This window comes from Euprymna scolopes, chromosome 21 (genome assembly GCF_053919585.1).
Source record: "Euprymna scolopes isolate OS-2025 chromosome 21, ASM5391958v1, whole genome shotgun sequence".
In the NCBI taxonomy this organism is placed as follows: Eukaryota; Metazoa; Mollusca; class Cephalopoda; order Sepiida; family Sepiolidae; genus Euprymna; species Euprymna scolopes.
In genome coordinates this window covers 57,092,432-57,208,769 of record NC_136502.1, presented here as the reverse complement: position 1 = coordinate 57,208,769, position 116,338 = coordinate 57,092,432, and the positions used below count along the sequence as shown (strand labels likewise).

Below are 116,338 nucleotides of genomic sequence, written 5' to 3'. Positions count from 1 at the left end.
AGTATGGCATCGAGAGGCCCCACCAGAGACTACTACATGGTCCAGAATCCATTCACCAAATGGCAATATAATAGTCCCAGTACTTTGCACCTGCTGATAGGACAGCCTCCTTAGTGGTTAATCCAAGGTTCGGGTCCCTGACTATCAGGCGGATAACGTCAGCCCAGACAAAACGTTTACCTCCAGCACCCTTACTAGTGACATGGCCACAAGGATAGACATAGAGACAGAAAAATTTCTGACATCTCAGACTACTGTTCACCAAATACTACCGACCTTTAAAGCGGCTTTTTCTTCACCCTTTGTCAGAAAAATCACTCATTTGCATGAGAACTAAGGGACAAAAAAAGATATAAGTCTTATATACACATTTTTGTATTTTACTCGTCCAAATCCGTAGGAGATTTTTGTATACAAAATTGATTTATTTTTTGTATTGAATGTTGAACTTTTAAAAAACTTAGAAAAATTACTTTATTGATAGTTTGGAGAACCCTTTTTAGTGGTGCCTGTTTGGGGGGTGATTTTTGGGGAGAGTTAGTTTTAGAAAAATATTTTTATGAAAAATATGTTCATGTAATACTTAAATGTGAGAAAGTGAGAGAAATATTATATAATAAATACAAACAAAAAATAATCAAATTAAAAGCATAAATTCATAAAAGAGATATTATATGTATATTTAAAATTGGGAGTTAGCATATATATGTAAACATATAATGTTTGTTTTTAAGAGTCCTTGCAGAGTAAAAAGGGTTCATATGCTAAAATATCAAGGAAATCTGAGTCGATTATTTAAGAGTCATGAATTATCCACAGGTCTGAAAAATCATAATCAAAACGTCCTTACAAAATATTATATTTGATTAAAAGTTATAAATAAAAGTAATGTTCATTTGATGCATATGATTTTCAGTGAGAAAAGTTATGAGTGCTAAAGTGATTATGTATTTGTTTATAATCAGCAGAAATCAGCAGATGACAGAGAAACAATTCAAGCATGATGTGTGTGTGTGTGTGTGTGTGTATGTTGCATTTTGTAAGAGTATGTGCTCGAATGAGTTGAGAAATGTAGTAATGGGTGATGGAAATGAAGTATAATATGAATGTTAGCATTACCTTTGATTTTTTTTGTCTCATCTGTTTACTGAAGGAAAAATTTGGCCTTATATGGGGTTTCGGTGAATCCAAAAGGGCAACTGTGATCAATTCAGAAAATTCGCTGAATTGTTTAAACTATTGTTAATTGTTTTCATTAATTCAGGTGAATACGTGTGTGAAGCTCGTTGTGCAGAAATAATTTCTGGGAACACTTGTAATGCAATATGCCTGCCTCAACTCTTGACATGAACAATACCCATCCTAGAAAGCTGGAAGATGCTATGCTGAAATTCCTATAAGTCTACTGCTCTATCACATTCACACACGCATACTCACAGCGGAACTTTGAAACAAACCTTCTGATGCTTTTGTTTACTTCTTATTCAGGAACTTTAAAACTTCAACAAATTTTGGTCTTTCAAAGAATATTTTACACCTCTATAAAATTGTTAATATATAAATATATTTTGTTCATTAATTCATGTTTTCTCGCTTTCATTCACAAAATTCGGTTTTTAAATTAACACTTGCTAACTAGTGACCCACTCATAACATTCATGTTTTTATTCATTTTCGTTTGTCAATTTAATTACATATATATTAATTGTTAGCACTGTTCTTGACACTTTCTAGAGCCATACCATCATCAAAATACACTACCTGTAGCCAGAAGCGGCACTACACTTCTACATATATATGATAACGTGAGACTGTTAATTCTTAGCTATGAAATAATAAGAATGTTTAAATATTTTTTTTATTATTTATAAATTTATAATGAAAGGATACAATAATTAATACTAATAGATAGTTAAAAAAATATATTAAATATAATTATATGCGGTCTAAGGTTCAAAGTAGTAGTTTCTAGGGTTCTTTAATTTTTCCGGGCAAGACAAGGATACGGGTTCTACTAGTAAAATATATAATTGCTTAACTTAGTTGATAAAGCAATAGTGACAGTGACTGTTGCTGTTTTCAAGCAAACATTCACAGGTTCTGGTAACTATGACGTCACGGTGGATTTCACAGACCCCCGATCCTGTGTCTAATTGTATGTATGTACAATAAATATAAGATTAGATTTTGCCAAAATAGATCTCAGAGAGAATGGGCTACTTCAGTAGTTTAAAGCCCGTTTTTCCGTGAGTCAGACAACTCGCGGAAACCGCCGGATTATACCAAGTGAATGGAAGTCAATACAAAAATGAACAAAAACGAAAGAAAATAAAATAAACAACCTATAATAATGATTTCATAAATTTTACTGTTTTATTCATTTTTTATGGCAACTGGGTTTTTTTTTTTTTTTTTTTTTTTTTTTGAGGGTGTGTGTGTCGGGTAATAAAAGTTGTGTTTCTTTGAATTAATGAACAAATATTTTTTTTGTTTTGTTTGTGTATGGAAAGTTATTTTGGTATTATTTTACGATTTGCCCCAGCGTAGTATAAACACCCTCAACCTTCCCATGTTAAGAACAGTTTTTGGAATAAACACCCCCTAACTTCCCCATGTTGGAGGTGTTTATTCTGAAAGCCGGTCTTACCATGGAGAGGTTGGGGAGGGGGGTTATACTATGCTGGCACAATGATATTCTAGGTGTGTCAGAAACTTCGTGAAAAATATTGAATAATTCGACCCCCTGTCTTTCCAAGCTTATAACTACTCGAAAAATGTAATTCAAACCCAAATTTTTTTTTCAATTTAAGGAGCAAGGAGCAAGGTTTCATTAAAAAAAACAAAAACAAAACAACGTGTTTTTTTTTTAAAAAAAGGTTTTAAACTTCGGACTTTGCAAGTAAACTCCAAAAAAATCTCTTCTTTTTTTTTTGTTTTAAATTTGAATATTTATTTATTGATCATTTTTCTTCAATTTGTGACATATAAAACTTTGGTACATAAATTATTTACTTTTTAATAGACATTTCAAAATAGGGGGTGGGGGTGTGAATTATAAAAAAAAAAAAAACATTTGCCTAAATATTATATTCGGCTTATTGGAAAGAGCATAAAATTTCACATTGACCCTGAAAATATCGTAAAAATAGAATCAATAGAAAAATTTTGATAGATTTTTAAAGTTTAAAAATTGAAAAATACTGAACTCGTAAAATTCAATTAATTTCATTACTGTTTTTTTAAAAAATAAAAAATAAATACTATTTCTATTACTTTTTATACAACTTTAATAGTTTATTTTGGAAGTATAATCCATAAAGAAAATAAACAACCCACTTTAAAAAAGAGAAATTATGATTTTTTTAAATATTTTATTCGCAGTTTTGTGTTAGGGGTGTCAAAATTCCTACAAAAATTTCTGCCCTTTTCCTTTCCTTTTAAACTATTTCCTTTCGTTCTCTTTTTTTTCTTCTTCCAATTTTTACCGTCTGCTCGATCGCGTCTCTTCGGTATAATCCGGCGGTTTCCATCGTTCGCCGGGTGTTGCCGAGCGAAATTCACGGAAAAACGGATTCTAAACTGCAAAAGTACTGAGATTGGAATAAATCAGGGTTTTCTCTTTCAAATTGTTAAAAACGTAATAACAGAAAAATATGAGATTGTTGGTGTTTTGTACATTTTGTCTAGAGAAATGAGATTTTTAAAAGTACTCTAAGTATTTAAAATTCGCGCTATTGACCAATCAAAACATTTGTCTCGTTGCCACTTTATGACGCTACCGCTGATTAGTTGTTGAATCACGTCAAGGAAAGATAACTCCAAGTGTCTTGAGCTGCTTAATAAATAAATAAATAAATAAAACACAATAAAAAAACGGAGAGTTAAAAATTACTATATTGTAAACAGAGACCCAATAGTCTAACTACCAGAAAGATTTGATGTCGTGAGGATAATTAACAGTGCAAGCTATTTATTCTTGAGGATAAAATTATAAAGAAAAGCACGATGCTTGCAATTAGAACGGAAAACCTAAATAAAGGAGCAATTTTGAAGGCCCTCTTGTAAAAGAAAAAACATCACGTTGTTATTTTTGCTTTTGTGTTTTTACTATTCGGATTTTTTTAAAACAACACATCTTGTAAAAAGAAAAAAAAACAAAAACGTTTTGGAAAATAGAAAAGAAAACTGCTGGAAATTTAAGAATTTATTTTGTATATTTATTAGGCGACTTTGATTTAAAATCGATCGAAAAGGTGGGCCCTTGCACCTTATATATATATATATATATATATATATTAAAAAAAAAAATTGAAAGCGACCTTAATTTTTTGTTCGTTTCTTAAATTATTACGGAAACAGTATATATATATAAAAATGTCTGGGCCTTTATATGATAATCTGAATAAGATAAAAATCCCCCTTGGAGGCGATAAAGTCTTTAAAGATGAATGTGCCTATTCGTTTGATACGCCGGTAAGTAAGAAAAAAAAATCTCCATATTTCTCTTTATTCCTGTAATCCCCCTCTCTCTCTCTCTCTCTCTCTCTCTCTCTCTCTCTCTCTCTCTCTATATATATATATATATATATATATATATATATATATATATATATATATATACAGTTCCACTTTATAATCCCTCGCTCACTCTGTAATCGAGGTTTCGAATCTCACTCAAGTTCCAAAAAGGAAATAAAATTAAGGGAGCAACGTTACTAAGGCTCTCTTCAAAGTTTTTGCTGTGTGGGTTTGTCTAGTTGTTTAAAAGCAGCAACGGCAGCCGTAACTGCTGTATTCCTGGTGGTTTTCTTGTAGTAAAGCTAAGTTATTTATCAATTGCTTTCTAATCATGCACTATAGTTTGGTTTCAATTTAATTCAACTGAAATCAATTTTGATTTGTTTTCAAACTAAATAAAAAAGAAGCCAACTTAGGCTTTTCTTTTTCGATAAAACAAAAACAAAGAAAACCTGTTCTAATCAAACAAGATCTCGTGTGTGTAAGTTTTCTTTCCACTTGTATGTAACTAATAAATCCACACATATATTGTAAAATCCTGTTTTAAAAAATAATTTGTTAAAAACACGACCTAGGGGGGGGGGGAAGTGTAACAGCTAGTTCCTGGGTACTTCTACAGAATTTGAATGGAACTTTTTTTCTTACCCGTAAGCCTATTTTTTTTTTTTTTTATATAGTTTGTCAGTAGTTCTAGACTGCGGCAATAAATTTGTTCCAATCCAGAGTCTCTTTTTGTGGAGCTGGATTTTCCTGACATCAAAATCGTGGCGGGGAGACTAGTAAATAGGGATTTTCGGGCAACGCCGAATATTTCTGCAGTATTATGGATAGGTATTTTTAAATAGGATTTTCAAGTTAGATTCAGTTGGTTGGGTATCTTTAGTTTATTAAATTCTTAGGTGAAAAATACAGAATGCTTAAAGCCTCCCATCCCATCTTAAGAATGGGTTTCTAAATTTAAGTAGACCCATAAACTGTAGAAGTGCCGAACAATTAACAAAACGAAGAACAAAGAAATTTAAAGTGTTGTAAATCGGTCTGTCATCATACTCCCTCTTTTGTTCGTTTTAATTCATTATAGAACTCGAAAAGGCGATAACCACAACAGCACAACACACAGATATAGACACACGAGAAGTCGTCACAATCTAGAAATTTCGACATTTTTTTTTCAACACTGGAACCTGTGAACAAAATAAGAAGGCAATCAACCAATTATTCTCAGACAGAAAAAAATACCTAAAAATGATACGAATTTGAATATTTAAAAAAAACCCAGCTCTTTTTACGTGTTAACACCCGAAAAAAAAAAAAAAAACCCGGTATTTTTTTTTTTTTTTTTTACGACCTGCATCAGCGTAGTATAAACACCGTTACTCTCCATGTTAAGAACGGCTTTCGAGGTTGGGGTATTTATTCTGAAAGCTGTTAACATGTGTAGGTTGGGGGTGTTTATATTACACACTTGGGCAGGTCGTAAAAAAATACCCCCCCCCCAAAAAAAAAACAGTGGAAAGAAAAGAAATTTTAAGTCTGCGATCAGTTTAGAATATAAACTTAACGTAAAAGGGGCCCCCATTTCCGATCCATTCTAGCATTTTAGGGTAATTAATCTTTTTTTTTTTTTTTTTTTTTTTTTAAATCGTGGGAATGCCTTGGTAGCAAGTAGGAGGGGATTGTGCAGTTAATATAACAAAGTTCATGGGCCAAATCAAATATAAAATAAATAAATGTTATATTTTTCTACCTGCCTGGCGCATGTTTTTATTTTTAAGTAGTTTTTAATGCTTTTTATTTCATCTAAAATATTCCCTTTTTGGTGCTAATTTTTTTTTGCGCTATTTTTAAATCGTATTTCCAAGTTTAATTAAAGTTTTTTTTTTTTGTTCAGTTGTAAGGTTAAAGAACAGAATAGATACAAAACACCCTCTCCATGTTAAGAATGGCATTTTAAATGTTATTTCAGCACGGATCAATAAATGTATGAGTACCTCTCTTTTTATTACGAATCAGGAAAATAACCGCCGACATTCATCATTGTTTTCCATGAAGAATGCCATCTTGTTGGCTAACAACTCGTAAAAAGTGAATATTTGAGATGAAATAAATGAATTTAGGTAAAAATGGCAGGGTTTGTATTACTATACACATAGATTCGAAAAAATTGTCACAAAACAAATATATAACAAATAAATGTTATCAAAGACAAGATAAGTTACTTTTCTACCTAACTGAATATTTTTTTAGTTTTTATTTAACGCAACACGTTTATTCAGCTTGAAAAACCGATGTATTGGAAAATTTAAAATGGCAGCCGACTCTCTCTTTGAGGCGGTAAGTTTGGGAAAATGAGTTATAAATAAAAAACCAGACAAAATATTGTTAGAAACTCGCTCAATATATGTTACCGTGACATAGGCTGACATATATTCGGCGGGTTTTTAACAGTATTTTGACTGCTTTTTATTTATAACTCCTTTTAGTAAGAACGAATTACTATTTCGTTATCTTTCTTACTAAAATGAAATAAAATTCTTATTTTTTCCATGCGTACCTATTTTACCCTGTTATTAGTGTTCTTTTTTATTTCGTTATTTCATTTAATTTTCAATTAATTTTATTCAAGTACGCATGGAAAAAAAGAATTAACAATTCATTTTATTAAGAAAGATAACGAAATCAGAGGGGAAATTCATCTTTTCTGGTAAATGCTTACCTGAACCATAATGAATAAAAAATAATTGCAGCAAAATAAATAATTAAAATAAACTTCTTTTCATTTCGATTTCGAGTTCCGGTTCGGTGTTTAAGTTTGATGGACGCGGACAATTTTTTTAGCGGTGATAGCGAGGGTTAATCCGATAGTCATATTTACCGTGAAATGTTTTTAACTTAATTCCGTAACGGGTATGTACTATATAATTTTTTTTTTTCAATATTTTCAATTGTTTAATATCTTGGTTAAACTAAACAAATACCTTTTATTTTTGTATGCGCAATCCGTTAAGTCCAAAGTAGCTGAGCAGCGGCTTGGTTCCCACCAGTTTTGGCAAATAGCAAACAGAATCCTGAACAGAAGCGTGTGCTCCATCCCAACTATTATCAATGGACCTGAGGTAATCTCGTCAGCATCAGACAAAGCCAAACTCTTTGTCAAGAACTTTGCAGCTAATTCTACCCTTTGCGACCAAGACCGCCAACCCCCAATATTTCCTCCTGTATCAGAAAACACACTATGTGATATACGTATATCTGTACGTGATGTTGCCAAGCTAATCAAAAACCTTGATTCCAGTAAAGCAACTGGCCCTGATGGTATTCCAATTATAGTACTCAAAAAACTTCAACCTGAACTAGCGCCCATACTTACAAAACTGTTTAAACGTTGTCTTAAGGAGAATAGTTTCCTATCTCCCTGGAAAATCTCATCAGTATGCCCTGTATTTAAGAATTCAGGTGATCGCTCATCCCCCTCTCAGTACAGGCCAATAAGTCTCCTGTGCGTCATGAGTAAGTTGTTAGAATCTGTGTTAAATACAGAAGTAATCAACCATCTCAACAAAAATAACCTTCTTAGTGACACTCAATATGGTTTCCGTTCTGCTAGATCTACAGCAGATGTGCTTACAGTTATATCGCATAGGATTAGCAAATCTCTCGACAGAGGCAACCTTTCTAGGGCAATTGCTTTTGACATATCTAAGGGTATGGCATAAAGGTTTACTTCACACGATCTCTAGCTATGATATAGCTGGAAATGTCTTCTCAATTATTAAATCATTTCTTTCTGATAGGTTCATAAGAGTAGTAGTTGAGGGGCAAAAATCAGAAGCTCACAGTATTAATGCTGGTGTCCCTCAGGGATCCATCCTGGGCCCAACTCTTTTCCTGATATATATTAATGATCTTCCAAATCACATCCTTACATCATTTGTAGACATTTATGCTGACGACACTACCATTTATGGTAGCACATCTAAGACAGTAAATGACCAAGTTCTCTCCGATTCTCTCTCCTCTGATCTTGAGCACGTAGTACAATGGGGAATGGAGTGGCTGGTTACTTTTAATGCATCTAAAACCAAGCTTCTCTCTTTACATCATCAACATTCTGATCCACATCTGGCATCAATTGAAATGAATGGCTCCCGTCTTCAGGAGGCCTCAAGTTTTGACAAGCTTCTGAGCTTGACCATTACTCCTGATCTGAAATGGAACAAGTACATCAAATCTGTTGCCAAGGCCGCTGGAAAAATGGTGGGATCTTTCTATCGATCCGGTAGATATCTCACTGCTGATGCAATTCTCTATCTATATAAGAGCCAGGTACGTCCAAGAAGAACTGTTTAATTTTTCACAAAAATTCTGTTTACATTGGGGGGTAGGGCGATGGAGTTCTTCTGCTCGATGTATGTCAGCGCGTTACTTACGGAAAAACGGTAAATTAAACTGCAGAAGCACCTGTTAAATATTGTACGAGTTTTATAATTGAACCCCCACCTTCCCAAAAAAATAAAAAAATTAAAAATCGAAAAATAAAAATGCTTTTGTAGACAGACCGCTCGTGAAAACTTAATTTTTTAGATCAATTAAAAAAGCATAAAAAACTACGTAACACAAAAATGAACCACATTTCGTTTTTGAAAACTTTCCTGTTATTTTTAATGTCTGCTAAAAAAATTCTTACAAGTCACTTTACTATGCGCGTCCATGCGCGAACGCATCATGTAAGAATAGCATAAACGATGGCGATGAGTTGGCACAAAATAGATAGTGCGAACGGTAAATTTGCGACGGGTTTGAATATCAGATTTGTTGTCAGCGCTCAGCGACCCCGAAAACCTTTACGGTGTTCTGTTGTAGTTAAAGTAAACAGTTACTCATTAAATTCTTTTGCTGGTCGCCATGGAACTCAACGCCCAAGGAGTACCCACGGGAGTGATTCTATAAAAAATAAGAGATAATGCTTGGGAAGAAAACCTCTTGAGAGAGACACAGCAGAACAGATACTAAAATTTGATAATGCTAAATGTTTAAAAATAAATAAGAATTTTATTTAAGGACGAGAAATACAATTTAAGCCCAATCAATCTTATCCAACATTTGAAAGATATTTTCAACGATCCTATTTTTACAAACAATTGAACTCTGTCTAGTATCACGGTTCGATTGTGCTCTTAAATTAAGGAAAAAGAGGACATATTTATCTACATTGACGACGTAACTAAGAAATCCTAACGTTTGATTTTATTTTTTTTATTTTTTTTGGTGAAATTTCAAAACAAATGATTGCATACTTGGTTCTCGGTATATTCGACAACCACGTGCCAATGAACAAACAGCCCACGTGATCGCGATGCTTTATTTCTTGCTCGACCGCATTTGAGTTACACAGTTCTCAACCCAGCAAACGTCTAAATTTACTGATTTCTTTATTTTCGTTTTTCGAAATACGGAACTCCTTGGGTTTTGAGTTCCATGGCGACCAGCAGAAAAAAACAAGCGTCGCTCCCTTCCTGACGCATGCGCACGTAACGATTATTTGTCACATTATTTATTTATTTTGAAAAAAAAAAAAAAAGCTTTACTCTTTATGAATATTAAAAGAAAAAAGTTACTAAACATTTATTGATTAATGTCTCACTTTTACAGACATTTGTTTTTAAATTTCTTTTTAAATGACGACTTTTTATCGTTTTTTTTTTTTTAATAGCATTTGCGGATAGGTAAAAAAAATGAAAAAAATAACTAAACCATTTACTGATAATTTTTCACTTTTACAAATATTTTTAACAAATGTTATCAAAGTCAAGAGAAGTTACTTTTCTACCTAATAGGATAAGTTTTTGTGTTTTTCTTGCATGTAAAATGTAATTTTGAAGGCTGCCGATAAGTCATTTAAAAAGAAATTTAAAAACAAATGTCTGTAAACGTGAGGTAATAATCGTCTAGTTACTACGGCAACGTCAGTAAATAAAGAAAATGTTGCGTGCGTCAGGAAGGGAGCGTCGCTTGTTTTTTTTTTCTGGTCGCCATGGAACCCAATGCCGAAGGAGTACCCGAGATACTATCGATTACTCGCCAAATGTTCGCGTTATAAAAAAACAAAACAAAAACGCGCTTGCACGTATAAAATGGCTACCAATGATAACATAAGGAATTACATTGCTTAATATACGGAAAACTACATGTTTGTGCTAAATGTAAATGCGATATTCATTTTCAGCATAGCTGAAAGTCATGGTGATTAAGGTGCAAAGAAAGTAAAAATTTACCGCTAATTTTTTTTTTTTTTTCAGAAAGGCGATATGCAATAGCTCAAAAGCTTGGGTTTGTGTTACTATACGCATAGATAGGTGTATCTATTTACTATGCCTCCCCACAGGACAGAGTTAGACACCAGGGTCGTTTTTTTAACGTGGAGAAAAGGTACAAAAATAAAAAATTGTCTCGGTCGTGAAGGACTAATCCTCCACCGCAAGAGAACAAAAAATGGAAGGGCAGCATCTGAAGAACAGATACTACACTTTGATCTTGTTTATATATTTTATTGCTTTTAAAAATTTTGAAAATACAATTCAGTAAAAAAGAAAAGATTTTTAAAACAACAAAATCAGGCACAAGGCCCTACAAGAAATTGGGGAGGGGAAGGGTTCAGGGTCTTTGTGACTAAAGTGATTAAAAGTAATAAATGTAAACTTTGGAGTCTTACTCTTGACTGGCAACATTTACCAAAATACCTCATTCACTCTATGGATCTTAAACTAACTAATAAATCCCCAGCGTTTAAGAGTCAAAAATATATTTACAATTTATAGACAGTTGTCTGTGTGTTTGTGTATGCATTTTTTTTTTATATATATTAATTTTGTGTGTGTGTGTGCATGTGTGAAAAAATAAAGTTTTGATCTTGACCAAAAGGCCAAGTAGTTGTAGATTATACACATAGGTGTATCAAAAATTTGGAGGAATTTTTGACACCCCTAACAGAAAACTGCGAATAAAATATAAAAAACTCGTAATTTCTCTTTTTAAAGTGAGTTGTTTATTTTCTGTATGGAATATACTTTCAAAATAAACTATTAAAGGTGTTTAAAAAAAATAGAAATATTATTTTTTAAAAAACAGTGTTTACAAAATGCCGGCGCGCCTTCATGCAGCCATTTTTTTTTTTTTTTTACGTAATGAAATCAATTGAATTTTAAGTTAAATATTTTTCAATTTTTAAACTTTAAAAATCTATCAATTTTTCTATTGGTTCAATTTTTACGATATTTTCAGGGTCGATGGGAAATTTTATGCTCTTTCCAATAAACCAAATATAATATTTTAGACAAACGTTTTTTTTTTTTTTAAAAGTCCCCCCCCCCCATTTTGAAATGTCTGTTAAAATTTTAATAATTAAAGTTTGGTACTTGTACAGTTTAGTCAAGACATCAAAAAATGAAAATATCGAAAACAGTTTAAAGTGTATGTATTCGTTATGGAACAAAGTTCTCCGAAAAAAAAAAAATTCACTTGATTTCATCAAGTAGTTTTTTTTTTTTTTTTTTTTTTTTTTTTTTTTTACAGCGAAAAAGCAATTTGTTATGATACCGAGCAAAATGTTCGATTTTTTAGGAAGAAAAGCTAGTATTAAAGTATTAACTGGAGTTTGGCATTTCTAAAATTCAAACAATTTTTGTTTTAATCCAACGCGCTCTCATAAAAACGTGTTTTTCAGCTGTAAAAAAAAACAAAAAACTACTTGATGAACTTAAGTGAAATTTTTTTTTCGGAGAACTTCGTTCCATAACGAATACATACAATTTAAACTTTTTTCGATATTTTCATTTTTGATGTCTTGACTAAACTGTACAAGTACCTAAAGTTTTATAGATCACAAATTGAAAATAAAAGATCAATAAAGCAAATATTCTAATTTAAAACACAAAAAAAAAAATTTGGAAATTTACCTGTAAAGTCCAAAGTGTAAAACCTTTTTTTTTTTTTAAAAACCACTTTGATTTTTTTTTATTTTTTTTTTATGAAAGCTCATGTTATGCTTATATCGTCAAGTAAATACCGGACGCTAAAACGGCAATTTTTTTCTATTTCATTCAATTTTTTTATTTTTTTATTTATTTTTTTTTTTTTAGATATTTAAAAAAAAAAAAAAATTCAGTCGATAAAGAAGTATTAAAATATATCAATCAAAAACTTGTCTATTTCATTAAGAGAATAATAAAAAAAAAATCGGTGAACTGGATTTTTTGTTTATGGGGAAAAGCTTATAAGTGTATGTATGTGTGTGTTTTTTTTTTAACTGCAGAGGACCAAAAATACTAATTTTGGTTAACACATGCAATAAAAAAGAGACATTAATTATGTCCCTTTGATGGATCCATAGTTGATAAATTTCATAGTAGCAGGAGCAGCCTTTAAGCTTGTTGCGCAAATCACGTTATGAAAATGCGATTGTCTACGACCTTCGCTTTAAAAAAACCTTTTATTTGAAAAATACATGGAATTTAAAAATATAAATATGGATAAATTCTTAACAATGGAGAATGGAACTACTCATTTAATAGTATTTTTTTTATAGGTCAGCGATTTTTTGGCATGTATATATATATATCGAAGCAAGTCAAAATATGTTGATTTTCTTTATATCTTTTTTAAAGAAAACCTCTTTAAAAAACATATTGCATAATTTACTATTAAACCTGTTATTTTTTAAAACTTTGGTCTTTGCTCCTTTAATTGAAAAAAAAAAAAGTAAGGGTTGAATTACATTTTTCAAGTAGTTATACGCTTCAAAAAATAGTAAGTTGAATTATTAAAATTCTTATTTTTAATGGCCGTTTTCTGATACACCTAACACATAGATTTGAAAAAATGGTAAAAAATCAAATATATAACAAATAAATGTTATCAAAGGCAAAATAAGTTACTCCTCTCCTCTACCTATTTGCAAAATTTTTAGTTGTTTTAGTCACTTGTGGAATCTTTCGAAAATCATAGTTTTTATCGATATATTTGAAAAAGAAAAATGGCGGCGTGCTCGCTGTTAAATACGGTAAGTTTGTGAAAATGCGTTCAAACAAACAAATTATACAAAGTACTGTTAAAAATCCACCGAATATATGTCCGTCCATGTCACAGTAACATATATTGAGGGAGTTTTTTGTATAATTATTTAGTTTGAACTCATTTTCCCAAACCTACCGTATTCAACAGCGAGCACGCCGCCATTTTTCTTTTTAAAATATATCGATAAACACTATGATTTTCGAAAGATTCCACATTTTAAAGTGAGTAAAACCATTAAAAACTGTTTCAGATAGGTAGAAGAGTAACTTATCTTGTCTTTGATAACATTTATTTGTTATATATTTGAATTTTTTTTTAACCATTTTTCTTTTTTAATCTATGTTTATAGTAACACAAACCCGAAATTTTTAGTGCTTGTCCAGAATTCTCCTGGTATTAAAAAAATAAAAATAAAGAAAAAATCTGTTTGATGTAGGTACCCGTGTGAAAATATTGTATTGCAAAAATCACATATATTGATCAATAGGGACTGCCAAAAGTCACCACAGAATCACCCCACCCTATATGTAACACGATGTAACTTTATTATAAATTAATATTATCAATATAACTTTTGTACCATTTAAAAGAAGGGCAAGCTAAACTAGTAATAATTAAAAAAAAATTTTTTTCATCGTACGAAAATAATGAAATTACGAGACAAAAATCTTGTTTACATAATTGGCGCTTTAAAATAACGTTCCCATGTAGTAGACATTCCGAACGTGAAAACATACCCGTGTTTAATAAATCTAGCAAAAATCAACTAATGATCAGATTTTCGTGAAATTTTCGATACTTATCCATTTTAGGATGAAATTACATATAAATGCAGTTTCCGTAAAATATATGAGGGGAAATATTTTTTTAGTACGTGTTCCCCCTCACTCCCTATTTATTTTTTTCAAAATTCGAACAAAATATTTTTAAATCTATCGAAATTTCTATTTATTATGAAACATAAGAGTTCAAATAAGTAAAAAAATATTGATTTTTTTTTTTTTTTTTTTTTTTTTTTTTTAAAGTTTAAATACACGTATTGAACAAAAACTTATAGTTGCAATTAATTAAAAAATTGATATGAATTTAATATTTTCTTTTTTTTTTTTTTAATAACGTTCTTTTCTAATTAGTATATACTATAATCAGTTGAATTGCCAAGAAAAAGTAACTTCTTAAGAATTAACTGATTTTTAAGATTAAAACGATTAAAATTCCATAATTTCCAAATGTCCGCTACAACATAGATTTTTTAATCATGGGAAATTTTTTTTAAAATATAAAGTTATAATATGAACATGATTCTTGCCACCTATTTTATGGCCGGATTAAAACCGATTCAAAATTAATATTGCGTAAAATCCAGTTTTTGTACATACACTGTGATATTCTTGTATGTCTTGTTTTATGAAATAAAATACGGAAGCCGGGACTGAACAAAAATGAACTGGTTGATTGAAAACATTCACTCCCGGAGTTGCGTTCGCCATTCTAAAACTTCACAGCTTAACTCTATTATTCTGTTAGTGTTTACTAAAAAGTAACCAAATTATCTAAGTTGGTAAATTATTTTTATAATTTTTTTCTTGTGTTTTACATTTAATTTTAAAGTTTATTAAATATTTTTTTCCAATTTTAGATACTCAACTTCTTTCATTAACGTTTATTTTTAATTTTAGTAATAATGAAGTGGTCGGAGGCACCAAACTGGTAAAAGGGGAAATTATTCCCAAGTAGTATTTGGTATAAATAATTTAAATCGTTGCAAAGTATCGAAAACTTAAATAAATAAATAAATAACATGTGTAGCGAACTAACAAACTATTTTATTGTCACTTCTGCTCTTCCGTAGATGTCAAAAAAGTCATGTAACATTTTATTTTTGTTATGTTTTCATCCCCACTGAAAACCCCCAGATTTTCTAACGATAATAGTGAATCTTTTTTTACATTTCGATAATTTAATCTTTAAGTAAACTATTTGAATGTAAAATAAATTCCTATTAAATTACAGTAGTAAATAATAGTTTAAAAAAAAAAAAAAAAATTGTTCGCCGTGGCTTGCATCAAGCATGTCAATTGATGACGTCACCAGATCATGTGTACATTTTGGAAAAATTCACATAAAAATGGTAGTGCCTATTGATCAAGTAAATTTATTTTTAAAAAATAAAAAAAAATCATTTTTAAATGAATTTTACTTTTTCAATTCTCCCTCCTCTCTCCATATTAAGAATAGCTTTCTAAAATCTCGATTTGGATGATTTCACGATGATGTGATATCGTCGCTGTTCATTTAGCCATCAAATTTGATTTTTTAAATAAAAATGAAACTACTTGATCAATTGACATGATTTTAGAATATGATATATTTTTTTCCACATACAGATTTTTCTGCACAGGTACATAAATCGCAGTTTTTAATATAGGGTGAGTTCTGGAAAACACTTTTTTTTTTTTTTTTTTTTTTTTAAGAGTAAATAAATTCCCAACAAATAAAGAAAATCCTCTGAAATGAAAACGTTGATCTCTCCAATTTGAGGTTCTACCAAGTAGCCTATTTGAAACATTACCACAGCAAAATACTTATAACTTTGGTGTGATGCCCTATTTAATTTTCTAGAATGAATTCTAGTTATGTTATATAAAAATAATTTAAGACACAATATTCATAAAAATAGAATTGTTTTGAAAAAAATATTTTATATTAAAGAAATTGTTTTTATATGACTTCAATGTTCATTTTTTTGGATCTAGTTTCCATTCCCATTTTTATTGAACATTTTACCATATTGGAAATAAGCTGGTATTCTAGAATATGTACTAATTTAAAAAGTGGACATTTCGGAAGCTTAATTCATTGTTTTAAGGGAGGTAACTTTGTTTTACTAAGAACTGCAAGAAAAATGATTTTTTTTTCAACTACTTTATTTAATGTAACAGTTTTACAACATTAATATAAAAATATATAAAATGCAACGATATTGTCATTTTTCTTAAAACATTTGAGTAATTGTAAAAAAAAAAATTTTTTTCAATTACTTTAGTAAAATAGTTACCTCCCTTGAGTTGAACTTCCAAATTTCCAGTGTTAACACACGTTTTTTTTAATTTTATACGTAACACTGAATTGATTTTAATGCCAATATGTTCAGCATGTCATAACCCTAAAAAATACAATTTCTGAGCTATTGTATATCATCTTTACAACAAAATTATCTGGCTTAGAAACTTTGTTTACTTTTAATTAAAGTTTATCTGAAACAAAAATTATTACGTATGTAAATAATTAAATCTTAGGCAAATTTTGAGTCTTTTAATCCAGGTTATTTCATTGAAAGAAAATTAAAAATGTGATACTACTTTATTAAAAGCATATGGTAGCAAGACAAACAAGAATTTTGATTTTAAATAAATCGTACTGATTATTCTGATCTGCAAAGTTTTCAAAGTCTAACATGTATGGCATGATTTTTAAACCATTTTTTTTTTTTTTTGCAATAAATGCATAAAGTCGTTCATTTTACCCAATCAGGTCAATAAAAAAATTAAAAATTCTAAATTCTGATGTATTGATAAGGTGAAGAAAATGCAATATTGAAAATATGACTGATTTATTCACAAAATATTTTGAATAGATAGCAAGAGAGTATAGTGAACAAAGTTACTTGTTGATGAATGGCATATTCTGTTTGTGCTTAGCAAATTGCACATTCCTCTAGGCACCAGCAAGTTGAAGTTGATATCCCATTCATTTTGATAGTGTTCCTTCATAACAGAAAGCACTCTTCCTGTTCTTCACTGAAGTCTCCACAATTCTATGGAAAATAGTCTGAATGAGACCAGTGGAAGAGCATTTTCACTGTGTGCACAACATTGACAGAAATTATCCATTACTCATCAACCACTTTTTGATACTGGGAACTTCTGTGATTGCCAAGTAAATTTGCAATGACCTGTTTGTTGAATTTGTAGCTCGAAAGTTGGCCAAGATGCAATCTTTTTCTTTTAAATTTGTGATTTCCAGTGTCTGGAATTTGTTTAGAACTCAATTCCTTAAAAGTTCTGTGTTATAAATTCCAAACGGCTGCTGATGAGCTTGTTAGTTTCATTAAGGAACTCAGTTTTATGTAAGACTAGCGAGAGGAGGGGTGAGGTTAAAAAAAAAAAGTAAGTATGAGGATCGAACCCGAACCCTTGAGGCAAAGTTGTAAATTAAAGTGTGGAAAAAAAACATGCGACGTTAACCATTGCCCCACCGCAAGATGCTGATAGAAACATGTTTGAATTATTTAATTACTTGGATTTAGCAGGTGCCCGTTTTAATGAGTTAATGAGGTCAAGTTTGACTGCAGGATAGTATTTACTGCTGAACGCTTTTTTTTTTTTTCCCCCCCAAGATGTTATAGGAAAAAGACTAACTCACATGCGGCGAGTAACAAATGTTGAATATTTATCTTCCCGAAATCGAGCAAATTAAATAGACAGGCGAGCTTTGTTGTTAACTGTGAGATATTACGATTTATATGTGATATAAAAAGTTTTAAAAAGTTGTGAACCGACCGACCGCTTCTCTGAAAGAAGCCTTTTGTAGACACACAGAAAAAGCGAACACACATACATACATACATACATACATTTTCGCTTTTATATTTATAGAAGATGCAGCTCGCCATGTTTACAATGGGCAGACTCGCATAAAGTAAATGAAGATTTATATCATGTTTCTCATAATGAGGAAAAACTAGTTACATGCCATCTGCTTAGTGTCCAAGCAAAGAGACAGAGCGTTCTTTTTAAATAAGAACTGATATACAATTTGATGCATTTTTACAAAATTAAATTATTTTTTATGTATTTTTTTATTTTTATAGAATTTAAACAAAAATCTTGATTTATGCTATTGAATTAAAAAAATAACCTTTCCATAACAATTAAAAAAACAAAATGTAAAGTGTATTTGTGATGAAAAATGCTTACAATTACTCAGTTCAATTTATGGTGTGTGGCGGCCATTTGTAAGAGATGTAAGGTGCATGAAGATTGGAGTTATGTTTGTTCATAATTTGCATGCAAGTAGATCTGCTTAAAACTTAAGTATAACAGCAGTGGTGGAAGGAAGACGATTGCAGAAAGAAGCAAGTGTACATGCTGAGAGACAATGAGAGTGAAAGCACTGTCGTTAGTCAACAGTTAAAAGTGGAATTCTTAGGCAAAAGGGAGAAGTCTAGAAAGGAAAACTTAGCTGATAAACCAAAGTTATATTTATGTGAGAAATAAAAACATATGCATCCGTGAAGTTATAATTTTATTACTATATATTTGTATAATTAAAATAATGTGTATATTTGTATAATCTGAATAATATATTGTATTTGTATAATCTGAATAATGTATTGCTATTTGTATAATTTTCCATAATTTTTCTAAATTTAATTCTAGGAAAGTCCCACTGGTCTTTACATTTGTATGAACACGTTTTTAGGTCTTGGTAAACAGCATGTTGAACACCATTGCAAGAAAACGCACAATACCGTCTTTTTGCACATCAAAAGACGAAGGAAAGCAGTAAGTATGAGATTTGAGTTGGTTATTTTATAGTCATCCTCTGATTTTGCTGTTTAAGGTACTGCGAGTGTCCCTGACTCTGGAGTGTGCAACACTGGAGGCAACGTCTTACTTCGCTCTCTATGCAATCTGATCCAAAAGGTTTTTAGCCATCATACTGCATGAAGTGAAATCATTTTATATTCACTCAAGCCAGGTCTTCCTTGGTCTACTCCCTTATACTATCAGCATCAAGCATGTTATGGATGCTACAAAAAATGGCACCCTATACATGGCCGAAACCTTTGAGTTGCCAAGTGCATAAAGCATCCAAAATCTCACCAATACCAAGCTTTCGATGAAGTATGGCGAAAGAATTCTTTCCTCAAATTGGTTGCTGCCTATCCACCTGATCGTTGTGCTACAGTTGTTGCCAATTAGAAACATTTGGGGACCACGTCTCATTGCCAGGTAAGATGGCAGAGCAAACACAAGCTGAAAAGACTTATCGAAGGAAATATGTAGCAGCATGTGACAAACAGCAACATGGTGAAATTACAATTTCTAAACTTAGCGCTGATTAGCACAAGCATTTAACTTTTTCGGATTGTTCAATCAGAGGTTATCTCTCAGGTGAGATGAGTACACAACCGAAGTTGATAAAAAGGAGTGCCAGATAGACTCTTTCTCTTTTCTTGGCCAGGACACGGCACTATCAACAACATATGACTTAAATGTTGCGCAGATCAACACCCACAAACTTTTCTCTTGGGACACAATAGACCCCCCCCCCACACACACACACACAGTCATCTGGCTCTGGAGTTCGATGAGATCCAACATGGCTACCACTGCACACAAGTGAACTTAGTACAAGGATAACACACATCTATCTACATAAAGTCTGACTTCAACACTTGTGTATATAAGAATATTCTCATATATGGACTCTTTGTCTTTCCTTGCAGAAAGGACATTCATGCTGTGCTTCATGTATGACCTCTTCTCGTTTTCCTTATTAATGGGACAACCATGTAAACTTTCTAACCAGTTTTTTTTCTCTTCATTCATATGTATGGACATATTCATTTAGTAACACCCTTTCATTTTATACACATGCTAACAACCTGCTGCTACCAAATCAGACTGCTTGAAGATACTGGCTTCCTAATCTAAAATGGATTTTTTTCCCTTTCCCTTTGTAAAACTCAATCCTGTTCTGTAAAGCCAAAAACAGGAACGTCAATTTTCTTTTACAAAACAACCAAATGAAACAGCATGAATAAATTTGAAGATATAAATAATTTGAAGCATAAAATCTTTTTTCCAAAATTACTAGATTCTGCATTATTTTCCTTAAACCCCAAATGATTTTATGCTTGTAATCAGCATGAATGAAAACAAGAAAAAAGAATGAACTACTGCTATATGTCATCTATGGAGCAGGATTCTGACCAAAGATCTTTTGTTATGGTGTGAAATCATGGAATTGTTCCATGGTAGTGCTATTATGCTTGCAGCATCAAAGGTGTTGGAAGGATTTGTAGTCTGACTTGTAAGAATGTTGGAAAGAATTTGGAGTAAAAATGTTTTCTGAATCTTAAAAGAATAAACAGGCAATTTGAATATTGGGAGATTTTAAAATAAAGTTTGATCTTTTGAAATCATCACACCTTATGTTTTGACTTCACAACCCTGAGTGCTACATGACTTGTTCAATAATTTTAGCGATGATGTTTATTTGCTACTTAATGCAACTTAAAATGTCATCGGATAGTGACCAAATTTTATGCTGGGATTCACATACACCTTCACCCCAAACAAAGCACATTGCCAGTGAGACAAAAGGGTGACTGTGAATTGAGAGACCATACCTATCTACAGGAGCATCCGAAGTAAGGAGTTGAACAGTGAGATGTCTTTTCACATTACATTTAAATTTCTGCATGTTAGTACAGTCAGGGTAACAGGGAATGAGAAGGGAATTTCAAAGGCTAGTAGTTCAAAGAAATAAACTATTAGAGTATAATGCTTTCCATCATCTGATGACTTCTTCAGTGAAGAGGTGGAATTTTGTTGCTTGTGAGGTTGATCGGGAATAGTTATGTTAAGGTTAAGGTCAGGTTAATTGGAGCACATTCCATTAAAGTGCTTGTAAAACAATCCTAGAATCCTGTAAAGAAAGAGCTTAGGCTCTGTCTCTGACCTAAATCAATATGGCTTATAAAATGAAAAAAATTAAAACTCTCAGATGTATCATGAGAGAATTCAACACATTTTTGGTTAAAATGAACTTCCTGGGAATAATGAATAATCCCCAGCAGAATGCCGCCTTCTGGGTGTATTAAATAAAGATGATCTCTTTTTGTTTTGTGCTGTTTTTGTAGATACGCAAGACTTCAGAAGACCCTCCCCCACAAAAGAAACCCACCCGCTTAGCCATAGGTAAGTAAAACCTGCTTTGTCACCACTATAGACTTGTAGTTATGAAACATTTCAATGTGACACTAGCAATATTATCAATTGTCCAGAATACAATATTACAACATACAAACAAAAAAAAAATGGCAGGAGTGTTTACTAATAAATTGTCTACCCTAGATGCGGCACTTCCATTTCTCATTGTCTTTCAGTGGAGGAGAAATCCTTCACGACTGAGACAATTTTTACTTTTGTACCTTTTCTCCACGTTAAAAAACGACCCTGGTGTCTAACTCTATCCCGTGGGGAGGCATTGTAAATAGGTACAACTAGATTGTAATATATCGAACAGTGATTATACAATGTTGTATGCTATTGTTTTTGATTTTTAGTTCTGAAGGGCTTTAATATATATATATATATATATATATTAATAGTGGGAAAATATCACGAATTAACCAGGATTTGTCTTTATATTTTGTTCTTTGATTATTATTTTCCCTATATACCATTACATATCTACCATTTAACCCCTAGTGTAGGGAAAATAATAATCAAAGAACAAAATATAAAGACAAATCCTGGTTAATTCGTACTATTATCCCAAACCGTTTTTCCTTAAATAATTTAAACAAAATGAATAAGATTAGAGAGAAAAAAAAAGAAAAGTGTACATAGGTATTTAAATAACGTATTTTTAAAAGTGTATACATATATATATATATATATATGTGTGTGTGTGTGGCATCCGTCAGTCGAAACGACTATGGATCAGCGCCGTATTAAGATGTTGCCTGTATGCATCCTTTTGTGTGACTGTAGAGACCAATTCTTGATTTGCATAGTCTGCCACAGCCTTGACATACGAAGGTTGTTATGCAATTTGCTGCTTCGTCCGGCTGTTCCGCCTGTACACTCGCTCTTCTCCTAGCTCTCCTTGCAGCGTTTTCAACATGGAGGGTCCTCTCGCTGATGATAATCCCCTGGCGTATCATTTTCCTCCAGGCAGTTCTGTCAGCTGCAGAGGCTTCCCATGTATTCCTGTCCACCGAGAAAGCCTTCATGTCACGCTTGCAGACATCCCTGTAGCGAAGATGGGGTCGCCCCCTCTTTCTTGAGCCTTTATATATATATATATATATATATATATATATATGACATTGAACAACCCAACCTTCCCATACACACACATTTATAGTTTCCTTCCCGATATGGGTATGGATTCTGACACTGTTTCCTTTTCACTTACGTATGGTCTATGATCGTTTTCTTCTTCTGCATTTTTCCTTTTAATATCCTGAAGATGTCCACTGCAATAGGGACGAAACGTTTATCACCATTTTATAAATTCATTCGGTTTTTCTTTTTTCAAAACAACATAACGTCAACCATCGCTGGTATTTTTATTTATTTTTATTCATTAAATTTATATGCAAGACTGATCTCCCACTCTAAATTCTAAATTTTTTTTTTCTTTTTTTAGTTATTATTCTTTCTGTCAAGTTTTTCAAGGTATTCACATGCAATTGTCTAAAAAAGATAGAATCTCATATTTTGAAATAGAAATCTTTGAACTACAATAATACCAAATAAATTTTACAATCTATTAATTTTTAGGACAAACCTAGTATTAGATTTCAGCTTCTTGTACATAAGTTCTTAAAACTTTGAGTTCTATTCTTTTCTTTTAATGGATACATGGAATTTTTATGGTATTGCAACATTTATGTGCATTTATTGCAGATTACTTGGAAATCATTAATTTCTGGAGATTTTCAGTGCCATATTCAGATTCCTTGCACAAAAGTATACTTATCTGGCAAATTTCAAACAATTACTGAAAAAGTAGTGCAAAAAATAACATGAGCATATAACTACTTTTATATGCATTTCGTCACATTTTTTTCCACTACTTTTGATCAACTTTAAAAAGATTTTCTTAGATTAAGCTCTTTTTTTTTGTCTGTCATTGTTGAGATATTTAAAGCAATTTCAATTTTTTCTTGTGTATTGTTAGATGAAATCAGAGCATGTTACCTCCGTGGTGTAATTAAAGGATTCTATTCGACAGAAAGATTCCAGAGTGTGATGAGATACACTTGGAAAAGGTTGGAGGTTACATAGGCCGACATGTGAATCACATTCAAACTGAAAACAGTAGTCTGAATAATTCAAATAATTAATCCGCATTTAAAATAATTTAGATATAACTTTATTTTTGCTCAAAATGTATTTGTGCTCTTGTCTTATTCACGTAAGGTTAATATTAACATGATCTGGAGAAAAATCTGCTACGGCACAGCCATAGCAGATTTTGAACATTTTTCATCAACTTGATTTTGCTAAATAAAAAAATAAAAATTGACAAAGTTTAACTTAAATAATTTTCTTTTTTTTACCCCTCTCATTTGTTCTATCTCTCTTTTTGTCTCTATCACTCTCTTTCTCTTCACTCTTTTCCTTGAATAAATATTAACAATATTCTGAAAACAAATCTTTTCTCTGGTTTAGAGCATTCAAGTGATGTAATCGTTTGAAACAGTAAATGTTTATATTTTTTATTAAATTAGTAAATTAAAAGAAAAATGTTTATTCTCTTCAAAAAAATTTATTTGAAATTTTTTTTCTTTAAATGCAGTTCCTAATCATCCCTGTAGTGTTGGCATTTTTCCAATGACTTCTTTACTGCACCTTAAATTAAAAAAAAAAAAAAATGGGGGCGGGGATTAAATCAATTGAAATCCAAATTTGTGGATTATATAAAAAATTTTTTAACAATTACTGTTCAATTTTTAGAGAGTTTCAGTTTATGTAATTTTAGCATAAAATTACACTCCCTTCCTCTTTAGACCTGAAATTGTGAAAGAACGTTTATAAACACATATTTAGTATTGTATGTCAAATCTAAAAACTGGACTGTGATGCTGCTAAAAATTAACTTTTAAATAATTAAAAAAACAATTTTATTTTTTTAATTTGAACATTTGGTGTCTAATTGTTAGTATTTGAAAGAAAAAATATTAAATTTTAATTTTGTTTATTTTTCAGGAGTTGAAGGTGGCTTTGATGCACATCAGAAAACTTTTGAATTTGTTGAAGAGACTTCGATTGTTGTCTTACCAGATTGGATTGTGTATCCGTTTCCAAACCCAGAATTACCAGAAATGGTCAGCATACTCTTTTAATATTTTTAAATGATAAGTTTTTCACTGTCTTAAGATGATGGAAGTTTGATTTTAAAACTATTTAATTTTATATTATCTATTTAAAGTTATGACAATTATTAAAAAACAAATTTTTGTTACATAGGTGAGAATGTCAGCCAGTTCTATTTTGGAAGCTGAGGATGCTCTCAAGATGGAAGAGGCAGCTATGATGGCTGCTGGTACGTGGGAAGGTGATAAGAAAATTATCAGCAAGTAAGTTTTTTTTTTTTTTCTCTAATTCTCACCTGTCGGTTGGTTGTGTTAAATTCAATTTGTCCAATATTCCTATTGATGGATACAAGCTTTCACTTGGTTGAACTTTTAACACTTTTAACATTAATAATATGCAGAATAAGGACCATGTTATCGGCAGTATATTCAGGGCAATCTACATAAACCACTAGAAGGTTCCGAACAAAAACTTTTCTTTTTCGTGAAAACGTGGACTAATTTTTAAGAAGATACTGAATAAAAACTTCATGCTTTTTTTAAAATTTTTATTTTACTGAAAATGATAGTCAATGTTTAAAACTTAAAGAATTTAACAAGATATTTTTTACACACTCAGACAGTATTAACATTAAAATGAGTTGATAAACAAAAAAAGGATAAATTACAAAAAAACTTGCAATCCATATAATTATAAAACTCAAATGACCTTGTAACGGGTGTTGTAACCAACATCCGGTTTACGACTTCCGGTTGCGCACGCATACATAAACATAAACCCATAACAGCGTAAACAAATGAACACAAATCGCTGGACCGGTTTCGTTCGAACAAATGGATGTCCTTAGAAAAGCGAACATCTTAAATTTATTGAATAAAAAACTTCAAGATATGGAAAGCAAACTCAAAACGTGATTACAAATAATACGTATAATCATCGACCTGTTTCATATATACGATATATATTATACTAAATAATCAACGCGACAATAAAACATTGTTTTACTGTGTACGTTTTCAGCGTCCCAATTGTTTTTTTTTTTTTTTTTTTTTTTTTTTGCGTTTAAATTAAGATATATCAAAATTTGAATTTAACTGTAAGTATCATGGTGTCTGTTCAGTGCACATTTCCCTATAAGTATGGCAAATCACATAATTCAATGGCTGTAAGTTTTTTTTTTTCAAAAATAAACAATTATAAACAGAACGACTCAGAAATCTATATTCTTTTTTCATTTTAATATGCTTTCATAGAAATGTTTCTGTTATGTCACAAAAAACTATTTTCTTTATGTCACAAGTGTCACGCTCATACATTAATTCCATAGCTAATATAACATACTGACCCATCAGGTCACAGGTAGTCTAGTATTTGATTAATTTTCAAGGGAAGCAATTAAATTAACTTTCTTTGTATTTCTTTATAGTCATATTTAAGCAATAAAGTAGCAAACTTCGAAGCGATAGCAAGCGGGCAACACCTGGTAGTATAGTGAATATGTATGAGATGCCTTCAGTGTTTCCAGACTTTTTGTATGGACACTTTTATTGATAACACATATATGAAACTTTAGTCCCCTTCGAAGTAATCTCCACCGGCTTCAATGCACTTGCACCGTTCCAACAACTACTGGAAAGCACCATGGAAATCTTCTTGTGTGATCATGTCAATGACCCTCGTCACAGCCTCTTTCATCTCCTCAATTGTCTCATAACTAGAGCCTCTATGGTTTTCCTTGAGCTGAGAGAATAAGCAAAAGTTAAGGGAGCAAGGTCTGGACTATATGGAGAGTGAGGAACTGTCTTGATGCCCATCAAGCTCAAACAGTTTGTGACAAGGATGGAGTTGTGAACTGCACCCTTTGGACAAACTTTGTGCAAATCTTCATTTTCAGTTCCTCATGAATAATTGTGTGTACAGTTCCCACACTGACATCAAACTGTGCACTTATTGTCTCTATAGACACACGGCGATCCTTATCTATGAAATTCTGGTGTTCTGACTTCCTTACTCCTCCCACACCTCATCGTCCCTCACAGATTCTCTGCCTTTCTTGAATCTCTTATGGCACTCAAAAATTGATGCTCAATTCATGCAAGATGGCTAAAAGCAGTCTGAAGCATTCCATGTTTCTGTGGCATTTTTCCAAGTTTAAACCAAAGTTTTTGAAATTCACCAGCTGTGACAATCAGGCTTTAGTAGGGTGTATTCCAATTCTTGCTGTAGCTGTTCATTTGAATCTGAAATCATAAAAATTGATCAGTCATTTCATAGTATGTATAGCAATAACATACTGAATTTTCAAGTTTATGACAATTTTCAATGCCTGTACAAAGTAAAACTTATTGAAGGCATCTCGTATTTAAAAAAAAATGTTTGTAAACACTAAGATTGACGATATAAACAGTTTCTCTAAAAATTTGAATAAAATTAATGCAAAGATTATGACATTAACAATGTTTAGTATTATGTAATATGAAAATACGGTTTCATATTTTTTCATCTTGAAAGATAAAAATATATGATGTCAGTTCCTTTTTGTTAAAAACTAGATTATTCTTGCATATTTACATATTTCGACTGCATACATATATCCTAAATTAATTTTAACTCAAAATGGTTCTGCATTTAATATTTAAAAACCAACATAAAACCATTTTTATCATCTGTACAAAATTTTTTTTAACACATCCTGTTATCAATCTTAATGCTTACCAAAATCTCTTTATTTTCAGACATGCTGAAAGTCTGCTGCAGTTGGATAATGGTAAGAAAATTCCACCAACTGGCTGGAAATGCGAACAGTGTGATCTGACCACTAATCTCTGGTTAAATCTTACGGATGGTTCTATTTTGTGTGGGCGTCGTTTCTTTGATGGCACTGGTGGTAATAATCATGCAGTTGAATATTATCAGAGAGTCAAGTATCCTCTGGCAGTGAAATTGGGTACCATCACAGCTGATGGAGCTGGTAAGTGTAGCATTATATTTTAAAGCTTTTTTTTCTTTTTAACACGCATCAGAATGAACATCTTTATTATTCTTTAAATTGTTACAGTTTTAATTTCAGTCAGTTTATGTTTTGCTACTGTAAACTCCCTTTTTTTCTTTTCTTACACCTTGCTATTTTGTTATCTTCTTCCTCTCAGCTTTGTTTAACCTGGCATCAGTGGAGACACTAACTCCTAAGGTTGCTTCTTTCCCCTTGTCCTATATCACAGTGTCACGTTTAATAACTCTGTTTTCTAGGTATAGTAGCTGTTGGAATTGCATAGTTAAAGTGTATGTGTATATGACAATGATGATTTATGGAAGTGAAATCTGGACAATACAGGGAAATGCATGCAAAAGAGTCGACTTTGATGGATGAGATTTTTTGGGTTAATAGATATAGAACAGTTGAGGTAGAAGGTTCAGTTGACAGACCCCCCCCCCCAAAAAAAAAAGGAGCTGAAGTAATAAAAAAAATTAACCTTGGGAAAAATGGCTAAATAAATACTAATCTAGTTTTGGAAGTAAATTTCTAAAAGTCATCCCTAAATGATGTACAAATATTTTTGGAAAACACTTTATAGATTTGTTCATGGTTTAAATTCATTCAAGAATTATCAATCGTCTCGGCCATGTTCACAGCATTGAGAAGAGATAACAATTTTTCTTTAAAAACTCATGAGTAAAAACGAAGTAAATATGGAACTTATTTTACTAAAACAAGTTCAAATAATTTTATGAAACTCTTTACTTCATGAACTTTACAAAGCCAATATGGATGTTAATCAAGCTAGATTTTCAGAAATAATAATACAATATGACCAAAAGAATAAAGTATTCAGGATAGCTAAACCGATTTCAAAGACGGATATGGATATTATTGGAGAGAAGTGCATTTGAAATGTCAATGAAGTGCTAGCAACAAATAAAAAAGAACAAGCGCAACGCTTGGAAATGCTATTATCAGAAATTGTTGACTACTGACTTTGCATAGGACTGAGAAGATTTCAAATTTGCAGAAGCAGTTCCTGATTCAGAATGCTTATGCATTGAGAAAGAAATGGTATGGAAGGCTGTAAGATGAAGGGTAAAGCTGTAGGACTGTCAGGTGTTGCTGCAGAGATATTTTGGTTATTTAAAGAAACATTTTTTACGGTTTCAGCTGATTTCCGATAGACTTTATGTAAATTAAGGGTAAATAAGTGAAGGGTGTTCAATTAATCTACAGAAATTCTCAATCGGGTTAGAATTAACAGCATATTTAGTGCCAGCTTTAATGTTAAAGTAGATATACATCAGGGTTTTTGTACCGAGTCTATTGCTTTTCACTTGTGTCTTAGAAGATTTATCCAGGGAGTTCCATAATGGTTATTGGAAAGAGATGCTGTATGCTGCTGATTTAATATTTGCCTGTGAAACAATGGATGACATACTTGTTAAGTTATATATAGCAACACTATTACAAACTCCAATTACACCAGTGGTTGCAATAAGCCATATTAACAATATTTATTATTTATGCTGGACTTGTAATCTTTGCTCTGATTGGTGCAAATATTTAATTTTGTTTCTGGTTTATCCAATCAGAAATAATCTGCCATGTGAGCTGAGTACCTAACCATTAGTTTATGAAATAAAGTTCCCAGTACTATTTTTCCTTTTTTAGCCACAAGATAGCACAAAACTCCATCATCAGAGTTTTATACTGAGTTCATTGCTTTTCATTTGTATGTAAGAAACATTATCCAGAGAATTTTGTATGTGTTCTTCGAAAGAGATACTATGATTTAGTGCTTGCCTGTGAAACAATGGAAAGTCTACTTGTTAAGTTGGAGTTTTGGAGGAATGCTATTGAAAAGTCTGAGAGTAAACACCATGCTCTCTAACAGACATGAGGGAAAAACAAATGAACATCCATTTATGGGAACATAGATGGTAACATTCAGTACTCTTGGAATTTATTTATGTCTCCTATTCCTCTCGCTGATTAGTTGTTGCCTTGTCCCTTTAAGGCCTGTGAATTAGCTAGCAGGAATTCCAATCCTTACTCCCTTAGGGGTCACATGAGCCAGCCTATAAACTCTTGCACATTGTTCTGGCCTCTTTTTCAACTCCAGCAGGACAGCAGCTGAACTTTAGTAACACCGCCCTCAACGGCAGTCACAGAAATCCATCCCACTTCTTCGCCGTTACCACATTGGACGGTGACTACTTCTCAGCACAACCCCTGATGATAGCAAGACGATAGCTAGTAGTCATCCTCAAATTCCCACTTACATTGCGACTAAGGCCAAGAAACAGAATATATTTATGTCCACACGAAAAGAGCCAGAATTGTGGGATGCACATGTGCAACCTGTTACTCAAACTCTTCACCGAGATAAGTTCCTGTGAAGCCAGTTCTGGCAAACCTAACAATCTTCCTTGTTTCTGAACAGTCCTCTTTTTCTTGTATTATATGCCATTTTTGCTCACCCAATAAAATTGCTATTATATATTATACACATTTGTCATGTTCCTTCTCACAAAAACTGTCACCATATTTCTGTTTCAGGACTTATCCACAGAATTATTGCTGCATTCTCACGTTTGAGAATTGAACTTTTTTCAGAGAAAATTAATCCCAACAATACTGCCAAGACTAAGCTTTTTTTTCTTTTGATAATTACAAGAACCTTTTTCAACCACTGATAGCCATGGTTAATGATAAACTACCTGAAAGCTCTTTGATTTAACATTCACAGGGAACATGAATTGGAACAAATACATTGAAGGCATTGCTAAGAAGGTGGGCTCTCTCTACTGAGCTGGAAAGTTACTTATGCTTGAGAGTATCCTGTATCTCTACAAAGCCACCATTCGCCCATGTATGGAGTATTTTGCCACCTTTGGGTTGGTACATTTCCTAAGTCTTTCCTAGACATGGTTCAAAAAAGAATCGCCAACCTAATAGCTCCTGCTCTGTCGGCTACACTCCAACACCTGTCCCATCGCCAAAATGTTGCATCCCTGTGCTTGTTTTACGAGTATTTTAATCGAAGGTGCTCCCACAAACTCCTTGACTTAAATACCCCCGACAAACACAAGTAGCAAGGTCTCACCTGCACACAGTAGAGATCCTTAGATGCCAGAAGGTCTTTTTCTCATAGCTTCTTCCCCAGAACTGCTAGACTTTGGAATTCTCTCCTGTCCATGCTTCCCTAACTGCACTGACATGCAGAAGTTCAAGTGTAATGAAAACAGACATCTTGCTGCTCAACTTCCTACATATTATCTCTGCAAATTATGTCCCAAATAGTAACCCCTCTACATCCAAGTGGCACTGTACCTTGTTTGAAGTGAAAAGGCAAAAAAAAAAAATTTTTTTGTTTATTGTAATTATGTTAAGTTCAATTTTAATTTACGCAAACATGAAATGCAGAAAAATGCAATAAATGGTGATGCAAAAGGTGCACCAACTAACCAGTGCCGTGTGTAACTGATGTAGCAAATTTTGTTTGCAGCATTTGTCACAATCTAACTCCTGTGAAAATAGAAACTGTTGCTGTCATTCACCTGAGCAACACAACAGATTCCACTGAGCAAACTGACAAAAACTACAAGATGATCTACATCTGCCACATAGCTGTTGATATTACAAAACATTCATGCCTGCTGTACGCTTGTATGACAGCAAGATGTGGTCAATGGCAAAACGATCTTGACTATCGATGAAGAAAATTGCTCGTCTTACTCTACAGGTTTCAATGAGAAAGTATGTTATATAATGACGTTTCAACTAGTACGATTGCATCACCCACCATCAGTCATCTGAAACACTCCAACATGTCTCACATTAATACAGGTGGCCCAAAGTCACATGGGAGGTTGTTTAAGATATGGATTAAATCAGTTAATCATAACCTGATCCTGGCAGGCAGCACAAGTGAAATGGAAACAGGAAAATTTGGAAGCTATTCATGGAGCATCTAACCTCAGCATGAAACAATATTATTATAATAAATCCTGTTCATTTACATACATCATATATGATGTCATAGCAGATGATGCATTTGTTTTATGTGCAGTATACATATCGAACCCGAAGCCCTGAGGCGAAGTTTGAAAATAAAATCGGCCAGCCAGAATGAGTTAGTGAAAGATGTTTGAATTTATTTAAGTAAGAACCAAATTGACAGGTGTGCACCCGGAAGTCGTTGAGCATTACGACGACGTAGGTTTGTTTGTTATAAGCGAAGTAAAAAAAGAAAACGTTTTAATTAAGCAGGGAAAAAAACACAAAAAACTAACGTAAGGCAAACGAATGATGAAAACAGAAAAACGAACACGTGAAAAATGGCTTAAATAAGCCTGCTTCGATATTAAAATTAAAAAAATAGGTGGGTACCTGGGTGTTTTTGGGTGTGTGGTCGGGGTGGATAAGCGAAGTAAAAAAAACAAAAAAAAACAGAAAAATGAACGTTACGTGAAAAAGGGCTTCAATAACACTGGTTCAATATTTAAATTTAAAAAATCGAAAAAAAAAGATATCTCCCACCACGATTCGAACCCAAAACGTTTAGATAATGAGCCAACGCGCTAATCAACTGAGCTAACGCGACGTACATTAAATTTGTTCAGTTTTTCAACTATTTAAAGTAAATCAGGTCATGACGTCATCTGACGCATGCGTAGAACGTCACGAGAAGACCGTTTTTGTTGACCCCCCCCCCCCCTGTCGAAAATTGTCGATTTCGGGGTGAAAAAGTTAACCTTTTTGGCCAATTTTTCAATATTTTTTGAGTGAAGGATGGGGCTTCAATATGATACCGAGTTTGTGAATTTTTGTTGTCTGTCGAAAGTTTTTAGCAGACACACAAACATACATACATTTTCGCTTTTATATATATAGATTTTGAAGAGTTATCTAAAAATAGGGGAGATAATTCAGTCTGTCATTTCGGCAAATGTTAACATTTCTCTTAAAATGGACGGCATCTGAAAAATATAAAACTGATTTTTTCGTTTAATTAAACTTCCCAATTTTTTGGTGAGGATATTTATTTTTGCCATTTATGTAATTATATGAAAAGTTTTTCTTTTGGAATGCGATTTTCACCTTGTCTTTATCTGTATAAGCACCAATATTATTTTTATTTTGTTTTGCAGATGTTTATTCTTATGATGAAGATGAAATGGTCGAAGACCCTCATCTTGCCAAGCATCTTGCTCATTTTGGCATCAACATTTCTTCACTTCAAAAGGTAGAAAAAAAAACTATTGCAATTAGCCTCACATTCCCAGGAATATGAGTTCTCCGTTTTTTTTTTTTTTTTTTTTTAATTTATTTATTTTTATAGCAGAACTTTTTTTCTTTTATAAATCTAGAAAAATTGGATTTCCACTTAATCATTAGTGCATCTCACATTCACAAGTTTTTGATCAATCAATCTGCTTTTAAGAAAATGAGAACAAGCTGATGTTCACCATAATAATGGTAATGATATTCCATAATTAATTTGAATTTATTTTATAAAAACAAAATTACTGGATGAATTTCTATAATTTTTATTAAATGGCATTTACTTTCCTTTACAAAATATAATCATCATAAAGGTTTCTTGCTGTTTGTTTTAATGACCTCCATATTCAATCTAGTTAGCATAACATTCAAGGGAGATAATTTCTTTTTCACGTTTACACAAATCTATACCACTATAATTGGTTGATTTCCTGTTTTAAACGTGTTGGTAAATAAAAACTCAAAATAGAACATGTAAAAATATATTTTGAAGCAATCCAATGCAAAGAATAAACAATTTAAAATGTTTATCGATATATTTCGACATGTAAAAATATATTTTGAAGCAATCCAATGCAAAGAATAAACAATTTAAAATGTTTATCGATATATTTCGACATGTAAAAATATATTTTGAAGCAATCCAATGCAAAGAATAGACAATTTAAAATGTTTATCGATATATTTCGACATGTAAAAATATATTTTGGAAGCAATCCAATGCAAAGAATAAACAATTTAAAATGTTTATCGATATATTTCGACATGTAAAAATATATTTTGAAGCAATGCAAAGAATAAACAATTTAAAATGTTTATCGATATATTTCGACATGTAAAAATATATTTTGGAAGCAATCCAATGCAAAGAATAAACAATTTAAAATGTTTATCGATATATTTCGACATGTAAAAATATATTTTGAAGCAATCCAATGCAAAGAATAAACAATTTAAAATGTTTATCGATATATTTCGACATGTAAAAATATATTTTGAAGCAATCCAATGCAAAGAATAAACAATTTAAAATGTTTATCAATATATTTCAACATGTAAAAATATATTTTGGAAGCAATCCAATGCAAAGAATAAACAATTTAAAATGTTTATCAATATATTTCGACATGTAAAAATATATTTTGAAGCAATCCAATGCAAAGAATAAACAATTTAAAATGTTTATCGATATATTTCGACATGTAAAAATATATTTTGAAGCAATCCAATGCAAAGAATAAACAATTTAAAATGTTTATCAATATATTTCGACATGTAAAAATATATTTTGGAAGCAATCCAATGCAAAGAATAAACAATTTAAAATGTTTATCGATATATTTCGACATGTAAAAATATATTTTGGAAGCAATCCAATGCAAAGAATAAACAATTTAAAATGTTTATCGATATATTTCGACATGTAAAAATATATTTTGAAGCAATCCAATGCAAAGAATAAACAATTTAAAATGTTTATCGATATATTTCGACATGTAAAAATATATTTTGAAGCAATCCAATGCAAAGAATAAACAATTTAAAATGTTTATCAATATATTTCGACATGTAAAAATATATTTTGAAGCAATCCAATGCAAAGAATAAACAATTTAAAATGTTTATCGATATATTTCGACATGTAAAAATATATTTTGAAGCAATCCAATGCAAAGAATAAACAATTTAAAATGTTTATCGATATATTTCGACATGTAAAAATATATTTTGAAGCAATCCAATGCAAAGAATAAACAATTTAAAATGTTTATCGATATATCGACATGTAAAAATATATTTTGGAAGCAATCCAATGCAAAGAATAAACAATTTAAAATGTTTATCGATATATTTCGACATGTAAAAATATATTTTGAAGCAATCCAATGCAAAGAATAAACAATTTAAAATGTTTATCGATATATTTCGACATGTAAAAATATATTTTGAAGCAATCCAATGCAAAGAATAAACAATTTAAAATGTTTATCGATATATTTCGACATGTAAAAATATATTTTGGAAGCAATCCAATGCAAAGAATAAACACTTTAAAATATTTATCAATATATCGACATGTAAAAATATATTTTGACAAAGAAACTCTTATTCCTATCCTTAAACCCTTACCAAATATTACAAAATATTTTGATAAACATTATTTTAAATTGTTTATTTGTGTTGAATGGTTTCAAAACGTATTTTTACATGTTCTATTTTGATTTCCTATATTACTATATATTACTCATCCATTATTATAGTTACAATAAAAAATGAAAATTGCCCTTTGTTCGATCATTGTTTCTTATTTTTTTAACAATATCATTCACTAATATCAGTCATTGAATAAGTAAACCACTTTCTGAAAAGGTCATAATAATCAATTGTTCTTTGATAAAGGCTGGCCTTTAGATCATTTTCATAAAATTCATTATTGAATTTTATTTTCATTTTTAAATTTATCAAACTAACTGTTTTTGCCAACTCAACATCGCTTTACAAAAGTTGCTACTTGGAATACTTCAAACCAAATTATAAACATTTCATAAATTTCTTTTAAACAAAAAACCAAAAAAACTTTCAGACATTGTCTAAGGGAGATAACAATTTATCACTTTCTCTGTTTTTTCATGAAATGAAAACAATAAATGAATTTAAAAAGCAATAAAAAAAAAATATTGCGTCACTAATGGGAGGAAGAGAACCACCCTTTCCCCTGTCTCTATGAACTCTTCTTGCTTATGCCTTGTTGGTATTTTTCTTTCAAGCTAATTTTAGTCATTTATTATTGAACCATGTTAAATGTTTTCAATGTAAAAAAAGTTCTAATTAGAAAAATTTATTTAAATGAATTTTTAAAAATTTTTATTCAATAAAAAAATTTTGTGCAACTAAATTATAATAGCAAAATTCGGAAAATGAATAAAAAACAACGGTCTCTACTGACTTTGTGTCACTCAACAATTCTACTTAATTGGGATGTAAAAAGTACTTAAATATTGCATTATTTAAAAAAACCACAAGTTGTCGATCCTTATTGTAAAAATGTCACCATATTTGTTTGGGAAGATGTGACCTAATAAAAAGGAAAGCAACTCGGTTATACTAAAACAAACCAAAAAGCACAATTTACCTCCCTTTGAAACTCTTCACTTTTTTTTAACCAAAAATTTTATTTTTGCTAATTTTCATTAAAATGTTTTCTTTAATAATTTTTTTTTTCTATCTTATCATTTTTGTAATTTTTAGATATATTCATTACTATAACATAAAAAAGTAGAGACTGTTGGTTTGCTTTGAAATTCAGTGTTAAAAATTTCTCCGTTATACAAAGTTGTACAAAAATTAAAATTTTTTAAAATTGAAATAATTTGGAAATTATCTTTTTATATTTTTTATTTTTGACTTTACATTAGAGAAATTCAATAAAAGTTCTGAATATTATATTGAAACAGATTTAATTACTTTGTGCAAAAAAAATACAAACTATTAATGACAAAAACGCAATAGACTAGCTGTACATAATGCATTTTCAAGTTGCATCCATCTATCTTTGTATGAGTGAGACAGCTTATTCCAAAGCCTATCAATGGTTAATTGCACCTAAGTAAGCTAATGCATTTGACAAATCATTCATCTACACTGAACTTTAGAAACACAATAACATTTATTTTTGTTTTCCAGACGGAGAAGACAATGATGGAGCTAGAAATTGATTTGAATCAGAAAATCGGTGAATGGGATGTTATTCAGGAATCTGGTAGCCAATTGAAACCACTGTATGGAAAGGGTTACACTGGCATGCGTAACCTTGGCAACAGCTGCTATATGAACTCTGTTATGCAAGTCATATTTACCATTCCAGATTTTCAAAAACAGTGAGTAAATTATCTCATCTTATTCTATAAGAAAACACCTTTTATTTAAACAAAAATTTCAATCAAACTCCTTAATATTTTCTAAGGAAATACAGAATAAGTTTATGCATACAACACACATAACAGTAAAATACTTTCAAAAATATATTATTTTATTCAAGCATGAATGATTTATTTAATTGAATATTTTTATCGGCTAGTATTTATTTTATGAATGTAAGTTTTTTGTTTTATCAATATCTAAATTTTATTTATGATTTAAATTCATGAACAATCCATTAAAAAAACTGCAAAAACCAGTTTTCAATTTTTAAGAAAATTTACTGAATTTTACTCTTTTGTTTAAAATCAGTATTTTACTTTAAGCAAATTTATTTCCAGTCTATTTAAAAATATAGTTCTAAAGCGTACATTAAATAATCATAATCCAATAAAAACAATGAAATTGACAGAATACATCACTATTTACAAAGTTTGTCACAGTGGTGATATGTTGACATTTTTCAAACAAAATGCAGCTAAGGGAAATATCTCTAACAAATTAAGAATTATTTCTCTTAATATGTCTGTTTTACAATTTGACTTTTTACTTGCTTGTAAAATCTCAGAAATCAAGGATCCCTTTCCTGGGGCTAACACTCGACTTCTATGAGACAAATATTCAATTAAAGTTCTTCTATATTTCTCAAACATTAAGTTTAAGAAGTAAAGAACATTAATTTCCCTCTCCCCAATTTACCAGTTAACTATATTATAGCATACCTTTTGGTTTCTTGGTCTTACTGGATGCCAGGATAAGAATTCATCTAGTCTGGTAGAATGCCCTTCTAATTGTACTTGAGGTGACATCATTCACGTTCTTCATGTGTATAGCCGTGTTAAGAGGATGTTATTTGTGCTTTGAATACTATGTCTTTTTGAATATTTGGTCAGGGTTTACTTATAGGATGGAGCGAGAGAGACTGAAGATGCTTGAGGATGGTGTCTAGTAAATCAAGTGATTTATCAAATGAAAAAATAATTGTCCAATCTTTTTTATAATTGTCTAAAGATAGATAACTAAAGATTTATCCATTCACTATCTTTATCAATGTCAGCTGCCTGAAGAAACGCTACATAGACTGTGTCAAGCTCACCCTCAAGCACTGCAATTGAAACCACTCTTCAATCTTTTGGAGATTTTAGCAGCGGACAGAGACACACTTGGCGCTCTACATATAACAGGATGACGTTCAAGAGCGAGCAGCTATGGAGCATCGCAAACTGAGACACCAACAAGCGGCGGTCACTCACCATCCAAACCCAAATCCTGTCTTCTTGTGCTCTGTCTGTGCAAAGCAGTGTAGATCACGCATCGGGCTTCAGTCATCAATGGAGTCACAACATCAATTAAAAAAAAAAATGAAGACGTCGTCATTCACATGGATGGACTACCACACCTAACTAATCTTTATTAATAAAATTATGAATCCGTATTGTCAACCTGACATTTTGATAATTACACATCAAATTACCTTTTTATTCATTGAGCAAGGCCACCCGGCATTGCTCGGGATCGTATAAAATGATGAGAACGTTTTTGAACATGCCTGTTGTTCCTAGGATAGAGGAATTTTTGACGTCTATGTATCATTTGCCATCTTGAGCAAAAGAATATTTTACCTACTCTAGGACGGGTATTACACAACATATGTATGAAATAATTCTACCTTCCCTAGGACAGGAAATTTAGAGCACGTCTATGGAAAAAATTTCCTTACTTAGGGCGGGTAATGTATAAAGTATATTTAAAATAATTTACATAATTTTCTGTATGTCACAGGTAAGAGTTTGTTTTTACATCAGAGTGCTATAGTGAAGAAGAACCTTATTTCTCATTTAAAAGTCATACTACTCGAATGTAATTTTCGGTTTTGATAAATTATGTATGCCACAGAAAAATTTTCTTATGGATACTATACTGTACAAGTACCTTATTTCCTAGGTAGGATACTGTACAAACACCTTTTTTCTAATTAAAAAATGAAAGAACTCGATACTTTAAGTAATTTTCTGTCGTGCTAAATTTTTTGTGCATCTAAAGTAAGAATTTTTTTTTTTCATGTGGGTTCAAGAAGCACCTTATTTCTCATTTAAAAATCATACTCGAATATGTAATGTGGTTTTCAGTTTTAATAACTTAAACGCACGTCTCGGGTAGGATTTTATTTGTTTTTCCATATGAGTACTATACTGCACAAGTACCTTATTTCTTGGGTAGGATAATGTAAAAGTACCTTATTTCTAGTATATAGATGAAACTACTCAATGATTTTACATGATATTCTGTTGTGCTAACTTTTCCGTATGTCATAGGTGAGAGTTTGTTTTTACATTAGAGTGCTATAGTGAAGAAGCACCTTGTTTCTAATATAAATGTCATACTACCTGAATATATTACATGATTTCCAGTTTTGATTACTTTTATGTACGTCACAAGTAGGATTTCCTTTGTTTTTTGTATGGGTACTATACTGTATCTTTTTTCTAATTTAAAAATGAAAGAATTTGATACTTTTATGTAATTTTCTGTTGTGCTAAATATTCTGTACGACAGGGATAAGAATTTGTTTATTTTTTCATCTGGGTGCTATAGTGAAGAAGCACCTTATTTCTCATGTAAGTCATAATACTCAAATATTTAACGTGATTTTCGGTTTTAATAACTTATGTACGTCACAGAAAATATTTTCTTTGTTTTTTCATATGAGTACTATACTGCACTTTTTACTTGGATAGGATTTCTTGTGCACATACGTACATAAAAAAGTGATCATTGTGTGTGATTTTTGGAATATGAGATCTATACAAACATACAATACATAAAATTCATAATGATCAGTTAATTAGTTTATATGTATTGGATTCACTCCTAAATATATAATCATATACACATTCATAATGATCGGTTAATTAGTTTGAGTGAATCCAATACATAGAAATAATCATATACACAATTAAAATTCATAATGATTGATTAATTATTTTAGGACTGAATCCAAGACATAAAAATATATAAACATATACACATAATTAAAATTCATAATGATCGGTTAATTAGTCTAGGAGTGAATCCAATACAAAATGCCATTACTTGATCTATTTACATGATTTTTGGAATATAACAAATAAGCGATATACAATATATCAGATATATTTGGAATATGACATTTTTGTTACGTACATCAGAAACCTATATTTTTTTTAAATAAGTGTTCTTGTGTATTTATTACATAACATTTAAAAATCAAGAATATTGGAATGTAAAAAAAAAAAAAAAAAAAAGAAAAAAAGAAATGGTGGAGGTCGAAACTGATACACTGGTGTTAGTAATCAGTCATGCTATACACTGCAACAAAAGGACAACTATTTTAAGAACGTTATGAAATATCGACATAAGTAGACGTCTTTTACACAATGTATGCATGCGCACAACGACACCATTGTGCTAGGCTCGTCAAGTTTTAATTTCTTTCAAGTTTGAACCCCTTTTTTGAATCCCTTAGCAATTGTTTTAACTGATTAAATACCTCTAATAAAATTCTGCACCAAAAATGCGATCTTTTGAGCTATTGTACGCCGTCCAAAGACCATCCGTCTAGGAGATACAATTTGAAAAACGGAGACACACACATAGACATAGTGAGATTTATATATTAGATTAATGAAATGAGTGTACACCCTGTGTTAAAAAATGACATACTCATGCTGGTCAAAAAAATAGAACATGTGTATAAAACTGTAAAATCATTCCGTTTGGGATAATTTTTGACTTGTACTGGTGAGATATCTTATATGTAAATAACAATTGCAACTATTTTTAATAATTTGAGGAGGTACATATGGCAGACAATGAGTACTTTGTCACATTAGAAAAGTCAACGTTTCAATTTAATAGAGCATTTTGTCGGTGAGTAATCTTAAACTAAAAAAAAAATGCAAATATTGTTTTGTAGAGGCCGAACCAGTTACCCCCCTTAAACATCATGATAGTAGCATGGACTCCTCTTGGAAAGATACCAATGAGGGTGACTTCCCCTGAGTCTGGTTACAAGTTGAAACATTGGAGGCCGCCATTTGCTTTTTGCCAAGTCAGAAAAAAAGAAGCTCTCGCTCTACGCGAGCTTTACATGTTTAAAAAGATTTTGAAAGCGATTTAATAATACTTATGGGTCGCTTTAAAGACATATCGTTGCTTGAGAAGCAGCGTATCTTTGATTTGCGGGCAGAAGGAAAGACGCACATCGAAATCGCAATCAAGGTAGGATGTTCAAGATCGGTGGTGACCAAAGTGCTCTGGAAAGGTGCTGAGGGTGTTTCCAACAGCAATCACAAGAAATGTGGACGAAAGAAAGGCACCACCGAAAGACAAGAGCGGGCACTGGACAAGGTGGCAAAGAAAAGTCGATTCCAATCAACAAGTCACATCACTGAAGCGTGGAAACAGGCTTCTGGTGCTGACGTTTCGAGAAGCACTACCTACTGAAGGCTCCAGCAACTGGGATACCGAAATCGTATAGCTACCACTAAACCGCTCCTTAACAAGAAGCAGATGTTGAAAAGGCTGCAATGGGCAACTGCTCACCAAACCTGGACTGCAGACAAATGGCGGCGTGTGATCTTTTCAGATGAGTCTCGATTTTGTATCTCCTTCGGCGACCAAGGGCCACGTGTTTGGCGACGAACCACGGAACGGTATAACCAAGAATGCGTTAAGAAGTCTGTGAAGTTCCTGCAGTCTTGCATGGTTTGGGGCTGTATGAGTGCTAAAGGTGTTGGTAATTTATGCTTCATCAAAGGAACTGTAAACGCAAAAGTGTACCAATATATACTGGAAGCTAATTTACTGCCAGTGTTGGATAACCAGTTTGACAGCGAGGCTACAGACATCATTTTTCAACATGACTTGGCACCGGCACACTCTGCCAAGACCACGTCTTCCTGACTGCGAGAACGATCAATCCCTGTTCTTGAATGGCCGGCAAACTCGCCAAATTTGAACATTATTGAAGCCTTGTGGGACCAGATGAAGAGGAAGCTCCGAAAAGAAAACCTACTACCCTTGCAGCCATGAAGATTGCAATCCAGAACACATGGAATTCAGTGTCTACACAGGATTGCGAGAATCTTGTTGATTCCATGCCCTGGTGACTTGATCCTGTTATCAAGGCAAAAGGTGTTGCTACTAAATATTGATTAATTTTATTTGTGTTAATAAAAAAACTATTTTGTTTACTTACCTGCATTGTTCTATTATTTTGAAACGCGAAATATTCAAAAACTGACATTGCAATTGATATAAAAAAAAAAATTGTCATAAAACAACTATTTCAGTTAGTTTAGCATGATAGGATGTTTTAGCACCAATTACATCTCACAGATCGTCATCAATAAGAATTTAGCGCCAAAAAACATGATGTTCTATTTTTTTGACCAGCATGAGTATATATCCTTTGCCAGTGTTAGTAATAGTTGGTAAAGTTATATAAAAAAAAAAAGGGGGGGGGAATGTATAAATTGGATATCAAACAGTTGAAGTAACAAGTTCAGTTCACATGGGAAAGCCTAGCATAGGGATAAAGTAGATAAAATTAGTTTGAAAAGCAATTTCTAAAAGCATGTAAAACGGACATTAAACTGAATATGATGATGATGATAATGATGATGCATATATTTTTATTCCAGATACTTCGATAATATTGAGAATCTGTTTGCAGCAGCCCCTAATGATCCTACATCGGATTTTAATGCTCAAATGTAAGTTCTGTGAGCGTTTTTCTTTGAATCGTAACCCAGTCACTAAAATGGCAATCTTTTATTTATTTTTTTATTTATTCTACAGTCTGAGAAGAATTGTTGGAACTTTATTTAAGCATCATAATTATATTTTTTAATTACCCAAGGCGCTTTGTCAAATTTTGTACTATATTATCTAATTATGATATTATTATGTCCAATATTGGAGTTCATAAGTGTTTATAATTATTATAAGGAGTATGTTTTGGAGTTACTAGACTGTCACAAAAAATTTCACCAATGCTTTTAAAATTCATAACATTGATAATCAGAAATTTAGAATTTTGAGCAATCATTTCTGTTGCAATATTGGTGGGCAAGTGACGAGACAAGTAGAGTAGAAATAAATTGGATCAAAATGATTCTTAGGAAATAACATTAAAATGATGTATTGAACCTATTAGCTCGCATGAATACTTTTGCTATAACCAATTGAATGATGCACAAAACAATGGTGGATAGCCTACACTCGGTGCACATCATGAAGGACCAAATTTATTTAAAATGTGATCTTTGGGTATGTTTTCAGTAAAGACCGTTGCATACACTTCCCACATTGGCCTTCAGGCCTTGATAAGTGGTGATTCCCTTGTGAAAAAATATCTAAAAAGGACTCTGACTCGATTCAAATCAAATTTGAAATATTGTGCTACTGCTCATTGTTGTTAAGCACTGGGTGGAAAGAGTGTCTACAAGAAAGTCACGTGACAAACTCAGATGTGGCTGTCTTATGTCCAAACTTCACAAGTTTCAATATCTGACCCTCCAACTTGCCAGATTGCAACTCCATCGACTATTATATATGGAGTGTAGTTGAGAAAGACACTAACCATTCTACCTGTAAAACCAAGGATTAATTCATTGCCAGGATCAAACTAGTGTTTGATTTTAAATGACATTTTGCCTTTTAAATGACACCATGCAAGCTGCATGCTCTTGGTTCCGTTTGCAGCTATAGGTTGTAGTGGAGCCTCAGGATGGTTTCTTTGGGTGAACTCTATTTGGTAAAAGATCCTCCAAGATATCCACTTTGGATTTTGAGAATACATCAGTTATCGATCAAAGTACAACATTTTTCTTTTTTCAAAAGTTTAAATCTGTCTCAAAAACTGTATGATGCCATAATGAAGACAAACTATCTTCACTCATTTGAACATGTTGAAAGAAGCAATGATTGCACAGCAAAAAGAAAGCTGGGCACCTTAAGAAGACCTGAAAAGAAATCATCAGCCAAGATTGTAAACGGTGGCATTTACAATTTCCACAATTGTATAAGGACGGATGGACGGACGGACGGACGGACAGACAGACAGACAGACAGACAGCATCAAACATATTGTTGAAAGAAACCTGGGTGATAAACTTGGATATTGAGTTAATTTAATTTATATACTATACATTGTTTGGGATATCCAGATTTCAGCAATCTGATTAACATATCATAGACTAGGATAAAATCTGCAAACAGATCTGTTAGCTTCATGAGCTGTATTTTGGGGAAAACATTCTCTAAGAGGTACCTTTTTAATTTCTATAAGAATACATTAATTACTGTCCAGGATCTGTTTTTTTAACTTTTCAACACTTATTCATTAGTGAACAATAATTAAAAAAAAAAAATTTACAATCACATAATTATTGACATGCATTAGTACCAATGTTATTTATTTATTCTTTATTGCATGCTATTTCCATTTTTGATCGCTTATTATTCTTAGAGACATTATGGAAAAAATATCTTGCCAAATTGTATCTGTTATAAAACTAGCTTAACTTTTACTTTTTAGGGCAAAATTATCATATGGTCTTCTTTCTGGAGATTATTCAAAGGAACCATCTGGAGATGAAGCAGATGAAGGAGAATATATTGCAGTAAGTTTTTTATTTTTATTTTTCTTGACTCCCCACCCAGATGAGAGAAGGCAGTTTAAGTAAGAAAAAGAAACAACTAAAGACAAATTACTGACTCTCAAGTGCATTTTTTTTTTTTTTTTTTTTTTTTTTTGTGAAAGATAACTTAAAATTTATACTAAGCCCACTATATTAATTTGTGACTTTTTTTTTTTAAGATGAAACTATTTTTTATGTGCATAAATCATCGACCTATCGACCACACCAAAATTGAAAATTACTAACATATTTTGCCATTGTTGAAATTTATAATCTAGCTTGTAACCTGAAACAAAAAAAAACTACTAATGATACAAGATAATGAATAGTGCAATTAGTGTAATTTTGTTTATATTAGGTGGAAGCAAATGTCTACCTAAGAATAATGATTAAATGTTTTATATTTAAAAGGGAAGTAACTGCTGACATATTGTTGTCTTATGTGCATTTTGAAAAGCAGTTATATCCCTTTGTATTCAGCTTAACAACATTCGTATAACCTTTAATAGACATTCTTCCTTGGCCTTGGTGTAATATCTGTTCTGATGTTAAACTTCGCCTTTTCTGTTTTTGGTCAGTGGAGAAATCCTTCGTGACTGAGAAAATTTTAATTTTTGTTCCTATCCAGAGTGCCCCGTTTTGGGAGCTGGATTTTCCCCATATTAAAAGCCTTGTGTCTAACTCTGCCCTCGTAGGGAGGCAAGTAAATAGGAACATTTAATGGACATGTCATTCAGTGACTACAATTACTTACATCCTCAGTACAAAGTAATTCTCTTTCGGTTGTAATAAATATATATATATATATATATATATATATTAGTGATGGGACGATGCCAAAATTTTTCCCGATTCCGATTCCGTTCAAAATTTCCGATTCCGATCCGATTCCCGATTCCGATTCTTGTAAAATTTATACATATTTAATTAGAGATTTTTTTTGTTTGTTTTTTCGTAAATTTTCAAATTATTACATAAACCCCTGGTTAATGTCCGCGTATATTTTATCTCAAATGTTTGCCTTGTAATTGATTAAAAATTGTAACACAACAAAACATTTATTTTGATTTTAAAACAAAGCTATATTGTACCAGTTCGTATTTACTGTATAACATGCTACTTACATGAATAGTGGAAAATATTCGAAGATTGGTAGGCAAAATAAGAAAACGATGTAAGAACAATATATTTAACAACGCCACTTAGCAAAGCCACATCTCATTGTTACGAACGAATTTCTAAATAATAATATTACTATTATGAAAACCATTTTTAACGTGAGATTGCGTGAGCTGTCTGTGCTTTCTCTCGCAGCTAAATCCCTATTCCAAAATGAAATATTACTTTTATAGATTACGTGTTAGAACATTTTTTTTAATTGGCGGAAAGAAAAGCGATCATTTAGAATTTAGAGTGTAAGATCAGTTTCGAATATAAATTTAACGTAAAATGATCATCATTTCTGGCCATCCTAATTCTTTATGGATATTAACTAAAGTGTTTCCCACTAAATTAAGTTCGGTTTGCAACGTTGTAAAACCATGTGTAATCGCTTAAAAAGTAGACACCCTATCCCCAATAAGCGCACATAATTTAAAATTGGTAACACACTACAGCTCATGTTACGTTATATTTATTTGTGAAACTGACCGTCTATTTTAAATTCCTAATCGTTTTATATATATATATATATATATATATATTATAATCATGAGTGTTTATAGGCAATCTTTTTATTTCATTTTTAAATAGTTACGTGTAAAACGGTACGTAGATGTAAATAATGTATTCTCGTGAAATTATCGGTGTTTTTATTCCGTTTTCATTTTTCGCCCATCGCAATTATAACTTTTTGTTGCGAAAAGAAAAGTTCGATTCTCCATTTTATAAAAGACACGGACCCTTCCTACTACTAACCTTCAGTCCGTGATAATACAAAAAAAAAGCGATTATTTGTGCTTTTATGATTTTGCCGATTGGGTTGTGAGTCAATGGTAAAAAAAATTAGTTAACTGCTTTAAAACGATTCGAATGGCTGGGAAACGGGGGATCATTTTATATTAAATTTAGAAATTTAGGAAGGTCGTTTTTTTTTAATCTGGAGAATATCCAGCTCCCCCAAAAGGGGCACTTTTGATAAGAACAAAAAATTACAATTGCCTGAGTTTAGTAGGATTTCTCCTTCATTGAACAGGGAGAAAATAGATGAAATGTAGCATCAGCACAGATACTACACTTTCTTCCTAAGTGATAGTACGTAATACGACTTCCCTCGTGTACTCCGACTCCTATAAGTTTTTTTTATTGCACATCAAAGAAAACTGTTTTTTTTTAAGTTGAATGATAAATCTGTGGTGAAAGATGGAGATCCCTAATGAAATTTCGAGAATATTCTAGAAGTAAATTTGCAGTTTATTTTCAAAGTATCGAAAAAATTGTTTTAAATTAAAGAAATATTTTATCAAGAAAAATAATATCAAGCATTATTACTAATTAAATACAAAGTAGAATATAACGTGGTATTTGTTTATCTTTCATTTATTTTAGTGTTGTGTCGATTAATCGGAATCGGGAATCGGATAAATCGGTAATTTTGGGGGAATCGGTATTGGAATCGGAAAAATTTGTGCCTAATTTCCGATTCCCAAATCGATTCTTTTAATATTTTTAAAAAGTTCATTTTCAATTGTTTGTACCGATTATAAATATTTCTTTCTTTTAAACTATTAGTAAAACTAAAGAAGATCTAAACTTATTTTATATGCGTAAAATAAACAAAACAAAAATTGAAACTTTGCGAAAATTCGCTAGGTAACCTTTAGAAGAATGCAGTTTATTTTCAAAGTAGCGAAAGAATTGTCTAAAATTAAAGAAATATTTTGCCCAGAAAATTAATATCAAACATTATTGCTAATTAAATGAAAAGTAGAATATAAAAGTGTTGGGTTTTGTCGGTATGTTTGCTGCTCCCTCACTCGGCAATCGGTATTGACAAATATAACAAGCCGTGCATGCATGGTCCCCCTCTATGTGAGGAGGGGGGATCGAATAAAGTGATAAAAAAAGTGATACATAACTGATAAAAAAACAATTTTGAGTGAAGAAAAAATTTTCAAAAGTTTTCAGAAAAATGACTAAGTTCAACTTTTGCTCCACACCCAATATTAGCCCTAAAACCACCAGGGCTTGTGACTCTGCTTTTTCCCAGGGTCAGTGATACTTCCATCAGGTGTATATCAGGTATGCCCATGGTTTTGCCAAGTTTCAGAAAAATCTAATGAATGGATGAAAAGTTATTCTGAAAAATATGTCAATTTTGTCTATTTAGAGTCATTTTGAGGTATTTTTTTACCTCTTTTGCCCCCATGGGGGAGCTGATTACTTGTAAAAATGGACAAACGGTTATGTTTCAGGCCTTAAGACATGTAAATTTGAGTTCAGCACCATAAAAAAACATTAAATAGAGATACATAATCACATTTTAGACAAATATGAAAAAAAGAGCCTAAAAAAGGGGTGGTTTTTAGTCCTAAAAGTTCCCGGGGGGCGCAAACCAGAGTTTTGCCAGGGTCAGCGATACTGAATTTACATTTGCAACAATTGCCTTCACATTTTGGACAAGTTTCAGTAAAATCTAATGGACGGGAAAAAAGTTATGGGGCCAAAAGTGTCATTTTTGCCATTTTGGGCATTTTTGACCCCTTTTAAGCCCCTGGGGGAGCAGCGAGAGTTTTCTTTAAAAAAAACTCGATGTTGTGCACATCTACGTATTGGAGTACAACTTGTGGCAAAATTTCAGAAAAAAGTAATGGACGGTTATCCGGGAATCATCCGGAGACGAACGAATGGACGAACGGACGAACGCCACTGAAAACTATAGTCCCTCTCCGATAAATCGGGGGGACCAACAAGGAATGGGCAAAATTGTGAAAAGGCTTGGCCTTTGATTTAATTTGAAATATGCTTCCAGTGTGATTTTCTTTGATTCTGCCGGTATTGTTTATGTTTATACTTAAGGATTGCTACGACGGCGCCAATGCCGTCTGAAGCCGAGGCCTCCGTGAGATATATATATCACGGAGGCCTCGCTGAAGCCCGCCAATCCCACTCAAAAGTTGAGTTGAAAGTATTATGGGGTAATTAACACCTTCGATGCCGTTGGTTTCGACAACAATACTTTTTCACACCCACTTGCCAAATTTCTCAAGGAGTTTAATATGAAAAGATTTCAAACGAATAGAGTTTTATTTTATTTTCCTGGAGCCACATTGTCTGACACCGTCGCATTTTTCTCGGGTTTCGGAAAAGTTAAAAATATACATGAATATCTCACAATGAATTTATCAAAGTCTGGATAAAATAGATAAAGAGAAAACATTTAGAAATTTTTCAGATTGAAAAAGAAATTATATTTACATTTAAAAGTCCCCCCTCATTGAAATTCTACTTTTGGATGATATTTGTAAACCCACTAAAAACCAAATTATTTTTAGATCTAGGATGAAGCTCTAAACTGTCTTCACGTATTAAAAAAGGGTGCTTGTGCAGTTTACACTATGTTAAAAAACGAAAAATAAAAAAATATATATATTCTACGTACTCGTTATGGAATGAAGTTCTCATAAAAAAATCACGTAATTTCATCAAATAGTTTTTATTTTATGCCGTAAAAACGATTTGGGAAATTCGGAATCTTCCTAAAAAAACTGCGATAATTAGTCAAGGGAGCGTAAAACAAAAACTATTTAATGAAATTACGTGATTTTGTTATGAGAACTTCATTCTATAACGAGTACGTAGATCTATAGAGTTTAGTTTTACTAATAGTTTAAAAGAAATAAATATTTATAATCGGTACAAGCAATTGAAAATTAACTTTTGAAAAATATTCAAAGAATCGATTTTGGAATCGGAAATTATACACAAATTTTTCCGATGCCGATTCCGATTCCCCGAAAATTACCGATTTAACCGATTCCCGATTCCGATTCCGATTCATCGGCACAACACTAATATATATATATATATATATAATCTCATAATAAGATTTCTTGTTCCTTAGAAGCGTCGGTTGAGTTTGAATAAAATAAATATGTATTATATACGTTTGAAGCCAAAAACAACGTATTATTACAAAATAAACAAACATTTATTTTGTTTGAAAAATTATGTTGAAATTCGTAAATATATAATACGTATTTATTTTATTCAAACTCAACCGGCGCTTCTAAGGAACAAGAAATCTTAACGTGAATCCCGCGTGACCTAACGCACCATTCCGAGATTTTAAAAAATTACAGTAAAAACAACAAACGGACTTCTACTTTCTGATTATCTGCCCCAGCAACAACATGGCAAAAAGAAAGACATACTGATGATGAGGCTTTGCTTCGAAATATATTCATGAATTTCAACATAATTTTCAAACAAAATAAATGTCTGTTTATTTTGTAATAATGCGTTGTTTTTGGTTTTAAACGTATATAATACGTATTTATTTTTTATCATAATAATAATGTTAATCTATACAGAAGCGTTTTCATTCAAATTTATTCATATTCCTACAAAGATCACATTTCTATCAGAATAACCTAAAAACAAAAACTAGATATCACAAGTTGAAATTGATGGGAATTTCACCATCTTTACCCATTTTTGCATGAGACTAGGCTGGTTTGTGATATCTATTCAAATCAAGTATGATTCTTTGAACATGATCATTGAGCATCATTTAAAAATTTACAAGTAAAGTTACTGATATCAAGGGTAGATAGCTTTCAAAGAGGGCAAGTAATGAGGGGTTGATTTGATCAGTGCAGATCTCTGCTTTTTGGTAGAATTCCGTTTTATTTTTTATTTTTAAAAACTAGAAAAAGGATTTCCACTTGAAGCCGCTCTCTCTTTCTCTTTCTGATTCTTGAGAAAAATGCTTTCTCTTTTTAATAAGATAAAGCTGATTTTTTCCTTATGAGAATTTTATCTGAAAACTAACTTCCTATGAAGAGGAATGTCTTCAAGCAATTTATGAAGAGGATAAGGGAGTTAGATGACTTTTAATTTAATCAAATAATGACTTCCTCCACATGCCCACTCAGTGTCTTTCTCTTAATTTTGAATTTTTTAGTTGAAATTGATCGGAATTGTTGAGGAAAAAAAATCTTTTTATGAAGTTTGTGCCGCCCAGGTTGAGAAAGATTCAATGTCTCTATCCATTGCGCAGTGGATAGACGTTGAATCTTTACGGTTCCAGGTGAGCATTGTCTGAAGATAATGGTTTCAATCCTACCTAAAGCCAGTCAGAGGATTAGTTGGCCAAAATCTGGTGAGACAACAACTATGGAAGGCAGTAATTATTGAGGATACAGTTAAGACTCAACATTCCTATCCCGTCGTGGTTAACCACCTGACGAAGGCCAGAGGAATAGTTGGCCGAAACGTTGTGAAACGATGAGGATACCAGTCTGCAAATAAGTAAATATAGAAAATGACTCCTCTCAAACGAATTCCAATAATTAAATGACTAAAACGGAAATACAGAAAGTAGGCTAAATGAAATTACAATTGTGTGGATTGCAAAATGAAAAAAATTGAATTGCTAACACTGTTCTAGTACAGTTTTGATCTACAGACTTCAAGCTTATAGACTGCCCAGTATGCTTACATAATATTTATCAAATAACTATTTTTAATAGTATCTTGTCTTTTCTTTTTTAGCCTCCGAAAGGAATTCGACCTCAGATGTTTAAGAACCTTATTGGAAGAGGACATGCAGAGTTTTCATCGAAACGACAGCAAGATGCTCAGGATTTTTTCCTTCACTTAATTCATTTTATTGATGTAAGTTTACATTTTGTAACTAGGATTGTAAATTCTCTGTTTTTAATGAAATATCCACTTTTAATGAACTCTGTTTTTAATGAAATATCCACTTTTAATGAACTCTGTTTTTAATGAAATATCCACTTTTAATGAACTCTGTTTTAAATGAAATGTCCACTTTTAATGAACTCTGTTTTAAATGAAATGTCCACTTTTAATGGACTCTGTTTTTAATGAAATGTCCACTTTTAATGAACTGTTTTTAATGAAATGTCCACTTTTAATGAACTGTTTTTAATGAAATGTCCACTTTTAATGAACTCTGTTTTAAATGAAATATCCACTTTTATACAAAACAAATCACTAGAGTTTTACGTCCTTATTTTTGTCCATGTGGCTCAATTTTCTTTTGCATTTTTTCTGTCGCTTTATCTTCATATTTATCAGGTTGACAAGAAAGTTCTTGCAGTTTTTAATTTTTAATTTCAGATGAACATATCTCTGCTCAAACAAAAATTTATTGATAAAAATAAGCACCATCAAAAGCAACATGCTTTTTGCCAACGCAAAATAAGTGTATTTATGCCAGTCATGTAAAAATCTTGCATTCTGGTAGTGATGAAGTTGCTGAAGGTATTTTTGATATCATTTAGGTTTTTGAGGCATTTCTCGTACAGAAAGTTGTCGAGATGCTTAAAAATGTGGTAGTCAGTGGGTGAGAGGTCTGGAGAGTATGGTGGATGATGCAGAATTTCATAACCCAATTTGTTCAACTTCTGCAGAGTCAGTTTAGCAGCGGGCAGTCGGGCATTATTGTGGAGGAGAATTGGGGATTTTCTGTTGACTAATGTTGGGTGTTGTCAAAGTTTCTGATGCATTTCATCTATTTGTTGACTGTACTTCACTGCCGTAATGGTTTCACCGGCATTAAAAAACTAACGGAGGGGACTTGTTGCAGATCACCAAACAGCATGATCTTTTTTTGGTGCAACTCTGGCTTCGGGAAGTGTTGTGGAGCTTTGTTGGCGTCTAACCACTGAGCTGAGTGTCTGTCGCTGGTTGTTGTAAAGAACCAACTTTTTATCGCATGTCACAACCCGATCAAGAAACTGGTATTCTTGTTGCGTAAAAGGGAAAATGATACTCATAAAAGAATTCTCCCCTCCTCTTTTTTCATCCCCACTTTCTTACTGGCTTCATAACTTAAAATATTCCAACCAATAATACTACAACCCTTTTCCTTTGCAAAATTCAATTATGTTCTTACGTGGTATTGTAAAAAGAATATTTGTGCCACTAATAACCTGAAAAGATTTAATTTGAATCCTTTTTCAAATAATTTAACTTGATTGAAATTTGAAAGTCGTTGTAGTAAACAAATCTCATTAAATTTTATCTGCATGGATTGATTTCAACCAATATTTACTTTATTACTATTGTAAAAAGAATGTTAGAGAATTCAAGCACCTTCTTGTTTTTGTTTGTATATTCTTAAACTGAATTAGATTTAGTTATAAACAATAATTATAGATATGTTTACCAACGTACAATTAAAAATTTATTTTGCAACAACACTGCCATACTGTTAAAATCGTTCTTATCTCAACAATAATCTATTTCGAATATCATATAATAGCAAAAATATTTGTCTGCCTCTTGTGAGCACATCCATACTTTTTGAATTAAAAGGAACCCTTCCCCTCCATTTTTTTTCTTTTTTAACTAACATGTTTCTTTAAACGATGCTGGGGCTCTGTCAGTGGGGCTTTAGAATACGCCCTCCCCACCTGTGGAGAGTAAAAGTCCCTCAATGGGGCCACCTGTTGGCCGTAAATGGCATCCTGTAATGTCTACAAAAAGGATCCTGGTGGCTGAGCAACTGATACCTAGGGAAATAAAGGTATCAGTTGCAACACTCCACTTTGGCCTCGTACTGGACCAGACAGGCGGTCGGAGAGGCCCGATCCGATCAATCGGCTGGTCACGTCTAACTCACCACTTATACACACCAAATCTAAATACTACACGACACTCCCCCCTCAATACTGATGCCCAAATAAGTTGTGAAAGCGGTGGCTGAGGGTCAATTATATATAGTGAACAAGGACTAGACATGGATGTTTTTCTCTGATCTTTCCCATATTTTACTTGGATGGGAGAAATTAAGATACACAAGTGCTCGAAGCCTACATTATGTACAAGTATATCATACCTGTAATCCTGTCGTAGCCAGGGCGAATGGGCTTCCCCCTGTGCGCATCCCAAGTAGGGCTCCAAGATGGGTTGGGAGCAGTGGTGATGAATTAAAAAAAAAACAAAAAAAAAACGAACATAATACGAGTTATAAAAATCCAAGTAAAAAAAGATTTTTAGACATTTCGGACAGTGACATGAACAAGAAACTGGATAACTATCCAAACTTTATCGTAATGGAGTCAACTGGAGAAGTGCCTTTAACCAAACTCTCTCCCTTCAAGATAGTATTTTTTCTATCAGAAAGGGTCAAACCTAAACTAGTCAAAAAATTAAGAAATGGTACTCTTTTAATAGAAATTTATACTAAAACACAGGCAGATGAACTTTTAAAATGGAAACATTTTGACAATATAAAAATAAAAACATACCCCACAAAACACTAAACATATGCAAAGGAGTTGTGAAAAGCCCTGAACTTTCACTTTGCTCCATCGATGAAATCCGTTCAAATCTAAAAGAACAAAATGTAACGGATGTCAGAAGAATTCAAATAAAAAAAAAAAATGGAGAAATAAGTGCACACACGTATATACTAACCTTTAACCAACAAAACATTCCACAAGAAATAAAAATATCCTACGAGAAACTAAGAGTTGAAACATACATCCCTAACCCACTGCGTTGCTTTAACTGCCAAGAATTTGGTCACTATCAGGACCGATGCACACGTCAGTGCGTGGAAGGTGTGGAGAAAATGACAATCATATCAACTGTCAAAAAACTCATAAATGTGCTAACTGTAAAGAAAATCAGTGTCTACTCCAAAGACTGTGAAATCTGGAAAAAAGAAAAGGAAATTGTTAAAATTAAACACTCATTAAACATCACCTACCCAAAAGCAAGGAAAAGGGCAGTAACAGCTAAATATTCAGAAAATACAAAAAAGAATACTCCCATTACCAATAAACACAACATCAATTATTGCACAATAAACCTTAATATCCAAGCCCTCACCAACCAAATCAAAATATTGATAAATACAATTGAAGAAATGAAAAAAAAACAAATATGAATAAAACCTCACTAGAACCAAAAATTCAAACACCACACCCAATAGACTAGAAACAAATCAAAAAACAAACAAACCAGGACCAGACTTAACTAAACGAAAACTACAAATAAATCCACAAATTCCCGTCTCCAGTAGCTTTAAGACATTAGAGATTGAGAACTCTGAGTGGGATGCCAACAATGAATCCTTCAATCTCCCACAAGAGTTCAAATATAAAAACAGATAACAACAAGCAAAAAAACAAAGACTACAAAAACATCCTATCAGACAAGAACAATAAATGGGAAAAATTCTTTGAAGAAAACCAGCCTCACAAAAACCAAACCACGATTTCGCTCAACCTCTAAAACCAGAGATAAATCAAGCATAAAAACTAACAAACCAATTGAATGCAAAGAACCAGAAGCCATGGAAACAGAAACCGAATTTACCAACGATAAAAAGCTCATAAATACACAAACACATATGAAATGGTCCAATGACTCAAATACAAGAACTACATACCAAAATAAATTTAAAACCTCCTTGGAAACAATGGAAATAGAAGACAAAACTTCCAACCCCCCCATAAAAAAGAAAACGCCCCTAATCTCAAGACAGAAGGAAATCAAATACATAAAATTTAAACTATGGCCAACAAAATAATCCAATGGAATTACAGAGGTATAAAAGCCAACCAGAATGAATTACTTCTACTAATATCCAATCTATGCCCCACAATAATATGCCTACAAGACACCTTTTTAAAACCATCTGAAAATATCAATCTCCAAAGTTTTCAAAACCACAGCACAAAGCCAAATAAATCTACAAACTAACTTACAGGCAATTGCTGTCACAACCAACCTACATAAAACGGTCACAATCTGCTCCATCTACCTGCCTCCAAACGATCCCATACATGAAACTGAAATAGAAAAACTCATCAACCAACTCCCTCGCCCCTTCTTATTATTAGGCGACTTTAATAGTCATAATGTTAGTTGTGGATGCTCAAACACAGACAGAAAAGGAATCACTATAGAAAATATTATCAAAAAAAAAAAAAAAAAAAATTTAGGATTAATGCTTTACTCTCTCTATAAATATAAACGAAAAGATCCCTCCCACCATAACCAATTCTCCCAATTCCGCTATAGCAGCGAAACTCGAATGACAAGTGTCAGTGAGTGAAAAACTTTCCAACGTTATAGATGCCTTTTTGCAAAGAAGAAATCAGTTTAATGAATCTCTGAACACGTGGAAACTCCGGACCGGTATCTTTAAAATTATTTCAGTGATAAATTGTCATAATTTCTTTGTTTGAAGTGTCTCTTGGGAAGAAGAAAAAATGAACACTCTTAAATGGAAATTACAGTAACCTATATCTATTCCATCTTTTCATTCATAATTATTGGAGGGGAATTTATCTTCAAATATCTTAAATTTCAAATTAAAGCGACGGACTTATACTAAGTAAATATTAATAAGTCCCCCCCCCCCTCCCGTTTTTTTTTTTTTTTTAATGGAGATTAGACAACGCATTGTGGCTGCATTATCGGCAGTTCTCGTTACTCTCGCTTCCTCTTATTTGTCCCTCAGTCCTCATTTCCAATGAGTGATGTTTCTGAAGAAAAAGCTGCTCTACAGGACGACAGTACTTCGTGAATAGTAGCCCGAACCTTGAATTAACCACTAAGGAGACCGTCCTATCAGCAGGTGCAAAATACTAGGGCTGCTGTATTGCCATTTGGTGAATGGACTCTGGACAATGTAGTAGTTTCGAGTGGGGCCTCTCGATGCCATACTAGTGGATAATTGTTACGGTTTTACCTTATCATGGCTACACAAAAAAACAAACAAAAAAAAACTTTCCCTCTCTGTCCTGCTCTAACCAAGTCTGTCGACCTGTTCCACAAATCCCAATCCTCAACATAAAATACCTCCAGAAAAATAACACGTGTAAACCTAGAACCCCATTCTCCAACGTAGACCCCTACTACCATGTCTCCTTCTCTAACATCAGGGGTCTATGTTCCAACCTTCCAGAGGTTGAAACCCAGTTACAGCAGACGAAACCAGACATATTCTTCCTAAGTGAAACTGGCATTAGGCCGACCGCTTCCCTTGATGAATTCATAATTAAAGGATACTCTAACTTAACATCTAAATCTGACCCCCAAGATCGCCATGGACATGGAATATGTGCTTACATTAAAGATGGCTTTCCGTGTGGTAGGGATATCTCCAAAGAAGACCCTAATTTACCTTATATGTGCTTCCGGGTTGCACTTGCTTACACCACTGCATTTATATTCGCTCTCTATCGCCCCCCCCCCCCCACACACACAACAGCGGAGTTACTATCCTTAAGAGCATATCTGAAAAAATTGACCACATCCTGTCTGCTCACCCTTTAGCTAACATCCACATTTGTGGTGACTTCAATGTCCACAATGCGGAATGGCTGACCCACTCTAACAAGACAGATGATGAGGGGAGGTTCTGTCATGATTTTGCCATTGCCTATGACCTCACTCTGATTGTCCACGAACCCACCAGAGTGCCCGATACTTCCGATCAGTATGCTAGCCTTCTAGACCTTTTTCTCACAACTTTCCCTGAACTATGTTCAAGTTCTATTCTGTCTCCTCTGGGATCTTCCGACCATGCAGTTGTATCAGTTAAGATAAAAACGAAATGCAATAAGTCTGGAGATGCACCTCTCCACCGTACTGTATATCGATACTCTACTGCTGACTGGGATAGCTTCCGTACACTTATATCCGATCTGCCACTGCATTCCATGTTTAAAAAAGATGTGTCCTCCATAGTATCAGACCTGACCGAATGGCTAATTGTAGGCATAGACCGATTCATACCATCCAAAAAATTCCAACAAAAACCTAACAGCCAGCCATGGTTCTCCCCAAAATGTGCTGCTGCCATTGCAAACAGAAATCACTTTTTCCATAGCTACCAACGTAATAGATGCACTGAGACGAAAGCTGTCTTCAGGACTGCCAGCAACCACTGCAAAAGAGTAATAAAAAATGCAAGAGAGCTATATGCTCAGTCCGTTAAATCCAAAGTAGCTGAGCAGCAGCTTGGTTCCCACCAGTTTTGGCAAATAGCAAACAGGATCCTAAACCCTGAACAGAGGCGTGCGTTCTATCCCAACCATTATCAATGGACCTGAGGTATTCTCGTCAGCATCAGACAAGGCCAAACTATTTGCCAAGAACTTTGCAGCTAATTCTACCCTATGCGACGAAGGCCATCAACTCCCTGTATTTCCTCATATAACGGACAGCACGCTCTGCAACATACAAATATCTGTGCGTGATGTCGTTAAGCTAATCAAGAACCTTGATTCCAGTAAAGCAACTGGACCTGACGACCTTCCAATCATTGTGCTGAAAAAGCTTCAACTAGAACTTGCCCCATACTTAGAAAACTCTTTAAGCGTTGCCTTAAAGAGAAGTGCTTCCCAACACCCTGGAAAACCTCATCAGTATGCCCTGTATTTAAGAACTCAGGTGATAAGTCCTCTCCCTCTCAGTACAGACCAATAAGTCTCCTGTGTGTCATGAGTAAGCTGCTGGAATCCATATTAAATAGAGAAGTAGTCAACCACCTCAGCAGAAATAACCTTCTTAGTGACATGCAATATGGTTTCCGTTCTGCCAGATCTACAGCAGATGTGCTAACTGTTATATCTCATAGGATTAGCGAATCTCTTGACAAAGACTTTCTCTCTAGGGCAATTGCTTTTGACATATCAAAGGCCTTCGATAAAGTATGGCATAAGGACCTAGTTCACAAGATTTCCAGCTACAATGTTTTCTCAATCATAAAATCATTTCTCTCCGATAGGCTCATAAGGGTAGTAGTTGATGGGCAGAAATCAGAGGCCATCAATATTAATGCAGGAGTCCCTCGGGGGGTCCATCTTAGGCCCAACTCTCTTCCTGATATACATTAATGATCTCCCAAAACACATACTTAAATCATTCGTTGACATCTATGCTGATGACACGATCATCTATGGCAACACATCAAAAGCCGTAAATGACAAAGTTCTCTCAGATTCTCTCTTCTCTGATCTTTAGCGCATGGTACAGTGGGGGAGGAGCTGGCTGGTTACTTTTAATGCATCTAAAACCAAGTTCCTATCTTTACATCAACACTCTGATCCCCATCTGGCAACAATTGATATGGGTGGCTCTCGTCTAAGCTCCATGTTTTGATAAGCTTCTGGGCGTGACCTTTACCCCTGACCTGAAATGGAATACGTACATCAAGTCAGTTGCCAAGATCGCTGGAAAAATGGTAGGATCCTTCTACTGCTCCAGAAGATATCTCACCCCTGATGCAATTCTCTATCTGTATAAAAGCCAAGTACGTCCAAGGATGGATTACTGCTGTCACATCTGAGCAGGAGCTGCTAAAAACAGCCTATCCTGCCTTGACAGAGTACAAAATAGACTTCGTGGCCTAGTGGGTGATGCCCTTTTCTCTTCCCTGCAACCTCTCTCCCACAGGAGACGTTGCGAGCCTGTCTTTGTTTTATCGTTACTACCATGGCAGGTGCTCGTCTGAACTCCAATCTCTGGTCCCCCCTTGCCAATCTTTCACGAAAAACACCCGTCTAGCTGAAACGATTGTCAAAAATTTTCCCCACTCCTTATCTGTGCCAAAATCAAAACATAGCTTCCATGAACAAAGCTTCTTTCTTAGAAGTGCACGCCTGTGGAACTCTGTTCCAGTTGCCTGTTTCCCACCTGACTACAGCTTGGATGTCTTCAAGTCCAATATGAACAAATTCCTGATGAACCGCCTCCTTGACACTTTATCAGATCTCCTAAACTAATGTACTGTACACACAATAACCCTTATCCCCGAGTGGCTTCCGAGCCTTGATAAGTGATGACTACCTTGTAAAAAAAAACAAAAAAAAAAAACAAACAACAACCTATGCATATATAACAACAAAAAACCAACCTTTGTTAATTCCGCTACAAACTCGTTCTCAGCAATTGACCGCTTTATAAGTGATTCTAGTATCTTTATAGATTACAACTGGACAGTGCATATGGATACCTGTGGGGAAGTGACCACTTCTCAATAACATTAGAACACTTTGGTCCTGGAATAACCTCAAAAATTCCTCGCTGAAACCTTAAAACAGCTAACTGGAATAAATTCAAATTACTATGCAAACACAAACTCCTACCTGGAAAACATGAAAAAGACCCGATAACTCACTTTACAGATACCATTATCCCAATAGCAGAAGAATGCATTCCTAAAACAAAATCACCAACCAAGTATAATCGTCCCTGGTTTAATAATGACTGTAAAAAGGCTATCAGGCTACGATATGCTGCATTAAGAAAATCAACAATCAACCAATTACTAAAAATTTAAGCAACTTTAAAATATGCAGAGCTACAGCATGCCAAACAATAAAAGAAGCCAAAAGGGAATCATGAATTTTGTGTCCAAAATCAATAGCACCAAAGACAAAACTGTATGGAATATGATTCAGAAAATATCAGGAAAAACACCAGTTCCTCTCTCAACCACCTCTGTATAAACAATAATAAAATAACTAAAAAAGAGGAACAGGCAAACCTGCTTGCAGATATTATTGCAAATTATTGTCTAAAAATAAAAGTAATAATGAGGAAAAATAAAAAAAACCTTTTATCATCCACGAACTAAAAGATTCATTTAAAAAAGCCAACAACACGGCTGAGGGACCTGATAAGAAAACATATGAATTTCTAAAACAGATGAACCATTAAAGTATTTACTTTCTATTTATAATGACATCTGGCTCAATGGCAATCTTCCAGCTATATGGAAACAAGCTGCAGTCATTCCTATACCAAAACCAGGAAAGGATGCATCTGACCCCTCCAATTATCGCCCTTTAGCTCTAACAAGCTGCGTGTGTAAGATCATGGAGAGAATGGTCAACACCAGATTAATTTGGTTTCTGGAAACAAACAAATAAAATAACTAATTTTCAATGCGGCTTCCAAAAATATTGGAGCACAACAGACCATTTAATTTGTTTAGAAACTTTCATCAGAAATTCATTTATTCAAAGAAAGCATATGACTGCTATTTTCTTTGATTTTGAAAAAGCGTACAATACCACATGGAGGTACGGCATCATGAAAGATCTCAAAGAAGCTGGAGTGAAAGGAAGACTACCCATCTTCATCAACAACTTCATCAACAATAGACTATTCAATGTCCGTGTAGGAACATGCCTCTCGAACATTAAGGAACAGGAAACGGGAGTCCCACAGGGAATTATTTTGCTGGTAACATTATTAAGCCTAAAAATTAACAATATTATTGGATGCATAAACCAAGGCATGGATTGCTTTCTTTATGTTGATGATTTTTTAATTGCATACAGCTCGAGACATAGCCATCTAATTGAGCGTCAACTTCAACAATGCATTGACAAAATAAAAAAAATGGGCAACTAAGAATGGCTTCAAATTTTCCATTAACAAAACAAAATGTATGCACTTTTGTCAACTAAGAAAATTGCACCCAGACCCTCTTTTAAAACCAGATTCCTGTTGTAAATGAACATAAATTCTTAGAGTTAATACTAGACAAAAGACTTCCATTCATCCCTCACATAAAACACCTTAAAAATAAATGTAACAAAACTCTCCAACTAATGGGGAGTGGACAGACAGACCCTATTAAAGTTATATAGATCACTAGTGCGATCGAAACTAGATAATGGCAGCTTCATTTACGGTGACACTAGAAAGTCTTACATAAAGATATTGGACACCGTTCAACATCAGAGTCTCAGTTTTGCGCTAGGAGCCTTCTGAACTTTCCCCATCGATAGTCTATGCAGAAACCAATGAACCCCCATTATCAATTTGACGTGACAAACTAGCCTTGCAATACTTGACCAAAATTTTGGAATTCATGGCAATGAAAAAGCTGACATAGCTGCCAAAAATGTATTAAAACTCAATAAAAGCAATATAAAAATTCCACACTCTGACTACAAGCCACAAATAAATCTCACTATGAAGAAATGGCAAGATGGAATAATTGTCGAAATAACAAACTTTTCAAGATCAAACCCACAATAGAAGAAAGATTGCCAGAAGATCACGTAGATAGGAAGTGATTTTGTCCCGTATACGCATAGGACACGCGCACATAACCCATTCCTTCCTGCTAAAAAAAGAAAACACCCCCAGAACGTTTTGCATGCCAAGAACCTTTTATGGTAAAAAACTTTCTTTTGGATTGTGGCGATCTCGCGCATATCCGGCAAAATTATTACAATGTCAACAATATTAAAGAACTATTTAAAAAAATAAATTCAAACAAAATACTAACATTTCTGAAAAAAGTAAATTTATATAAAAGAATATAACTTTAATTCAATTCAACTCTACCACACACACGAAAAAAAAAAAAAAAAGCACATCACCTAATGATGCAAAAAAGGCTGACTTGACTTACTGAATAAATTAAAATATCTAATCCACAAAAAAAAAAAAAAAAAGATGAGACTCTGCATTAAATACAAAAAAAAAAGGTTGATATGCCGTAAAACTAAACCAAACCAAACTTAAGAGGTTGGAAATTGTCGTAATGTTATGTTTAATTTACAAGCAAGTTCTTGAAGAGTTGTGTATGAATTGGCTTCAACTAAGGATCTCAATTGATCGTTATCAACATCCGATGACCGACCACTACACTGATCATCTTCAAGACTCTCGTCTCGGCCACAAAATTTCTTAAAACACCATTGTACTTGCACTCAGTAGTAGTTCCTGGTCAAACACTTCATTGATATCGAGAGCTGTTTTAGCAGCTTTTCGGTCTAGCTAGAATTGAAACAGGAAAATTGTGCAGATTTGCTTTCTTTCCATCTTGTATTCAGCATTCTGAGAAAAAAAACAATTGTCTTTTTCAACGATTAGATAGAATGAAAACGCTCTTCAAAATCATATGTGAAATAAAGGTACTATATCAAACTTCTTTGAAATCCAAATTAAAAATTCTGCACATAAATACACATTCTTGAAAAATCTATACATAAATACACATATTCTTCAAAAATCTACACATGAGGGGCGTGCAATAAGTAATGCCCCTGACCCACTTCCAGTTGTCTGAATTAGCTGAAATTTTGCATGTGCAATGATTTATATCTCTACGGGTTATGTGGAAAATTACAGCTCTGAAGTAATTGTGGTTTCTGGTTTACAGGTGTTTGAACTGAGTCAGGTATGAAATGGAGCCTGTTGAATGTCGAGCAGTGATCCGGTTTTTGTATTTGAAAGGACACACACCACAGACTTTTGATGAAATGAAAGAAATTCATGGTGATAATGCCCCATCATATAACCTTGTAAAACGCTGGCATCGTGAATTCAAACGTGGGCGGAAGTCTGTGGAAACGGCTCCCAGACCTGCCCCCCCCCTTCCCTTCTGCCATTGATGAGGCATCTGTCCGTCAAGTTGAGGCTGCCATTTTGGAAGATCGGCGTATTACTATTCGCCAAATAGTCCAAGATGTCAAGATTAGTACAGGGTCTGTGGAAACCATCATTCATGATCATTTGCATATGCATAAGGTGTCTGCTAGATGGATTCCCAGGTTGGTCACACCATTCCAGAAGCGAGAAGCGTTGAGTGCTCGAGGATGAATTTGGAGATGTGCCAAGAAGATGAGTCAAAGTTTTTCAAAAGACTGATTACACAGGATGAAACCTGGGTCCATCACTATGATCCAGAAACCAAAGCCCAGTCAATGCAGTGGAAGCACTTGGACTCACTACCTCCAAAGAAGGCAAGGATGCAGCCCTCTGCTGGCAAGGTCATGCTCACAGTCTTCTGGGACCAGGATGGAGTAGTGATGACAGATTTCCTGGCAAAGGGTACCACAATTACAGGAGCCTATTATGCTTCACTTTTAAGAAAATTAAGGAAAGCTATCAAAATCAAGAGGTGGGGCAAGATCAGCAAAGGTACCCTCCTGCAGGACAACGTTCCAGTCCACAACTCGCATGTCGCCAGATCAGGAGCATGGGCGTGTGGTTATGAATCCTTCCCCATCCTCCCTACTCTCCTAACCTTGCACCCTCTGACTTTCACCTCTTCCCATCCATGAAGTTGTTTTTGAAAGGAAAGCATTTCCCAGATGATGAAGCCTTGATTTCTGAAGTCACGTTGTGGTTGGAGGACCAACCTGGGGGTGTTCTACAAAAACGGTCTCCAGAGCTGCATCAAACGATGGAAGAAATGCATAACTCTGGGTGGTTCCTATGTAGAGAAAGATTAATAACTGTGCCAGGTTTTGTTGTTCTACTGCTATGGGAAGTGGGTCAGGGGCATTACTTATTACACGCCCCTTGTAAATACACATATTCTTGAAAAGTCTATGCATAAATACACATATTCTTGAAAAATCTATGCATAAATACACATATTCTTGAAAAATCTACACATAAATACACATATTCTTGAAAAATCTACACATAAATACACATATTCTTGAAAAATCTACACATAAATACACATATTCTTGAAAAATCTATGCATAAATACATATATTCTTGAAAAATCTACACATAAATACATATATTCTTGAAAAATCTACACATAAATACACATATTCTTGAAAAATCTACACATAAATACACATATTCTTGAAAAATCTACACATAAATACACATATTCTTGAAAAATCTACACATAAATACACAGAAATAAATAAGCATTTCATTGCTAATGCACTTTTATCCTAAAAGTTAAGAAAATGTATTTTAGTTTCATGTTTGACACGACATTAAATTAAACTTTAAAAATTTTTCCATTGCTTTTCAGCGATCGATCTATTACATATTTTAAAAAAGGTGTTAAAGATAACGATGTCTGTACAAGCATGAAATTGCCTTAGGGTATTGTTATATAGATAGCTGCTTCAGTGCAGGTAAATGTAACTACCCCCCCCGAACCGATTGTACCACTTTTATGTCCCCTTATGAAGATTAAAATCAACATATAATGCTAAACCCTATGTCTAGAATGCTTATACTAATTTTAATCAAAAGTGCATGTGGACTATTGCCAGATAAACGTTCATTAGTTTTTCCTGAAATTTTGCCACAAATTGTATTTCATTAAAAGATGTGCACAGTAAAAAATTTTTTTTTTTTTTTTTTTTTTTTTTTTTTTTTTTTTTACAAAAATTCCTGTTGCGACCCCCCCATGGGCTCAAAAGAGGTAAAAAAAAAAATGACACTTTTTGCCCCATAACTTTTGATCCACCTATTAGATTTTTTTGAAACTTGGCCAAAATGTGGAGTCCATTGTTCTTAATATAAATCTAGTATGGGTGACACTGGCAAAATTCTGGTTCGTGACCCCTGGGACTTTCACTGCTAAAAATGCCACTTTTTGTAACTCTTTTTTCATATTTCTCAAAAACTTGATATGTCTGACTATATAGTGGTTTTTCATGGTGGTCAACTGAAATATACATGTGTTAAGGCTTGAAACTGCACCGTTATCCATTTTATACTATGATTCAGCATCCCCAGGAGCTTAAAAATAGCCAAAAATGACACTTTTTGCCCCATAGCATTTGATCCATCCATTAGATTTTCCTGGAACTTGGCGAAAATGTGGAGGCCATTGTTCTTAATATAAATTCAGTATGAGTGACCTTGGCAAAATTCTGGTTCACATTCTTCTGGGACTTTTAGGGCTTAAAAAAAATGCCTTTTTGGAGCTCTTTTTCATATTACTCAAAAACTTGATATGTATGTCTATATAGTAGTTTTCTATGGTGCTGAATTCAAATATACCTGTCTTAAGATGTGAAACTGCATTGTTTGTCCATTTTCACTGGGATTCAACATTCCCAGAAGCTCAAAAGAGGTCACAAATGCCCCAAAATTGCAAAAAATGATACTTTTTACTCCTAATTTTTGCCCCATCCATTAGATTTTTCTGAAACTTGGCGAAAATGTGAAGGCAACGTTGTCTCTTCACACTTACATTCATCATTTCTTCACTATTTTTGTGGTGTTATCTCACATGCAGAACAAGAGGGGGACCACGCACGCATGGCTTGTTAATTCTAGAAAATGTTTAAAATTTCAGGCTAGAAATGAAGCAGTCGTAAGAAATTTGAATTTAGTGAATCTTGTTGAATTGGTGTTTAATGACTATGGATCAAATTCAATGCAAATCTGAAATATTTGAATTTACAAGAGGTTTTTCCTAAATTATGACTTTTAGAAACCCTTTAAAATATTTTAAGAAAACTAAAATTTGGGGTATAGGTATTGATTGATGTCTTATTACCTGTTAAAATTTCACAAAAATTAGTTATCTGAATTTTTACAAAGCCCTTTTTCTTTTACCCCCTTTTGCATAAAATAGTATTAAACTAAATATAAACCACATTTGAACCCCTTATACTTATTTATAATGATACATACGTAACTTTATATATCATTTAACTCAAACTTACTTTTGTTCTTGCCAATATTTATTCTAATGGAATGAGTTTAAATCCAAAATTTATGCTTAATTTAAATTTTCAGCGCCAGTCTCGAAGCAATCCGAAAACAATTGATTGCTTCAAATATAAAGTGGAAGAGAAGGTGAAATGTGTTGCTTCTGGAAAAGTCCGATACACATATCGAACAGACTACCTTTTTGGTGTCCCTGTGCCTTTGGAAGCTGCTACCAATAAAGGTAGGAATCTGTCTTCCTTTTTATATATAAAATGTTTTTTTTATTTTATGGAAATCACTCTAGACAATGTGTAAAGCCACTTGATATATGAAGCTAACAAAAATGTAAAGATGACTATCGCAAAGACAAGAGATGCTTTGATGTCTTGAAAAGATCAATGTTATAAGTAGAAGTAAACAGTCATCAGTCTGTAGTTCTTGACAAGATGCTACTGGAATAGAAAGTTGTATTACGACAATGTATCAAGTCTGAAGAACACATGCTGTAAGAGTATTCATAAAAAAGACAGACTAGCAGCATCACATCTGTGAAAGAGATTGAAAGGAAGTATAAAGGGTTGGGGGGGGGTCAATCAAATTACAGATAGATTTCTGCATCTTATCAAGTACCTTCAAATCGGACGAATATTCACCAGCCAAAAGATAGCTACAGTAATTCCATACATGGGCTGATAGTAAGTTTGTAGAGATAGAGAATAGTGTCAATTGTGAGAAAGTGTTTATAGCAATAATGAGAACTTATTATCAAGAAGTGGAATAATTTATAGATCTAATACAGGGTGCCCCCCCCCCAAAAAAAAACGGGCCCCCAACTCTAATTAGGCCCCGTTTCTTAGTGTTTTGTCCGAATGAAATGAAACTTTGGTTATAATTAGTTTATTATATTCAAAACATCACATCAAAACACTAGGGTCTTTGGCCTTTTTTTCTCCGTTCTACAGCATATGTTCTAGATGACCTCCATTTAGCTTTTGTTTTCGTTTTTTTTTGGGTCACCCTGTATATGAATTCCAAGAAAGATTTGATGAGAAAGAAAGACCAAGAAGTTTTAGAGTCCATTTCTCATTAAGAGCAGAGCCATTTATGAGTCTTGGGAAGAAAATGGACATGTCTACACTAGAAAGACATGAGCTGAGTTTTAACAGGATTAAATGATTATAATTGTGATGAGGAGTTAACCCAGCGAATCTTTGTATACATAATTGTGCTCAGTAACAAATACAACTGTATAAATTTTGATGCTTATTCAAGTTGGCACTTATGGCAACATTTAAAATTAAAGAAAATACAGAAATGTCTGTATGGTGTACATGCCAGTCACGAGACAGATGAAAAATTAAAAAAATCACGTAATTTGATCAAGTAATCAGAAGCTCACAGTATTAATGCCGGTGTCCCTCAGGGATCCATCCTGGGCCCAACTCTTTTCCTGATCTACATTAATGATCTTCCAAATCATATCCTTACATCATTTGTAGACATTTATGCTGACGACACTACCATTTATGGTAGCACATCTAAGACAGTAAACGACCAAGTTCTCTCCAATTCTCTCTCCTCTGATCTTGAGCACGTAGTACAATGGGGAAAGGAGTGGCTGGTTACTTTTAATGCATCTAAAACCAAGCTTCTCTCTTTACATCATCAACATTCTAATCCACATTTGTCATCAATTGAAATGAATGGCTCTCGTCTTCAGGAGGCCTCAAGTTTTGACAAGCTTCTGGGCTTGACCATTACTCCTGATCTTAAATGGAACACGTATATCAAATCTGTTGCCAAGGCCGCTGGAAAAATGGTGGGATCTTTCTATCGATCCGGTAGATATCTCACTGCTGATGCTATTCTCTATCTATATAAGAGCCAGGTACGTCCAAGGATGGAATACTGTTGTCACATCTGGGCAGGAGCTGCTAGAAAGGACTTGTCCTGCCTTGATAGAGTTCAAAATAGACTTCGTAGCCTCGTAGGAGATGTCCTTTTCTCCTCCTTGCAACCTCTATCTCACAGAAGAGATGTTGCGAGTTTGTCTCTGATGTATCGTTATTTTCATGGAAAGTGTTCAACTGAGCTTCAATCTATGGTCCCCCCTCGCCAAACTTTCACAAGAAACACTCGTCTAGCTGTAAACACTATCAATAATTTCCCCCACTCTTTATCTGTGCCTAAACCTAAACGTAGATTCCATGAACAAAGCTTCTTTCTTAGAACTGCACGCCTGTAGAATTGTCTTCCGTTTTCTTGCTTTCCGGCTGACTACAATATGGTTGTGTTCAAGTCTAAAGTAAATAAGTTCTTGATGGGCCGTTCCATATAGGTTATTAAATTTGCCAAATTTTCATTACTAATGATTACTATATTGACCAATTTCTACTGTACACTCTTTAACCCTTCTCCTTGAGTGGCCTCTGGGCCTTGATAATGTGGTGATGCCTTTGTAAAAAAAAAAAAAAAAAAAAAAGTAATTATTTTCTATTAAAGAAAATCAAATTTTACTGTTTTGATGAGGATGCATAAAAAAAAAAATGAAATCAATGAATCTGTGGACAAAGGCAGACAATCCTAATGCACATGAAAACTTATAATCACGGATTACCTCCCCTTATGTTCTCTAGAGAAATATGGCCTCATCTGTCATTTATCGGTAAAAAATGGCAAATTTGTTTTACGTAAAAAACCCCCAAAAAACTACTTGATCAATTTTTGTGATTTTTGGAATATACATTCTTACTTCTATGATAAATAGGTACAAAATATAAAGCTTTTCTCCATTTTTGTTTAATGCTAGAAGTGCCAATCTGAATAAGCACCTAAGTTACTATTTAGACAAACATGCTAGTATCAGATCTGTGGTGGATCTTGGCAAGTAAGCTACTTGAAACTTTTGTGGCTTCTGATAAAGCAAAGCCTGAGCATTGGGTTCACTGAAATTTTTGAATTCTTCTTTGTGTCTGGTGTGACAATTTTACATTTATTGTCTCTGTTTATAATGCATGATTTTATGAGTAAATTATTTTCTATTTTCAGTGGAAGTTTCTGCTTATGAAGCCAAGAAAGCTCAATTAGAAGCACAAGGCCAAAAAATGTAAGTTTATTTTATATGGAAGGAGTTTGGTTACATCATTGAAAACATTATTTCAGTAAGATAATTTTGAAAATTTTAGAAAACTAAATATTATAAGATATTTTATCAAATGATTAAAATCGTTTTTTGTTTATTTTTAGTTTTTGAAACATTTTTTCTCTTCATTTTTCTAGTGGTCAGCAATAATAACACTGGACATATTTTCTCTTTCCATGAGCTGATCTCTCAAGGTTAATATCAATAGAAAAATGGAGAGAAAAGATAATAAAAAAAAAAAACAAGTCTTTGAATAAGGTGTCTTACACTGAAAGTCTAAAAAAGTGATTTTAATCATTTAATAAAATATTTTATAACATTTGGTTTTCTAAAATTTTCAAATTAAGTTTATTTTATTTTTGGCATAAAAGTTCTGCTTAGTAATATTTAAAATCTTTTTATCCTTAAATAATAATATTTAAGTAATGATATTAAATAATTTTAAGTAATCATTTTGTTTCAATAAAGAAGCTAAGAAATACCAAACTGTGATTGGATGACAGATTATCTATTAAGCTAGAGTATTTTTATTTATTTTTTAACAATTTTCTGAAACTTTTCTTTATTGTAGAAATAGCATCTTTAACATTGTCATTCGACATGACTTGGAGATTACCTATTGTACAGAGTTGGACAAATAGATTATGCACTCCATTTTATTGCATAGACATGTAGCAATTGCATGAGGGATCTATTTTATATCTAAATGCAATATCATTCATTAAATTGAGTGGTAGTTTGATTTCTCTTTACATCTAACTTCCTAACTGCATAGTTAAGACATCACTGCAGACTTGAAGCCAAAACATAGCAACAAAATTTGGCACCCCAACTATGATTCACACCAGTTTGAGTTGATTGCTTCATCATGGATGTGTTATATTGTCTTCAATAGAATTCCAGAATTTGGTTATCGACAAAAACTATCCTATTAAACTATAATTATGTTCCAGTGTTTTCTTGAATAAAAATTGATCCATAGTGAAGATGTTGATGTTTTTCTTTAAAGATGATGACCCACTTCTTATTCAATTTCAGTCAGATATGGTCAGACACAGCTAACTTGAATTACATTTAATTTTTTAATATGTAATTTTAGGATTATATATATAGCTATGATTTTTTTTATATCGTAATCAGATATCACCTTCCATTCCTGAAACTATATTTATTGAATGAATTAATGAAATTTGCTACAACATCGGTTGAATTAAGTTTCAATGTATCGGCAAATAGATAGCGTGGCAATGGGCTCGGTCCTTGGACCAATAATGGCGGATATATTTGTGGGTTTTTATGAAAAACAATTGTTATCTGGACCCATAAAATCGCTAGTCTACTTTCGATATGTAGATGATACATTTTGCCTATTCAATAATCAGAGGCAAAAAAATTCTTCACTTTACTCAACAAAATGCATTCCGTATTAAAGTATATTTATGAGGGTGAAAGCAATTCTAATTTAGCCTTCCTTGATGTAGTGATAACGAAAACTCCATTAAATTATCTGACATCAATTTACCATAAACCAGCGTTTGGACCATAACACATCGTGCCCTCATGATTTGTTCACAATCTAAATTGGATGAAAAACTAAAATTGATCACTAATACGTTATCCAATAATGAGTATCTTCTTGATGTGATTAACTTCGTCATAAAAAGGAAAATAAATAATTTTTCTCAAATAAAATCTAAGATGGCGGCTAAATGCCCAATTTACATTCATTTACCTTGGTTAGGGATCATAAGTGAAAAATTTGCCAAACAGATTAGTTCAGCTGTGGAACATTGCTATTTTGCCTCCAATGTACGTGTGGTGTTTGCGACGAAACCATTATTGCCATCCTCTCGAAAGGATGTTGTGTCCCCCCCCATCATATGATTAATGTTATTTATCAATTTAAATGTAGTTGCAGTGCCAACTACATGGGCAAAACAACCCTCAGGTTAGATGGTCTCGTCCAGCAACATCTACCTAGTAAAATCCGGAATGGAATCTACCAACAAACGGACATTTTTAGCAATACGTATGGTTCTGCTATAACAGACCATTTGCTAAAAACCCGCGATATGCAATGAATTTCAGCAGTGACTCATTTTCTATCCTGAGTCATGCTCACTCGTTATTTCATTTGAAGGTGTTGGAGACTATTTACATCCAGTTAAAGAGGCCTTCTCTCTGTAAGCAGAAGGATTGCCTTTTAGGTTTGGACGTGATTTGTCTCTAAGGCATTTTCTCCCCATTGTACAATTATCATATTACAGATTTATTTTAGTCATTTTTTTTTCTTCCCCCCGATAATTTGATTTTATTTTAGTTGCTCCCCACGTTTAAATTTGTTTCCCTATAATAATAATAATAATAATAATAAAAAAAAACCCCATCGATTTGGCTTTTGAAAAATGAGGGCAAAACCTGGTCGGCCAACTCTACCCCATTATCTATATATTTTTTTTATTTTGTTCTTAACCTCCATTAAATGTTTTCCCTCCTTCCTTTTTATCATGGATACAAAAAACTCAGTCTTCCTTTTTCATAGCTATAATAAAGTTTTGTATCCTCCCCAAAAATAATGAAAAAATATATATATATATATATATATATATATACACTAGCTGTACCCGGCCACGCGTTGCTGTGGCTCAGTTTGTTAAAATGGAACACATTCCTCAAGAAAAATTGCATTTTGTTCGTTTATTTACTTTTATTATTTTTTGCAATTTTTTTAATCAATAAAAGTTGTTATTCCCCCCCCCCCCCCCAAAAAAAAAAAGATTAATTTTTTACCATAAATTGTTAGGTGAAAGTTTTTTTTTTCAGGAAAAATTGCACTTTTTTTTAAAGAAATTTGGCAGTAAACGTTTCTCTTTGAAAACGGAATTTTTATTATAAAAAGAACAGATGAATGCTTTACCTGAACAATGTAAATAGGTATGTGAAAGTAGAGAAAAGTTTGATTCTTTTTTTCAAGAGAATGTACAAATTATTTTTTTTTTTTAACAAATGTCCAGAAAATAAACAGAAAAATACTTCCATCATTAATTATGCAAAAAAAATAAATAAAATGTTGATTTCGTGTTTCAACATTATGCTTATAAATTACGATAAAACTTGCTGAGTATGCGCTGTTTTACGGTTGTTGTAAAAATGGAACAGAAACTTAAATTTCACTTCGTTTTAATCTTAATTTTTTAATTGTGCCCCCCCCCCCCCAAACGAATATAATCAAAACAGTAACATTCAACAATTGTACTTTATGTATATAAAACACAAAATATTTATAAAAAAAACAAAAAAAACGTTAATAACGTAAGGGAAATAATTCCATTTTTAAACGAAAAAGTCAGTTTGGTATATCTTTTTGTTATTTTTTACATAAGTCCAGCTTTCACATTGGAAATGTCGACATTTATAGGTTGTCAGGTACGTTTACAACGAATAAACACTCCAATCTAGTAGATGTATCAGAATTTTTGTAGGAATTTTTGACACCCCTATCACGAAACTGTGAATAAATTATAAAAAACTTGTAATTTCTCTTTTAAAAGTGGGTTGTTTATTTTCTTTATGGATTATACTTCCAAAATAAACTATTAAAGTTGTTTTAAAAGTAATAGAAATATATTTTTTTTATTTTTTAAAAAACAGTAATGAATTTTACAAACTCAATATTTTTCAATTTTTAAACTTTAAAAATCTATCAAAGTTTTTCTATTGATTCTATTTTTACGCTATTTTCTTGTGAAATTTTATGCTCTTTCCAATAAACCGAATATAATATTTTAGACAAACGTTTTTTTTTTTTAATTCACACCCACCCATTTTCAAGTATCTATTAAAAAGTAAATAATTAATTTACTCACCAAAGTTTTATATATCACAAATTGAAGAGGAAAGATCAATAAGTAATATATTCAAATTTAAAACAAAAAAAAGTAGTGTTTTTTAGAAATTTACCTGTAAAGTTCGAAGTTTAAAACCTTTTTTTTTTTTAAACCACATTGTTTGTTTTTTCTTTTGTTTTTTTTATGAAACCTTGGTCTTTGCTCCTTTAATTGAAAAAAAAAAATTAGGGCTTGAATTACATTTTTCGAGTAGTTATAAGCTTGGAAAGACAGGGGGTCGAATAATTCACGCCTCCCATTTTGAAATGTCTATTAAAAAGTAAATAATTTACTCACCAAAGTGTTATATATCACAAATTGAAGAGAAAAGGTCAATAAATAATATATTCAAATTTAAAACAAAAAAGTAGTGTTTTTTAGAAATTTACCTGTAAAGTTCGAAGTTTAAACCCTTTTTTTAACAAAAAAACACTTTTTTTTTTTTTTTTTTAATGAAACTTATTCCTTTAATTGAAAAAAAATTAGGGCTTGAGTTACATTTTTCGAGGAGTTATAAGTTTGGAAAGACGGGGTGGAATTATTCACTATTTTTCACGAAATTTCTGACACACCTACCAATCTACCCATGTTAAGAACAGCTTTCGGAATAGACACCCCTAACCTTGCCAGCATACTCGAAAAGCTATAAAAGTTGATGTGTCGAATGTGAACGATGAGTTGAACGTAATGTAAAAATGTACCGAATTTAAAAGGGAACGAAATTCAAATTTCCGTTCCATTTTTACAACAACCGTAAAGCAGAGCATTCTATGCAAATTTTACCTAACTTACTGTATTAATGCTATTTTTTTTAAGCAAAAAAAAAAAAAAAAATTAGGTTTGGCTATAAATTCCTAAACTCATTTCATCCTAAATAATTTAGGTGACTGAAATAGGAATCTAATTTAATCTTTAATTTCCTGAATAGTATGCGAGAATTCATTTTTCTTCGAGTTATATCGAATTCATTAATATGGACTTTAGGGGCTTTTTTTCGTAATGTTACTGTAAAAATTATTTTTTTATTGTTACAAATTCCGATACTTTATTTATATAAAAAAAGCAAAAATAAATTCTTGCGTTTTTTATTTACTATTGAAAACCATAACTTTAGTAAAGGTATTTTTTGTTTAAACAAAATAAAACATTTTCACTAAGAGTTAAGTAAAAATGATTAGTTCATTATATTCTGCGATCATTATTTGATAAATACTGCAATTTTCATTAAAATTGGTTAATTTCCTGATTTTTGGTGAATTTTTAAGTAAAGGGAGGGGTCAAAATGTTTATACACTTTGAGCGTCGGCATTCATTTTATCTGTACCTATCATTTTTCGATGAATATTTGATATGAAAGCAACTGTGTGGTTAATTTAAATTAAATTTCAATCACGTGGTTACATTATCAATAATCATGTGATTAAACCAATTGAAAATTTACTGATATTGTAAACACATCCTGTTTACATTAAGCCTGTAGTGTTTTTTTAGTGATGCAGTTTTGGCAACTGAGATTTAAAAAACCCCGGAGAAAGAAATGTCCAGAAAATTGCTAGATTTTTAACTTTTATCATCTGAAATTTTCAAAAATCGCTAATCCCCCCCCAACTCCATATTTTAACTTCCTAGCATAAAAAAAGTTTCTGGAATTATATTGAAGCGGTTAGCTCCCCAGAAGGCTTACATATTTTATCAGTTAGTTTTACCTGTTTTTTCAGAGAGGGTATTTTTTTTTTTTTTTTTTTTTTTTTTTTTTGCAGGAAACAAATCATAAACTCAAACTTTTTATAATAAAAGTTAAATTGAAATATACTGAAAATTAAACATCACAATAATGGTGCAACATATTTTGAAATTAGAAAAATAAAAAAACAAAAAAAACTTTGTTTTAGCATGTTAAAAGTATTTAGGTTGGTAGATAATTAAATTTTACTGTATTGGTATAAGTTTTTTTTTTTTTCTTTTTTTTTGCTGTTGTTTCTATCGTATTTTAAACTAAACTTCGGAGGTTGGAATGCCTCACCCCCCACCTAAAATGTACTTGGAAAAATCGATTTTATAGCGAGATTTAAGAATGGTTAGCTGAAAAAAAGGTGAAAAACAAAACAAATAATCAATAAATAATTGTTACCAAAGGTAATAAATGCTACTTTTTTTACTTACATGAATGAGTTTATTTTATGTTTTAAAGTATTTTCAAGCGCTTTTCTTTATTTTTTAATCTTAAATTGCGGGTGTGTGGGTGCGAAATACCTCCAGATTTTCTAGAATTCCCCGCTAGATTGCAAACGAAATCTCCAGATCTAGCAGGAAAACCGCTAAATTGGAACCACTGGTCACGTGACAGGAAGCGGTAATAAATAATTGTCCCTAAATAAAAAAAAAATAGCCTATCGGTACAAAGAAAACCACCTATTTATCATAGAAAAATTAAGTATAATGTTATAATTAAAAAGAAATATATAAAAACACACATGGATATAGTAAACATATTATACCAAAACGTGGAAGTCATACGTCCAGTGGTTTTTTAGACTATTAATTGCGAACGAACCAAGAGTTACATTTTTATATATATAGATATTATTAATTAAAGATTATTTTCAAAAATTTTAATTTGTTTCTTTTTCTTTTTCAGTTCTCCTGAGGAATTAGTCAGGCCAAGAATTCCACTAACTTCCTGTATAGAATCCTTTGCAGCAGTAGAAACAATAGATGATTTTTTCAGTTCAGCTTTGCAATCCAAAACTATTGTCCAAAAGTAAGATATTTTGTTTTTAATGATAATTGATTTTCTTTAAAAAATACACGCACATACTCTGTACTATCAATTCTTAGTTATGACTCTCCAGCGACTTACTATTCAGCAGCTAATAGTTGTTTATACTTGACATTTTAAATCCAACTAACAAGGCTGCAAATCATACAGGAGTATTGATTATGAGCTGGTATTGACAAGAGAATACTTTTTTTTTCTGCGATGTCTGAACTTTTACCCAACCCAACCAATTTGTATGTAAGACAATGGATACAGATGAAAATTCAGATGCAAAGAAAGTATATTTGGATGGTGAGACTATTGAGGTTGTTGACAAGCTTTGTTATTTTGGTGATTGCAAGAGGAGTGAATGGAGTAAGTTAAGAAAATTTCTGTCATTACTAATAAGCATTGTTATCGCTGTTGACCAAGGAAAGGGTTTATCAAGCATGTGTGTGATGCGAGTCTTAAAGACCTGCTTAGTTCTGATGAGATTAGAAAAAGATCAAATCAGGACAGTTGAGACATATATACAGAAGAGACTTTGATTGTATGGCCACGTTGCAAGAATTGATGAGTAATGTTGACTTCCCTTCCCTTCCCCCATCTAGCAGAGATTTCCAAATCTTGATAGCACCGCTCAAACATTTCACATGTTCATCCCAACAAAGACTTTGTTTCTATTAATGATATCAATGTCCATGGGGGCCAAGCTGTTCCGGCAGATCTTGCAACCGTACAACTGCCACAACTTCTGCCTTCACTTTGCAAATCTGTCTGATCATTGTTGCAAGTTGGCTTTTATCAAATGCTAGGTCTCATTTGAAATGATAACCCTAAACTAAACTATCTTTTCTTTTCAGGACAACAAGATTTGCCACATTTCCCGATTATCTTATGGTCCAACTGAATAAATTTGTTATTGGTAGTGATTGGGTACCTAAGAAACTTGGTAGGTCGTTTTTACTTATGTTATTTACTGAACGATACATTAGGGGATATAGCAATGTAATCAAAACATTCTACGAATGCACTTTTTTCTGTAAAAAGGAAAACAGTCTATTTGGTGATGGCTTCCATTTTTGTATTTGGTAGGTATGCCTCAGGCAATTAGCAATAAACTAACCCATTCTTAGGGTGAGAAAACAAAGCCTGTGAAGGTGAACTTCCTAGAATTTCACAAGACTAATAGAAAGCAAGGACACCTCAGCAGAGAATCCTCACGATTGTTGATCTGATTTTGGTATTAAATAGTTGCCCTGGATGGCAGTGGGTTTTTATAATGGGAAATTTTAATTATTTCTTTTATTGCAAATAATCAAATCAAACTTTAATAATTGGAATATTTATGATCATTTTATACAGTTAATATTTAATTCAACATATTCAAACCAGTGAAATTAAAAAAAAATTCTGCCTAATCAACAGAAACAATGAGGGATTGTAGCATTAAACTTTTATTTAAATTCCATGAAACAACTCTACTGAGTGTAGTTATTTCTTTAAAAAATTTTGTAGACGTATCAATGGACGTTCCAGATGAACTTGATTTGACTGGTCTGCAAGGCACTGGTCTTTTACCTGGGGAAGAAGAGCTTCCATCAGAATCAGCACAGCCAGGTAAGCTAAATTTAATTTAAGGAAAAAAAAAACCTGTTTTAGATGTGAAACTCAATATGATGAAATTAACGAATCAAATGAAATTTCAGTAAAAGTTAAAATGAAAAAAAAAAATTGTTTCAGAAATTGAAGATAAAGAAGGTTGTTTTTGGAAAGATGTGAGAAATACAGAGACAATGGTGTAAACATGTGCTGTGCATGTTTCATTAGTGCATGTTGGTGGCAGACGTACAGTTTTTGGATGCTTGATCAGTGCTAAAAATATCTCTGACCAGCAAGGCCAACCAAATTTGGAAAATAAGAACATCCGTGAATGTGAAAAATCGTGCTGGATCACTATTGTTAGAATAACAATAACCAAAGTTATTTGCAGGTAAGCCTCAGAAATAGAGGCAGTCTTAGATGTTATCTTAAGTAGATGTCTGGAGCATCTTACTCCAGACCAACGAACCATGACTATTAACAAAGGTCCAGAACCCATCAAAGGTGGAGAGATCCTAGAAGAATACAGAGACGCTTAGAGCAAGAGGAAGAGTTGGAATTGAATGCTTGGAGAGTGGGTAGTTTGGCCAGAGGGCTGCTCTTGGTAGGCTGGCTCCTTGAGTCTCTCTGTAATGGGTTTGTTAATGGGGTCTGTGCTTGGGTCAAACAAAGATTCAATATTACAAGTCTGTCCTTCGTCGAAGTAGATGGGTACCATTTGTAAATAGAAAAAAAAAATCTATTATTTGCTTATAAACTGGACTTAGTCAGGCCAAGAATTTTGGTTTTGCTTAGTATGAGGAGTCTTCATTGCAACGCTGCCCAGAACAACATGTGGGAGACGATCATTGGAGGTGAGTGCACACATGCATCTTCACAAAAGTATCCGAGACAAAAGAACACAAACTCACAAAAATAAACCAAGCAAACACTGTCATTCATAACACTCCTTGCCAATTTGAATAAGGATCAATTAGGTTTTAGGACTTCAGAAATAGGCAAAGGTAAAAGATAATTTTGGTCTCTACCGCTTTCTTCCAGTAGACCTGTGCACATGATATGCAAACGAATGATAAACCTGAGTTGTTTTGTTTTTTATCATGTTGATTTTATATATATATATATATATATATATATATAATCATTGGAATATTTTTAAATGATATATTTGAAATGGTCCAAATGGTTATGAAACAATTATAACGCATAAGAAAATACAACATATGATGTTCTTATTTTATATTTGATTATCTTGATTTTGCAAAAATATGTAATTTTTAAGAAAAATGGCGGAGGAAGATATTAAATGTTTAGTTTTTGATGAGTTGGTTTTCTTTAATTTAAAAAACGAATAACCAAACGAAACATTGTGTCCCGATTCGTCAATACAGAAGATTCTATGTTTCGAGTTGTTTCCATTTTTATTATCTTAAATTACTTAATTCTCTACGATTATACAATTTATCTTTAAATTATTTTAATTCTAATACATTACACTTTAATAAAATAAAAACGCACTTTTTTGTTCATTTTTTAACTAATGAAGCATTACCACTGTTGATTAAGTCTATCAGGCATGTTTACGCAACATGATAATAATGGAAATGAAACACGACAAATTAGTTGAGTACATGCATTTGATGGAGAAAAATGATAGAATAATACAATGGATGTGCACTATGAGACTTAAAGCCAAGCGTAGATCTTATGACATTAGAGAAAGATTAAATCTGGACAGTATAGGGTATGTGTGTGGAATGAATTTTCAGAGTATGACCACGTTGAAAGAATAAATGAGTTCTTGGGTTGGGTGTAGAATAGTTGAGATAGCAAGTCTAGTTCACAAGGGAAATTCAGGAAAAACATGAGAGGAAGTAATAAGGATGGACTTAAGAAAAAGAGGGATAGATAAAGACCTGGTCAGAGATAGGTTATTTTACAGGTCAATTTCTTAAAACAATCCAACATGAGAAACGAATATGATAGTAAAGAAAACCATACAACCATCATCACTTTTCGTTTTTTTTTATCAAAAACATCTGAGTTAATTTCTTTCTCCACAAAATTTAAACAGAGTGCACATGAGTAATTTTTGCAAAATTACTTCCAAAAATGTAAGAATCGGGATTGTCTCCCTTGCATCACTTTGAAATTATAATTCAGGGCAGTTATAGTTTCATGCACAAATTAAAGGATACACTTATTTCAAAGAAGGTGTAGAAAAATATATCACTCCAACTTTCATTGGCATGATTACTATTTGTACACACACAACACACAGGAGAAGGAAGTAATTTTTTTTTTTTTAACTGACTTTAATGAAGCAACTTTGAATTTTCGTGTCATAAATCTGGTGACGTTTATTTTTTAAATCTGAAACTTTTCTGTTTCAGCTGTACAGATTGATGATAACTTAGTGTCTCAACTTCTGGATATGGGTTTTCCCTTGGAAGGATGTCAGAAGGCAGTCTATTACACCAATAATGGGGGTTTGGAAGTGGCTACCAATTGGGTAATGGAACACCTAGCTGATGAGGGTATGTATAAAAAGAAAATTTTAAAAATGGTGCTTTCAGATGGCGTACAATCCTCTTTTATGCTTCTTTTTTTGTCATTTTTTTACCATGTTTTTTTTTAACTTTTATCCATTTGTTGTTTGTTTTTCATTTTTGTTCTTTGATTGTCTTTAATCTTTTATTATACCTTTTTGACATCTATTTTTTTTCTTGACATTTGTTTGTCGATTTAAAAATTCTATTTCCTTTTTTTTTTTTTTAGTTTAGTTTTTTTTTTTTTTCAACTTTTTCAACTGAAAGACAATCCAAAAGTAATGCCTCAAATTTATTTTGCCTAGATGTATCGAAAGGGGTTGCAAATTGCATTGTTATGATGACTGAACTTATGTATTCATGACCTGTAAGTTTCATCTCTCTGTTGCAGATATTGACGGTGTGAGACTATAAGAAATCAACCTCTATCATGGGCATGTGTTAGACGCAGAGGTGCATCATTGAATTTCTTCACGTGGAAACATTTACCGGTGCCTGTTGAAAATTTATGAAGCTGATGCAGTTGATGTCAGCACAGTTAGGAAATGGGTTTGTCGCTTTCAAAGTAGCGACAGATATGATTGACAAAAGTTCATTGAGAATGATGATGAATATGCAGAAAAACAAATTATGGAGCAAAAAGGTTGCTTGTTTTATTGTACCACCCCTATCTTCGTAGCTATTCAACATTTTAATTTTTAGTTAAAAAATAGGCCTTAATTTTGGAATGCCCCTCTCATGTGTGTTTATATGAATGCGTTTGTATCATATGAGCATTTAATGTATTTCATGTTATTTTGATAGATACAGATGTTTATATTAAAAGCTATTCATTTTTTTTTTTTTTTTTTTTTTTTCAGATTTTAGTTCCCCTCTTCAATTGCCAGGCAGTGATCAGTCCAAGGATGTCTGTCCTGATGAGAGTACTCTTGCCATCATCATGTCAATGGGATTTACTCGTCGACAAGCTCTCAAAGCTTTAAAGGCTACGGTAACTATCAACAATCTGGTCATGTCTCAATTGCAAAACTAGGTTAGGATTTTTAAAGAGAAGAACAAGATGGAGATTGGATATCATTTGAAAATTAAATTATTTATTTTTCAATATTTCTCTTTGAAAATTATTTGCAAAAAAAAGTTAATTTTTTTTTTTTAATTGAATGTTTTTAGAAATAACATTCCTAAAATATGAAATGAATGAATTAATCAAATACTTCTGAGAGCGGGTCAGTAACTTAAAATAAAAAAAAAAAATTGTATACAATTTAAGTTTGGAATGAAAGATAACAAGTCCGGTGTTTGAATCGTGTAGCAGTTATATTTACCACACTGATTATTCTTGGTAAAGATGAAACATTATCTATGTGTGTAACTAAAATAATTATATATGTGTATATGTAAATATCAAAATAAAATGAAAAAGTGGACAAAAGATGAGATAAAATCACTTCAAAAGTCGATCAATAGGTTGATATTTATTTTGCTTTAATAATTATTGTCAGTAAAACAGATGGTGTTTATTGATAGCAAATTCTGAGTAGAAATTTGGGTGATATAAATGAGCGGAAAATTAAAGGTGAAAGAAAGTTGTGTGAAATTAGTTTGGTAGCAAATTTTGTTAATTGAACACCAAACTACTTTTATCCTTAATCCTCTTTTACCTCCTTCATCTTATTCCCTTGTGATTACCATCCCTCTTTTTAGTCTACCTCTCTCATAATTTGTTTCTTGTATAAAAGATATAAGAAATACCATCTCTATTACCTTCTGATAAAGTTTCTATCATTGAAACGAATGAAATACCAGTTTATTGATTTGCTTTTGATGTGATTTTTTTTTTGTTTCGGTTTTTATTTTGTGGTTTGTCTACTTTTTCACTATATATGTATTATATAAAGGGCAAATGTCTTTATATTCAGCTTAAACTTGAACAATGCACAATAAAAACTTACAAAGTTGGTATTTTTTTTTTAATCAACGTAACCCTGGGTATATAATATCTAAAAAAAGAAAAAAAAATTATTCGGGGGTCAAATGACCATTTATATCATTTCATGTTATCAAGATGTCCACCCTTTAATGTTTTTTGTAATCTATTTTCCAGTCACTCACTAAAGGGAAATAACTCTGATGTTTTTTCTCGGTTATTTTCACTTGAGGTGCGTATGTAAACACATGCACACCTCAACCTTCAGAGAGTGGAATGGGCTAAGCCAAGAAGGAAGAGGGTGTTGTGAGGGGAAAAACGAGGAAGGGGGGAGGGGGTTAGAAATTGTTTCTTACCTTGGACAGTGCCAGGTAGCCCTGCTAGAGTATGTATGTATATTCATTGAATTAGGAAACTTTTGACGAGCAAATTCAGTCTGGTTAAATATAAACCTTTAAGATTTTATGAATAATATCATGCATATCTTTTGAATATATTTTTTTTACCATAAAATTCATAAGCACGGCTATGATTAGAAAGAGTCAAATATGTTGCTTCAAATGTTGTTATATCTTCATTCCAACAGCTTTTTCTCCACAAGGGTTTCAATATATCAAGTTTTTATGAATCTTATGATTTTAAAATATTTCCGTTTCTTTTCACAAACTTTTATCCTCTTTAATCCAAGGAAAAAAAACTCCAACTGTTTTTTGTTCTAATGAGTTGTTTGCTATTTTCCACCATTCAATGATGGGTTAGACACCAAATATTATGAATGAAAAATATGTATTTGGATTTGAAATGTTCACGACCAATATATATATATAAAATGTACTTAGATTTTACTTAGATGATACCTATCATATTTAGCTTTACATCTGTTTTAAATGCTGGCATGCGTTTGACAGTGTTTGTATTGTTGGAAAATCTCTAAAAAGGGGAAAGTTTTTCTATTCAATTTGTTGATCGGGTGCAATTACATTTTTTATTTTTTTATACTTGGAAACATTGGTTGCACAATAAGTGCAATGGAATAATGGATAGGTTTGGAAATGATACCCAGTTTATATGAAGATGGATAAGAACTCGGATGTGGAGAAAGTATGTTTGGATGGCAGAACTAATGAGGTTGTTGAGAAGTTTTACATATGGGGAGCACATGTGATTGCAAGAATTGGGAGTGGATGGGGTAAGTTCATGAAACCTCTGACCTTTTTAACCAGCAGAGCATTACCAATCTTGATGAAGAGCCTATCTAACGTTTATGCAGTTTGATTATGTATGGATGTGAAACCTGGTCAGTAATGCATTACATGGAGAGAAATCATATGAAAATATGATGGATGTAAAGAAAAGCTTAGATCTGATGACCTCAGAGGAAGAATGAATCTAGACAATATAGGGAGATGTGTACAGAAGAGTAGATTTTGATGGTCTGGTCACATTAAAAGAATGAATGAGAAGTCTTGGGTTTGTTGTAGAACAGTTCAGGTAGCAAGGTCAGTTCACATGCTAAGGAAAACGTGAGGAAGTGATAAAGATTTACTTGAGGTATAATTAATAATCTGGCCGATGATAGATTGCATACCTGGAAAGCAATGACAATCTATCAGATATAATCTTTCTGCGGAGATACCAACATGACAACTGGAAATAGTTCCTGTTTACTTGCCTCCCCATGAGAACTGAGTAAGATACAAAGTCAGGTTTTAACGTGGAGAAAATCCAGTTTCATCAAAGGAGGCACTCTAACTCTAGATTGGAACAAAAATAAAAATTACTCTTCTGAAACCAAGGACAGAAAAGTTGAAGTCTAGTATAGTCGAAACAGATACTGCACTTTGTTCCTAGCTAAAAGGTCAAAGATATATTAACAAAGTTCATTTATGAGTTGCTGTGCAGGTTGTGATGACTTGAACAGGCCACATGACAAAACATCCCGTGTATACACTTAATGATATTGCAATTATTACAAAATTTGCTTTTTCATCTGTTTTTTCTTTTTCTTTTTTTTTTTTTTTGAAGAATTGTTGCATTTTATTAAGCAATGTGTGCTATTCATTTCATCTGACTTCTCAGGATAACAATGTGGAAAGAGCTGTTGATTGGGCCCTTAGTCATACGGCTGAATTGGAATCTGAGACGGAAACGGAGGGTACGAATGTGGCAGTGGCATCACAGCCAGAATATCGCGATGGATCCGGAAGTAAATAGTTTTTCTATTTTTTATTTTTGGTTTGTTTTACATTTTTCTTTTGTGTGTACTTTGTCCATCTCTCTCTAGCTCTTTTCCTCCCTCTCTTAACTCTCCCCTTCCTCTCTTAACTCTCCCCTTCCTCTCTTAACTCTCCCCTTCCTCTCTTAACTCTCCTCTTCCTCTCTTAACTCTCCCCTTCCTCTCTTAACTCTCCCCTCCCTCTCTTAACTCTCCCCTCCCTCTCTTAACTCTTCCCCTCCCTCTCTTAACTCTTCCCCTCCCTCTCTTAACTCTTCCCCTCCCTCTCTTAACTCTTCCCCTCCCTCTCTTAACTCTCCCCTTCCTCTCTTAACTCTCCCCTTCCTCTCTTAACTCTCCCCTTCCTCTCTTAACTCTCCCCTTCCTCTCTTAACTCTCCCCTTCCTCTCTTAACTCTTCCCCTCCCTCTCTTAACTCTTCCCCTCCCTCTCTTAACTCTTCCCCTCCCTCTCTTAACTCTGCCCCTCCCTCCCTTAACTCTGCCCCTGTTATATAGCACCAGGACCCCTAGGTTGGGAACGGTCGTAATTAGTAAGTTCCCCGCTGCAACAAAACCAAGTAGCCGTCTCTTATTGATCATCTATGTTGTTTAGTTTTCTGATTGTTATGGTAACGGCCAAGACAGTAGAGCTATTTCCCCCTTGACTGTGCATTTTTCTTTCTAGGGGTTCTTCAGCTGTCATTCGCTTGTCATAATAACGATTCCGACTGAAAGAAAATTAACATGCACACAAAGATCAGACGTAACTCAGCATACCAAATAAAGACATAAGACACGCTGGCTTTTTATATAAAAATATATTTTGTTTTGAAATTATTTTTTCTCGTTCTTGTACATCGAGATTTTTAATAGTTCAAAATTTAACAGTGGGGCTTACTGTCATTTCAGTGATGGAGAGGAAGGTTGAAACGTTATGCTCTCGACAACGCACGTCTCCTATCGGCGTCTCTCTCTTCTCTACCTCCCTCCTTCTCTACCTCGTCTTCTTCTGTTTCTTCTCTCTTCTGCTTCTCTTGTTGGATTCCAAAAATCACCTCTTATATTAGAATGTGTTTTTTTTGCTTGTTTTTTTTCTACGCCATGCTACCTGTCGATCACACTGCTATCGATAAGGGAGCACGCGTCTGCTGGTCACGCTTTGACAATCTTTCGCCGAATCTTGACCTAGAGACATCGTGACCGATTTCTCTTCAGCTGACCGACTATTGACTTTATTTATACACGTGAATCCATTTCTCATGCTAACTTCATATACATTCCAATCATACAAGGAATGTCACGTTCCCTTGTTTTGTAAACAAAAAAAAATTGTCGTCCGATTTCTGTTTACGACGTAATTATTTTTTCATTTCGTCTGGTGGACAATCGATTGTCCGATGCCCATCTTTTCAATCTTTTATTGTCTTTTTTTTTTTTTTTTAAGAAGTTTTTCTTTTAAGTTATGTATCGGATGGTCCCAGCCATCCATTACATAACACCCCTCCCTCCCTTAACTCTGCCCCTCCCTCCCTTAACTCTGCCCCTCCCTCCCTTAACTCTGCCCCTCCCTCCCTTAACTCTCCCCCTCCCTCCCTTAACTCTGCCCCTCCCTAAGTCTTTTCCTCCCTCCCCCTAAGTCTTTTCCTCCCTCCCCCCAAGTCTTTTCCTCCCTCCCCCTAAGTCTTTTCCTCCCTCCCCCTAAGTCTTTTCCTCCCTCCCCCTAAGTCTTTTCCTCCCTCCCCCTAAGTCTTTTCCTCCCTCCCCCTAAGTCTTTTCCTCCCTCCCCCTAAGTCTTTTCCTCCCTCCCCCTAAGTCTTTTCCTCCCTCCCCCTAAGTCTTTTCCTCCCTCCCCCTAAGTCTTTTCCTCCCTCCCCCTAAGTCTTTTCCTCCCTCCCCCTAAGTCTTTTCCTCCCTCCCCCCAAGTCTTTTCCTCCCTCCCTCCTAAGTCTTTTCCTCCCTCCCTCCTAAGTCTTTTCCTCCCTCCCCCCTAAGTCTTTTCCTCCCTCCCCCCTAGTCTTTTCCTCCCTCCCCCCTAAGTCTTTTCCTCCCTCCCCCCTAAGTCTTTTCCTCCCTCCCCCCTAAGTCTTTTCCTCCCTCCCCCCTAAGTCTTTTCCTCCCTCCCCCCTAAGTCTTTTCCTCCCTCCCCCCTAAGTCTTTTCCTCCCTCCCCCCTAAGTCTTTTCCTCCCTCCCCCCTAAGTCTTTTCCTCCCTCCCCCCTAAGTCTTTTCCTCCCTCCCCCCTAAGTCTTTTCCTCCCTCCCCCCTAAGTCTTTTCCTCCCTCCCCCCTAAGTCTTTTCCTCCCTCCCCCCTAAGTCTTTTCCTCCCTCCCCCCTAAGTCTTTTCCTCCCTCCCCCCTAAGTCTTTTCCTCCCTCCCCCCTAAGTCTTTTCCTCCCTCCCCCTAAGTCTTTTCCTCCCTCCCATTTCATTTTCTTTTTTACATTTTCTTTTTTTTTTACATTTTCATTTTTTTTACATTTTCATTTTTTTTACATTTTCATTTTTTTTTACATTTTCATTTTTTTTACATTTTCATTTTTTTTACATTTTCATTTTTTTTACATTTTCATTTTTTTTTACATTTTCATTTTTTTACATTTTCATTTTTTTTACATTTTCATTTTTTTTACATTTTCATTTTTTTTACATTTTCATTTTTTTTACATTTTCATTTTTTTTACATTTTCATTTTTTTTACATTTTCTTTTTTTCACATTTTCTTTTTTTATTTCATTTCATTTTTTATTTCATTTCATTTTTTATTTCATTTTTTTCATTTCATTTTTTACATTTCATTATATTTTTTTTACATTTCATTTTCTTTTTTCTTATTTTACATTTCATTTTCTTTTTTCTTATTTTACATTTCATTTTCTTTTTTCTTATTTTACATTTCATTTTCTTTTTTTTACATTTGATTTTCTTTCTTTTTTTTACATTTTCTTTCTTTTTCTTACATTTTCTTTCTTTTTCTTACATTTCATTTTCTTTTACATTTCATTTTCTTTTACATTTCAATTTCTTTTACATTTCAATTTCTTTTACATTTCATTTTCTTTTACATTTCATTTTCTTTTACATTTCATTTTCTTTTACATTTCATTTTCTTTTACATTTCATTTTCTTTTACATTTCATTTTCTTTTACATTTCATTTTCTTTTACATTTCATTTTCTTTTACATTTCATTTTCTTTTACATTTCATTTTCTTTTACATTTCATTTTCTTTTACATTTCATTTTCTTTTTACATTACATTTTCTTTTTTTTTTACATTTCATTTTCTTTTTTTTTTACATTTCATTTCCTTTTTTCTTATTTTACATTTCATTTTCTTTTTTCTTATTTTACATTTCATTTTCTTTTTTTTACATTTGATTTTCTTTCTTTTTTTTACATTTCCTTTCTTTTTTTTACATTTTCTTTCTTTTTCTTACATTTCAATTTCTTTTACATTTCAATTTCTTTTACATTTCAATTTCTTTTACATTTCAATTTCTTTTACATTTCAATTTCTTTTACATTTCATTTTCTTTTACATTTCATTTTCTTTTACATTTCATTTTCTTTTACATTTCATTTTCTTTTACATTTCATTTTCTTTTACATTTCATTTTCTTTTACATTTCATTTTCTTTTACATTTCATTTTCTTTTACATTTCATTTTCTTTTACATTTCATTTTCTTTTACATTTCATTTTCTTTTACATTTCATTTTCTTTTTTTTTTACATTTCATTTTCTTTTTTTTTACATTTCATTTTCTTATTTTTACATTTCATTTTCTTTTTTTTACATTTCATTTTCTTTTTTTTACATTTGATTTTCTTTTTTTTTGTTACATTTCATTTTCTTTTTTTACATTTCATTTTCTTTTTTTACATTTCATTTTCTTTTTTTACATTTCATTTTCTTTTTTTACATTTCATTTTCTTTTTTTTACATTTCATTTTCTTTTTTTTTACATTTCATTTTCTTTTTTTTTACATTTCATTTTCTTTTTTTTTACATTTCATTTTCTTTTTTTACATTTCATTTTCTTTTTTTACATTTCATTTTCTTTTTTTACATTTCATTTTTTTTTTACATTTCATTTTCTTTTTTTTACATTTCATTTTCTTTTTTTTACATTTCATTTTCTTTTTTTTACATTTCATTTTCTTTTTTTTACATTTCATTTTCTTTTTTTTACATTTCATTTTCTTTTTTTTACATTTCATTTTCTTTTTTTTACATTTCATTTTCTTTACATTTCATTTTCTTTTTTTTACATTTCATTTTCTTTTTTTACATTTCATTTTCTTTTTTTTACATTTCATTTTCTTTTTTTTACATTTCATTTTCTTTTTTTTACATTTCATTTTCTTTTTTTACATTTCATTTTCTTTTTTTTACATTTCATTTTCTTTTTTTACATTTCATTTTCTTTTTTTTACATTTCATTTTCTTTTTTTTACATTTCATTTTCTTTTTTTACATTTCATTTTCTTTTTTTACATTTCATTTTCTTTTTTTACATTTCATTTTCTTTTTTTTACATTTCATTTTCTTTTTTTTACATTTCATTTTCTTTTTTTTACATTTCATTTTCTTTTTTTACATTTCATTTTCTTTTTTTACATTTCATTTTCTTTTTTTTTTTTTACATTTCATTTTCTTTTTTTTTACATTTCATTTTCTTTTTTTTACATTTCATTTTCTTTTTTTTTACATTTCATTTTCTTTTTTTTTACATTTCATTTTCTTTTTTTTACATTTTATTCTCTTTTTTTACATTTTATTCTCTTTTTTTACATTTCATTTTCTTTTTTTTACATTTCATTTTCTCTTTTTTACATTTCATTTTCTTTTTTTTACATTTCATTTTCTTTTTACATTTCATTTTCTTTTTTTTTACATTTCATTTTCTTTTTTTTTACATTTCATTTTCTTTTTTTTACATTTCATTTTCTTTTTTTTACATTTCATTTTCTTTTTTTTACATTTCATTTTCTTTTTACATTTCATTTTCTTTTTTTTTTACATTTCATTTTCTTTTTTTTTACATTTCATTTTCTTTTTTTTACATTTCATTTTCTTTTTTTTACATTTCATTTTCTTTTTTTTACATTTCATTTTCTTTTTTTTACATTTCATTTTCTTTTTTTTACATTTCATTTTCTTTTTTTTACATTTCATTTTCTTTTTTTTTACATTTCATTTTCTTTTTTTTTACATTTCATTTTCTTTTTTTTTACATTTCATTTTCTTTTTTTTTACATTTCATTTTCTTTTTTTTTACATTTCATTTTCTTTTTTTTTACATTTCATTTTCTTTTTTTTTACATTTGATTTTCTTTTTTCTTTTTTTTTACATTTGATTTTCTTTTTTCTTTTTTTTTACATTTGATTTTCTTTTTTCTTTTTTTTTACATTTGATTTTCTTTTTTCTTTTTTTTTACATTTGATTTTCTTTTTTCTTTTTTTTTACATTTGATTTTCTTTTTTCTTTTTTTTACATTTGATTTTCTTTTTTCTTTTTTTTACATTTGATTTTCTTTTTTCTTTTTTTACATTTGATTTTCTTTTTTCTTTTTTTTACATTTGATTTTCTTTTTTCTTTTTTTCTTTACGTTTTCTTTTCTTTTTTTTTACATTTGATTTTCTTTTTTATATTTGATGGTCTTTTTTCTTTTTTATATTTGATGTTCTTTTTTCTTTTTTTTTACATTTGATCTTTTTTCTTTTTTTTTACATTTGATCTTTTTTCTTTTTTTTTACATTTGATGTTCTTTTTTCTTTTTTTTTTACATTTGATGTTCTTTTTTCTTTTTTTTTACATTTGATGTTCTTTTTTCTTTTTTTTTACATTTGATTTTTTCTTTTTTTACATTTGATTTTCTTTTTTCTTTTTTCTTTTTTTTACATTTGATTTTCTTTTTTCTTTTTTTACATTTGATTTTCTTTTTTTCTTTTTTTTACATTTGATTTTCTTTTTTCTTTTTTTTACATTTGATTTTCTTTTTTCTTTTTTTTACATTTGATTTTCTTTTTTCTTTTTTCTTTTTTTTACATTTGATTTTCTTTTTTCTTTTTTTACATTTGATTTTCTTTTTTCTCTGTTTTTTTCCTCCTTGCAGAATACAAACTAGTTGCCTTCATTAGTCACATGGGCACATCAACTCTCGTCGGTCACTACGTCTGTCACATCTTGAAGGATGGCCACTGGGTGATCTTCAATGACGAGAAGGTTGCCCTGTCTGAAAACCCACCAAAGGACCTTGGTTATCTGTACCTCTACCAGAGAATATGAACATGCGTCCACTGCCGCTTTATAGACAGTGACAGAAAGGGAGAGAGAAAAGTACCGCTGCTGCTATTGCTACCGCTGCAACCTCTGACACTTTGTTTCCAGATGATTAACAGCTTGCTACTACTATTACTACCATAAATCATTTCTAGAATTTTTTTTTTTGTTTTTTTGATTGACTAAAGTTATTGTTGCTCTGGCTGCAGACCTTTAGCCTTTTGTTGTTGATTTTTGATGTTATTGCTCCTTCTGTTCTTGCGACTATTAAAGAATTTTTTTTTTCATCAAACCTAAAAACTTGAAGTAGCAATGCCCATCAACCATAAAAAACGCTTTGGATAATTACAGATTTCAATTTTATTAAAATATAACTTTTTTAGTAACCTAAACATTTTAAGTCCTCAAAATGCCACCATTCTGCTCATAAATGAATATTCTTTCATATGCTTTAATAAATAATAATCTACATGATATATTTCAAAAGATTTTAGGAAAATAATGATAAAAATGTTAACAGGATGAAACGCCCATTTTGTGTCAGATATTTTTTACACTTCCAATGCTTAAAAGCTTGGTACCATTCCTCTGTGAGGAATTTCTTCATGAAATTTGGAAACGATCAGAAAAACATCAATCTCACTTATTGTTAGGGTATGAAAGAAACTGGTCCATTTATTTTGTCTTTAGAATAAAACTTCAATATGACGTGTATCAAACTTTTTTTCTAACTATTTTTCATACCCCAAATATTAAGTAAATTAATGTTTTTATTTTATGCGTTAAAATGATAATTTTGTGTTGATTTCTCTTTTGGTATCAGTCATTTTTAATCAGCCTCTCTCTCATAATTTCAAACGCTTTCTCAGCAAAAGTAAACCATTTGAATAGTAGCACTAATAATCATAAGCTAGTCAGCAGCAGAAGCAGCAGTAACAGTCGAGTGTTTAGTTTGAAATGATCGAGTTTTGTAAACTGTTTACACGTTTAATTTTGAGAAAAAAAAAAAACTTTTTTGTTTAAAATGAACGTGGCTTGTGATTCTTTTATACGAAAGTAGTTCCTTCAAGAAATATTGGTTGATCAAACCACTTTAATTGTAGTAATAAAAGACTTTCTAGTTGACACTAAAAAAAAAATTCTATTTTACAGTTGATTATGTGTGAGTACCTTAAAAAAACTTTAAAAAAATAATTTAGAGGAGAAGGAAATCAGTTTCGCATATAAATTTAATGCATAATAATAATGATAATGATATAATCATAATGCATATTTCCCAGCCATTATTGCCTTTCAGAGCAGTCATTATTCCAATTTTTTCAATTTAAAAAATTATATATAAAATACACATCAGTGCGCTTGAAAGCCAAATCACAACGTGATATTAGGAAAATAAACAAATATTTTACTTGTTTGAAATTTATAATATTAATATATTTCAGAGCTAAACTCCATCTTCAGTATGCTGTTTTTTTTTCTTTTCTTTTTCTGCCATGATGTAAACTTGGAGAAAAAAAGTCTGTTTGAAAAGAATCGCACGTTGTATCTTGAAATGTTGGAACAGTGCGTAGGCAACGCGAGAATAATGTCAAATTCACATTCTTGACGACATAAATAAATTATGCTGCCACTAAATCTAGATTTTAGTGACAAGCCATCTCAAAAGTGCCTCTCTTGAATCTGTCTTATCGTTAACCTTAAATCTGAGTGACAAGCCCCACCCTGAAAAATCTCCTTCACCCTAAGTCTGAATGGCACCCACTTCAAAATAAAAACCCTTTTATAACGCTACCACTAACTCTAAGATAAGCCCCTTATTGTTACAAAGTGTCTTAAAACCAGACATAATTATCTAAATAAACAGCAACAACAAACAAAACGGACTCTTCATCTCTAAAAAAAAAAAAAAAAAAAAATACACAGGATTTTTCTCTCATAGAAAAATAAACTACCTTAAAACACTAGAATGGCCTGGAAATGATGTATTATTTTATATTAAACTAGCAAGGCCACCTGGCATTGCTCAGGACCATATAAGACCATGAGAAAAATGTTAAACGTACCTGTTACTCTTAGGATAGAGGAAGTTTTTACGTCTATGAATCATTTGCCATCTATAGGAAAAGAATATTTTACCTACTCTAGGACGGGTATTACACAACATATATATGGAATAATTGTACCTTCTCTAGGACAGGAAATTTACAGCACGTATGTGGAAAAAAAAATTTCCTTACCTAGCGCGAGTAATATACAACACATACTTAAAATAATTTACATAATTTTCTGTTGTGCTAAATTTTCTGTATGTTACAGGTACGAGGGGCGTGCAATAAGTAATGCCCCTGACTCACTTCCCATAGCAGTAGAGCAACAAAATTTGGCACAGTTATTAGACTTTCTCTACATAGGAACCCCCAGAGTTATGCATTTCTCCCATCGTTTGCTGCAGCTCTGGAAACCGTTTTTGTAGAACACCCCCAGGTTGGTCCTCCAACCACAACGTGACTTCAGAAATCAAGGCTTCATCATCTAGGAAACGCTTTCCTTTCAAAAACAACTTCATGGCTGAAAAGAGGTGAAAGTCAGAGGGTGCAAGGTCAGGAGAGTAGGGAGGATTTCATAACCACATGCCCATGCTTCTGATCTGGCGACATGCGAGTTGTGGACCAGAGCGTTGTCCTGCAGGGTACCTTTACTGATCTTGCCCCACCTCTTGATTTTGATAGCTTCCCTTAATTTCCTCAAAAGTGAAGCATAATAGGCTCCTGTAATTGTGGTACTCTTTGCCAGGAAATCTGTCATCACTACTCTGTCCTGGTCCCAGAAGACTGTGAGCATGACCTTGCCAGCAGAGGGCTGCATCCTTGCCTTCTTTGGAGGTGGTGAGTCCAAGTGCTTCCACTGCATTGACTGGGCTTTGGTCTCTGGATCATAGTGATGGACCCAGGTTTCATCCTGTGTAATCAGTCTTTTGAAAAACTGACTCCTCTTCTTGGCACATCTCCAAATTCATCCTCGAGCACTCAACGTGTTCTCACTTCTGGAATGGTGTGAGCAACCTGGGAATCCATCTAGCAGACACCTTATGCATATGCAAATGGTCATGCATGATAGTTTCCACAGACCCTGTACTAATCTTGACATCTTGAGCTATTTGGCGAATAGTAATGCGCCGATCTTCCAAAATGGCAGCCACAGATGCCTCATCAATGGCAGAAGGGGGGGGGGGCGACCAGGTCTGGGAGTTGTTTCCACAGACTTCCGACCATGTTTGAATTCATGATGCCAGCATTTTATAAAGTCATATGATGGGGCATTATCACCATAAGTTTCTTTCATTTCATCAAAAGTCTCCTGTGGTGTGTGTCCTTTCAAATACAAAAACCGGATCACTGCTCGACATTCAACAGGCTCCATTTCACACCTGACTCCGTTCAAACACCTGTAAAACAGAAACCACAATTAGTTCAGAGCTGTAATTTTCCACATAACCCGTAGAGATATAAATCATTGTACAAGATTTCAGCTAGATCAGGCAACTTTAATATATAGATGAAACTAATGATTTTACGTAATTTTCTGTTATGCAAACTTTTCCGTATATCACAGGTGCGAGTTTGTTTTTATAATAGTGCTGTAGTGAAGGAGCACCTTATTTCTTATATAAATATCATACTACTCTAATATATTACATGGTTTTTGGTTTGGATTACTTTTATGTTTGTCACAGGTAAGATTTTGTTTGTTTTTCATATGGGTACTATACTGCACAAGTATCTTATTTCCTGGTTAGGATACTGTACAAGTACCTTGTTTCTAATTTAAAAATGAAAGAACTCGATACGTTTATGTAATTTTCTGTTGTGCTAAAGTTTGTGTCTAGAGTAAGAATTTTTTATCTGGGAGCTATAGTGAAGAAGCACCTTATTTCTCATATGTCATACTACTCGAATATTAAATGTGATGTTCAGTTTTAACTTTTATGTATGTCACAGGTAAAATTTTCTTTTTTTTTCATATGAGTACTATACTGCACAAGTACCTTATTACTTTGAAATAATTTCTTGTACACATAAATACATTAAAAAGTAAGTGATCATTGTATGTGATTCTTGGAATATAACATCTATACAAATATACAAACACATAATACAAAAATTCATAATGATCAGTTAATTAGTTTAGGAGTGAATCCAATATATACAAATATATAACACGCATACTAATACATTGAAATATATAAACATATACACATAATTAAAATTCATAATAATGGTTAATTTGCTTACAAGTGGGTTTTCATGAACAGGGTCTATTATCTGGTTTGCATAAATCAGACATTTACTTTCGTTACGTTGATGACACTTTTTGCTTATTTGACGAGACGAATGCGGATGCTTTTTTTGTGTCCCTCAATAACGTTCACCCAGCCCTTAAGTTTACGGTAGACAAAGAAACGACTTCTACTCTTCTGTTTTTGGATGTTCTTGTGTCCAAGACATCCTCGTGTTTTCTTACTTCTGGTTATCGTAAACCAACTTTTACCGGTCTCTATAGGCGTTGGGACTCTTTTTGCCCCATAAATCAAAAATTTAATTTAATTAAAACTTTAGCAGATAGGACCTTGATGATTTGTTCTAAAGTTAATCTGGATGACGAGCTTAAATTTATTACTAAGACCCTTTGTAATAATGGTTACACCTTAGATATTGTTGAATATTATTAAGAAAGTTTCCAATTTTTATAAACCTAAAGAAATCATAGTTAATAGATGCCCTGTTTACCTACGTCTACCTTGGCTAGGTAATATCAGCGACCGATTTGCTAAGCAAATTTCTTTGTCTGTGGAACGGTGTTGTTTTGCATCGAATCCACGTGTTGTTTTTTCAACCAGACCTATGTTGTCATCCATTTGCAAAGATGTTCTCCCCCCCCACCATAATAATTCTATTATTTATTTATTTAAATGTAGTTGCAGTGTGCACTATGTTGGGTGGACATCGCAAATATTGGATTCCCGTTTGAAACAGCATGTGCCTTCAAAGATTCGTTATGCAAATTTTTCACCCGCGGATGTTCTGAGTAATACGTATGGTTCTGCGATTTGCGATCATCTTATAAATAACCATGCGTGTGCCACGAATTTCAGTGCTGACATGTATACGATCTTGAGTAAGTCGCACTCGCCCTTTCATTTAAAAATTCTAGAGATTATTTTTATTAAGTCTTTGAGACCTTCTCTTTGCAAGCAAAAAGAAAATCTTTTAAGACTTAATTTAGTTTCTATGTAATTTTTCCCCCATTTATTTTTCGCTTTTTTTTTCTCCCCCGCCATTTTCATGACTTTTTTTTAATTGTATTTTCCTTGATTTAGCTCTGAAGCCAATACATACAAATATATAATCATATAAACATAATTAAAATTCATAATGATTGGTTAATTAGTTTAGGTGTGAATTCAAGAGATAGAAATATATAAACATATACACATAATTAATATTCATAATGATCAGTTAATTAGTTTAGGAGTAAATCCAATACAAAATGCCATTACTTAATCTACTTACGTGATTTTTGGAATGTAACAAATAAGCCGATATATCATACTTTGAATATGACATTTTCGTTAAAAAACATTTTTCTGTATTTTTTTAATAAAAGTGTTCTTGTGTATTTATTACATAACATTTAAAAATCAAGAATATCGGAATGTAAAAATTAAAAAAAAAGAAAAAAAAAAAAGGAAATGAATTTCAAAATCGCAACACTTGTGCTGGTAAGCGGTCATGCTATCCACTGCACCAAAGGGACAAACGGTGTAGCAACAGTGTGAAATATCTAAATAAATAGATCTCTTTTACACAATGTACGCATGCGCAGAACGACACCATGCTACACTCGTCAAGGTGTCATTTCTTTAAAGTTTGAACTCCTTTTTGAATCCCTTAGCAATTAATTTAACTGAGTAAATACTTCTAATAAAATTCTGCACCAAAAATGCAATCTTTTGAGCTACTGCACGCCGTACAATGACCATCCGTCTAGGACGAGATACAATTTGAAAAATGGAGACACACAAACATAAGACATAGTGAGATTTATATATTAGATTTATATATGAAACTAATCTCCCACTCTAAAATAATTGTTTTTTTTCTCTCTCTCAAGTTTTCATCAAATTCACATGTAATTGCTCCTAGCCCTACCATTAGCCTGAAGTCAGTGGCAAGCCACCTCCTCGTCCTACAAAGACCCTCTTAAAAGCGTGCATAATTGTTTTTAAAAAAAAAAAAAAAATAATTTCCATTTAAAAAAAAAAAAAATTGGTAAACTGCTTTAAAATGTTGGAATCTAAGATTTTACTTTAAATTATATTCCATTTCTGTGTGCTCATATGCTATTGTTTAAAAAATGAAGAATTGCATATTTTAGAGGCAGGTGAGTGATTTAGAGAAGGTGTTAATCTACAATAACACAAAAGAAATCTTATAATATATTCAATTTTAAAGTCTTAGTCTTAAATTCCAGTTTCTTGTACATAAAATGCATTACATGCATTAAAGATTATTTGAAAACTATTAATTTCTGGAGATTTTCAGTGCCATATTTGGATTCCTTGCACAAAAATATATTTATATGGCAAATTTCATTGCTTAACCTTGTGTTTTAACAAAGATATAACATTTTTACTGAACAAGGCCGATAGCCATTAGTTGCGTGCTCTTATGTAATGAATGAATGCGTGAATGTAGGATTGACATGAAATTCTTAAATATAAACTAAAATGACCAAAAAATGGGATGAAATGACTTAAATAAATGACTTAGAATGACTTTAATGAACTTAAGGATGAATTGAATGACCTTAAGAATGACTTGAATGCTTAAAAAATAACTGGAATCCTTCAAAAACAACTTGAATGATCTGGGGAATGACTTGAATGGCTCTGAGACTAACTGGTTGTAAAGTGGGTTATCATTTTACATTAAATTAATACAGAAAAGTGATCCCACTTTATATCACAATAAGTACAGCATGTAGTAAGAACAGATACTACACTTTGATTTTCATATATAATTTATTTTGTGAAAATTACAATCAAAATAATTCAATGTAAAATTAAAATAAATTAAAAGTAAAATTCCAATTTACAAAACAAATTTAGGCACTTTACTCTTGACTGGCAACATTTACCACAATACCTCATTCACTCTGTGGACTCTAAACTAACTAATGAAAACCCCAGCGTTTTTGCAAAAAAGGATATATATATATATATACAATTTACTTCAGTCGAAATTCTCAGAAATCAAGGGGCTCACAACCAGGGGCTAACACTTGAACTCTATATGAGATACATAGATATTCGAATGTTCCATTTAAGTTCTTTATTTCTCAAGCACTGAGTTAGTAAAGAATTGAGAACATAATTTTCCTCTCCCCAATTAACCAGCTGTTTTATACGTTGTAGTATATCTTTCATCTTGGTCTCTTGGTCTTACTGGATTCCAGGACAAGAATTTATCCAGTCTGGTGGAATATCCAGCTTCGTGCTATTATTTGAGGTAATATCACTTGGAGAAGGTGCACCATTCCTCGGAAAAGCTGTGGAGTAGCCGTAGTGAGGAGATCTTATTTGGGCTGCGAATACTATGTGATTTTGAATATTTGGTCAGGGTTTACTTCTATGGAAAAAGTATCCTCATGCCAGATTATTCTGGCAAACCCCTGTACAGAGAGACCTTAGACACTCGAGGATAGTGTCTAGTAGGCATTCAAGTTCTCCCCAATTTCTGTATGTATGTATGTATGTATGTGTGTGTGCATAAATTTTTTTTTGTTATTAAAATGTGTGTGTGAAAAAAGTTCAATTTATTGGAAAATAAAAAGTTCTTGAATTTGGAAGAGAAACAGTTCGTGTTGGGGAGTGGGGAATCTAGAACAAAAAATATACAAAAAATAAATTGCCTACTGCATTGTTAGTAAGGTCCCTCCCTAAGCTAATCTAGTTAGATCATCTACTGTTTTCCGGGGCACTGAAAACAAGCGGGAAGATCCCTAGTGGGGATTGGGAAGAATTCTTATCGGGTGTAGGGAGGAAAAATAAATAATTGTCAAAAACAAAAAAGGGGAAGATGGGGGAGGGGTAGGCGGCGACCTTCGAGTAGGGGTTGACCAGGGGGTGATAAAACAAAAGAATGGGGGGGGGGGTAGTGGTAAGGTAGCCTCGGAAGGTTCTCTAGTGCCAAAAACAATCGGAGGACAGGATCTCATTTGTACCACCAGTCAAGAGTCTCTTTACTATGTATTTGTTTAACCTAGCGGGATGGGCTCCGTAAGACCCAGTACCGCGTGTGCCATGCTTATGGTGGTAACACGAATTCAAACTTGGCGCCTTGTCGGATGCACAAGCTAGCGTCATGCACCCACCTCCTCCAGTCGCATCTGATCTTTACTTTAAGCATCTGCTTAAAGTAGACGATCAGATCCCAATCCGGAACAGATATCCCTTCGCGGACTCGCTTGAGGCGTGTGATCCATATGGCCATCCTCGCTACTGCTAGTATCGCTAGAAAAACCATTCTTTTCTCCCTAGGCAGCGGCGGATCAATGTTCTCCACAAAATATGACTCGTCGAGTTCAAGCTAGCGCTTGGGATCGATGTGAACTGTTACCTCGTTGACGTACCCTAGGAGGGTCTTGAGCCTGCTGCAGCAAAAAAAAGCATGACCGGCTGTTTCCCTCATGTCCTCGTCGAAGCGCTGGCAGTAGACCCGAGTTTCTTCATTGTATCGGTTGAGTTCTTCAAGGAGGGGCAGTGCATTCCGGACAAGTCGCTAGGTAAGGAAAAATTCCGAGTTGGTAAGAAAGTCCTGTCCCGGCGCCCAACTCCACTGGGAGCGGGCCTCCTCTAACGACATCCCCATCCGTTTCACTAGCGGTTCCTTTGTGCTACGCCCCACTAGCTCCTGATAAAGTCTGTTCCTAGACTGTTCGAGGACACTGGTCTCCGGCAACGCTCTAAGTGCGGACCAGCTTCGACCGAGGGGTCGGGTGTGAGATTGGAAAACGAGCTTCCAACCGTCTACGTACAATGAACGGCTAAGGAAGGCCAACTTCTCTGTGTGCTTGTGACACAGGAGATCAGGCAGTCCCAAGCCTCCCTTGCTCAGATTTTGAACACAGACCTCCCTGCAAACATAATGCTTACCCTCGTTCCACAAGAGTGTCGAGGTGCTCCTGTAAGCTGATTCATCGTTTTGCAGGGAGGGGAAGTACAGACAGACGGTAAAGGATGAGCAGAAAGACGTATGTAGCACACGCCTCCGCCCAGCTCTTCAAGGACAATTTCCTTCAAACCCAAGTCTTGATAGAGGATTCGACCTTGGTCTCTACTTCCGACCAGTTTTTCTTCAGCTGGAGACCCGGTCCGAACCACACATGAAGATCCGGACCTGGCCGTCGGTCCAACTGAAGATGCCTGGAAGCGAATTTACTCTGGTCCAGGCACCCAACTGCAGACCCACCGACTTACTGCGATTGAAGACAGCCCCCGTAACTTCTTTGTATCAAGCAATGCCTCGGTGACCGCTTGAATGTCCATGTGGCAAGACACGAACATGGTGATGCCATCAGCGAACGCGGAAACCCTGGCTCGTGTGCCTCCAGGGAGAGCTATCCTGCGCAGGACTGGTGTAGTCGCCTCGTCCCTTAACTTGCGAAGGAGGGGTTCCAACACCAGGACGTACAAGAGAGGCGACAGCGGACAACCCTGTTGCACCGACCGGGAGACAGCGAAAGACTCCGACAGCTTACCGTTGATCTGCACCGCTACCGTCGGCCTGTCATACAGTACAGAGATCCACTTGCGGAAGTCCGGATTAAATTCGGCAGCCTCCAGCACAGATTCCAGGAACCGATGGTCCACCCTATCGAAAGCCTTGGACTGATCCAAACTGATCAGCGCAGCCTCTGCGTCGTCTTCTGTCCCGTCTATGATCGTGCGTATCAGATGAAGATTATCCTGAATCGATCTCCCCTTCACAGCATAGCTCTGGTCTGATTCGATCAAGTCAGTGATGACAACCTGCAATCGATTCGCAAGAACCTTGGCCAAAATCTTTAACTCTGTGTTTAGCAGAGTCAAGGGCCTGAAATCGTCTAAATCTTTCTCCCCACCATGCCGTTGACCTTTCTTCAGCAATGTGATCACTCCCTTGGTCACCTGCCCAGGGACGGAGCCCTGAACAAACCAATGGTTGAACATATCCTTCAGAATAGGGACCAACATGGGCGACAGCCTCAAGTAAAATTCGTAGGGTAGACCATCAAACCCCGGGGACTTGTTGCAGCCGACCTACTTCAACACAGTAATGATCTCATGTTCCGCGACAAGACCATCACAACTAGCCGCTCGCACCACCGTGAGGCGGGCCGAGTCATCGAAATAGCTGTCAAACTCTTTGACCCGGAGTCTGGGTAGTTGGGTGAAGCGCTCTGATAGATGCTTTTGAAACCCTTTGCAAATCTCCCACGTCGACACGAGAGCGTGCCCTTCCAGGTCGTTTACTTTTCAAATGTACCTGTCCGAGCCGCGCCTTAGAGCAGCCTTATGCTCAACAGCGTCTACATTAACAGCCTTGTTTGAGACTTTCATTAGCCTGGCCCTCGTACCGCTCGCTAGCCAAGCGGTTGAGGTCTTGTTTAGCTAGTGCTATCTCTAGGCCCCCCCCCCCTTCACTGCCTGGGTCAGCCTATTCCAGATATGCTTCTTGGCCTTAGCCTTATCTAGCACGAGGCGTTGGCTGTACTGGACCGAGAAGTGTATAATCTTACCCTTGAGACTAACGCACCACTTACTCCCGGTAACTGCGTCCATTAATGCCCGTTGGATTATCTCTGTAACCTTCAACCGGTAATCCTCCAGCTCCAACAAGGTGCTGTTGAACTTCCAGTATCCGGCCAGTTTAGGCCTAGAGCTCAAGTTCAGACGGGCCATAACTAGTGTATAGTCCGAGTGTCCTAACAAGTGGAACGTGGAGCAAGATAAGAAATCTACATCACCTCTTCTAAAAGGTTACTTAAAAATTAAGAATAAGCGAAAAAAAATTACCCCCGAATTAAAAATAATAATAATAATTCAGCTTAGAAGAATATTTCGAAATGAAAACAAATCTATTACAGAAAATATTTAATAACGTACTCAAAGAATTAAACTATCACAATTATTCCCCTTTGTTTTCTGGTTTGAAAATTAAGTTTTCAGATTTACAACAATAATAAGTAAATTTAACTTAAATAAAATATAAATTGAAATGGAAATAAACTAAATAATTAAATTTAAAATTATATTTTTAAATAGTGCAGTATTAACGAGGCTATTATGTCGAATAAGTAATATCATCGAGCTAATTATTTAAAATGATTTAATTTAATGTGATATGCTAATGACTGTAACTCGGTCAATGTAGATGTGGTTTGAAGAATGCTATATATAGAAGTTATGCATAAAAATAAATGTCTCCTTTGACAGAAGTATCTTATCATGGGCGTTAATATTTCTTGACCAGGAGAGATGTACACACACTATATACTCTTTATATTTCTTTGATCATAGGGAGTTATACACAAACACACACACACACATGAACGCTACTACTTTATATATATAGATATCTTGTCTAGAAGTTTTAAAGACAACCCCATTAACCATATGTATTTTTAATACTTTAATCGTGATAAATTTTCATATTGTGAGATTTGCTTTTGTGTCACAACCATAATTGAAAATTATAAAAAAAAAATTTAAATGGTAATAAAATTCAAGGCTTGGCCAGGAATACATAAAGATATTAAGGAAGTCTGAACTCTCCTTATCTGGCACCGATTCACAAACATGGACGTTCAAAATTGTCCATAATCAATTCTTTTTCATAAAATAAATAAAGTATACTCATTGTTTTCATGACAATAAGATTAACAATGAACGTAAAAAGAAATTTGGTTGAAATTAACAGTTTAAAATGCCAAATAAATATTGTCCCCACCTTTTTAAAGCTTAAGTGTCTACTTTTGCTCTTATATGATTCAGAACGGATTCTTAATGCATGGACATCTAGGGAACATTTTAATAAACAAGAAGCTGTAAAAAAGTTTGATTTCATATTTATTTGATTTAAAATTTAACGTTTTTATTTTTTATTTTTTTTAATGAGAAATTTTCGTTTGATTTAAAGAATATTTAGCTGACAATGGAAACTATTTTTTTTGAGAGAATAAGTAATTATTTTTTAATGGTATTCATCGTGAAGGAATTTATTATTTCAAAAGCAGCAGCAGCAGTGTCGTTGTCAAGATTTTGATGTAGAAAAAAATCTTGGAAATGACTTTGAAAGTAATGAACCATTTGTGCTACACAAAGTGTCTTCATGGAATTTTACAATTAATAGCCAGGGGTAACAGGTAAGACAGATAATTTGGAAAGAAGTAGGGTGACAAAAAAAAAAAAAAAAAAATTTAATATGTATGCACACAGAACAAAACAATACAATGCATATCAAATTTAAAAAAAATGGAAACTGTTGAACAAAATGTTTTAACAATTTAATTTCAATATTTAAAAAAAATAATAATTATACCCCCTCGACGTCAACACCACTTTGAACATTATTATTATAAGTTATGATTTTTTTTTTTTTTTTTTTTTTTACAAAGGCATCACCACATTATCAAGGCCCAGAGGCCACTCAAGGATAAGGGTTAAAGAGTGTACAGTAGAAATTGGTCAATATAGTAATCATTAGTAATGAAAATTTGGTAAATTTAATAACTTATATGGAACGGCTCATCAAGAACTTATTTACTTTAGACTTGAACACAACCATATTGTAGTCAGCCGGAAAGCAGGAAAACGGAAGACAATTCCACAGGCGTGCAGTTCTAAGAAAGAAGCTTTGTTCATGGAATCTACGTTTAGGTTTAGGCACAGATAAAGAGTGGGGGAAATTATTGATAGTGTTTACAGTGATGTCAAATAAATTATTATTATAAGTTATAATGTCAAATAAATTATTATTATAAGTTATAATGTCAAATAAATTATTATTATAAGTTATAATGTCAAATAAATTATTATTATAAGTTATAATGTCAAATAAATTATTATTATAAGTTATAATGTCAAATAAATTATTATTATAAGTTATAATGTCAAATAAATTATTATTATAAGTTATGATGTCAAATAAATTATTATTATAAGTTATGATGTCAAATAAATTATTATTATAAGTTATGATGTCAAATAAATTATTATTATAAGTTATGATGTCAAATAAATTGTTCCCTTACATGTTCTGACTCGAATGTCTTGGAAGAGATTTTGGTTGCTGATTTTATGGAAGATTGTCATCCTCTTTTCCCTTGCTGTTGTTGAAGGTTGAGAGCTTTAGTGGTCACTAGTCATCATAACTGTCATCATCAGATTCTGAGGTTTCCCCTGTATCTTCTTTTCCTTTTCTTAGAGATTCAGGTGCACATTTGCTTCTTTTTGGTTGTCTTTCTTCTGCCTAGACTTGATGAATTCTGTGGCTGTCAGGCTCTCTCCATACATTTTTTGTCTATTGTTGCTTTGCTGCCAACATTAAAGGAATTTTCTTCATAAAGAAGTTCTTGATAGTGAGGTTTCCTGAAATTTGAAGCACATTTGTATCCCATTTATCCTTTTATGATCTAATAGGAACTCTGTCTCCTCCACATTGTAGACTCTGTCTAGCTTATTGATGACGTCATTCTCCTCACTTATCAGCACAAACCACTTCACTAAAACTAGCATTTGTGGAGTTTTTTGTTCTTACTGTTTTCAACGGGTGGAAATTTCCCCCCATGCATATGCTTTATGAAAACCAGTCAACAATGGCAGGTCTCGAATGAACAAAGTTTTCATCCAATGGAATCTGTATCCGTTTAAAAATACATTCATATATCACATTCATATATCTCCACAAAAATGTGCGAGTGTTCTACTTACTTGATAAGGTGATCACAATGGATGGTATGCAATCATAGAAGACAGAATAAAACTCTGGTTCAAAATGGCAGAGAAAAGGAAGGGAGGCAACTCTACCAAGTGGAAAGCTTAAGATTGAAACAAGACTGACAGATATTTCCATTCAACTGTATGGGAGGATGACCCCCCCCTCCCTCAGGGGTGGAATTACCTTAGGCCACTCTAGTTCTAATTGAAGTAAGCTGATAGGACCTGAGAAAAACGAATGTATATGATTTTTAGTAGAAAGTGTGTGTGTGTGTGTATGTATATATATATATATATATATATATATATATTGGAAGATACTGACTGTTTAAAGGAGATGTTTGAAGAGAATGACAGGAGACAAATTTGAGAAGATTGACAGGAAGTTCAGTGGTCTTAACAGGAGATTGGTTTGAGTAGATCCTGCGATACTATGAAATATCCCTCAGCTGCCCTGTCTTGGATCGTCGGGAAATGTTAATTAGGAAATAGATCACAAAACAAAAATGATGAAGTAGATAATATGGAAGATGCAAATCTATTGTAGTGTCAGACATAATTACACCATAATGATTGTTTAACTTCTGAGTGGCCAGGTAACGATGGAAAGAGTGAGCTGGGGAACATGTGGATGTAGTCAGTTCTGGTGGTCAGCTGAGAGTAAGTAAAAAAAAACAAAAAGGCAAGAATAAATATATATGGACCTCAACAGTGAATGGGTGAGATTTTGTTGCTAAGCGAGTTTGTCAGGGATATGTACATCGAGGAGGCACAATTGCAATGAATTCATCAGAGCACATTCCATTAAAATATTTGTAAAACAGGCACAGAGATGCAACATTGCGGCGATGGGACAGGGGTTGGAGTTTAGTTGATAAACTTAGACCTTGCAGGTTGAAAACTCTTTTTTGGACTCTATCCAAGAGGGAGGCTGGTGGTAGATGTACCAGTCCAGATGTGGCAACAATATAGATTTTAATTCTCTATTTGGTTTCTAACAGATCTAGGTGCTTCAGCAAAGACCAACATTTACTGTTCCCAAATTTTCCTTATTTTCTTTCTCTTTAATAGAATTTTGGCCGGTTAAATAATGAGTTCAATCTCTGCTAAGTTTCCCATAATCCTACACTTATGTTTTTAAATATCATTTTCTCTTTTTATATTTACACTAGCCCGGGTGCCTGGCGTTGCCCGGGTGTTTGGAGGTGTGTGTTAAGCAAAAAAAAAAAGTGATAGTAGACAGGCAGACTCAGACCCATACCACAAAGGAGGAAAAGAACATGAAAAGAAAAAACGTGACGTCTTTTCCGTTGTGTCCATCGCCAAACTGGAAATGACGAAGGTTAAAATTAAAGCTAGTCAATCGAAAAGAGGGATGACTTTTGAAAATATCGGCGAAAGAAAGCGACCCCTCCCTGTAGAAAAGTGGCCAGTTGAGGGTGAAGGAATGAATGTTTTTAGCCAATTTTTGGATATTTGTCGTCCGAAGGGCCGAGCTTCAAAACGATACTGATCTTATGAAAACCCGTCACCTCTGTGGAAAGTTTTAGGCAGACATAAAAACATACATGCATATTTATACAGACAGGTGAGATTTATATTATAGATTATTCTAGTGTTATGAATTGATGAAATTGGACAAATAGACTAAGGGTTATTGTAGCACTTGGTTGCATCTCACAAAATAAAAATTAGTAAATTGGATAACCTACTTATTGTTACGTAGGTTTACATTATTATCAGAGACTAAAGAGACCATACTGTGTTGAATCCAAAGTCACGTGGAAATCTGAGGATAAGACCAACACAATTACTCAAAAGGAGTCTCTCACTAATAAATTTAAAATTCCATACACAGACGTTTAGATAAACATCCACATAGTGAAAAACCACAGCAATAACACCCTTAATTAATTATTGACAATGCAGCCTGAGCTGCAAGATTGGAAATAGGGCTGTATGAGATCAGAAAGGCAGGAGATCAATGTCTTCTGCCTCGTTATTGGCCACACAAATATTACATTACTATGATCCAAGCGTTTACAGCGAGGAATCAGGAATTATATGACACTGTATGATGCAAATCACTCTAAAATAAGAGAAAGCATTTAAATCTAGAAATCAATAGTTGAAATGTAAATATGAAGATAATTTATAAGAAAATGTCATCAAAAGTGAGTTTAAAAAATTAACTTCATATTTTTTTTACTAAACATATGAAAGATAAACAGACGGAGACAGAAAAAAGAGGAAGAGCTGAGTTTGTTCGTCTGAGTTTTGATGGCATTAAAATCGGATTCTGGATAAGTTTTTTTTTCTTTTTACGCTTATTAACCACAAACAAGGCATATTATCACTTGGATAAAAGCGGCCATATCTACATGAAAACTATGAGTTGAGCAGTGAGATGTCTGTTCATATCTTATTCAAATTTCTGTATGTCAGTACAGTCAGGGAAGCAGGAGACAGGGAGGGAATTTCAAAGTCTAGTAGTCTGAGGGGAAAAATACTATTAAAGTAGGTTTTCTGTCATTAAGGGATCTCTATAGTGAAGATGTGGGATTTTGCTGCTTCCAGGTAAGTCGGAGTATTCACCTTAATGAGGCATGTGCTACGAGTTCCATTAAAATATTTGTAAAACAGCCACACATGGCAGTGATGAGATAAGAGTTGGCGATTGGTTGATAATGCCTGACCTATTAGAATTGAAACTCTTTTCTGGATCCTGTCTAAGAGGGAGAAGCTTGTGATAAATGCACCAGTCCAGATGCGGCAACAATACTTCACGCATGCGCGAATGTTGACTTTGTAGAGATACAAGATATTGTCAGATGGGAGTAATTTTCTAGCATGGTAGAAAAAGCCCACCTTTTTTGCAGCAGCCTTGGCAATGTCTTCAATATATTTGTTCTGATTCATGTTTCTTGTGAATGTTAAGTCGAGCAGTTTGAACAAAGAGCTCTCATGTAGTGTATTATTAGTCAGGGCAATCGATGGCTGAAAAAGTTTCTTGTAATTGTTGAAGGAAAGCAGCTTTAAATGCTGCCATTCATTTATGTCGCAATTCCACTACAGACTAGATGTCAGTCTCTAAGGTTTCAGCCATTGCCTTGGATACGCACACTTTTTTTTTTATCAGAAAAACAGAAGGTTAAAATCTGAAGTAATTTGACCTCTAACACTCCAAAAACTAAAATAGATTTTTATGAATAACTGAATTCGAATAAAAAGAATTTTAGTGTCGAATTAATCTTTGATCGAATTTTAATGAGGAAACGGGTTTATGAGCAGACACCTCATTGTTCAACTTCTTACATAGTGTAGAATTAGAATAGTCAAATTAACAGCGCTTCAGGTTGAGCCACATGAAAGGGTTGACCAAAAAGAATCAAATGGGAGGACTTGAGTTTTATCTAATATCAACGACCGTACACACACACGCGCACGCGCACACACACACACGTATATCACTTTGACACACCGGTTCTCATTAAATCACCAAAGTTAAGCAACCTTGAGTGTTGTCAATGCCAAATAAATAACTATTTGGGAATACTAGGTGCTGTATGTAGGAGGATTTCGACACCTCCCTGCAAGAACTCTAGAAATCTAATGCCATCATCTCCTCTGACCGGGATACATATGCGACTGGACATCACTTGTTAAGTTGATATTTCCATGAAAGTTCATCCTTTGAAGAAATCTGGTTCAATCTGTTCAGGGTGAATGCCGCTTTGTCAATATCAATGGGGGGGGGTTGTATTAAATCTAAAATGGAAAGAATTACGATGGAAGGAATTGAAAAATCGTCTCACTTGAGAGATTTATCCTTAAGTTCGTGATTGGCCGAGTAGAGAAACAAGCAAACTTAACTCCAGCATCAGTTACATTTTCACTCACCGATATATATAAACATCGATGTAAGGCAGCTAGAAACCATAATACGCGTGTCAGAAACTCAGATTTGAGATCGTTTGCTGCCGAAACCACTCGGACACTGATATTAGGTTTATTATAAAGATTTATTAAAAAGAGAAAATCAATCATAGAAAAATAAAGCAGAAAGACATATTTCTTGCGTTCGCATGTAAGAAAAAGACAAACAGATGTATAGTCTTGTCTAGTTGCACGGTGTGCTCCCACCCCTATTGGAAACAGTGTGTTGGACACGCCTCCTTTACTTGAAGCGTCACCAGAAAAGAGACAGAAAAGTTTCTACCCAAAAGTCATGTGGATTTGTTGACTTCCATTCTGGGATCACCTATAACCCTTAGGTGTCACTTTTCCATCGAAAGCAACGACGTTTGCTATGTAACACAAGTTGAGTAATTTCCAGATAAGTCGGGCTTTTGGCACCTCAACACAAATTTCTTTCATCGCCACGTGGAATAGGCAGCATCAAAAAGAACTTCGAATTTAAACCAAGAGTCGAACATGCTACTTCAAAAACTGACTGTTTAATAAAGAAGAAAATAACTTTCTGGAATTTTCAATGCTAACTCTGATTAAGAAATAATGCAGTAAAATTTTCAGTGGAAACAAACAAAAAATAGTTTTGTTTCATGCAAGTTGTAGCAACGTTTCATACATAAACTAAATTTGCTTTTTCGTACCTTGTTTTTGTCCAACAATTATCTCGAGCTAAAACATCGCTCGACGACTTGCAGTTTTCCATGACGAGAAACCATAATGTGAGGGAGGGATAAAGACCATGCTAATCATCAACCAAACGCAACGAACTACAAGAAACCGATTAACAATCACTCTTTACATGTCTTACGTTTTAATTGATCCTACACACATACACACATTTCTTATTGTTACCTTACACTTTCGTTAGTCGAATGTGTAAAATAATTAGTTGTATTGTTGACTGTAGTCAGCTAACGCACTTCCTAACTTCCGGCGTGACTGCTACCGGAAGTGTTCATAAGGCAAATCAGACTATGGAAAAGCAAAAGAGGCTTAATGATATTTTAAAACCTTTGTTTATCTTCTTCAAACTGCAATTAATAATTAATCTTTGTTATAATTTTGTTAGGTTTTAAGATTTACACATTATTAATATTTTAAACATTTATATATCAAATATGAAATACGGTTTTACGAGTGTTCATTTGGTTACTTACCGGTTTCTATACTTTTGTTTGGTAAAAAGAAACAAATTAAATATCGTAGGGAGTCCAGCAAATGTTTAATTTTTGTGCAATAATATGTTTAATCGGTTCTAATCTGGCGATAAAATAGCTGACAAGAGCCATGTTTATATTAAAACTTAATATTAAATTTTTTTTTAAACACAATTAAAAATCTATGTCGTAACGGAACATTTTGAAATAATTTAATTTTAATCGTTTTAATCTTTTAAAAATCAATTAATTTTTACGCTGTTTCTTTTTCTTGGCAATTCAACTGATAATAGTATATATTAATTAGAAAAAAACACTATTTTAAAAGAAACCATAATAATATAAAAATTATATCAATTTTTTAATTGCAACTTCAAAGTAAGTTTTTGTTCAGTACGTGTAGTTAATTTTTTTTTACTTATTTGAACTCCTGTGTTTCATAATAAAAAGAAATTTCGATAGATTTAAATATATTTTGTTCAAATTTCGAAAAAATAAATATGGGGGGGGGCACACACTTAAAAATATTTCCCCTCATATATTTTACGGAAACTACATTTTATATGTAATTTCATTCTAAAATGGATAAGTATCGAAAATTTCACGAAAATTAGTTGATGTTTTGCTAAATTTATCAAACCATTATTTGATTTTTGCTAGATTTATTAAACACGGGTATGTTTTCATGTTCAGAATTCTTACTACATAGAAACGTTATTTTAAAGCGTCAATTATGTAAACAAGATTTTCGTCTCGCAATTTCATTATTTTCGTACGATGAAATTAAAAAAAAAATTATTACAAGTTTTTTTTCCCTTCTTTTAAATGGCACAAAAGTTATATTGATAATATTAACTCATAATAAAGTTACATCGTGTTACATATAAAGGGTTGATTCTGTAGTGACTTTTGGAGGTGCCTAATAATCATTGAAATTTTTTTTTGATCTTATCTTATTTAAGAATTATTGAAATTTGTTTTATTTTTTAAAAGTATTATTTAAAAATCTTTTATACTCTTTTTTAAAAAACAATTATTGAAAACACTTTAAAATCTTTTAAAACTATTTTAGGAATATGTATTGGATACGATTTTTATGATGTTTGAAATTTTGTGATTTTGATTTTAATAACTTTATTTTTATACTTTCATAAACATATATTTATATAAATTCTAAATTTTTTATCACTTCATAAACATAGATTTCTAATAAAATTTCAAATAAAATAAAACGTATTTTTTAAAATTTTGTTATTAAAAGTGCAAATAAAGATTAATTGTTTTATTTTTATCTGTATATTTAAAAAAAAATTATTGTATATTTTTGTTAATTTTTATTGTATATTTTTCAGTAATGTCCTTTTCTTATATTTCGTTTTAATAAATCGCTTCACAATAGAAATACCGAAGAACAATAAAAGCGAAGGAACTGATTTACGTTGCCACTACTTCCGGTAGCAACCCCACCGGAAGTTAGTAAGTACATTAGCCGATTTTAACTGTATTGTTACATTTAAAGCTGAGAATACTTACGTAAATTTATGTTTGCAGACAGCGTTAACAGCACATGATGACTGCACATTCTCACAATTTTCTTCAAACTGTTGTGCAATCTCAATAGGATTCAACTAAAAGTACATATAAACAGATGATAAACATGAGAGTAAATCACATTTACATAAATTACCAATTGCTGTAGAATGAAAACGACGCTTATCAGCGCAAACTAATATCCAATTGATAAACTCTTGTTTGAAGGAAACAATATTTATATGGGAGAATGTCCATTCCAGTGGGCACGACCAACATCTGCGGCAGCTGCAACAGGAAGGTGATAGTGGCTAAGGTGGTTAACAACATGAACTGAAAGCCTGCATGTGTCAAGTTTGAATCTTAGTCCATTCCACATAGAAACTTTGATTGGCAACCTTCACATGGTCCCTCTCCCATTAGTATCCGATATCTCCCTAGAAAAATTCTAACTAGAAAGATATCAGGGAAACAAATGCCAACAATACCTATCTGATTCATACGAAATGAATGCACGATGCTCAACAACAACATCAACTGCAACAGAACCTGCCGATACAGGATAGGCCTGCACAATCACAATAGCTGTTACAATTCAACAACGAACTAATCTGTGGTGCAGAATTTCATTGTTCCCTGAGATGGACTACTCCTAAAAGAATGTTTACTTACAAACTAGCGACCAATAAGAAGGCAAAGGATGGATTTTCTCGTCTAAGAATAATAGAACATCCCAGCCTGCTTATATACACCCACTCTCTTCTGATTTCGGTTTGTTTAGTTCTACATTAACTGATGAAACTGTTGGGTACTTATCATTGAATTTAATAAACTGGCAAAATCCAGTTTACAAATTGAAGTATAAACATCATTTATTTGCGTCTTTGTGCGGATTGTATGCACTCCCATTGTGTGTGTGCGTTATTATCTTGATAGAAAGCCAAGATCTGTATCGTGTTTTTCGTTATTTCAAGTACATTTTTGTTATGTCCATATATATATATGCGCTCATTCAGTCGATGCCTTCAATAAAAGTGAAAAGCTTTACCTTATACTAAAGCAAACTCCTTTATTGTTACAAGCAGGCGGTATATTTATAATTTACAATCTTACATCTTTCAGGAAGCTAAAACTATCATTATCATTGACCTGATTAGCAGTATGTTCCACTGTAAACCGAGCACGACAATTAATAAAAAATTAAATAATTTTTCTTTAACGCACATATGATTGCTTTGTGTAACTTTGAGACGAGATGGGGAACTTCCTATCTCATGTTTCAATTAACATGCACAAATCGTGGTCGTCGACTTCGTCTGAATTCGATGCTCGATTCTAATATCGATTGTAGTGTCAATCATGTTGTGAAGATGCACACGTGCACTTATCGTCATCATTTCATCCGTTGGGTCATCCGTTGATTCTCCAATTAGTGCTGCAACGAAAAATTCTCCATCCAAAACAAAAGAACACAACAGTCCAAAATAAAAACAGTGTTTATTATTTTGGATAAGTAGCACTCGCTTTACCAAGGTTGAATGGCAGACTTGTAGAAATGAGATGCTTTCCTTTCTATCTCGGCCAAATGAAGACCCCATTCTTACTTGACACAACAGACCCTCTGTTCTCAAGAACCACTGAAAGCTACCTGCCTACTAGCTCTTCGGAAAATCAACTACCCACTCTCTAAACGTTTAACTCTCCTCCTCTTCCTTCTCTTTCAGAGGCGAGGGAGAGGCGGACTGGCTATAACAGTCTCTCTTTTTATTCTCTGGGAGGTTTTCAGCATTGGCTGATTTTGACCCTTTGTTGGTAGTCACTGTTTGTTTTCTTCAAGCTTAGCTGCTTCACACATCTGCTGAAGATAACTTCTCAAACTGTTTCCATTTCTTTAGCTTACCTGCAAATAACTCTGAAATACGATTTGGCTCACAAATACGATTTCAGCAGGACTTTTCCGATTCGATGAGGTTGTTATTTTTCAAATGAAGATATTTCTTGGGTGATTTTTCTGGTCAAACATATTTTCTGTTTTCTGCGCTCCCTCCCCTTTCTCTGACATCTTTTATTGCAACGTCCGCCATTCACATGCACTAGCAAAACATGCGCTACACATGTTTACAATGTGGTCTGTGTTACTGCTGTAAGATAAGGATTTTCCAACCAAATAAAACAACACCAACTGCAGTTTAAAACAAGTAACGATGTTTTCTTTTGAAAGGCGTCACAATGATACTTGTTTTTTCCCCACTGTATAATAGATCAGCAAATAAAGACAAGTGTATCTTCCAATCGAACACTTAGGGCCAAAGGGGAAATCTGTCCTTGAGAAACACATAAACCCAACTGACACCCTCTGCTTCTCTGCTGAAATATAAATATTCCTTTAACAACACAGCAAAACCATTTGAGGTTATCAGCTGTTAATCTATGAACATAAAAAACTGACTGAGAATGAGTTTCATTATCTAGCATGAACATTACTTTTGGAAAAATTCCTGTGAGTCATAATAACATCACTGGAACATCGCAGTCAAGAGCACAGTACTGTTCATAAGTCCAGCGCATTTCTTGGGTTGTCTTTCTTCCCTTATCTAAATATTTATCTTTCCTCATGTCATCTGCATATATTGACAAAATTTACATATTTGTAGTACTTAATAAATCCCACTACCTCGCCAAACTACAAACAATTATTGATGACTACACAAAATTAAAAAGAACTAACACCGATCTTATTAAAGACGCAACTTAACAGACTTATCACAGCCAAATAATTCATAAATGGATAATTATTGACTCCATAAAATAATCGGTAATTACAAACCTGGCGATTCATACAGAACGGCTTAGACACATAAACCTAATTCCACTCTCCAGTCTATTATATCACACTTAACATAAATAACTTATCAGCCTGTATCTAAATATGGTGTTAAGTCTGCACAAGAACTATTACAAGTCGATAACCAGATAATAAAACCGTTGTTTCTCTTTCTGTAAAAAGTTTTTTTTACTAAATAACTGCAAAAAAAAAAAAAAAAAAAAGTTGACATAATTATCAAAAATATATGCAATAACTCCTCCCTCCCTTCACTTAAAATCAATAAAATTGCTAAAAAGTTATTAGTGTGTGCAATTAAGTGAAATATCTATGTTTAAACTGACAGTTCGGTTTTCGGGACAATTTTTAGCAAATTCTCCGCGATAAACCTAAAAAAAAAAAACATTTAATAACGTTATAAAACCTTTTATGTACGTTATGTCGATGATATTCTTATTTTAGCTGATAATCATGAACAAATACACAAACTACTGCAACATACAAACAAACAAACTTTATTCTTAAATTCAGCGTGGAACTAAATGTAAATAAAAAACTCATTCCTTGACATTTTGACACGTCTAATAATAGGTTTTACACCACGGGTTTTTATAAGACAATGGGTTTTGACACGCCTAATAATAAGGCTTAATTTCTAGGGCAATTACTCTTGACATATCAAAGGCTTTCGATAAGGTATTGCATAAAGGCCTACTTCACAAGATTTCCAGCTACGGTATAATTGGAAATATTTTCTCAATCATTAAATCATTTCTCTCTGATAGGTTCATAAGAGTAGTGGTTGATGGGCAGAAATAAGATGCCCATAGCTGAGGTCCATTCTGGTTCCAACTCTCTCCTGATCTACATCAATGATCTCCCAAAACACATACTTAAATCATTCGTTGACATCTATGCTGATGACACGACCATCTATGGCAACACATCAAACGCCGTAAATGACAATGTTCTCTCTGATTCTTTCTCCTCTGATCTTGAGCGCGTGGTACAATGGGGTAAGAGGTGGCTGGTTACCTTTAATGTATCTAAAACCAAGCTCCTATCTTTACATCATAAACGCTCTGCTCCCCATCTGGCATCAATTGAAATGGATGGCTCTCGTCTAGGGGAGACCCCATGTTTTGATAAGCTTCTGGGTTTGACCTTTACTCCTGATTTGAAATGGAACACATACATCAAGTCTGTGGCCAAGATCGCTGGGAAAATGGTGGGATCCTTCTACCGCTCCAGAAGATATCTTACTACTGATGCAATTCTCTATCTATATAAAAGCCAAAGTACGTCCAAGGATGGATTACTGTTGCCACAGCTGGGCAGGAGCTGCTAAAAAGAGCCTATCCTGCCTTGACAGAGTACAAAATAGACTTTGTGGCTTAGTGGAGGATACCCTTTTCTCTTCCCTGCAACCTCTCCTACAGAAGAGACGTTGCGAGCCTATCTTTGTTTTATCGTTATTTTCATGGCAAGTGCTCGTCTGAGGTCCAATCTCTGTTCCCTCCTCGTCAATATTTCTTGAAAAACACTCGTCTATCTGAAACCACTATCAATAATTTCCCCCTGTGCCTAAATCAAAACGTAGATCCATGAACAAAGCTTCTTTCTTAGAACTACACACCTGTGGAACTCTCTGCCGTTTGCCTGTTTCCCTCCTGACTTCAACTTGGATGTCTTCAAGTCCAACATAAACAAATTCCTGACAAACCGCCTCCTTAAGTAATGACACTTTATCAAATCTCCGATACTAAGTATTACTATGATATTATCCCATTGTTTTACACCACGGGTTTTTATAAGACAATGGGGTTTGACACGTCTAATAATAGGGTTTACACAATGGGTTTTTATAAGACAATGGGTTTTGACACGTCTAATAATAGGTTTTACACAATGGGTTTTTATAACACAATAGGTTTTGACACGTCTAATAAGAGGTTTTACACATTTACTTATAAAAACCCACCAGCTTATATTCTAGACTTAAAATTATAAAAGCGAATAACTTTATCTCTACAATATATCAATTATTAAAACCTGTTAAACCGTACAAAACTAATCTCCTTCACCAAAAATATAATTACAAGAATTAAAAAAATCCAAGACACACCCTCATTAATAATGAATTCCATAATTATATAATTGATGAACAAACAAAAATAATGATTTAAAACTTAAAAAAATAGAGCTACAAATAATAATAATAATAATAATAATAATAATAATAATAATAATAATAATAATAATAAT

General features: G+C 33.0%; 1 protein-coding gene across 3 annotated transcripts; it reads left to right on the top strand.

Moving 5' to 3' along the window:
• Positions 1-3,878: 3,878 nt before the first annotated feature.
• Positions 3,879-90,763, top strand: LOC145242383 (ubiquitin carboxyl-terminal hydrolase 5-like). Of its 3 annotated transcripts, none has more exons than XM_080105399.1 (20): positions 3,879-4,473; positions 19,032-19,157; positions 21,524-21,581; positions 24,606-24,724; positions 24,867-24,976; positions 27,449-27,684; positions 32,853-32,947; positions 36,670-36,863; positions 42,588-42,659; positions 44,486-44,570; positions 51,303-51,425; positions 66,276-66,429; positions 69,237-69,294; positions 75,856-75,978; positions 76,839-76,927; positions 77,494-77,595; positions 79,971-80,114; positions 80,987-81,117; positions 84,133-84,259; positions 90,386-90,763. In XM_080105399.1, the coding sequence occupies exons 1-20, from the start codon at positions 4,375-4,377 to the stop codon at positions 90,556-90,558; spliced, it is 2,418 nt and encodes an 805-aa protein (XP_079961525.1). In that variant the 5' UTR covers positions 3,879-4,374; the 3' UTR covers positions 90,559-90,763. The 3 variants fall into 3 exon arrangements, with proteins under 3 accessions (XP_079961525.1, XP_079961526.1, XP_079961527.1); XM_080105400.1 differs by lacking the exon at positions 3,879-4,473 and adding an exon at positions 5,081-5,165; XM_080105401.1 differs by lacking the exon at positions 3,879-4,473 and adding an exon at positions 10,692-10,721.
• The last annotated feature ends 25,575 nt before the right edge of the window (positions 90,764-116,338 follow it).

What these genes read in the sequence shown, in the direction of transcription:
- LOC145242383 (XM_080105399.1), top strand. Translation starts at nt 4,375, where the DNA reads ATGTCTGGGCCTTTATATGATAATCTGAATAAGATAAAAATCCCCCTT. An exon ending in TCCAAAACTATTGTCCAAAA is followed by an intron (nt 75,979 to 76,838) that starts GTAAGATATTTT and finishes TTTTCTTTTCAG; the next exon opens with GACAACAAGATTTGCCACAT. An exon ending in ATATCGCGATGGATCCGGAA is followed by an intron (nt 84,260 to 90,385) that starts GTAAATAGTTTT and finishes TCCTCCTTGCAG; the next exon opens with AATACAAACTAGTTGCCTTC.